Raw genomic sequence first — 144,179 nt, 5'->3', positions numbered from 1 at the left:
GTTTTCTTTCCCAAAACTCTCTTTTACAAAACTGTCTTTTCATTTTGAAAACTTCTATACCAATTCCTCAGTTTGAGTTCAGACACACCCGAGAGCATGTCCGAATCCCTCAAACCAAGGCTCTGATACCAACTAGTAACGTCCCAAAATTCAAGACTAAAAATTTCTTTTAATAAAATATCACTTAAAGTAAAATCATCATTTCAAAACATAAACAGAGTATTAGTTTTCAAAACATATGTTCATTATCAGAGTAAAACATTCCCAGACTGACTAATCTATGGTGTGTGCCATGCGATCATCCCGAGCTCCATCATCTGCTACCGAAAGCACTTGAAACCAAAATTGAAAACCGTAAGCACAAAGCATAGTGAGTTCCCCACCCTACCACATACCATGCAAACATACAACAAACATACTGCTAGGCTATTCTGGGTGCCTGACTACCCTGTACGACCATTCTGGGGTGCCGACTACCCGTGCGGCCATTCTGGGGTGCCGACTTCCCGTGTCAAGCCATTATGGGGTGCTGACTACCCGTGTCAAGCCATTCTGGGGTGCTGACTACCCGTCTCAAGCCATTCTGGGGTGGTGACTTCCCGTCGGTCCTGACAACCGATCCTCGGGGACTGTTTCACCCCCTACTGCTACTTACACATATATCATACATAACATATTATCAGACATATCTGGGGTGTCTGACCTACCTTTCGGTCCTAACAACCAAACTCTATTACTATCACATACACATATCATAACGTAATAGATTATCAGACATATCTGGGGTGTCTGAACTACCCTTCGGTCCTAACAACCGAACTTGGGGACTGGTCCCCTCCTACTACCTCTATCGCATATAACATAATAGGACAGCATGCAAACATATCCTCACATCCTGTCAGACGTTTCTGGGGTGTCTGACTACCCTCCTGTCCTAACAACCGAACTCTACTGATGAGCCAGGGAGCCCCGTCCATGCTACTACTAATAGTGAGATACAGGCCCAGCCCGCGCTCACTCTTTCCCTAACTTGGGCCTCGCCCCTGATCTGCTGCTAATGAGATGTGGAACACCATCCACACTCTGCTATTGGTGAGGTACGGGACCTCGCCCACACTCACCACCCTACCAGGAACATACAAGTATCACACAGACAACAAGTATAAACTATCACATAAACCATTCCTTGGGCACCCGCCCGCTAACATTGGACCTCGTACTGAACAACATACTAGCATACGATGCCTAGGGCTAACCCCCATGTCTTCTACTCATGTCTACATGGGTCGGCATTGTGGCCGTAGACCCATTCACACAAAGGGAAACTCACCTGATACTGCTGAACTGCTGCTGCTAATCCCTTTGACTGCTACCTGACCACTGACTCCGAACTGCTGCTCCACTAGCTCCCCGAGCTACCAGTATCAACATAACACTTAGTCTAACTGACCTTCAAAGGTCAACTAAGTCAACTCTTGCCAAAGTCAAAGTCCTGGTCAAAGTCAACCTCCCAGGTCAACCCTACTCGCCGAGTCACCCTATTGACTCGCCGAGTTCATATGTTTAGAGTCCTTCTATTTGCGACTCGACTCGCCGAGCCAGTCCATGACTCGCCGAGTCTACCGATTACCGAGTCCTGACCTGTCCAACTCACCGAGTCTCCATTCGACTCACTGATTCGAGTCTCAACTCGAAGGGTTTGGGATTTCGCAACCTGACTCACCGAGTCCAAGAACAGACTCGCCGAGTCCAAGACAATCTCCATCCAACTCGCCGAGTTGTTCTTTTAACTCGCCGAGTTCATGCCCAACTTCATCCGACTCGATGAGCTGTTCATCCCACTTGTCGAGTTCCTCCTCATCTTCAAGCTACTCGCCGAGTCCACTCAAAGGACTCGCCGAGTCCATTCGGTCCTCCATACATGTAGAGGACTTTTGAGTCATGCTGGGACTCAAATCTGTAGATCTACCCTTCCCAAGCCTATTCCTCACGTAAAGTTGCAAACTTTACGTGTAGAGAAGGAGATCCAAGCAAAATACACCATAAACTAGGGTTTAAGGCCAAGGGGCTTCAACATTGAATCAAGGGCTGATACTTTATGCTTCTCTAGTCCATAACACACTTGGATCTGAAGTAGCAACTCCAGATCCAGCTTCTAACTCGAATGGGTGACAAACCATGGCTTAAAAGCCCCAAATCTCACAACCATGGAAGATCTAAAGGAGAGAGATGACTTATTACCTTCAATATCTCAGAAGTGCTCCACAAACTCCAGATCTAAAGCCAATCCTTGAAGCTTCATTGATTCCCCTCTTTCTTCTTCCTTCAATTCACCCAAAAAATGGCTTGGAAGCTTGAATGCACAACAATGGAGGCTTAGGGTTGGCTTTCTGAATGAGGGAGGCTCTAAGCAACCCTAATGGAGAGAATAAGGAGCTTAAATAGCGCCCAAAGTCCCAGATTTAGGGTTTTCCTCGCACAGACCAGACTTGCCGAGTTGGTCACTTACACCTCGACCCGGATCCCGCTCGGACTCGCCGTGTTCCTCCTTGGACTCGCCGAGTCGCCCCTAAAAATTAGGGTTTTCTTTCCTTTCTTGGCCTTCAAAACTTTGGTGTTACAACTGCATTATTTCTACGTGATCTATGCTATGCATGTTATCAGAGTTAGAACCTGAGGGTTCACAGAGCTTGGGTGTACGGACCCACAGAGTTATAGCCTTGAGTGGCTAGTATGCGTTATGTATGGTATATTGGGAAACTCACTAAGCTGTGTGCTTACAGTGTTTGGTGTTATTTGTTTCAGGTACTAGTGATGATCGTGGGAAGGCGCCAGCTTGATCAGTACACACACGGGATTTTCATGTTATGTGATCTTGGGATTCTTTATAGGTCTTGGATTGGAGTTTCAAACATTGATGTTTTTATGAAAATTAAATGAATATGTTTTTATATTATGCGAAAAATTATTTTGAAATTTATGGTGTTACCCTCAACTATCATCAATCATTTCATCTTGATCTTCAAAAATGTTAGTATGTCTTCCATTTATAAGTTGATATCCTTCCTAGTCTTGTAAACATCTCATGATTCATCCATGAAAACATCTCTTTATGATAGATCTTCAAATCTTCATCCATTTCACCAAGAACACACACTTGTTCTTGGGCCGTGAACTCCTTAAAGACTTCCAAAGTGTGAGTATTTTCTCTATCTTCTAGTTAGACATGTTAAACACTTGATTCATAGCCTTGAAACATCATCAAACGCATGAAAATCATGAGTGTACAGACGTACATTCTATCTATGATTGTACACCCTTGTTTGGTTCTTAATCTCGAGCCTTAAACACTTCTAGATACTTGTCCATTAGAACTCATAAACCCTTGAATCCCTATGAATCAAGAACCAAAAATGCATCATAGTGGAGTGTGTATGGCCGTACACACTTGGTGTAGCCGTACACACCTGGTGTGGTTGTGAACACACTTACCTTTTGCCATAAACACCCTTAAACCAATCACATGTTATTGTTTCCTAGTCCAAGGGTTGTCTATCCTAGCATGTTAGTTGTTTTATATACTAATATCATGCTTATATGTATCATTATATGATGATTAAGATCCGTTTGTGCTTCGAGACTTCATTTGTGTGTATAGCAATCTTGTTCAAGTCTTCAAACAAATCATCCACCAAAGGTAAGTTCATACCCCTATTTTTAAATGCTCTTAACGGGGGGGGGGGGGGGGGGGTTACAAGTTGAACACAATCAAATAGTGTTAAATAATCTATTTGTGATACAAATCACACCGAAAAGACTTTATTTATGTTTTAAAGATTATGATAATAATAGTAGATTTCCAAACGTCTCCAAATGACCTTAAGTCATGTAAAATCTTTTAGAGTCATGTTAAAACCTTTTAAAAGATTAAATATATCGTTGAGTTGTCTTTTAAATTTCTCAAAACCCTTGTTGATTAAATCATGTTCATATAGTTATTTATGTATAAATGAGCTTTAATAGACTTACGATCATTGTTATCGCCGTAACTCGTGTTCCTTGTTTGGTTGTGGGCTTAGGGTAGGATCAATCATCCGACTGTCAGTTAAACCTTAGTTATACATGTTAGATAAATATATGAATGTTAACCGCATAACGGTCAGAAATCATGCTTATATATACAAATATATAAATAAGACTTAAAGGACTTAGGACTGATAGGTTGCCTTACCTCCTTTTCCTTGTTTGGATGTGGATATATGGCGAAGTTATCTGCCCGAAGTTCGTTTCCTTCTTAATTATATTTAGTGTATATATAGGAACGGAAAAGTTACCTCAATCCAATATTGTCACCTTTGCTCCATGTTAAGCGGAGGGGTACTTTCATGAATTATCATTCAAATCAGATAAACCATATAAATTATAGTAGTTATAATTAATGACACAAATGAAATACCAATTTTACTAGATAAGTCCACGAGGTTTAAAGCGACTTTATTAAGAAATGGTATAACATTCAATCCTTACTTAAATCAAATAAACCAAAAATGTGAAATCCTACTTCAAGATACATCCGTTCATTTATTGTATCACGTTTTGTAACCAAAGTCTCCTGGAGGGAGAGCGGGCATCGTGTGTATAGATCTATACGGGAATGAAAATCCCACACCCCGACTGCTAGCTACAGTCCCAGCCGGTAAGGCTAAGGGGTGACAATGTGTCACTTCACTATTTTAGACGCCAAAAGGTCGTCATGTTAATTCTAGTCTATTAGCATGGTTACAACCTTATCATATTTTAACCGTAATTAATAAACTTAATTTACAGGGTTGTCATTACACCAATAGTGTAGATTTATGGTTTATAAACTTATCATGCGGTAACCGAAATCAATAATCTTATGATTAGGGGCGTGATGGCATCGGTAGTGCATGCTAACGCATGCTTGATAAATACTACTACATTAATAATTTTCTACAAACAAAGGAACGGTTTTATAGGATTTAAAATTACAAAACAAAGGAACGGTTTTATGGGGATTTAAAACTACTTTTAAAACTAAACAGAGAGTTTACACCCTATAATTTTATGAAAGATTAAAATTATGTTTAAATAGGTTATAAGTACAATAACGCTTAATCAAAACGGTTTTATGGAGTCAAACTACTTTTCAATTGTAAAATTAGGAAGTATAGGACTTTCTGGAGCAAACTCAGTCATTTTGTTAAAACTAAATACTTATTAACTCACCAGCATTAAATGTTGATCATCTCTTTCAAAGTAACTTTTATTTTCAGGAATCCAACAGACAGGTACACTCCAGGAGCTTTTGCGATGACAGCCTAGTACCGAGTTGCATCCTTTGTTTCTTTCTTTATCTATTGTTGATGTTGAATACTTAATGTTTGAGCTTATGTAAAAACTTATACATTATTAATGCAACGGTTGTTGTACTTTTCATACTATACTGCATTTGTTGTGATACTTGACATTACGTCCTACGCCCCCGAATGTTTCCGCCAAATCGGTTTGGGGGTGTGACAGAAACTGATAAACTTACTATATGAAAGTGGTTAAATTGGGTAACTGCAGGTGAGTCAGCGGGGACTAGAACGGCTATGGGAGTCTTTTTTGAGACTCCGACATTTGCCTCGGTTATCTTTTGGCTTTTACTGGGGATAAGCTTCAACTTTTTCCTCCTAAATACATCTTCGGACTCTAAAGGCTCATTTAAACTGTCATTGATGATATATAATGGAGAATCATGAGCCTTGGATAGAGAATGTTGAACCTGAGGAGTGGACTCTACGGTTTTGGTTTTTCTCTTCTTTGAAGCACTCACACCCTTAATGAAAATGTTTGCGGGTGTACATTTTGAGATGACCAGGTATTTGACCCATTTTGGCTTAGGTTGCGGGCCTTGGTCTTCTGTAGGTTGAAGAGGACTTGGCGGGAAGAGTGATATGGGGAAATATCACTCGTAGCCAAAATGTGGTCAGCTACCTTAATGTCCGTAAGTTTAATTGATTCAAGAATGTGGGAGGACGATGAATAGGAGCGAAGACAGATTGGTCCTTAGAAGGATTGTACCTTTTGAAGTGTCTTCCAGAGAAAAAATTCATGTCATTTCCAAGACTGAGAGGTTGGCATCCTTGTGGAGATCCACGAAGCATAGAGACCAAAACCTTGCAAAAGTGAGTTAAGTCATTCCTTCTTTCAGGGCTCCTTTGGATATATATTGAAGAAAATCCTCCCAGAGGATGTTGTGACAACCCCAAATCTAATTCCGTTACAAACCCCATTTTCACTAATGGAACGTGTCACTATACGTTATTTTATGCAATATTTGGAATCGTCAATATTCGAATATCTAAATTTATGCATGGCTTAATATTATCATAAGAAATATAACTCGTATGTGTTAACCCCGTTTAACCTAATAGAGTTGTATTACCTTTCCAACCACTTCACCCGGGTAAAAAGTTTTAACCCAGTTAAATTTAAACATCGGGTAGCCATGTATCGGGTGCGTTTCCCGAGACATATGCAATGTGTGTGCACAACATTTGAACACCCATTTACTACACACCCACTCTCTCTCTCTACTTTCTCTCTCTAGACTCGAAATCGACCCCGGTTCCGCTAATTTCCGACTTCCAAACGTAAGTACTCATCCTCTATCTTATTCTAGACATGCTTCATTGAATTTGAGGGCCAAAAATCATAGGAATCAAGATTCAAAGAGGAGTTTACGGCCTAAGAAGCTCCTTAGGCCGTAAACCCCCAAAACCACGCCAAAGACCAAGTTTTTCCCTCCTTGTATGTTAGTATACTAATTAAGGCTTATAACTAGAAGGGTATGGACATTAAAACACAAGAAAATGATGCTTAAAAAGGAGCTTACGGCCCAAGCATGTGCTTAGGCCGTAAACACCTCAAACACCCCAAAAATCTATGTTTTAAACCCTAAAAACACTTCTAAGATGTTTGGTAAATTAGACTTGACTCCAAGGAACACTTTAATGCATCAAACAACTCCATTTGAGGCCAAAAAGAGGAGTTTACGGCCTAGCTTAAGCTTGGGCCGTAAACACCCAAGAAATTGTGTCAAACAAGTCCTTAAACTACCCTAATGCATGAAAGGAATTTATCTAAGGCCTTTGGAAGTGTGTTGTACCATTAAACACCTCATTTTGACACTAAATGAAGAGTTTACGGCCAAGGATGTTCTTGGGCCGTAAACTCCCCAAAAATGTATGCCAAATTGTTCCAAACTCACTATAGGGCCTTCTAGGATTTTTCTAAGCCATTTGGGACCATGTTGTACAAGTAAAACCTACATCTTGAAGGGTTTATAGGAGTTTACGGCCCAAGAACAAGTCTTGGCCGTAAACTCCCTAAAAATGACACAAATGAGGATGTTTAATCCTTCCCTCTTGGTCCAAAACACACACCACTAAATTAAGGAAGTGAGATAAGGCCCTAAACACACATTTTGTAGTGTCACAAGAGTTTACGGCCAAGCCTAGGGGGCTTACGGCCGTAAACTCCCAAAGAATGGCTTTTAGGCCATAAACTCTAAGGGAGTGAACTCAAGGACCCTTCCGTAAATCATCCATGGCCTTGTACCACTCCCGGGAACCCTTTCTAGGCCTTAAAACCCCGAAAACGACACTAGAATGTCCAAATACTATAATGAAAAGCACAAGATGATTAACTTCTTGTAAAATACATATTTCATATGACATTAGGGTCCTAAAAGGTGCTCAAGTGGTTATTTGATATCAAACGCTCAAACGACACTATTACCCGATTCACCCGATTTCCGCGATTTCAGGTGAGTTCATACCCCTTTAATGAACCTTTCAAGTGTTTTACATGTTTTAGGGGGGAGATACAAGTTGCTTATAAATGTTTATGTAAAGTTTTACAGAACGATTTCCGAGTTACAAGGATTAATCACATGTGATTCACTACTCTTAGTTCAAATCACATGTGATTTGTCCCTATGCCTTAAAAGCGGGTTTCACTCTTTACAAACTATTTTTAAACAGTGAATCAGAATCTAAATGTTCTTTTGGAAAAATACTTTTATTTAATCAATTTGCATATAAAATGTAACCACTCTGATATATTTATATAAATAAGACTTGGAGGACTTAGGACCGATATCTCGCCTTATTTCCTGTTCTTGTTTGATTGTGGGCTTAGGGTAGTAGTTATCCGTCCGACTGTCGTTGATTTCTTACTTATATAAAATCAGTATATCAGTATGGGATACGAATATTACTGCTTTCACTTAATGCTAATGTCACTAACGTGCTAAGAAACATCCCCACTAAGATAACCATAATAGGTATGGTTAGGGTCGCTACCGCTACTACTCGCTAAAGTTATGACTACCTACACTATAATACTCACTATTGCTAGACGATACACTAGTAAGAGAATACATTATGATCAATACTAAAAGATTACTACACTATAACCATAGAGAAAACACTAAACAAACAATAATATACTAACCCACTACGAGATACTCTATTCGCTATCCACTACGCCCGGAGTTTTCCAGCAGGGAGACGACTCTACATGTATAGATCTATACGGGGCAAACGCTATTACATCCCGACTGTTAATCTCAGTCCGCGTCGTACAGGCCCAGGGATGCCACTACTTCACTATACTATGCATGACCGGGAAGGTCATGGGATCCTCTATTATCCTCACTATTAGTAATATACAAGGAATACGCTACAACTACTCTAAAATACCACACTAAATGCTAAACTGTATCCCGAAGTAAGTAAGTATCTATCACTAAAGGAAGCTTGCACCTCTATCACTGATTACAGGCTCAACCTATTCCAACACGCTTGTTATTTGGAAATTTGCCAATGTATTTTTAAAATAAACTGTTTTCAAAGGAATAAAGAATGCATACTTTTCACAGATTGTCACTTACAATGTATTTCCTGGAAAATATGGGATTTTCTAAGTTTCTACTACTTATGAATATAAATGATACATCTTTAACACTAATGCTTTGTATACAAAAACTCACACTAAACTCTTATGAACTCACCAGCTTTATGCTGATAATTGTTTTCAAAATAACTTGTATCTTCAGGTCAAAGATAGACAGGTACAGACGCGACATTTTTGGAGAAGGTGGAGTACACAAGACCCATCTCTTATTTTTGATTTACTTTTGGGTGATTGCTAAACATTACAAAACACGCATGTAATTAAATTCACTATGTAATACTATGGTTGTATGTTCTTGTTTCTACTATTATGCAATTGTGATGATACTGTTCACTACGTCATCCACCCCGAAACGTATTCCGCCGTTATCGGTTTTGGGGTGTGACAGATTGGTATCAGAGCATTGTTTATAGTGAATCAAGTATATCAACCCATAAAAGATATACGAACTATAAACACTTCGGGACTAAAACACTCTGACCAAGAATATATATACTGTTAAGTATCTAAAAGCTCTAACTAAGTATATATATATATATATATATATACACACATCACTATGAAACACAGGAATCAGTATCGTCCTAGAACAAAACGAAAGTATTAAGATTGTTGGGCAGCACAATTGGGTTTAGAGACATATAGTCACATTCAGAATGATGTAGCCTGATCAACTACGTTTTCCTGAGGGTGACTAGCATGTGCCTAAGTTCGGTTGTGATGTTGCAACAAGTCTAAAACTTACCAACAGAACCACAATAACGCTAACATGAGAATACTATAGGAGTATTCTGTATCCCTAGATTATGCGTATGTGTTAACAAAAAGGGTCATTACTAGTAGGACAATAGTTGCTAAGTGGATACACCACGATTACATGTGATTAGGGCGCTATAGACTCAGAATCTGCAGCCTTTGCTTCATTCCCTGTTCTTGTTTGATTGGGGATCTAAAGTTAGGGTGGTTTATTCGAAGGACTATCTTGCTTCAATTACATGTAATCGGTATGCACTATGCAAGTATTGGGTCAACTAGTGATGATTCTCCCTTTAAGTATCTTAGAATAGTACGTCTATTAATCTTCTTTTCCCCCTTTCTCGCGTAGATAGCATGGCTGGCTTCCACCTACCCGGCGATCCGTACTTTCCAAACCAGGGCAATGGAGGATGGTTCGAAGAGGAGTCAGATGAAAATCACCCTATTCCTTTGGATGATCATCATGCTGAAGGCTTTTCGGATAGCTCGAGCTCCGAGCCAGAAGTCAACAACCAACCTCCTGAAGCCCCGAACCCTAACCCTCGACCGACATTTCAGGGCCCCACTCCTATGTGGGCAATGTCCTTACATCGATGGAGCGAGGAGCAGGGTCAGCCCTTGCCTTACAATGGAGACCGAAGCTTCTACAACATAAGCGAAGGAGGATCGGCGGATCGGGTTCTGCCCATCATGATCCGAAGGATTGCCAGGAATGTTGAGCAAGGCTAAGCAGCTATTGAGCGAGTTGTGGAAGTGGATGCCAACTCAAACCTCAACACGGTTCGTATCCGCCAACTCAAAGAAGCCATGGACGGGACAAGGAGGACCAACGAGGCTCTGCAGCATCAGCTGGCAGCATCCCGAGCCAAAGTTAGGGAACTCCGAGCACGCCAAAGGACTCAGGATCGACACCTTCAAGAAGTTATGCGTCAACTGGAGGATCTGAGGATTCGCCCGACAAGCAGCCGTCGCCAGTAGAAGACATCTAGTTACCTCACTCTTTTGTTTAAAAGACTAGCCTTTTTTCTCTATGTTCCGTAGGTCTCTTGTCTGTAAACATTCCTAGTTTAAAAGTACTCTATCTGAACCTCTAAACTGCCAACATTTTCTCTATGGTGTGATGTAAGACCTACTGCTAGGTCAATTTTCATGAACTTGTGTTGCATCATTAATACCAGTACATTGGCAGTTGATCTCTCTATTGCTATAACTCTTACCCTGATCTTGGGTTATGTTGATTTAATCCATGAGACACTCTATTCATATTCGCAATAGGCTCTTACTATTGCTATCATTTCTATGATCTTCCAGTGAAGGATGCCTCCACGAAAGCGTCCCAGCAGAGGAAGACCTGAAACTCAAACCCCTCCTCCACCACCTCCTCCTCCGCAGTTCGATCCGGTGTTGTTCCAAGCGGCTGTGACTGCGGCTGTAACAGCAGCCATGGCCCAAATGAACTCGGGTGATGCGAGCGGTGGAAATTCTAGATTTGGTGAAGTCCACCAGCGAGTGCAGGGATGCACTTACAAAGACTTCATGAATTGTAAACCTGCTTTCTTCGATGGTACCGGAGGAATTCTGGCGTTGTCCCAATGGTTCGAAAGGACCGAAGCTGTATTCGAGATGTGCTCTTGTCCCGAGGAGAGCAAAATCAAGTTCGCTACTGCTACCCTCACTAACAGGGCTTTGTCATGGTGGAACGGCCATGTCAACGCACTCTCCTTGGTCACCGCCAATGCCATGGGCTGGGACACTCTAAAAGATCTCATGAGAGGAGAGTACTGCCCTAGGGGCGAAGTCCAGAAGCTTGAGGAAGAACTCTGGAACCTCAAGATGAAGGGGACCGACATAACGGCTTATACGGCCAGGTTTTGCGACTTGGCGGCTATGTGTCCCAACATGATCCCCTCTGAAAGCAAGAAGATTGAACGTTACATCTGGGGTTTAGTGCCCCCGTATCGAGGAAATGTTCTGGCTTCACGCCCTACCACTTTCGACAGCGCCAAGGAATTGGCCCAGAGTCTGATCAACCACGAAATCTCCTCCACTCCAGCAACAACAACCACAACAACCACTGCACCTTCCGGATCATCTGACAGAAAAAGGAAACGATGGGATAAGAAAAAGGGCAAGAAGACTCAAACCGCCTCCAAGGACCAGCAAATTGTGGCGGTCCATGCTGCCACCATCCCAGCCGCACCAGCTGCTCCAGTCCCGCCGAAGGCTTACAGTGGGAATTTGCCTAAGTGTCCCAAGTGCCCTTTTCACCACAATGGTCCATGCCGTGAATTGCAGTGTTCCAACTGCGGACGGAAGGGCCATACTGTCCGATTTTGCAAGGCTCCTCCCAAACCTATTACACAGGTTCCTGGTACGGGAGTGACACCAACTTGTTATGGCTGCGGTGAAGCGGGTCATTTTAAGAAGAACTGTCCGAAGACTGCAAATGCTGGGGGAACTGGAAGGTTACTTGCTATCGGTCACAATGAAGCAGTAGCCGATCCCACAGTGGTCACGGGTACGTTTCTTCTCAACAACTCTTATGCCTGTGTCTTATTCGATAGTGGTGCAGAAAGAAGCTTCATAAATCAAAACTTTACACACTTACTCAAACAAACCCCTCAACCACTAAAAGAAACATTCGTTGTAGAAATGGCTAATGGGAAGACAGAAAGCTCTAATGAAATCTATATAGGTTGTACTCTCACGTTAGATGATCACCCTTTTTAATCGATCTTATACCAGTCTCAATCAAAAATTTTGATGTCATTGTTGGTATGGATTGGCTAAGCCTTCACAACGCCGACATCCTATGTTCCGAGAAAGCCATTCGCCTGAACTTTCCGAATCGAGAGACCCTAGTGATATACGGAGATAAGCCAAGTACAAACCTTCGCATCATCTCTAGTATTCAGGCTCAGAAATACTTGCGCAAGGAATATCGCGCCTTTCTTGCTCACGTCGTTGACACTAACCAGAAATCGAAAGATCCAAAAGACATTCCAGTAGTATGCGATTTTCCTGATGTCTTTCCGGAGGATCTCCCAGGCCTACCTCCTAAACGACAGGTTGAATTCAGAATCGACCTGATCCCAGGAGCTACCCCCGTAGCTAAGTCGCCCTACCGCCTAGCGCCCGCCGAAATGCAAGAACTATCCGGTCAACTCAACTAAATGCTTAGCAAGGGTTTCATAAGACCGAGCTTCTCACCTTGGGGAGCTCCAGTCTTGTTCGTGAAGAAAAAGGATGGGTCATTTCGGATGTGCATCGATTATAGGGAACTCAATAAACTTACGACCAAAAATCGCTATCCTCTCCCTCGTATCGATGACCTATTCGATCAACTCCAAGGAGCCAGTTACTTCTCCAAGATTGATCTTAGATCGGGGTACCATCAGTTGCGGGTGCTCGAGGAAGATGTTCCAAAGACAGCTTTCCGAACCCGCTACGGGCATTTCGAGTTCGTAGTGATGCCCTTTGGACTGACTAATGCCCCCGCAGTATTCATGGACTTGATGAATAGGGTATGTCGTCCATATCTAGATCAGTTCGTCATCGTCTTTATTGACGACATACTTGTCTACTCTCGAAGCGAGGAAGAGCACAGAAGCCATTTACGATTAGTCCTGGAAACCCTGCGATCCGAGAAGTTGTATGCGAAGTTCTCTAAGTGTGAGTTTTGGATCCGGAGAGTAGAATTCTTAGGGCACGTGGTCAGTGAAGACGGAATCCACGTGGACCCCTCCAAAATCAAAGCTATTGAGAACTGGTCAGCACCAAAGACGCCTACGGAAATTCGTCAATTTCTAGGCCTCGCTGGCTACTACCGTCGGTTCATTCAAAATTTATCTCGGATTGCGAAACCTCTCACCACGTTAACACAGAAGGGTGTGCCATTTGACTGGGAAGAGAAACAGGAGAAGGCATTCCAGACCCTGAAGAGAGCCCTATGCACCGCACCGGTATTATCCCTTCCCGAAGGGACATAAGATTTTGTTGTATACTGTGATGCATCCAATCAGGGGCTCGGTTGTGTCTTGATGCAGCGAGGCAAGGTTATTGCCTACGCCTCGAGACAGCTAAAGTACCATGAAGTGAACTACACTACTCATGACCTCGAGTTAGGAGCGGTCGTCTTCGCACTAAAAATATGGAGACACTACTTGTATGGAACGAAGAGCGTGGTGTACACTGATCATAAAAGCCTCCAACATATACTGAACCAGAAAGAAATCAACATGAGACAGCGTCGATGGGTCGAGTTACTTAACGATTACGACTGCGAAATCCGATATCATCCGGGAAAAGCCAACGTAGTAGCGGACGCCCTGAGCAGGAAAGAATATTCCGGACGAAGAACCAAGTCGATGACAATGACTATACATTCACATCTATCCACGCAGATCAAGGAGGCTCAGCTAGAAGCCTTAAAGCCTGGAAATGTGGCGGGAGAATCCCTGCGCGGAATGGATAAAAATCTGGAGATTAAGGGTGACGGAGCCTATTACTTTATGGACCGAATCTGGACTCCACGCCATGGAGGTTTCAGAGATTTGGTTATGAGGGAAGCACACAACACTCGCTACTCCGTCCACCCGGGTTCAGATAAGATGTACCTGGATCTCAAAAAGCTTTACTGGTGGCCGAACATGAAAGCAGAGATCGCTACCTTTGTAGGTAAGTGCCTTACTTGCGCGAAGGTCAAAGTAGAATGTCAAAAGCCATCAGGACTTCTCCAACAACCGGAAATACCAGAATGGAAGTGGGAGCGAATCACGATGGACTTCATCACCAAGCTGCCCAAAACAGCAGGTGGATTAGATACCATTTGGGTCATCGTTGACAGGTTGACTAAGTCCGCCCACTTCCTACCCATCAAAGAGACGGATAAGATGGAAAAGCTCACTAGGACATATATAAAAGAAATAGTGCGATTGCATGGCGTCGCTATATCTATCATATCAAACAGAGATAGTAGATTCACCTCTAGATTTTGGCAATCATTACAACAGGCGCTAGGGACGAGGCTGGATATGAGTACAGCCTACCATCCGCAGACTGACGGACAAAGTGAGAGGACGATCCGAACATTAGAAGACATGCTGCGAGCTTGTGTGATCGACTTTGGGAAATCTTGGGATACACACTTACCTCTTGTGGAGTTTTCCTACAATAATAGTTATCACACGAGCATCAAGGCAGCTCCATTCGAAGCTCTCTACGGCCGAAAGTGCAGATCCCCTTTGTGCTGGGCCGAGGTGGGAGACACTCAGTTAGCTAAAGGGTGAGTTCCTGATAGCGCCCTCACTGGTCCAGAGAACATTCGAGAGACGACCGAGAAAATTGTACAGATACGTGAACGACTAAAAGCCGCTAGGGACCGACAGAAAAGCTACGCCGACAAACGAAGAAAACCCTTGGAATTCCAGGTCGGAGACCGAGTTCTTCTGAAGGTCTCGCCCTGGAAAGGCACGATATGCTTCGGGAAGCGTGGAAAGTTAAACCCAAGGTACATAGGGCCTTTTGAGATTATTGCTAGAATCGGCCCCGTAGCCTACAAACTAAACTTACCCCGCGAGCTAAGTAACATACATCCTACCTTCCACGTCTCAAACTTGAAGAAATGTCTGTCGGACGAGACTCTCGTGATCCCCCTCGACGAGATCGAGATCAATGAGAGCCTCAACTTCGTGGAAGAACCTGCTGAGGTTTTGGATCGTGAAGTAAAACGAACGAAACAAAGCCGCATCCCAATTGTGAAGGTTCGGTGGAACGCCAAGCGTGGGCCGGAATTCACTTGGGAGCGCGAGGATCAAATGAAACTCAAATACCCTCACCTCTTTGCTTAGTAATATTGTAATATCGTATCTACTGTATTCTAAATTTCGGGACGAAATTCCCCTAACGGGGGGATGATGTGACAACCCCAAATCTAATTCCGTTACAAACCCCATTTTCACTAACGGAACGTGTCACTATACGTCATTTGATGCAATATTTGGAATCGTCAATATTCGAATATCTAAATTTATGCATGGCTTAATATTATCATAAGAAATATAACTCGTATGTGTTAACCCCGTTTAACCTAATAGAGTTGTATTACCTTTCCAACCACTTCACCCGGGTAAAAAGTTTTAACCCAGTTAAATTTAAACATCGGGTAGCCATGTATCGGGTGCGTTTCCCGAGACATATGCAATGTGTGTGCACAACATTTGAACACCCATTTACTACACACCCACTCTCTCTCTCTACTTTCTCTCTCTAGACTCGAAATCGACCCCGGTTCCGCTAATTTCCGACTTCCAAACGTAAGTACTCATCCTCTATCTTATTCTAGACATGCTTCATTGAATTTGAGGGCCAAAAATCATAGGAATCAAGATTCAAAGAGGAGTTTACGGCCTAAGAAGCTCCTTAGGCCGTAAACCCCCAAAACCACGCCAAAGACCAAGTTTTTCCCTCCTTGTATGTTAGTATACTAATTAAGGCTTATAACTAGAAGGGTATGGACATTAAAACACAAGAAAATGATGCTTAAAAAGGAGCTTACGGCCCAAGCATGTGCTTAGGCCGTAAACACCTCAAACACCCCAAAAATCTATGTTTTAAACCCTAAAAACACTTCTAAGATGTTTGGTAAATTAGACTTGACTCCAAGGAACACTTTAATGCATCAAACAACTCCATTTGAGGCCAAAAAGAGGAGTTTACGGCCTAGCTTAAGCTTGGGCCGTAAACACCCAAGAAATTGTGTCAAACAAGTCCTTAAACTACCCTAATGCATGAAAGGAATTTATCTAAGGCCTTTGGAAGTGTGTTGTACCATTAAACACCTCATTTTGACACTAAATGAAGAGTTTACGGCCAAGGATGTTCTTGGGCCGTAAACTCCCCAAAAATGTATGCCAAATTGTTCCAAACTCACTATAGGGCCTTCTAGGATTTTTCTAAGCCATTTGGGACCATGTTGTACAAGTAAAACCTACATCTTGAAGGGTTTATAGGAGTTTACGGCCCAAGAACAAGTCTTGGCCGTAAACTCCCTAAAAATGACACAAATGAGGATGTTTAATCCTTCCCTCTTGGTCCAAAACACACACCACTAAATTAAGGAAGTGAGATAAGGCCCTAAACACACATTTTGTAGTGTCACAAGAGTTTACGGCCAAGCCTAGGGGGCTTACGGCCGTAAAATCCCAAAGAATGGCTTTTAGGCCATAAACTCTAAGGGAGTGAACTCAAGGACCCTTCCGTAAATCATCCATGGCCTTGTACCACTCCCGGGAACCCTTTCTAGGCCTTAAAACCCCGAAAACGACACTAGAATGTCCAAATACTATAATGAAAAGCACAAGATGATTAACTTCTTGTAAAATACATATTTCATATGACATTAGGGTCCTAAAAGGTGCTCAAGTGGTTATTTGATATCAAACGCTCAAACGACACTATTACCCGATTCACCCGATTTCCGCGATTTCAGGTGAGTTCATACCCCTTTAATGAACCTTTCAAGTGTTTTACATGTTTTAGGGGGGAGATACAAGTTGCTTATAAATGTTTATGTAAAGTTTTACAGAACGATTTCCGAGTTACAAGGATTAATCACATGTGATTCACTACTCTTAGTTCAAATCACATGTGATTTGTCCCTATGCCTTAAAAGCGGGTTTCACTCTTTACAAACTATTTTTAAACAGTGAATCAGAATCTAAATGTTCTTTTGGAAAAATACTTTTATTTAATCAATTTGCTTATAAAATGTAACCACTCTGATATATTTATATAAATAAGACTTGGAGGACTTAGGACCGATATCTCGCCTTATTTCCTGTTCTTGTTTGATTGTGGGCTTAGGGTAGTAGTTATCCGTCCGACTGTCGTTGATTTCTTACTTATATAAAATCAGTATATCAGTATGGGATACGAATATTACTGCTTTCACTTAATGCTAAAGTCACTAACGTGCTAAGAAACATCCCCACTAAGATAACCATAATAGGTATGGTTAGGGTCGCTACCGCTACTACTCGCTAAAGTTATGACTACCTACACTATAATACTCACTATTGCTAGACGATACACTAGTAAGAGAATACATTATGATCAATACTAAAAGATTACTACACTATAACCATAGAGAAAACACTAAACAAACAATAATATACTAACCCACTACGAGATACTCTATTCGCTATCCACTACGCCCGGAGTTTTCCAGCAGGGAGACGACTCTACATGTATAGATCTATACGGGGCAAACGCTATTACATCCCGACTGTTAATCTCAGTCCGCGCCGTACAGGCCCAGGGATGCCACTACTTCACTATACTATGCATGACCGGGAAGGTCATGGGATCCTCTATTATCCTCACTATTAGTAATATACAAGGAATACGCTACAACTACTCTAAAATACCACACTAAATGCTAAACTGTATCCCGAAGTAAGTAAGTATCTATCACTAAAGGAAGCTTGCACCTCTATCACTGATTACAGGCTCAACCTATTCCATCACGCTTGTTTTTTGGAAATTTGCCAATGTATTTTTAAAATAAACTGTTTTCAAAGGAATAAAGAATGCATACTTTTCACAGATTGTCACTTAGAATGTATTTCCTGGAAAATATGGGATTTTCTAAGTTTCTACTACTTATGAATATAAATGATACATCTTTAACACTAATGCTTTGTATACAAAAACTCACACTAAACTCTTATGAACTCACCAGCTTTATGCTGATAATTGTTTTCAAAATAACTTGTATCTTCAGGTCAAAGATAGACAGGTACAGACGCGACATTTTTGGAGAAGGTGGAGTACACAAGACCCATCTCTTATTTTTGATTTACTTTTGGGTGATTGCTAAACATTGCAAAACACGCATGTAATTAAATTCACTATGTAATACTATGGTTGTATGTTCTTGTTTCTACTATTATGCAATTGTGATGATACTGTTCACTACGTCATCCACCCCGAAACGTATTCCGCCGTTATCGGTTTTGGGGTGTGACAGATGTGCCCATAGTTTACTGGGTTGCCAGTGTAGATGCTCCAAACAATGTCGAGTAAAGGCTTGCCCATGTTGTTTGTGCCTCTAGTTCTTCCTGACCAGCATCAGATTATTTAGTGACATACAAAGTTCCATACACCAGGAATTTTACCCTTTTTGAACTCAACAATCCCCTTGGTTTTGGCTTGGTATCCTATCCGATACAATGAAGAGAAGACGTCATTGGTACATGGTGAGCAAAAATCTATTGAAGGTAAAATCCTCAAGTTGATGGCATTAAGGAACTTTTCTTTGGTCAAGATCACCAAGGAATCTTCGATTAAACAAAGATGGATTTCCTAGGGTTTGTCGTTGGGCCTACACGTTGAGAATGCACGTTTGAAGAGAACAGCTTAAGGAACAGCTTCAATGGATGAGTCAAATGTACCAAAAAATAGGATGATTTGGGAGAAAGCTGGTCACGATCTTGATTGCTTCGTTGTAGGAATCATGAACATCAAAAATCCCTCTGTAGTTGCTTGCTGCAGTTGAAGGAGTGAGATCTTTGATTGTTGATCCATACCCAGTTGGTCTTGCAGAGCCAGAAGCCTTTGAATGTTTTTTTGATACACTAGATTTCACCATTTTTGTAGAAAAAGGGTTTTTGCAAGAAGGTGAAGAAGAAGGAGTTTGTCTGTAGGAGTTCAGAAAGCGTTACACTTTCTTGGGAAGAAAAAACGTGGGGTGGGGGGGGGGGTTATACCTTTGGATTTCAAATTTAAATAATAATAGTTTACTTACAGTCCTTAAAGATAAAAACCTTTGTGTTTTTACCATTATCAGTTTAAATTAAATTAAATTAAAAAAATGTTTTTACGGGAAAAGAGGAGCATTTGATGAGTTGCAGGCCCATGATGACAAGTCGTACAATCGTGGGGTGAAAATGGTTTGGTTCGTCGAATAAAGTGGGGAAGTGGAACGGATGTGACCCCAACGGTTGTTTGATGTAATTGGTTTTGTGAAAAAGCTTTTCAAAAAAGATTTTGTCTATGGAAAATCAGTTTATTTATCCTTTAACCAAAAATAGGCCTGATTAAGGAAAGTCTTTTGAAAGGTAACTGATTTATCGTATGTGATAAATTAAATGTTGAGAAATATTTCAACTTCATTAAGTAGCACACAATGCCATTTAAAGTATCTATGGAATGATGACTTCGAGTTGATTAATACGTCTACAGTAGATGAGAGATGTAGGCAAACTAGATCATAAATGTTAGAAATAAAAGAAATAAAGGGACCCGAGGAGTATATAGATCATAAATGACTTCAGTATACAAAGTGTACTTAGGAGCAATTTATGAAGTATATACCACATCAATTATTCTAGAAAGAAATAAAGATGAGTAAAGTGCTTCAAGAATTTCGATTTAATAAAAAACATCAATTTATTCACATCCGAAGACCTATGAGGTCTGCGGTAGCTATCCTTTCAAGAAGAACTAAAGGTCTGGATTCATCATCCGTAGCATTTCCAAAAACCCAATATGTTTTGTGGAGTCGAGTGCCTTGGTGAAAACAACAGATATTTCCTCATGAGTTGGAACAACGATGAGTTGAAGATTAACTTTGAGGATATGTTCTTTAATGAAGTGATATTGTAGTTCTATGTGTTTCGTTTTCGAGTGGTGAATAAGATTTTGTGAAATGGCTATCTTACTCTATGAATGCCAATAGATTGGAACCCACAACATCCTGTATCCGTAGTCCAAAAGCTGTGTCTTCATCCAGAGAACCTAAGATCAGCAACTGGCTACGACCACATATTCTGCTTCTGTGGTTAAGAGTGAGATACAATTCTGATTTCTTGAGGACCAACTAACAAATCTTCCACCTACAAACTGGCATGTTCGCGAAGTGCTCTTTTGATCAAGTATGCACCCTATATGATCTGCATCTGTGAATGCCTGCAAGCTGAAGTCGTTACCCGTAGGGTACCAGAGACCCAACACATTACTACCTTTGAGATACCTGAAGATCCGCTTGATTGCAGTCAAGTGGGATAGTTTTGGATCGGTCTGGTATCTAGCACATAAACCTGTGGCAAAGACTATGTCGGGTCTACTAGAAGTGAGGTACATCAATGAGCCAATCATTCCTCGGTATATCTTATGATCAAATGACTCTTTGGTAGGGTCATCTGAGATTTTATACTCGAAGGCCATAGGGACCTTTGCCGAGGAGCAATTATCCATATATAATTTCTTTAACAACTTGATTTCTTATTTTTCTTGATGGATGAATATCCCTTGAGAGATATGTTTGACTTGAAGCCCAAGAAAGAAATTAGTCTCTCTATTCATGCTCATCTGAAACTTCTTAGTCATGAGCTTTGCAAAATCATCCACTATTCCTTGATCCTTTGAGCCGAAGATGGTATCATCGATGTAACGACCCATTTTTCACGTCCAAAAATTTCATTTTTGATTAAGTGATTTGCAAAACATTTGTAACAAAATATCAACCGATCATATAAAAACATGCCTCGAGTCTGAAAACCAAATCGTAAAACATAATAATGTCAGAGTACAATAACCAGAATAACTCACATTGCGGAAAACAATGTGTGTGTATGATGTGCCACTACCGCGCCAACTCCTTCCCCTTCGCTGAAGAGGTACCTGAAATCTAAACTATAAACTGTAAGCACGAAGCTTAGTGATTTCCCCCATCGTACCACGTACCATACAATCACATCACAAACATACTGCCAGACAATTCTGGGGTGCACGACCTACCCGGTATGACCGTTCTTAGGTGCCGACCTACCCATGCGGCCATTCTGAGGTGCCGTCCTACCTATGCGCCCATTATGGGGTGCTGTCCTACCCATGTCAAGCCATTACGGGGTGCTAACCTGCCCGTCGGTCCTAAGAACTAACCCTCGGGGACTATTCCACCCCCTACTGCTACTATCACATATATCATAACATAAATATTTTATCAGACATATCTGGGGTGTCCGACCTACCCTTCGGTCCTAACAAACAAACTCTACTACTATCACATATAACATATCATGCCAGCATATAACATATCAGGTAGTAGCAATCTAGATAATATCACAAAGACAAGCATCTAACATACAACTCCTACTGGTGGGCCGACATTGTGGCCGTAGACCCACCACTACTGGAAGGTAACTCACCTCGTAGTAGCTACTGAACTGTGTGGGAATCATCTGACTGATGCCGCTGCTGCTCCGGAAATCCTCCGGCAATAATTCCCACAAAACACTTAGTCATACACTACTAACTGTTCTTAGGGTAAAATGACCATTCTACCCCTGACTAAGTCAAACTCAAAGTCAACTTCCAGTTGACCTGACTCGCCGAGTTGGCTCGCCAACTCACTGAGTCCCTATCCTTCCATTTGTCCTTATACCCGTCTCTACTCGTTGAGTTAGGCGATGACTGGCCGAGTTTTCCTTCTAAATGAACATCGACTGAATCCTCATCCGACTCGCCGAGTTGTATGAAGAACTCGTCAAGTTCATCATCAACTGATACAAAGGTCCTGTACTTGACTCGCTGAGTTGTATGAACAAATCGTCGAGTTCATCTTCATCCTTAGAAGATTGCCTTGGACTCGCCGAGTCTGTTCATGCACTCGCCGAGTCCCATGAACTTCCAGAACGAAGGCTTAGTCTAGATCGTCAGGTCACTCCTCGGGACCCTCCCTAAAACATTTCCTCACTAACTGGGTCCTTTTGACCCTCAACTGATATGGGATACAAACCTTGGACTCGCCGAGTCCAAGAATGGACTCGCCGAGTTAGTCACATCCACTCACTAAATCTTTGATTTCTAATGTGCATCCCTTGATCAAAAGATGGGTCTATGCTTCTACAATCGAGCTAGCACGTAAAGTTACAACCTTTACGTTCTTGCATGGGACTTTGAGCTCAAAAGGTCCCAAAACAAGCTCTTACAATGCATGGGGCCTTCTATGAGTGCAAAGCCACTCCTTTCTGCCTTGTAACCCCTCTAAGGAACCAGATTCGAAACATCAACCCCAAACCATGCTTTCAATCATGGTTGATGACCAAAATGCCTTAGTAAAAGCCCTAAAACTCCACAAAATGAGATCTATCAAAAGAGCAAAAAAGGTTTAGACTTTATACCTTCTATAGACTGCAAATGATGCTTAATGTCAGATCCCTCTAGCCTCCTCTTAGTCCTTCAAGCTTTTCCTTCCTTCCTTGGATCACAAAAGCACCAAAATCACTCCAAATGCCTTAGATTGCTTAAATAATGGCTAGGGTTTGCTATGGGGGTCTTCTGGGAGCAAATGAGACGAAGGAGGCCGAGTTAAGGTATTTAAATAGGGTGCAAACCCTCGGATAAGGGTTTTTGTCCAGACAGGGCCTACTCGCCGAGTCTGGGACCCGACTCGTCGAGTCGACAGCTTAAACTCCGCGTCTCATCCGACTTCTAGTCAATGAGTTGGTCCTTCAACTTGCTGAGTCCAAGGCCAAAATGCAAAATATTAATAAAAGAAGGGAATACGTAACAAGAACCAGGTGCTACAAATCTCCCCCACTTATCTTAGACTTCGTCCTCGAAGTCTGCTGCACGATCCTGAAACAGCTCGGGGTAATGTTCCATCATCTCGTCCACCGGCTCCCAAGTCCACTCCGACCCCTTCCGGTGGTGCCATTGCACCTTTACGAGTTCCACTCTTTTGTTCCTCAAATCCTTTGACTTTCGGTGGAGGATTGCCACTGGTCGCTCGATGTAGTTAAGGATGCCATCAACAATGTCCTCCAATGGTACCACTGTTGAGGTGTCCTCCAGGCACTTTCGCAGCTGAGAAACATGGAAAGTGTTGTGTATCTGGCTGAGTTCGGCTGGCAGATCCAACCTATACGCCACTTTGCCCACCCGGGCTACAACCCTGAACGGTCCAATGTAACTGGGGCCCAACTTACCCCGCTTCCTGAATCGGATAACGCCTTTCTGCAGTGACACCTTCAAGAGAACCATATCCTCGACCTGGAATTCCAGGTCTGATCGACGCTTATCGGCATTGGTTTTCTGCCAACTTTGAGCAGTTTGAAGACTGCTCCAGACCTGCTAAATCTTCTCTGTCGTCTTGAGTACTACCTCAGTGCTCCCCATCACCTTCTGGCCAACCTCGCCCCAACATATCGGGGTCCTGCATTTCCTCCCATATAGCATCTTGAAGGGAGGACGATCAATGCTCGCATGATAACTATTGTTATAGTAGAACTCTGCCAATGGAAGGTAGGCATCCCAACTACCTACGAAGTCTAACACGCATGCTCGCAGCATAGCCTCTAGGGTCTGGATGGTCCGATCGCTCTGACCATCCGTCTGCGGGTGAAAGGCAGTGCTAAAATGTAGACGAGTATCTAGCTCATCATGAAACTTCTACCAAAACTTGGAAGTGAACCGCACATCCCTGTATGAAATCACCGATACTGGCACCCTGTGTCGCGCCACTACCTCCCGGATATAGATGTCGACCAACTTCTCGACCGAGATGCTCTCCTAAATCGGGATAAAATGGGCGCTCTTGGTCAATCGATCGACGATGACCCAGATCTAATCCACTCCACTCACGTTCCTGGGAAGCTTGGTGATAAAATCCATCGTGATGTCTTCCCATTTCCACAATGGAATATCCAACGGCTGCATCTTGCCGTGAGGTCTCTGATGCTCCGCCTTGACCTTCCTGCAGGTCAACCACCGCTCCACAAAGCATGCCACATCCCGCTTCATGCAGGGCCACCAATAATCCAGACAAAGATCCCTATACATCTTCGTCGCCCCGGGATGAATGGAGAATCGAGATATGTCCGCCTCCTCCATCAGAACCTGGCGCACACCCCCGAGGTACGACACCCATACCCTACGGTGTAGTTTCAGTAATCCTCGACTATCATTGTCGAAGGAGGAAACCTGCCCCACAATCCGCTCACTCTTTCGTTGTTCCTCCTTCATGGCCTCCTATTGGGCCTCCCGAATCTGCTCCAACAGCGGAGTCACCACTGTCATCTTAGGCAGATATCCCTGATCGGCACTGCCCTGCGGCTAAGCGCGTCGGCCACCACATTGGGCTTCCCCGGGTGATAAAGGATTTCGCAGTCGTAATCCTTTACCTTGTCCATCCACCGACGCTGCCTCATGTTTAGATTCAGCTGATCCATGAGGTACCTCAAACTCTTATGGTCCATGTAGATGGTACAGCGAACCCCATGGAGGTAATGACGCCAAATCTTGAGGGCGAACACAACATCCCCCAGCTCCAAATCATGCGTCGGGTAGTTCGCCTCGTGAGGCTTCAGCTGCCTCGACGCGTAGGCAATGACATGCCCTCTCTGCATTAATACTACGCCTAACCTTGAGATGGACACATCACAGTACACAACAAAATCCTCCATGCCCTCTGGCAGGGCTAATATTGGCGCCTCGCACAATCTTTGTCTTAGTGTCTCGAACGTGGCCTGCTACTCATGCCCCCATCGAAAGACCACAACCTTCCTTGTTAGCCTAGTTAGGGGTACGACTATCTTGGAGAAATCTTGGATGAATCTCCGATAGTAGCCAGCCAATCCTAGGAAACTCCGAATCTCGGATGGAAACTTTGGAACCTCCCATCTCATCACAACCTCCACTTTGGCCGGGTCCACTAAAATCCCGTTCTGGTGGACGAGATGCCCAAGGAACTGCACCTCGTGCAACCAAAACTCACACTTGGAGAACTTAGCATACAATTCTCCCTCCTCAAGGTCTCCAGCACCTCCCGCAGGTGCTCCTCGTGCTCCTCCTGCGTCCTGGAATAAACCAGGATATCATCAATAAACACTATCACCGACCTGTTTAACATCGGTCTACATACGCGATTCATGAGGTCCATGAACGCGGCAGGAGCATTGGTGAGCCGGAAGGGCATCACCACAAACTTGTAGTGGCCGTAGCGTGTCCAAAACACAGTCTTCTATACATCCTCATCTCTGACCCTCATTTGATGATATCCTGAACGTAAATGAATCTTGGAGAACCAAGATGATCCCTACAGCTGGTCAAAGAGGTCATCAATCCTCGGGAGTGGGTAACGGTTCTTCACCGTTACCTTGTTCAGCTCCCGATAATCTATATACATCCGATGGGACCCATCCTTCTTCCTTACAAATAGAATTGTGGCTCCACAGGGAGAACTACTCAGTCTAATGAATCCCTTGTCTAACAGCTCCTGCAGCTGTGTAGACAACTCCTACATCTCAGGAGGAGCCAACCGATATGATGCCTTGGCTATCGGAGCCGCACCAGGGACTAGGGCGATCTTGAACTCCACTTGCCTCTCCGGAGGTATCCCTGGCAACTCCTCGGGGAATACATCCGTAAACTCTTGCACCACGGGCACATCATCCACCGTCGCCTTACCTGTCACTCGGGTGTCCAAGCACCCCCGAAGGTGTGCCCAAATCCCTCAAACCAAGGCTCTGATACCAACTTGTAACGACCCAATTTTCACGTCCAAAAACTTCATTTTTGATTAAGTGATTTGCAAAACATTTGTAACAAAATATCAACCGATCATATAAAAACATGTCTCGAGTCTGAAAACCAAATCGTAAAACATAATAATGTCAGAGTACAATTCCCAGAATAACTCATAGTGTGGAAATCAATGTGTGTATGATGTGCCGCTACCGCGGCAGCTCCTTCGCCTTCGCTGAAGAGGTACGTGAAATCAAAACTATAAACTGTAAGCACGAAGCTTAGTGAGTTTCCCCATGCGGCCATTCTGGGGTGCCGTCCTACCCATGTGGCCATTCTAGGGTGCCATCCTACCCATGTCAAGCCATTCTGGGATGTTGACCTGCCTGTTGGTCCTAACAACCTACCCTCGGGGATTATTCCACCCCTACCGCTACTATCAGATATATCCTAACATAAACATATTATCAGACATATCTGGGGTGTCCGAACTACCCTTCGGTCCTAACAACGAACTCTACTACTATCACATATAACATATCATGCCAGCATATAACATATCAGGTACTAGCAACCTAGATGATATCACAAAGACAATCATCTAACATACAACTCCTACTGGTGGGCCGACATTGTGGCCGTAGACCCACCGCTACTGGAAGGTAACTCACCTCATAGTAGCTTTTGAACTATGCTGAAATCCTCTGACTGCTGCCGCTGCTGCTTCGGAAATCCTCCGGCTATAATTCCCACAAAACACTTACTCATACACTGCTAACTGTTCTTAGGGTAAAATGACCATTCTACCCCTGACCAAGTCAACTTCTAGTTGACCTGACTCGCCGAGTTCGCTCGCTAACTCGCCGAGTCCCTATCCTACCATTTGTCCTTATACTCGTTTCTACTCAATGATTTAGGTGATGACTCGACGAGTTTTCCTTCTAAATGAACATCGACTGAATCCTCATCCGACTCACCGAGTTTTATGAAGAACTCATCAACTTCATCATCAACTGATACACAGGTCCTGTCCTTGACTCGCCGAGTTGTATGAACAACTCGTCGAGTTCATCTTCATCCTTAGAAGATTGCCTTGGACTCGTCGAGTCCGTTCATGCACTCGTCGAGTGCCATGAACTTCCAGAACAAAGGCTTAGTCTAGATCGTTAGGTCACTCCCCAGGACCCTCCCTAAAACCTTTCCTCACTCACTGGGTCCTTTTGACCCTCAACTGATATGGGATACAAACCTTGGACTCACCGAGTTAGTCACATCCACTCACTAAATCTTCGATTTCTGATGTGCAACCCTTGATCAAAAGACAGATCTATGCTTCTACAATCGATCTAGCACGTAAAGTTACAACCTTTACATGCTTGCATTGGGACTTTGTGCTCAAAACGTCCCAAAACAAGCTCTTACAATGCATGTGTCCTTCTTTGAGTGCAAAAACCACTCCTTTCTGCTTTGTAACCCCTCTAAGGAACCAAATCCGTAACATCAACCCCAAACCATGGTTGCAATCATGGTCGGTGACCAAAATGGCTTAGAAAAAGCCCGAAAACTCCAAAAAATGGGATCTATAAAAAGAGAAAACAAGGTATAGACTTTATACCTACTATAGACTGCAAATGATGCTCAAAGTCGGATCCCTTTAGCCTCCTCTTGATCCTTCAAACGTTTCCTTCCTTCCTTGGATAACAAAAGCACCAAAATCACTCCAAATGCTTTAGATTGCTTCAATAACGGCTAGGGTTTGCTATGGGGGTCTTCTGGGAGCAAATGGGACGAAGGAGGCCGAGTTAAGGTGTTTAAATAGGGTGCAAATCCACGGATTAGGGTTTTTGTCCAGACACGGCCTACTTGCCGAGTCCGGGACCCGACTCGTCGAGTCCACAGCTTAAACTCCGCGTATCATCCCGCTTCTACTAGGCGAGTTGGTCCTTCAACTCACCGACTCCAAGGCCAAGATGCAAAATATTAATAAAAGAAAGGAATACGTACCAAGAACTAGGTGCTACAACCGACAAAAATTTGAATGAGCATCAAGTGTTTATCAATTACTCGTCTAAACAGAGTGGGATCTATCACACCTCATTTGAACCCTAAGTTGACAAGAAACTCTAAATGAGTCTCATACTAAGCTCTAGGTGCCTGCTTTAACCCGTAGAATATTTTTTCCAGATTATAACAATGGTTAGGAAACTCTGAACTTTCAAAGCATGGAGTATGTTACATATACATTTCTTCCTTTAGTTTGCCATTAAGGAAATCACTCTTCATATCCATTTGATGGACCTTGATGTTCTTATGATCTGCACACACTAGAATGATAAATGTGGCTTCCATCCTTGCAGCAAGTGCATATGTCTCATCATAGTCAACACCCTCTAGCTGACTATACCTGTTGGGTTTTAAATGTATTGTGTCAAATCTGTTTGCTAGAATAGTCTTATTTACTGGTTTGGGCCTGTCCATTCATAGTTTTTCTTTTGAGAGTTACCCTATTTATTTTTCATGCATGTTTCAATTAGGTTTAACGTTTTGGTCGCCCTACCTAGCTCTCATAGAAAAAGTTCTTTCTTTGAACTCTTCTAGAGCTATTCTAATCAAAGCATTCAACACTATTTTGATCTTTGCTCTTGTCATTTAATTTTCATTATTTAATATAGAATCTATCGATCATAATTATTGTTCTCACAATTGGTATCAGAGCATTAAATAGTGTAGTCAATTCGCTACTCTTCTGTCGAGTTTTTGCTAGGGTTTTACGTAATACTTAGATTTGTTCTTGAAGTCTCACTCACTCTTATCGGCTGTAGACTCTAAATCTATATCTCAAGTTTTTCCCTTGAACTCGATTCAAGTTTTTACCCATTTGATTCTATATCTGTTTATTTGAATTCTTGACATTATGAATAATGAAGATCATCATACTCTTTCGTTCAATCTTTCTAGTAGTATTGGATACACAAGGATCCCCATATTCTTTCCTCAAGATTATAAAGTATGGGCTTTGCAATTTGAAGATTACATTCTTGGACTAGAAGAACATGGTGCTACTATATGTCATTCAATGACACTGGAAACGTTCACGTATTCCAGTAAAAGAGAGCCAATCAAAACTTTGGCTCAGTACAATACACTCCTTCTTGAACATAAATATGTTACAAATGATGAAAAGAATAAGTTAATGGCTAACATAAAAGCTATGAGGATTATTTTATTTGCTCTTCCTTCAGATACTTTTCATCTTGTGAGCGCATGTAGTACTATGAAGGAAATATGGGATAGATTGAAGGAGCTTTATTTAAGTGATGTTGATTTGGAACATTCGGTGCAAACATTACTTTTATCAGAGTTTGTAGATTATGAACAAAAGTTTGATGAAAAACTAGATCAAATGTTTAATAGATTTAATCATATGTTCAACATAATGCTCAAACACAATCTCAAGCGTGAAGTCATTAAACAGAAAGTCACGTTCATGAATGGATTGAGATCTAAATGAAAAGTTGTTATGTCCATTGCGAATGAATACAAACAATTCAAAAGCTACTCATTGGTGAATCTTGTGGGAATTTTGAGATCCCATGAAGACATAGTTACGAAGGATGTGATGCTTGTTTCAATTCTTGGTTCTTTGGATTTAGTTGCGAAAGGAAAGAAAGCAGCAGAGGAAGATTCCGAATCTGATCTTTCGAAAACCGAAATCACAAAAGAAGACAAAGCTGTTCTGGTTTCCAATCCAAAGAATTTCTATAAAATTAATTTCTCTCGTAACAGAAACGTGTTCGAACAAGGTAACTCAAGTTCAGAGAATCCCAGGCATGAGTTTTTCAAAAACTCAGGAAACGACGAGGAAAAGAAATAAAAGAAATTGTTGGGTTATTCAGGCTATGATTGCAACTACTTTCATTGTATGAATTACTTTGCCAAGGAATGCATGCTTAGGAGGATGAATAAGAAGAAAGAAACTGAGAAGGATGAAGCTTACTATATTCATAGGAGAAAGGAACTCAAGAAAAGGAGTGCATCAAATGTAAGATAGAGGAACTCAAGAAAAGGAGTGCATCAAATGTAAAGCCAGCATTGATCGTTCATAAAGGAAGTGATGACGATGAAAGAGTTAAATTATGGTCAATAGACTCTTAAAATGATGTGGTTAGAAAATCCACACATGGCGGGTGTGTAACAACTCAAATTTTCAAACAAATTTTTTTCATTTTAAAAATTAAGTATTTCCATACAAAACACGGCATAAATAATTCAAGTGTTATGTCAAATACAAATTGTCTAAATCCCAAGATCACAAAAACATCCTTCAGTGTGTACCGATCACGCCGGCGCCTTCCCACGGTCCTCGCTAGTACCTGAAACACATACGTAACAACTGTAAGCATAAATGCTTAGTGAGTTCCCCAATATACAACTTACGCACATACGCCTTTCCAGGCCCTGACCTTCCGGTCCATGTGTCTCAGGGGACTTCCGTCCCTGTTGGGTAAACCTTCCGGTCCTACCCACGCCGACCTTCCGGTCCATCACACAACATATTGCCTTCCGGCCCATAACATATCGCCTTCCGGCCCATAACATATTCGCCTTCCGGCCCATGACATACATAGCACATATAACAAATAACTTACCACATATAGCATACATATCACATATCATATCTGACCTTCCGGTCACACAGTCAAACCCTTCCGGGTACAGTATAGTGAGAAGACTCACCTCGTGAATGCTGAAAGCTAGCAAATCCTGAAATCACTCATGCACAATCCGTCGAGCTACAACCTCCCTATAGCATCACATATATCTCATTAACAGTTATATCTTCTAAGTGTGACTATCCCTAAAAAGTATAACTTAGGTCAACTCTGGTCAATGGTCAACGGTCAACTCGACCGGACTCGGCGAGTGCCATGGCGACTCGGCGAGTCTAGAAGTCCTCCAACTCTCTGAGATTCCCTTTCTACTCGTCGAGTATCCTCCTTGACCCGACGAGTTACTCCTGGAAGAATCGCGGGGCCACCCCGACTCAACTCTCCGAGTCTGAAGAACAACTCGACGAGTCCCAGTTATTCTTCAAGCTACTCGCCGAGTCTGTTCATCGGACTCGGCGAGTCCATGCCATGCAACCGCTCAAACTGCATCCTAAGGTCAGAACTGCTCTGACCATTCCTAGGTCTGGCCTTCCTAGGCTGATCCATCACGTAAAGTCCTCATTTCAGTGCTCATGATACACCTTATGATTCATAATTTCCATTTTGACCTAAGGCATAAGGATTCCAATCCAAAACCTTCATCAATTCCCGAAATGCACAGACATGGGACATTCTGGACCTCTAAAGGTCCCAATACAGGGTTACAATCGCTTAGGGGACTAGGGTAACATTCAAAATAGCAGAGTATACTCGAATTCTTACCTGGATGATGTATTCTCTGTGTCCCCAATCCTCAGAATGTGACTCCCTTGCTGTTCCTTTAGCCAATCCCTTCTCTTCCTTGCACAACAATTCTTCTATAATCAACAATGGCCTATAATCCTTGCTCCAGATGCACACAATCGATCTAGGGTTCTTCTCAGAAGGCTAAAATGAACAATGACGGCCAATAAGTCCCTTTTATACGTCCCAAACCTGAACGGTTAGGGTTTTCGCTAAACAGCGTAGACTCGCCGAGTCCATATCTGGACTCGTTGAGTCCAGTCGCGAACCCGCGACCAAGTCTGCGATCCTACTCGGCGAGTCTAGGCTCCAACTCGCCGAGTCCCCTCTTAAAACACTCCAAAAACATAATTTTAACAATACCTGAGATTCCGGGCTGTTACAATTCTCCCCCACTAGGATTAGACTTCGCCCTCGAAGTCTCACTCTGAAAATAGTTCCGGATGCTGCCCCCGCATCTCACGTTCCCGCTCCCAAGTCATTTCCGATCCCTTCCGATGTTGCCACTGAACCAACACCAGAGGTACCTGCTTGTTCCTCAGAACCTTGATCTTCCGATCCCTGATGGCCACTGGTCTCTCAGCATAATTCAGGCTTGCATCCACCTGAATATCCTCTAATGGAACCACTGCCGACTCATCGGCTAAGCACTTCCTCAATTGCGACACATGAAAGGTGTCGTGGATCTGTCCCAACTCCGCTGGCAACTCCAACCGATAGGCTACCCGGCCTATCCTTGCAATCACTCGAAATGGCCCAATATACCGGGGCCCCAACTTGCCTCTCTTCCTGAAGCGAATCACTCCTTTCCAAGGAGAGACCTTCAGGAGAACGAAGTCGCCGACTTGAAACTCAAGCTCGGATCGGCGCCTGTCTGCATAACTCTTCTGTCGGCTCTGGGCGGTCAATAATCTCTGTCTAACTTGCTGAATTTGCTCTGTCGTCTGAAGTACGATTTCTGTGCTGCCCATCACTCTTTGTCCCACCTCTCCCCAGCAAATGGGGGTCCGACACCTCCTACCATACAACAGCTCAAAAGGTGGCATACCAATGCTCGAATGATGGCTGTTGTTGTAGGAAAACTCTGCCAAGGGTAAATACGCATCCCAGCTACCCCCGAAGTCTAACACACACGCTCGAAGCATGTCCTCCAGCATCTGAATCGTCCGCTCGCTCTGACCGTCTGTCTGGGGATGGTATGCGGTACTAAAATGCAATTTAGTACCCAGCTCCTCATGGAATTTCTTCCAGAACCTGGAAGTGAAGCGTACATCACGGTCTGAAACAATCGAGATCGGCACCCCATGCCGAGACACCACTTCTCTCACATATATCTCCGCCAACTTCTCCGCTGAAGAACTCTCGCTGATGGCAAGGAAGTGTGCACTCTTCGTCAATCTATCCACAATCACCCAAATTGCATCAACTCCCCTGGCAGTCCTCGGCAATTTGGTGATGAAATCCATAGTGATCTGTTCCCACTTCCACTCAGGAATCTCCAATGGCTGTAACTTGCTATGCGGCCTCTGGTGCTCGGCCTTAACCCTGCGGCAGGTCAAGCACCTCTCAACGAACCATGCGACGTCCCTCTTCATACAGGGCCACCAATACTATTTTCTCAAATCCAAATACATCTTCGTAGCACCGGGATGGATCGAGAATTTCTATCTATGAGCCTCTTCCATCAAAGTAATACGCGTACCGCCCACGAACGGTACCCAGATCCGAACCTGAAACGTCAGAAGCCCTCGTCCGTCCTTAACGAACTCTGAAACTAGCCCAACGACCCGCTCTTTCTTATGCATCTCTGGTCGCACCGCCTCGGCCTGTGCCCCACGAATATCATCCAATACTGGAGCCATCACAGTCAGTCTCAAACATACATCTCGCAATGGAGTACTTTCCGCCCTGCGGCTCAATGCATCGGCTACCACATTAGCTTGCCTGGGTGGTACAGGATCTCACAATCATAATCCTTGACCACATCCAACCACCTCCTCTGACGCATATTTAGGTTGGGCTGATCCATCAAATACTTCAAGCTCTTATGGTCCGTGTATATCGTACATCGAACCCCATACAGGTAGTGACGCCAAATCTTGAGAGCGAACACTACTGCCCCCAACTGTAAATCATGCGTGGGATATCTCACCTCGTGAGGCTTCAGCTGCCTCGACGCATAAGCTATCACATGACCCCTCTGCATCAACACTGCACCCAGTCCCGAAATCGATGCGTCGCAATATACTACAAAATCTTCCATCCCTTCCGGGAGAGCTAATACCGGGGCTTCGCACAACCTCTGGCGAAGTGTCTCAAAGGAAGTCTGCTGCTCGGGTCCCCATGAGAATGCAACACCCTTGCGGGTCAATCTGGTGAGCGGCACTGCGATCTTGGAGAAATCCTTAATAAATCTCCGATAGTACCCTGCCAACCCGAGGAAACTCCTGATCTCAGAGGGTGACTTCGGCACCTCCCAACTCATCACCGCCTCAACCTTGGCCGGATCGACCAATATCCCCTCCTGATTAACAACATGTCCTAGAAATTGGACCTCCCGCAACCAGAAGTCACATTTGGAGAACTTTGCATAAAGCTTCTCCGACCACAATACCTCAAGGACCTCCCTCAAATGCTCCTCGTGCTGCTCTCTAGATCTCGAATACACTAGAATGTCGTCGATAAATACAATCACTGACTAATCCAACATCGGCCTGCAAACCCTGTTCATGAGATCCATGAACACAACCGGGGCATTGGTGAGCCCGAAAGGCATCACCACAAACTCATAATGCCCATATCGCGTCCTAAACGCTGTCTTCTGGACGTCCTCCTCCCGCACTCTCACCTGATGGTACCCTGACCTCAGATCGATCTTGGAAAACCAAGATGCTCCCTGCAACTGATCGAATAAGTCATCGATCCTCGGTAACGGATAACGGTTTTTGACCGTCAACTTGTTCAACTCCCGGTAATCAATGCACATCCGGTGTGAACCATCCTTCTTCTTGACGAACAGAATAGGTGCTCCCCACGGCGAACTGCTCGGCCGAATGAATCCCTTCCCAGCAACTCCTGGAGCTGCGAGGACAACTCTTGCATCTCTGGAGGTGCAAGACGATAAGGCACCTTAGCAATAGGTGCGGCCCCCGGAACCAGGTCGATACCAAACTCTACTTGTCTCACAGGAGGTACTTCCGGCAGCTCCTCGGGGAAAACATCTGGAAAGTCACGCACCACTGGGACCTCCTCCACTGGCCTCGGTCTCTCGGAAACCTCCCGCGTATCCATCACATACGCCACAAAACCCTTACAGCCCTGCTGTAGACACTGCCTCGCCCTAGCAGCCGAACAAAAAGCTGATCCCGAACGGGTACCCTCGCCGTACACCGAAAGGACTCCCCCACTATGGTCTCGTATAGTCACCAGCTGACGCTCACAGTCGATGACAGTGCCAAATCGGCTCAACCAGTCCATGCCCACGATGACACAGACGTCACCCATCACAATAGGAATCAGGTCAATCGGGAACTCAACCCCGAAAATCTCTAGCACGCATCCTCGAAGAACCTCCGTGGCATAAATCACTTTCTCGTCAGCTATAGAAACCCTCAAAGGTCGACTCAACGACTCACAACTAACGCTGATATGCTGACTAAAGGCTAAAGATACAAAGGACCTACTCACACCCGAGTCAAATAACACTAAGGAAGGCACGGAGTTCACAAGGAAAGTACCTACGCATATAATAACATAAGCATAACATCTCGACATTAAAATAAATACATGAATTACAGCATACCTGCCATAACATCGGGCGCAACGCGGACCTCCTCCGCAGTCAGCTGAAAGGCTCTCCCCCGAGCCCTCGGGGCCTCGGCCTTCACCCGTCGAGTCGCAGCAGCTCTGGCAGCAGGTGCAGATCCCTGAAGAAGCTGAGGGCACTCGGCCTTCCTATGGCCTGTCTGGTTGCAATGAAAGCAAACCGTAAACCCCTTGGGGCACTCCCTGGCAATGTGCCCCTCCTTGCCACACTTGTAGCAAGCACCAGATCGACATACCCCATATTGACTCTTGCCGCACTTCCCGCAAGTGCGGCCCTTCGAACCTCCTGTCCTCGAATCGGCGGACTTTATCCGCTTGGCTGCCGGCTGGGACTGAGCCGGTCGCCGGTCCACCCGCTGAGACTCGGCCTCCTCCCTGGCCTGGGTCTCCAACTCGATCTGGCGCTTCCTGGCATTCGCCTGAAGCTCAACAAAAGTATGGTAGGTGGAGTTTGACACAAACTCCCGGATATCCCTCCTCAACACTCCCAAGTACCGGCTCATCCGAGCCTGATCAGTGGACACCAGCTCGGGGCAGAACATCGCCCTCTCATGAAACTTCCGCGTGATCACCGCAACAGAATCAGTACCCTGCTTGAGGGTTAAGAACTCCTGAACCAATCGTTCCCTCTCCACCGTGGGAACGTACTCGTCCCTGAACATAGCAGTAAACCCCTCCCATGTCACTGCTGTAATCTCTGCCAAAGTGAAGTTCGCCGTCACGAACTTCCACCAGTCTTTCGCTCCCAGACGGAGCTGGTTCAAAGCGAACCGTACCCTCAGGTGCTCCGGGCATGAACAAGTGTAGAAGCACCCTTCTATATCCGCGATCCACCTCATCGCAGCAATCGGATCCTGCGTCCCATCGAACTCTGGTGGCTTCGGGTTGCTGAACTCCCGGAACAGCAACGAGTCACCCCCCTGTGGCCTGGTAGCGGCCACAGCTGCGGTAGCTGCAGCTTCAGTCAATGCGGCGTACCGCTCCTCGAACGTCTCCATCAGGGTGGTCTTAATAGACCCAAACATCTCCGGGATCTCGGCCCGGATCGCCGCAGCTACCTCCTCGTGAATCATCTGACGAATCTCCTTGTCACTCACACTGCTCGAACTCGCTCCGTGGCGTGGTCTAACCATGATGTCTCTGAAATACAACATAAAACTATCAGAGACCCCATCGAGTATAATCGCACTCGATAACGCAACCCTACTCAGTCTCCAATATCCAGGTATTCTTACTTGGGTCTCCCACTGACCCGGTGTCTTCGGTAGTACGGGCCCAATACTACCGACCACACCGCATCAGCATTCATCCCAAATCTTCCTCCCCAAACCCCGGATAGTGAGTACTCTACTTCTGTTATGCACTATCTACCCGCACACTAGCAAAGCATCTCATATCGGCAAACTCCCCTAGACTAAGGCATCACAAATCAGGCCACTCTAGTCCTATCATGAATACCTAGTCTTCTAGCATGCATAACAATTCATATCATATAATATTGTAAGGTATTTTGGGGATCTTTACCGTTCGGGCGCTGACTGATCGTACACACTGCTTCTTTCTTGCTTACCACAAAACCATTTACAAAAGTTTATGCCTTTATTTTAAATTTTTTTTTTTTTTTTCAAATCCTCGGTTTGAGTTCAGTTACTCCCGAAGGTGCACCTGAATCCCTCAAACCAAGGCTCTGATACCAATTGTAACAACTCAAATTTTCAAACAAATTTTTTTCATTTTAAAAATTAAGTATTTCCATACAAAACACGGCATAAATAATTCAAGTGTTATGTCAAATACAAATTGTCTAAATCCCAAGATCACAAAAACATCCTTCAATGTGTACCGATCACGCCGGCGCCTTCCCACGGTACTCGCTAGTACCTGAAACACATACGTAACAACTGTAAGCATAAATGCTTAGTGAGTTCCCCAATATACAACTTACGCACATACGCCTTTCCAGGCCCTGACCTTCCGGTCCATGTGTCTCAGGGGACTTCCGTCCCTGCTGGGTAAACCTTCCGGTCCTACCCACGCCGACCTTCCGGTCCATCACACAACATATTGCCTTCCGGCCCATAACATATCGCCTTCCGGCCCATAACATATCGCCTTCCGGCCCATAACATATTCGCCTTCCGGCCCATGACATACATAGCACATATAACAAATAACTTACCACATATAGCATACATATCACATATCATATCTGACCTTCCGGTCACACACTCAAACCCTTCCGGGTACAATATAGTGAGAAGACTCACCTCGTGAATGCTGAAAGCTAGCAAATCCTGAAATCACTCGTGCACAATCCGTCGAGCTACAACCTCCCTATAGCATCACATATATCTCATTAACACTTATATCTTCTAAGTGTGACTATCCCTAAAAAGTCAGACTTAGGTCAACTCTGGTCAACGGTCAACGGTCAACTCGACCAGACTCGGCGAGTGCCATGGCGACTCGGCGAGTCTAGACGTCCTCCAACTCTCTGAGATTCCCTTTCTACTCGTCGAGTATCCTCCTTGACCCGACGAGTTACTCCTGGAAGAATCGCGGGGCCACCCCGACTCAACTCGCCGAGTCTGAAGAACAACTCGACGAGTCCCAGTTATTCTTCAAGCTACTCGCCGAGTCTGTTCATCGGACTCGGCGAGTCCATGCCATGCAACCGCTCAAACTGCATCCTAAGGTCAGAACTGCTCCGACCATTCCTAGGTTTGGCCTTCCTAGGCTGATCCATCACGTAAAGTCCTCATTTCAGTGCTCATGATACACCTTATGATTCATAATTTCCATTTTGACCTAAGGCATAAGGATTCCAATCCAAAACCTTCATCAATTCCCGAAATGCACAGACATGGGACATTCTGGACCTCCAAAGGTCCCAATACAGGGTTACAATCGCTTAGGGGACTAGGGTAACATTCAATCTATTCACAAAAAGGGTTCCATAAACCCTAATTCCATAATCACATCAAAATAGCAGAGTATACTCGAATTCTTACCTGGATGATGTATTCTCTGTGTCCCCAATCCTCAGAATGTGACTCCCTTGCTGTTCCTTTAGCCAATCCCTTCTCTTCCTTGCACAACAATTCTTCTATAATCAACAATGGCCTATAATCCTTGCTCCAGATGCACACAATCGATCTAGGGTTCTTCTCAGAAGGCTAAAATGAACAATGACGGCCAATAAGTCCCTTTTATACGTCCCAAACCTGAACGGTTAGGGTTTTCGCTAAACAGCGTAGACTCGCCGAGTCCATATCTGGACTCGTCGAGTCCAGTCGCGAACCCGCGACCAAGTCTGCGATCCTACTCGACGAGTCTAGGCTCCAACTCGCCGAGTCCCCTCTTAAAACACTCCAAAAACATAATTTTAACAATACCTGAGATTCTGGGCTGTTACAGGGTGCTTTGTGGCAAAGTCATAATTGCAGGATTATGAAGGAAAATGCTTGATGGTTTAGAACAGAGGTTTGGAACAAAGAGGGTATGCTACGGATGGTGATCAAGCTTCCCAAAGTTACTTTGCTGTGAAGACAGTTTCGGAGCAAGTAAAATAATGTGATAAGGTGGTTGATAAAGTACATTCTATACTCATATCTCTTAACATTCCTGTTTCTCGCTATGACTCTGAACTTGACAATTTAAAATATATTGTCTCTAATTTCAGTGATAGTTTAAAACGAACTCGTCTTAGTAATTCTAATATGACTGATCAAGTTAGCTGAGAAACATTTAAAACTAAAGAGAGGAGGTTAAGAATATAGTCCTTGGAATTAAAGCTTAATAGGTCACATGATGATGTTATTTGTCTTACGAGAGATAAGCGAGCACTTTTGAAACAGAAGAATATTTTCTGTTTAGTTGATAAGCGTTTATATTTTAATATTACTCAATTAAATCTTGATTGTGAAATAGGAAAAGGATTGCACAAAATGATTTTGCCCTTTCTTGAATTGAAAGAGTATGAAATCGATGCAGATTGTTATACGTGCGAATCCATTGTTTCTTTTGATGATGTTTTTGATTCTTATCGTGTTGGACTTGAGAAAATATAATAATACATTCAGTCTAGAGAACACAAAAATATGTTGAAAGAAACTTTAACTGAAAAAGATAGGGAAGAAATCAAATTGACTTCTATGCAGAAGTATGACTTGTTATGCAAGAAGTTGAATTCAGAAAATACTCTTGATTCTGAGAATACTTTTGAATTCGATAAAAGTGAAATGAACGAGATTTCTGTAGAGGCCAAAGTTGATTTCCTAGATTTTATACAAAATGATGTTGAACCGAATACGAATTTGATTTCTGAAAATTCAATTGAATTTTTCGTATTGTAGAAAATAAAGGTTCAAGTGGTTTAAATCAAAAAGCAACAGTTTTTTTCCAAAAGTACAAACAGTTCTGAACCAAGTTTGTAAAAATCGGATTGAACAAAAATACACTTCAAAACTAATGTCCCTGGTTGAAAGTGATAATGCAAAAGATTGCGACGAATTCTTCTAGTGAGGAGCAATCAACAATGCAGATGAAACAAAAGGTCTTTCTGAAATGACCTCATGGATAACAAAGGGAAAATACATTATAAAACCATGAACTGTGTAAACCATTGTTACGATATGGCTGGTCCTAGTGGGAATAAAGATACTTCAAGTGAAACCTCTGCATAATAGATTGATATCCCAATTCAAAAGGAAAAACCAAAGTCTAACATTCACAAATTTGATGCTGAGTTAATTAAAAAGAAAAATTAGTTGAATGCTACGTATAAGAAGAATACGAAAGAAAGAAAACGACTTTGGAAAAATAAGAATTCAAATCAAAATTACATTAATTCAGAAAGATTTTCAAAACAAAATATGAATTCTTCTCCAATTCCGAAACCATAATCAAAATCCTTTTCAAAATGTCAAAAATTTGCACCAAAGGTTTCAAAAACGCATGTTTCAAAACCATTAGAAAAGCCAAAATCTATTTGTTCTCCAAAAACACAGTTTTCAAAACCTGTCAACACATCAAAATATGTTAAGGGAAAAAGTAAGTTGTTTAGGAACCAGAGATTTCTAACAATGAATACAAAGCAAATTTGATAAATGAGGAAAAGGCTTTTGCGAAAAAGATGGCTCAAAAACACAAAGAATTTATTCAATGAAAAACAATTCCTATTGAAATAAATCTTTGTGATCACAAAGTGGAAGTTTTCAAAATCGAAAAGGGGAAGAATCAGGTTTTAAAAAGAAAATCTTTTTGGGTTGATAAGACTAATTTTTCTCCTGTTATTAAGAAATCCTCACAAGGACCGAAGATGGTTTAGGTACCTAAAACTCTCTAACTCGTGCAGGTTATGTGTGACAAACAATACGCTTCTATATTGTATATCGACAATTTTTGTTCTCGTCACATGACTAGATGGAGAAAAGAACTAAGAGAATTCATATCGTTAAAGGGTAGCGGTTGAGTAATGTTTGGAAACAATGCTACCGGAGAAATAAAAGGCTATGGAATGATCACAAATGGCAGAATTGTTTCAGAATTGTTTGTAGGTACATGGCTAAAGGTGTCATTTGATGATGCGGGTTCAAAGATTATAGAGAAGAAATCTAAGACAGTTCTTTTGAAGTCTAAAAGAAAGAGAGAAATGTATCCTATGAATTTGAAACCTATTATAGGGAAGCCATCCCTTTTCCTTCTTATGAAAGCATCTTCGCATGATATAGCACCAAAGGCTCTCCCATCTAAATTTCAAGGATACAAAGAAACTCATACTGGGTGATCTTGTATGTGGTCTACCTATTCTGATGTTCGACAAGGAACATCTATGTGCTGCCTGCGAGCTTGGAAAACAAAGTAGGAAGAGTCACTCAACCATCATCAATACCAAGATGATTGAGCAACTGGAACTAACGCATATTGATCTACGTGGTCCATATTCCATGGAAAGTATTGTTGGTAATAAATATATCTTTGTTGTTGTTGTTGATTTTTCTAGATTTACCTAGGTGTTCTATCTTAGACAGTAATCAGACGCCACTCCGAAGCTCAAAGGTTTCATGAAGCAGATCAATCTTCAATTACGAAAGCATGTTAGGAAAGTTCGCAGTAACATCGGTTTAAAATTAAAAAACCCAGCATTTGAAGAATTCTTAATTGAAAAAGGCATAACTCAGAAATTCTCTGCTTCTTACACTCCACAGCAGAACGATGTCGTTGAAAAAAGAAACTGTAAAAACAATAAAGTTAAGATCAATAGATTCTTTAATAGTAAAGTGAGTCAAATAACAAGAACAATGATCTAATATGTGCCATATGCTTAATATTATCAAAGCTTTAGAAGATTTCAACTAGAACACTTCTGTAAAAGCAATGTAGGGTAATCCAATCGATTAAATCTAAACCAATACATGCTTGCACTATAAATAGTCTAACCCTAGCATCATAATGATGGTGGACAGGTCCAAACCATTAATAAAGACTAGATACATACGTAATAAATTTGACACCACACATTAAATAACCCAACATCTCCCCCTTTGTGTCAATTAAGAAAGGAGATTCTTCATTGCTAAACCTTCTGAACTTTAAATAGCCTGGTCATCAAATTTAGAAGTGTGTTCCGAATGACAATGTACCACTTGATCATGTCACCGAAGCATTTCAGTTCCCCTTCATCGTTCAGTTTGCAAGGAATAGTTAAATCCATGATGTGATTCTGTGCAGTACTAGAGTATAAATGTTTGTCTAAAAGTAAGAAGAAACTCTTCTAAACTTTATCACCACTTCTTGTTTGATAGACCACACTCCAATCCTTTTTCTTTATTTTACCCAGCCTGCTCTTCTGAATATCCTTTGTTTCTTCTTTTGGATCTAGAATAGGTCTTTTCTTTAATACTATTAGGATTTCCACATCTAGTTTAGCAACCTCATGAATACAGAAGATCAACATTATTTTCATGTGAGAAACGATTGGCTCATACTTCACTTCTTCTTTTCATAAAATAAAGATCAACGAAATCCAATCATTCGGATTCATACACGGAAGATCAGTAAGAGTGAAGTCATCCTTAATCCGACTAGCTCCTCGAAATCCATTTAATTTGACATTAGTGAAGTGTTCAGTCAGAAATTGAGCATAAACTTTCACAACAACCGTCTTCTTCAAACTCTAAATCTTGAACTGAGGTTGGCCATACTTGAGATAAAATGAAAAAAACTAATTGTTGACTTCGTGGTCCAAAAGTGGAACTTTCTTAATATGTTCAAAACCATGGAATAAGAAAGCTTTTGGAATAAGTGGGAACTCGATCTGAGAGTCAGTGGTATTATTTAGCTCAATGATATCCACAGCTCTAACCGGAGAGCGCTCGGATCTCCGATTGCCTCCTTGTGACATTGCTCCAAGGTCCACAGTGGAAAGAGGATCATACGAGTTGCAAGAGTGACTTTCGTAACCTCATCTTCAGCCTCTTTAGCTTCTAATTCTTTATGAACACGCTCCATATTATCCATCTCTTTATCCCTCTGCTTTCTTACAAGCTTTTCTCCTTCAGATAACACAAGTTCTTCTTCTTCATCATCATCAGCAATAAACTTTCCTTTACCTTGTGATTCAAAAGCTTCATTACACTTCTTGTCAACTTTCGGTTCATCTTCATGTTGTTTGTCAGTAGGCTTCTTAACCTGAGGCTTAGGTTTTTGATCAGTGGGCTTCTTAACCTATTCTCCCCCTTGTTTTGTAATAAAATTGCTTTTTGAAAGACCGTGTAGTTAATTGTACATGGCGAAGACAGGCTTGAGTTTTTCCAAGAGGTGTTGGCGCACTAAAATGGTAAGCATTGAGTCATGAGTTTCAATAAGATTGTGCAAGTATTGATTGATGTCAGAAACACAACACTGGAAGACTTCCTTCTCAGATTCCAAGTGATCCAGATGCTTTTTGGTGTAACTGAGCTTGATAGAGAGAACCTTAAATTTTTCATTTTTCTTGGCGAGTGTATCTGTGAGTGTATTTTCAGCAGCAAGATCTTTCTGAAGCTACTCTATCTTGGAGACAATAGAAGTAACCATTTGTAGGAATTAGTTTGAAGTTCACCATGAACACGATAAATGGCTTCTCGTTCAGTTTGTAAAGTAGCTATGAGACTCGTGATAACTTTGTTGGCTTATTCAGTGTTCTTATCAGAAGAGCTTCGGAAGTCAACCATGAACTTTGTGACTTCGGCATATAGTTTTTCGACCTTTTTAGTCGTTTCCTTAACAGTTTTCTTAGAATTCTCAACTGCTTTTGTAGATGTATCTAGATTTTTGTCATGCTTCTTTGTTAACATCTCGATTAATGCTTTATGAGACTGAAGCAAGTACTCAGAATTTGACGAGGATTTTGAAGACTCTAGAAAAGAATCCAATTTTTCATTGAGTGTTTTGAATTGCCCTTTTATCATAGGGACTTCGTCATCATCGCTTGTTGGACGGACTATGAATGGACTAAAAAAAAATTCTGAAATTTGTCTTGTTCATCCCTATACATAATATTCGGATCATCTTCCCTCAAAGGTGAAGTTGGAGAGGTGTTGGGAACAACTGTAACACCAAAAGTAGCACCTACCCCCGTATCAGGTACATTGACAGTTGACATCGGAGTACTAAGAGTATAAGTTGTTGTGGCAATGGAATCGGTATAAAATGGAGTTGAAAGAGAAACAGAGATCTGTGGTTGAGAAACACCAACAAATATGTTTGGTACTGGGGAAATGGTTATAGGAACAGTTGTGGTGATAGGAGATGAAGTAGTGGTTGGAGATGGAGGTAGGGTATGCATTTGGAAAGAATCAGAAAATGGAATAGAAATAGTGAGTGGAGAAGATACCATCAAAATAGATTCGGTAGGAGTTGGTTCCGAGACACATGGTTCTGAAGTCACAACAGTATCCTCAACTTCCTTCTAACCATGTTCAGTCCTTCGAATATCTGAGACAGTATGGGAATCCGAATAATCCTCGACGACTGGAGAAGGAGACTTTGGTTTGCGAGCTTGCTTTTTGAGCTTCTTCTTCGGAGTCTTAACCACTTCTGATGGACCACCTTTTCCCTTTCACTTTGTTCCCCTTTTTGGTCTGTTGGCCTCTTCAATTTCCATTCACAATTCATCAGTCATTAACTCATTATACGAGGACCTACTAAGCATTAACTATAGCATTGTCCTAAGGCAGTTTTGCGAGCATGACCTATGGAATGGTTCCAATAAAACTGAATTTGATGGGATCAGTCATAATAAACATTGAAGTCTGTAGGATCGGAATTGCAACAACCGCAGCATCATCAGCAAAAGAAATATTAAAGTGAACCAAAGCTCTTTTGACGATAATGGACCAGAACTGCACACATGAAGTTTAAGAGTTCCGAGTGGTACAAGATATGCTTTGAACCAGTTGTGTCCGGAGAATAGAGCCGTAATTCATGTTGATGCCATGATACAAACCGTAAAGGATGGTAGTGAAGAGCTTACTTGCATTGTCGGAGCCGACAACACATTCAGAGAAGCTTTTGAACAATAAGGTGAAAAGACCATTCCATAGAGGAGGAAGGTTAGACTTGTTGAACTTGGAAAGGAGAGTAAGCTCACCATTATATCCCATTTGATAAAACATGTCAATGAGATCAATCGAAGAAATCAAATCAGGATCAACCAGGCCCTCAGTCGTACCAAACCCTAACATTCTACAGAATCGAGGCTTGGTAATGGATGTTTTTCGAGAGGAGACCTCAAAATTAATTGCGTCATCTGCAAGAACATAAGATACAACGGAGAATGCTATTGAAAGATGTTTAAGTGGAATGGACTCTGCCATGGTCAAGGCTTGAGCAAATAGCGAGAAACGCAAACACTCAATCATCGGTCGTAAAACATCACTGTAGTGTGAGGCAGTGAGATCAAGAATCAAGTGTTGACCAGGTTTCATATGAAGCATGATCATAGATTTCGTTTGGTTAGAAAATGATGCAGTCTCAGATGAACCAGCCATGGAGTCACCGAAGACGATGATGAACAGTGAGTAGAGAGAGAAAAGGGTTTTGCTTTGAGAGTAGATTGTCATCGGTTAGCGAAACAAACCGTCAAAAACCCTTTTTATACGACTGTGATAAGTGGAGAGAGAAAATCTCGCCGTTTGACGATCCCAAATCCTGTAAAAGTAGCCTAGGATAGTGTGACAGCTGTCGTGTGTTAGGCGACAATTGAACTGACACGCATGATGTCAGGGATTTGAAAAATTGACGCGCCTGATTGAAATCTTATCCCTAACAAACCGTCGTTTGAATTCTGCTTTTTCGGAATTAATCACCCATAACCATAACATAGGATTGCTCATGTATGTTGTGACTTATACTCGACCTGATGTAACCTTTTCTTTAAGCATGGTTAGCAAATATCCAGAAAATCCTGGCATGGACCATTAGATAGCAATGAATAATATACTTAAGTATTTATAATAAACGAAAGATATGATCTTAGTTTTGGTAGAAAAGAAGAACTTAGGGTGATTGATTATAGTGACCCTAAGTTTCAGAAAAATTAGGATAATAGTTATTTGCAATATGGTTGGATATTTTTATTGAATGGTGGAGCAGTAACTTGGAAGAGTTCCAAGCAACAGACGGTGGCTAATTCTACTTGTGAATCAGAGTATATCGCAAAAATTGATGCATAGAAGAAAGTGTAATGTTTGAAAAATATTATAGAAGATATTGGAGTTGTTCATTTGATCCAAAAACAAATACATTTTCTGTGACAATGAAGGTGTTGTTGCATTGAACAAAGAAACAAAGGATCATGGTAGATTTAGTCACATTGATGGAAAATACCATCACATTCGACATCGAGAAGAAGAAGGAAAATTCGTGGTGAATCAAGTATCATAAGAGGATAATTATGTTAATCCTATCACAAAAGGATTGATCGAGATCAAGTATTTTGAGCATGCTAGGAACACTGGGCTAAGAGATAATGTTAGATTCTAGATTTTGGTAGTTAGTTGATACATTTGAAACAATATAACAATCACAATTTGTAATTGAACGGTGACTAATTAATGAGGATTTATTTGTGTTCAAAGCGTGTGAAACTATTTGTCAATTAATTTATTCTTTTGTTTCACTCTGCATGTTTTACTTCCTGAATATTAATTTATTCCAAATGCCATATTATTCATACTTCTGGGCAATTGGTATTGATTTAAGGCTGTCATTAATCAGTCATAGATTATCCATAGTGATTCGACATTGCATGGGGATTGCTACAATATTCATGAGTACTTAGAAAATAGGGATTTTGCGTATTGGTTAAACCCACACTTAGAGATTACTTCATGGATTTTAATCACTATTAACTCTAAGATGATAATATCTTCTATTCTTAAAATTGAGATATATAAGTCAAAGTTTACGAATCGGTTATACATTGGTTTACATCAACATCTTTGTAACTAGATTTCATAAAGTGTATTTACATGTATGAAATGAAAAGTAAAATGTATGATTATATAGTCAAAAAAATTCCGTTCCTTTTGCTTATTTAGGGAAGGTGATCTCTTTGGGCCTATCGGTGATTTGATGTTGACAATATAGTATTGCGTCCAGCCAAGACCAAATTGATCGGCTATCTTAGAGATAGCACTTGATTTAATTAGACTTTGGTAGTGTCTTGGAATGCACTCTATGCTAGTTATTTAGAGAGTTATACTTACAATTGTAGTTGACAAATTATCTAAGTGGGAGATTGTAGCATTAGGGTGTCTAAGGTCTTAACTAAATTGGTATATTGAATGAATAATAATTTAGTGCTTTTGGGTTGCCCTCATAACAAAGAGACAACTTAGATTGATATTAAGAGAGAAATATAATTTATTAATATATTACAGTATTAATATATTAATTAGAAATGGAAGTAAATAATTAAGAATTAATCAGAGTTAATTTAACTAATTGTTCTGGATTAATTAGAACTAATTAATGGGTCTAAGTATAACATCCATAAATTTTACGGCAAATTTAAACTTTTTCAATCACTAATAAAACCCAATAGTATTGTTTACAGAAAAATGTTTTCAAAACATTATTCAATCAGAGTGTCCCAAAACCCAGATCATAAGGATGAGGAGCGGTAGGGTCACGCCTTCGCATTGCCATGATCTCCCAAAGTACCTGGAACAATAAACTGAAAACTATAAGCCTGAGGGCTTAGTGAGCTACCCCCAAAATACCAATACCACACTGATAATACCATATCAGTAAAATCAATCAATCAACATGCATACTGGGCCATCGGCCTGAGTGGACCGCCCTATAAGGCCTACAGTCTAACTAAATTTGTACCGAGCCTTTGGAATGATTGGACCGCCACGTGGGCCTACAGTCTCCCTAGACTGCTCATAGGGTGTGTTGGCCTTCAGCATAAAGCAGGACCGCCTCAACCCAACCAACAAGCAAATAATCATGTGCGTGTATCTATCATATATTGACATATACAGACATCAAATATATCTATCTTACTGATCATCAATCATAGCAATCTCTCACAACTAGAGCACCGACCGAGCATGCCCCTAACATTCTAATCCCTAAAGATCATAAAAGCATAACATACTGTCTATCCTGATTCCCATCTAGCAGATCGTAACCACATATTTCATATCCTAACCACAACAACTAAAGGGTCGACCTTGGTGCCTTAGGCCCTTTTGATATAGTGAGGATAACTCACCTCGCAGATGTCGAGTCGGTAGATAAACTCCAACTCTCAGGTCACTTGCGAAAGACTCCACCACCTATTACCATAATGCGAATATACCCATAAGTCCTCAACCTTACAAGGTACTCCGTAAACCAACTAGTCAACCCCTGCTCAAAGTCAAAGTCCTCAGTTAAGGTCAGTAGTCCATGTTGACCCTAACTCGCCGAGTACCCTCGGCTACTCGCCCAGTTCCTTGAAGTACGTTCTTTCCCACTCGCCGAGTCACCGAGGTGACTCGTCGAGTTCCTTCGGTGTACAATCGGAATTATACGGCCACTCGTCGAGTTTCGTCCATGCAACTCGACGGATATGCACACATACATAACTTGGGGAAATCTCATCTGACTCGCCGAGTTGTTCATACAACTCGTCGAGTCTATGGCAATCTTCAGCGGACCCGCCGAGTTGTTCTTCCAACTCGTCGAGTTCATGCCTAACTTCATATGACTCGCCGAGTCAACTATGCGACTCGCTGAGTCCCTTTAGTGCTTTTTGCCATACAGACTCGTTTGAGCCCTGCATCGGCCCCAAACTACAGATCCAAGCTTCTAAGGCATGCTTTTCACGTAAATTTGCAAACTTTACGTGCATGCATAGCTATAAAGGCTCTAAATGTCCAATCCAAGCACATAATGGGGTTTCCTACCCAAGGGAGGTTTCATTCATGCCCAAACCAGAAACTTTTTGACTCTAGGACTTAAGAAGTGTCTAGATCTGAAGTTACAACTTCATATCTAGCCCATACTCCACATTATCAACTCAAAGATCCAAAATGTAACATCCGAGAATTTGGATATATCTGTTTAACCCTTCCTCTTCTCCAAATTGTTAAGGTAAGCCCTTAAATGGAAAATGTTGCAAAGGAGTACGCTGGGCGTACTAAAGAGTACGTTGTGCGTACTCATTCGCTAATAATAAACGCGGACTCCATGAAGTACGCTGGGCGTACTAAAGTTATGCTGGACGTAACCGGCCCAGATGCAAAACCCTAATTTAGACTTGAGCCCTATGTAAAGAAGTCTATGGCCTTATCCTCAGCCACCATTTGATTGAGTGAAACCCTAAAAGAGAGCCAACCTTTGTTTTAAGCTTGTGTGAGTGTTTTTGGAGCTAAAATGCCTTTGTGTGTTAGTAAAGAAGAAGAGGAGATTCTTGTGAAGGCTAGAAGTTGGAGTGCAAGCTTGGATATGAGTTCTACAAAGGGAGAAGCTTCAGCTGGAGGTAAAAAGCTCATAAGTTTCTTTGTTATTACGGTTGTGTGCTTCTTGGACCAATTTTTAGGGTTTTTGGTCCCAAGATGGAGACTTTTTGAGCAAATGGCCTCCATAAGCTAGAATTTGCCTTATTTCAATGTATTATGCGTTGTGGGTTCATAAAAATCCAATCTTGGACGTTGAGACTGAGTCATGCATGAGATTAGGGCTTAGTGGGGAAAGATGTTATATGTTGGAAGTGGATGGTGACCTTTATAGCCACGCAAAGGCTTAAAGGTTTTGACTTTATGACTTAAGAGGCAGTAGAGAGCCTAGATCTGTTATATGAGCCCATGACTTAATTTTTTCAGACCAAAATTAGAGGAAGGACAAGTCTGGGACTTACGCTGGGCGTAAGTCTCAGAACGCGCGACTTAGTAGGTTCAGGTCCCCGATCAGTTTCAGGCACGCTTGAGTACGCTGAGCGTACAAAGGAGGTACGCCCCGCGTAACTCCTTCTGTGGGCTTTTGAGTCATGTTTTGGGCCTTGAGTGTTGGGCCTGGAGTTTAGGCTTCATGCAATAGAGTCTTGGACCAGAGAAGTGTATATATGTGCTTTGGGGCCCTTGGGTTGGGCTTGCCTTTTTGTTTGGGAATTGGGCCGTGTGTGGACCCATTTATTATTGGACCTTGGTGGGCCCAGTGGGTTAGGGCATTAGTGGGCTGGTACGTGGTCTATCTTTAGACCCAATAAGTGAGATGTTGGACTTAGCTCGTAATTGAGATTATTGTGGGTTTGGCACAAAGTTAGAGGCCGGTGCCTAGCAGCAATATTTATAGGGGTCGTTCTTCATCCGAGGCGAGTCTTCTTGTGACAACCTGAAATTTTACATCCATTTCAGTCAAACACTTCATAGAAAGTCAAACTCATTTCTGCTACCTTTTAGCACGTTTGGTGTCCGTTTGAGCATTCTGAGCTTTAACCCTTCAAGAGGTAAACATAGAACGTATACTCGAGGGTATTTTGTGCATCTTAGAAGTCTCAAAACTCCAAGAGTTTGGAGATTACAGCCCAAAATGGCATTTGGACCATAAACCCTAAAGACTATATATATATATATATATATATATATATATATATATATATATATATATATATGGCACTTAGCCATTTTTCCTTTATTTCTTCCATTTCAACTAGAGAAAACCCGATTTCTCTCCCAAGGATCATCAAGATTTCTTCCCAAATGTAATTACTTCTATCCTAGAGTATATTAAAGCTTGTTACATTTCCTTATATCAAGAAATCATGCAAGAAACACCAAGAACAAGGTGTTTACGGTCCAAGGTGTTCTTGGACCGTAAACCCTAAAATGGGTGCGAAAGTGTGCCCTAGTTCCTTCTAAGCCTTGACAACTAGCATAGATCCTTCCCTTGATGAGTTTATCACTTGAAAAACACCAAAAAACCCCATGAATATGAGTTTATGGTTTGGGAATCTCCCAAAACCGTAAACACCCCCAAAGGGTGTTTTGATGCCCCTAACACCTTAGTAAGGCTTGGATATTAGAACAGAGCCTTACACCATTGAACTAAGGAATTCAATTCACGAAATGTTACTTCTTACCATGATTTTACGGCTGTAAACTCATGGGGAAGTGGTCCCCAGACAGTGAACACCATACAAGGCCATTATTGGACCTTAAACTCACCCAACCTCTTGTTTAAGCCTTGGAACACTTAGCCACTTAAGTTATGAAAGTTTTAAGCCTCATTTGGTGACCTAAGTGATATTTCACAGTCAGGAGTAAACTCCCCTGGACCGTAAACTCCAACATACATGGTCCATTGACCATAAAGTCCCGTATAAGGCGTTGCACTCCTTTGTTGCAACCCAATAGCCTCCTAACACTTTGACCAAAGTGTTTCCCTCACATTAGGATGTTTATACATGTTTAATTAGTGTATAATCACTAATTTTATATATACATATCTCTTTACATGTTATTAGGATCATTGTGTGTGTCTAAGTCTTCACTTGGCACCAAGCACTTATCCGACACTTCCATCCGATCTGCTCACTGCAAGTGAGTTCATACCCATTATTTAACCTTGTAAACGTTTTTAAGTGTTTATAAATGATTTATGGGGGGGGATACAAGTTGAATAATGTTTAGTTATTATATTAATCACATGTGATTAATAACTAGCATGCAAATAGATTTACTATACGTTAACTGTTTTGCCAAACAGATTTATTCAAATGACTTTCTTAAACGATTTTACATGTTTTAAAACTCTTTATCAAGCTGTCTTACATACTGTATGTTTCCTATCAAGCTCTGTTACAAATGCGTTTCTAACAAAGGTTTTCCTTATACTTAAACTGTCTTATCAAACAAAATACTGACATCAAGTCATCATTTCTTAGTATTAAAATTTTCAAAGGTCTTTACAAAATTTCTTTTATGCTATTATATTATCAAATGCATGCCTAGATATGTATAGTTATATATATAATGTTTAAAGGACTTAGGACGGTTAGCTCGCTTTATTTCCTTTTCCTCGTTGGGATGTGGCCTTAGGGCATCAGTTGCTCGTCCGAATGTTGTCTAAATATTAGTTATATATCATGTATATGTATATAGACATAAAATTTCCAGTAGTCAGTTCGATACCTTTGGGTAGCAAAGGTATACTTCCGGTTATACTCATAAATTACTAGTAACTATAATAGGCATAGTTAGGTGATACTACTTACCATTCCAAGTACACGAAATCACACAAGAGTCAGTTCGTTCATGAGTCTATACAAATAAATTACATGTTATATGAATATGTTTACATAGATAGGTTTACATGAATATGTTTACATAGATACGCTTACATTAATATGTTTACATAGATACGCTTACATGAATACATTTACATAGATACGGTTACATGAATATGTTTACATAGATACGCTTACATGAATACGCTTAGATAGATATGCTTACATAAATACGCTTACAATACACGATAACAGAAGATACATAACAAGGTGCTATAGCATGGGACAAGTTCAGGATATAACTATACCAATGAATCACTAATACTTTGTGATAGTTATATTGGGTATACATGATCATAGTAATGTGGATGTTCACGGCTTCCAATCATGCAGGGGTCGCGTTTGGTTACCAAAATATCTTGACAGGGAGCGTTTAGTGTGGGATCTAGCCATCACATTATGCCTTAACCCTCAATTAAGGAAAATTAGTACAAAAGTAGTCAGTTATTACAAATACTTACACCGTATATACGACAATTGCAAAAGGATGAAAAATCCTCTTAATATATTATTAATACTTTACCATGTATCATATTCACATAATCGATGAGGTGGAATAACAATAGTTGTACAGTCGGGTCTTGGTAGAAGGCTACTTTCTAAACAGTTAGGTCTTGGTAGAAGACTACTTTTTATAATGGTAGGAATCATAGGGATTTTCTAGGGTTTTCAAACACTAATAGTAGGAATCATAGGGATTTCATACTTATACAAAGTTTTCTCCAAATGTTTACAAGGCTTTACTTTCCAGTTTTACAAATCAAAGTCACATTAATACTTATGAATTCACCAGCTTTTTGACTGATACTCGCTTTCAAAATAACTTGTATTCTCAGGTCACAAATAGACAGGTACGACGACCAGGTTTTGTGAAGACGTGGAAACCAAGACTTCTCTTTTATTTTGATTAAATATTATGTTGTCTTATACTATGAAAGAACACACTTGTAATTAAAATTATTCTATTAATGCAATGGATGATGTTGTTGCTTGTTTACTACTTTACATTGTTGTGATACATTACATGACGTCCCCCACTCCAAAACGTTTCTGCCGTTCTCGGTTTTGGGGTGTGACAGATTGGTATCAGAGCATTGTTTATAATGAATTAAGTATATCAACCCATAAAAGATATACTAACTATAAATAAAACGGGATTAAAAATAATCTGACCAAGAGTTTATACTTTTAAATAATAAAATATTTAACAAAGTACATGTGCCTGCATTCATACTAAAATCCGTGTCACAATGACAAGAACAAAAGTATTACGATTGTTGAATATCACAGGTAAGCTCGGGGATGTATGGTTAGTCCTGGGAGTGGCATAGCCTGATCAACTATGCTGGTCAGAGGAGTGATTAGCACATGCCTAAGAATGGTTGTGATGTGTCAACAAGTCTAAAAACTTACCAACACTACCACAATGAGAACATTATAACATAACCTAAGTATAAGGTACTATAGGAGTATTTTGTGTTACTATGATTAGTTACTTGAGAACGAAAAGTAATCTTCATTACTAAGATGATAGTTGCTAAGTGGATACACTTAGGTTATATGTAACTAGGATGTAATAGACTTGGAATCTGTGAAATTTTTGGTTTACTCCTATTCCTTGTGAATTTGGAGTTAAGGTCACTTACTCGAAGGCCTATCCTGTTTTGATTACATATAACTGGTATGCACTTTACAAATAGTGATCAAACTAATGATGATTATCTAATAATTATCTAGATAGTTCGTCTAATAATTATTTCCTTACCCCAAATTATCGCATAGATAACATGGCTGGACTCCATCCCCACGGCAACCTGTACCTTCTGAATGAAAGCAATGTTGGATGGTTTGGAGAAGAACCCGAGAATGATCATCAAATCCCTTTGAATGATCACCATGCTGATGACCTTTCGGATGATGATAACTCCGAGCCCGAGGTTGAGAACCTACCTCCGGTAGCTCGCATTCCAAATCCTAACCCTCGTCCGAATTTTCATGACCCGACGCCTCCTTGGGTAGAATGCTTGGAAACATGGAGCGAAGATAAAAATCAACCTATGCCATTTAATGGAGACCGAAGCTTCTACAACGTATTGAAGAGGTTAATGCCAACACATGAATGCATATCATTCTCACCAATCGCCTAGAACACACAAGTGAGAGATCTGAGAGAAACCATGAGACCCTGTTGCAAGCACTAGCTGAAACCCGAGCCAAAGTCATAGAGCTCCGAGTACGCCAGAGGGTGTACGAAAGACACCTGCTTGATATGGAACGTCAACTATCTGAAATAAGGGTTCACCATAGGAGTGACCGTCGCCGGTAGGAGATGCTTTACTTTCCTTCTTTGTTTTGAAGAATCGTGTTCCTGTCTATGTTCTGTGTAGCACTTTTCTATGAAACTATCTTGTACTGTAAGTACTTTTAGTTAGACTTGTATGCTGTCAAAGATGTTTCTACTCCAGATGTGATGTATGACCTTCTACAAGGTCAACTTTCCCGAACTTATTACCTCTTAAACATTGATGATATTGATAGTCGACTAACTTTTGAATCATTCTTCATTCAAATACATTCATCATACCTTCATTGGTGTTTATTTGAAACTTGCTTTAGTCAAGTCTTTGGACTATGGTAACTTAAATCCGGGATCATTTCCAAGTCTCTTTCAAAGGTTGGATCATATTATTCACCAACCAATAATACCTCGGCTTGAGCGAAAAAACATCTTGAGACCATTCTATGAACTTACATTTACTCTGTACTAGGACTGCATCATAGGGATGCAGGTCAAACCCCCGAGAACATACTTCTACTCTTTACATAAACGATCGATATATATCTAGGGTCAACCTTAATTGCTCATGAACTCCTTATCTTTCGTGTTACAGAATCATGTCGTCATCCGGAAATACTCAACCGAACAACGAAACCCCTGCCTTTCCTATGGACACAACTACTTTCCAAGTTGCAGTTACAGCTGCCGTAACGGCTGCCATGGCAGCTGTCCTTGCAAACTGCATTGCTAACAACGCGAACAAGGCTGACAAAGCAATTGAAAATTTCGATAGTAGTAACGATCCGACAAATCAACAAATAGTAACAGTCACAAACACCCAAAGCCACAACTCAGAGTTCAAGAAACGGAAGCGTCAAGCCCAAAAGGACCGCAAGAGATATGAAGGAACACTCCCGAAGTGTTACAAGTGTAGCTGTCATCATAATGGAGCCTGTCGGGTATTGAAATGTATCAATTGCAACAGACTGGGACACATTGCCCATTTCGGTGGAACCACCCCCACCACTAGAGCCAGCCAGGGTTGTTATAATTATGGTAAGACTAGAAACTATAAAAGGAATTGTCCAAAAAGGAAGAAAAATGAAAGCACCCGCGTCAACGTAACTCTGACCCAACACATCACTTCCACCGCCAATGCTAGTACAACCCAGATATGTGACCAATGTGGCGAGATTGGACACCTCAAAAAGGATTGTCCAATAACAAAGAACTCTGGCTCACACGGGAGGATACTAAGGATCACTGCCGCAGGAGAGACTACTCCAAACCCTTGTTAAAGTATCTAAGGCGATCGCTGTAACAGACTTATAAATTGTTTAAAACTAGTGCAACTAGAGTCTTATCTTTTGCCAGATCCCGTCAGTAAAGGGACCCTCGTGCTGCGTATACTTGTCTTTTGTAGTATACTTTGTTTGCAGCATTAGTCTTGTAGTAGATCTAAGTTCAGTAACTATGTTAAAAGTTGCACTGTTGTGTTTTGTCTGTAACGCCTTATGTTCAAATCTATTGTCTTTACTTCCAAGTAAGTCCGACATTATCACACAACTTGAGTCAATTCAATCCGCGCAATACCAGTTTCATGCGCACATCTCTTTCTCCGAAAACGCCTTTCTAGCGAAGCCGACATTTCAGAACTCCAAAATCCTCATGCATAGAGTACCTGATGTTTCTTATCCCTTCCGAAGAAATCACAGCAAACCTCCCCGAAGTAGTACTCGTACAGTACGTCAAGTTCAATCGAAAGACCCATACGGTTGATCTATCGCTAAAGAATGTATACACATGGGTGGTATATAATCAAGGTTCTACAGGTTTAGAATTGATGATTCCACTTTAACTTCTTTTCCTCGTTGGGATGTGGGCTTAATGAAGAATCATTTATTCGACTACCTTTTCAATCTTAATTATATATGACTCGTATACACGAGACTGTGATTGATGAACCCTATATGAGGTTTAATATGAGCTTTAGGACGGAGACTACCCAAGACTATGAGTAATCGCATCGTCATGCGAACAAACTTAGAACCCAATACGACTCCTATAACCAGATCGCTCTACGATCTAACGCCCACGGAGATACAAGAACCATCCGGACAACTTAACGAAATACTCAACAATGGAATGAGAAGAACAAGCTTCTTACCCTGGAGAGTTCCGGTCTTGCTCTTCGAGAGGAAAAATGAATTGTTTCGTAGGCCCATCGACTTCTGAGACCTCGACAGGACTTCCATTAGAAATCATTACCTTCTGCCTCGCATAGAAGAATTGGTTGATCAACCACAAGGAACGAAGTGCATCTCAGAAATGGACCTAAAATCTGAATATCACCAGATACGAGTGATAGTGAAGGATGTTCCGAGGACAATCTTCCAAACTCGATGCGGGCGCTACGAGTCCGTAGTGATGTCCTTCGGGTAGTACCAATACGCCCGTAGTATTCATGAGCTTAATGAATAAGGTGCACCATTCTTACTAGGATCAGTTCGTCACTGTCCTTATAAATGACTTACTTATCTACTCTCGTAGTAAGAAGGAAATCACGAAGAGCATCTACAACAAACCATGCAAACATTACGATCAGAGAAGCTTCACGCGAAGTTCTCCAAAAAACAACGAGTTTTTGATTTGAAGAGTCAAATTCCTAAGACACACTATTAGTGATGTGGGAATTCTTGAGGACCCTTCCAAAGATCAAAACCATTGAGAATTTGTCAGCACTAAAGACGCTTACGGAGTTCGCCAAATTCTAGGTCTCGCTGACCTACTTTCGTAAGTTCATTCAGAACTCCTCACGGATTACAAAACCTCTTACGACTTTGACCCAGAAAGGAGTGGCCCTAGACTTGGAAGAGAAACAAGAAAAAGAAACCTTTGGAATTCCATGTGAGAGACCAAATCCTTTTGGAAGTCTCACACTAGAAAGGCTTGATACGCTTCGGAAAGCATGGTAAACTAAATCCAAGATAGTTAGGACCCCAGAGATTCTTAACCGAATCGGCCCGGTAATTCATAAACCCAACCTACACCGCAAACTCAGTAATGTACATTTTACCCTTCACGTCTCGAACTTGAAAACATATCTTTCCGACAGGACTCTCGTAATCCCACTCGACTAGATCGAGATCAATGAGAGCCTCGCCTTCGTGGAAGAACCATAGTAATCATGGACCGGGGAGTCAGTCGAACAAGGCAAAACTACATCCTATTAGTGAAGGTTCGTTGGGATACCAACTGAGGACCCGAATTCACTTGCGAACGCGAGAACAAATCGATTAGGAAGTATCCCCACCTCCTTACTCGATTATTCATGCCTACTCCTAACCTAAATTCTAATTTTGGGATGAAATTCCCTTTAACAGGGGGACGATGTGACAACCCGAAATTTTACATCCAGTTCAGTCAAACACTTCATAGAAAGTCAAACTCATTTATGCTACCTTTTCGCACGTTTGGTGTCCGTTTGAGCATTCTGAGCTTTAACCCTTTGAGAGGTAAACATAGAACGTATACTCCAGGGCATTTTGTTCATCTTAGCAGTCTCAAAACTCCAAGAGTTTGGAGTTTACAGCCCAAAATGGCATTTGGACCGTAAACCCTAAAGACTATATATATGGCACTTAGCCATTTTTCCTTTATTTCTTCAATTTCAACTAGAGAAAACCTGATTTCTCTCCCAAGGATCTTCAAGCATACTTCCCAAATGTAAGTACTTATATCCTAGAGTATATGAAAGCTTGTTACATTTCCATATATCAAGAAATCATCCAAGAAACACCAAGAACAAGGTGTTTACGGTCCAAGGTGTTCTTGGACCGTAAACCCTAAAATGGGTGCCAAAGTGTGCCCTAGTTCCTTGTACGCCTTGACAACTAGCATAGATCCTGCCCTTGATGAGTTTAGCACTTGAAAAACACCAAAACCCCCCATGAATATGAGTTTACGGTCTGGGAATCTCCCAAAACCGTAAACACCCCCAAAGGATGTTTTGATGCCCCTAACACCTTAGTATGCCTTGGATATTAGCATAGAGCCTTACACCATTGAACTAAGGACTTCAATTCACGAAATGGTACTTCTTACCATGAGTTTACGGCCGTAAACTCATGGGGAAGTTGTCCCCAGACCGTGAACACCATACAAGGCCATTCTTGGACTTTAAACTCACCCAACCTCTTGTTTAAGCCTTGGAACACTTAGCCACTAAAGTTATGATAGTTTTAAGCCTTATTTGGTGACCTAATTGAGAGTTTACGGTCAGGAGTAAACTCCCCTGGACTGTAAACTCCAACATACATGGTCCATTGACCATAAACTTCCGTATAAGGCCTTGCACTCCTTTGTTGCAACCCAATGGCCTCCTAACACTTTTACCAAAGTGTTTTCCTCACATTTGGATGTTTATACATGTTTAATTAGTGTACAGTCACTAATTATGTATATACATATGTCTTCATATGTTATTAGGATCATTGTGTGTGTCTAAGTCTTCACTTGGCACCACGCACTTATCCGACACTTCCATCCGATCCGCTCACTGCAGGTGAGTTCATACCCCTTAATTTACCTTGTAAACGTTTTTAAATGTTTATCAATGCTTTATGGGGGAAATACATGTTGAATCATGTTTAGTTATTATATATCAATCACATGTGATTAATAACTATCATGCAAATGGATTTACTATACATTAACTGTTTTACCAAACAGATTTCTTCAAGTGACTTTCTTAAACGATTTTACATGTTTTAAAACTCTTTATCAAACTGTCTTACATACTGTATGTTTACTTTCAAACTCTGTTACAAATGCGTTTCAAACAAAGGTTTTCCTTATACTTAAATTGTCTTATCAAACAAAATACTTTCAAATCGTTTTATAAACTGACATCAAGTCATCGTTTCTTAGTATTAAACTTTTCAAAGGTCTTTACAAAATTTCTTTTATGCTTTTATATTATCAAATGCATGCCTAGATATGTATAGTTATATAAATAGGATGGTTAGCTCGCTTTATTTCCTTTTCCTCGTTGGGATGTGGCCTTAGGGCATCGGTTGCTCGTCCGAATGCCGTCTAAATATTAGTTATATATCATGTATACATATATAGACATAAAAATTCCAGTAGTCAGTTTGATACCGTTGGGTAGCAAAGGTATACTTCCGGTTACCATTCCAAGTACAAGAAATCACACGAGGACAAGAAATCACACAAGAGTTAGTTCGTTCATGATTCTATACTAATACATTACATGTTATATGAATACGTTTACATAGATAGGTTTACATGAATATGTTTACATAGATACGCTTACATGAATACGTTTACATAGATACGCTTACATGAATATGTTTACATTGATATTGTTACATGAATATGTTTACATAGATACGCTTACAGGAATACGCTTACATAGATACGCTTACATAAATACGCTTACAATACATGATAACAGAATAAACATAACAAGGTGTTATAGCAAGGAACAAGTTCAGGATCTAACTATACCAATGAATCACTAATACTTTGTGATAGTTATATTGGGTATACATGATCATAGTAATGTGGATGTTCACGGCTTGCAAGCATGCAGGGGTCGCATTTGGTTACCAATACCTCTTGATAGGGAGCGTTTAGTATGGGATCTAGCCATCACATTATGCCTTAACCCTCAATTAACGCAAATTAGTACAAAAGTAGTCACTTATTACAAATACTATAGTACTTACACTGTATATACGACAATTGCAAAAGGATGAAAACTCCTGTTAATATATTTTTAATACTTTACCATGTATCATATTCACATAATCGATGAGGTGGAATAATAATAGTCGTACAGTCGGGTCTTGGTAGAAGGCTACTTTCAAAACAGTTAGGTCTTGGTAGAAGGCTACTTTCAAAACAGTTAGGTCTTGGTAGAAGGCTACTTTCGAAACAGTCAGGTCTTGGTAGAAGGCTACTTTCAAAGCAGTTAAGTCTTGGTAGAAGGCTACTTTCAAAACAGTCGTGTCTTGGTAGAAGGCTACTTTCAAAACAGTTAGGTCTTGGTAGAAGAATACTTTTTTATACTAGTACGAATCATAGGGATTTTCTAGGGTTTTCAAACATTTTCAACTACTTAAAAACATTTCATACTTATACAAACTTTTCTCCAAATGTTTACAGGCCTTTACTTTCCAGTTTTACAAATCAAAGACACATTAATACTTATCAATTCACCAGCTTTTTGGTTGATACACACTTTCAAAATAACTAGTATTATCAGGTCACAAATAGACAGGTACGACGACTAGGTTTTGTGAAGACAGAGAAATCAAGACTTCTCTTTATTTTGATTAAATATTATGTTGTCTTATACTATGAAAGAACACACTTGTAATTAAAATTATTCTATTAATGCAATTGATGATGTTGTTGCTTGTTTACTACTTTACATTGTTGTGATACATTATATGACGTACTCCAATCCAGAACGTTTCCATCGTTCTCGGTTTTGGGGCGTGACACTTCTCACTATACTTTACCTAGAGTGGCAATTAGAGTTATGTGACAGAGTATTTTGTATGCCATTTATATGATGTGATACACTGCATTATTTCTGTGTAATTTATGTTGTGTATGTTATAGAGTTTACATAGTTAGGACTGGAAGGTCGACAGTGTTAGGACCAGAGGGTCCACAGAGTTATGGGACTGGAGGGTCCCACTGAGACACATTGACCAGAGGGTCAAACAGAGTTATAACCTCGAGTGGCTAAAATGTGTTGTATGTGGTATTTTGGGGAACTCACTAAGCTCTGTGCTTACTGTGTTATGTGTTATATCCTTTAGGTTTATCTAGGAGAGATACCTAGATGAGCATTTATTAAGCCTACCGAAAGAGTACCTAGATACCCGCGGGGGGTAGAGTTGCAGAGTTCGGTGATATCTTTTGAGTATGAGTATGCTAGTGGATTTATCACCTAGAGCGGGTTATATTTGTTTATTCGATGTCCAAATGTTGCTTGCTTCGTGCTTTGTGGAACTCCCAGCGATGGGAGTCAGCTACTAAGTGAATGTGACGATATTTAAGAGGTAGATGAATGGCATCATAAGGAGTTTCGTTAGTAGATGATGGTGGAGAAGTGTGAGAACCTAGGAAGAGCCTAGGAAGTGACCTTAGTCAGATAAGTACACTAACAGAGTAGAGCATTTTGCTAGGGAGCGAGCACGCGTGTTGAGATTGGTGATGAGAAGGTTGAGCAGCTACTTAGGGAATCTAAGATGGTATGTGTAAAGAGTATGGGTAGATGTGGCAGGTAGTATGGGTCCGTACTACTGAAAGCAGACGACCATACTCGATGCAGGGAGTATTCCTAAGGTTCTAGGTAGCAGATCGAGAGGTGATGTCATGGTTCGAGTACCATGATTGGTAGCAGATCGAGAGGTGATGTCATGGTTCGAGTACCATGATTGGTAGCAGATCGAGAGGTGATGTCATCGTTCGACTACCATGATTGGTAGTAGATCGAGAGGTGATGTCATGTTCCGAGTACCATGATTGGTAGCAGATCAAGAGGTGATGTCATGGTTCGAGTACTATTACTGGTAGCAGATTGAAGGGTGATGTCATGGTTTGAGTACCATGATTGGTAGAAAATCGAGAGGTTATGTCATGGTTTGAGTACCATGATTGGTAGAAGATTGAGGGGTGATGTCATGGTTCGAATACCATGATTGGTAGCAGATCGAGAGGTGATGTCGTGGTTTGAGTACCATGATTAGTAGCAGATTGAGAGGAGGTGTTGTGGTTTGAGTACCATGATCTGAGGTAGGAGGACATGGTTCGAGTACCATGATATGTGGCGGTTAGTGCTTCTGGTTTTACCGATTGTTACTCTGTGATTATCTAGACCAAGGTCGGATGTGAAAGAGTATGGGTCCAGAAGGCCAAGATGAGGGAGTTTTAATGGAGCGTCCCTTGATAGGGAAATTGAGTTAGCTCCGAGGGATTGTTGGTGATATGCCAGTAGAGTCGCAAGACTCAGAGTTGAGCAGGGACGGTGCATTATGGAAGAATACGGTCTGAGCTAGGCAGCCGGCCGATAGTAGAGATGTCACCTTTGTGACCCGAGTAGTGCTATTTTCGTTTCCTGAGGGATACGTAAGAGGTTTTCAGATTTCGGTTTATGAGTTGGGAGTGAGCCCTGTGAGATCGCAATGATGATGATCTTCAATCAGAGTATCTGGCAGTACATGGTCGCGAGGGAATGATATAGCCTTAGCAGGTTGTCAGTGGGGACTGAGATGGTTAAGAACCAGGATACACCCTATTTGAGCATAGTAGGGAATGTGTTAGCTGTAGCATGGGAAGATCAAGAGGAGTATATCAGACCATTGACTCTTATTGTCTTGATGGGTATAGAGAGTGGAGATGTGGTTTCTGCTCTTATGGTAAGGGACGCGTCGGAGCATTAGGCAAGAAGTCGAGGATGAGGAGCATCGTAGTTCATTATTTCCAGATTAGGAGTCAGAGTTAATACTGGTCATTCGGGATGACCGGTGATGGTATGATGTGAGATTATGAATGAATAGAGGCAGTCACGATGGTAATTTCTGAAGATTTCCTATGAGATTCGGGTATTTGGAGTTGTTTGATCTCTATCAAGGAGATCATCGAGCATTGCGTAGCACCTTATGGGATTGGGTGCGATGTTCCTGGTGGAGACAGTCTATGGGATAGAGTGTTGGTTCACCAATTGGTGATGGTTCGAACCCTAAGTGGGGGTGGACCGGGTATTTTTTTGAGAGGATCAGTTATTAGTTCGAGATCGGTTAGAGATCTGGATATAGAGACCTGCGATGCGGATTCTTGAGTCCAGGGTTATTAGTGATCGAGGTGAGGTGCAGAGCGAGATAATGCAGCTGGTATAAGGTTGAAAAAGGATGAGTGTTTCCGTGGCAAGTGACCGTTGGTTGGAGACCTTGTGGTGGATAGGAATTCTTTGAGGTTATAATGATGAAATCAAGGGTGTTGGCTCGTAGGGTAGTACGTTGGTTGAGGAATGCTGGTTCAATATTTGGGCTGTTATGCAGTTTGGGAAGGGCAGGAGTTGATTAGCCAACCAATTTCAGAGTCATTATGAGTATTCTGGCATGGGTATGAGCAAAATTGGAAGAAGTTTCGGATTGCCATCAACATGTTCTGGGTCGTTGATGATCCCTCTATATTTCAAAGTGAGAATTTGAAGTATTGCAAATTTCGGGTTGTATATCAGGAAGATCAGTGGCTGAGGCGAGACATCATGAGGTTTTAGGGTGGTGCATCGAGGTATCTGAATTTAACGTCTTGGGTTTCGGATAATTTTGGGTTCACGAGTTGAGACGGCAAGTGGATTATCTAAGGCTATGGATTGCAGCAAGGAAAGGTGTTTTGTTATGACGATTGTCGTCAGTTAGTGGTGCATAATTCGGGTAGGTGCGTGCACCTGTCTATGGATGGTTTGCAGAGCATGAGTAATGATCGCAGTGTGGCGTCGATCTGAGGATGAAATTGTGAAGTGGAAAGAGTTAGTGGGGTGAGAATGCGAAGAGCTGCAGTTCAATGAGTTAGTGCAAAGGGGTGTAGTGATACTACAGGGAGCAGTAGTATCCACCAGATAGCGAGAAGGTGTGGCAATACTGCGGGAAGCCATGATATTCGCCAAACAGAGGAGGGTGTGGTGATGCTACGGGGATCCGTAGTACTCACTAATCAGAGAGAGGGTGTTGTGATGCTACAGGGAGCCGTAGTACTCACTAGTCATAAGAGGGTGTTGTGATGCTACGGGGAGCAGTAATACTCACTAGTCAGATGTAACATCCCAAAAATACAGGCCAAAAATTTCATTTTTATTTATGTTATTACATAAAACCATCAGTATAAAAACATTCAAAATAAAGTCTCATGTCAAGACCCAAGTGACAGTAATCAAAAACATAGTATCATAAAACCATATCAGAGCGTAATCCCCATGGATCTCATGTGCAGAAAACATAGTGTGATGCGCTGCGATCGAGCCGGCTCCTTTCCTTTGAAAACAAAGTACCTGAAACCAAACTGAAAACCGTAAGCACAAAGCTTAATGATTTCCTCCATCATACCACATACCATACAATCACATAGCATACATACTGCCGGGCAATTCTGGGGTGCCCGACCTACCCGATACGGCCATTCTGGGGTGCCGACCTACCCGGTACGACCATTCTGAGGTGCCGACCTACCCATGTCAAGCCATTCTGGGGTGCTGACATACCTGTTGGTCCTAACAACCGACCCACATGGACTATTCCACCCATACTGCTACTATCACATATATCATAACATAAACATACTATCAGACATATCTGGGGTGTCCGAACTACCCTTCGGTCCTAACAGCCGAACTTGGGGACTATTCCCCTCCAACTACCACTATCACATATAACATATCATGCCAGCATATAAACATATCATCACATACTGTCAGACATATCTGGGGTGTCTGACCTACCCTTCGGTCCTAACAACCGAACTCTACTACTATCACATATACATATCATGCCAGCATATAACATATCAGGTAGTAGCAAACCTAGATGATATCACACAGACAATCATCTAACATACAACTCTTACTGGTGGGCCGGCATTGTGGCCGTAGACCCACCGCTACTGGAAGGTAACTCACCTCACACTGCTGAAGTCCCGAAGACACAATCCCACACTTGCTGAAGTCCCGCAGATTCGACCCCAGCTGCTGGCTGACAGATTCCCGAACTATCAACACCAAAATAACACCCAATTAATAATTGGGTCCCAATACATAACCATAAGTATATTATTTGGGTAATTACTACATTACCCCTAACATGGCTTATTCAAGCCTAAGGCCCAATCCGTAGGCCCAAAATCATTTAGAAATCAAAGCCCAACATATGGCCAAATTTTCTAAATTGGGCCCAAACCCTTACAAGGTCTTACCATAAGGCCCAACCATTTAGTCTAGTCCAACATTCAACATTCTAATGGCCCAATATCAAATAATCATAAAGGCCCAAACTATGGCCCAATTTTCCAAATTAGGCCCAACTCCTCATATGGGCCTTACCACCAAGCCCATTAATTATTCTAGTTCATTTCAACGTGGATGGCCCATTTATAATCCAATCATCAAGGCTCAAAAGAAAGGCCCAAAAATAAACCCAAGTGAAATTAGGGTTTCACATAAAATGATGATTGGGGTTAAGTTTCCTAGTTAACCCATTAAGGACTTAATCCATTAAGTCCAATATTGCTTAGATTAATTTCCACCATTGAATATTATTTAATATTCCAAATTATTAAATAATTCCCGTGTGTCCCGATTAATTCCCCAAATTAGGGTTTATTGGCATTATGGTTTTCCAATTCAAATATTAGCCCATTTATCAATTTGTTGGCCTTTTATGTCAATTAGGGCTTTATTAGGCCTATTAAGCCCATACAAATATTATTAAGCCTATAAAGGTTTTATTGGGTCCATTAGAGCCCATTAACCTTCATTGGGCCCATTAGGGTTTTAGTCCCTTGTCCAATCATCCAAACGAGTCCAAACACCATCAAAGCACACCGCCACCCGACACGGTAGCTGGTGGCGGCAGCCACCACCTCACGGTGGTGGTTTCGAATTTCTTCCCATTAATCAATTTGTAATTTACACTTTACAATGCTGAAAATGAAAATAAACACATAAACTAAACAACATAAGCACACACACATACAACCACCCTATGGTGGCCGGTGGTGGTAGAAAGTGGCAACCACAACCTCACAGTGGTGGCAATGGGGTCTTTCTTCGGATCTCCGGCTAATAAAAGCTCCTGCAGCCCTAAACCGTCGCAACACACGCATCTAAACACCATAAAACGCACACAGCGACCCCCTACGGTGGCTAGTGGCAGTAATGAAGAAATGGCAACCACCATGGCTGGCGGCCATGGTGGTTCTTCGCGGTTGTCGGCCATCGACCACACCTTATGCACGATATACGCGACGGCAGGAGAAGCACACACGTCACACCTGTGGCGTACAATGACTCGGCAACAACAGCGGTGCCTACAACCGACGTTTTCGACGACAATAGAACTCTAGCCATGGCGATAGCGAAATCGACGAACAGAAGAAGAAGAAGAAGAACACGGCGGCGCATAGACACGACGTCGATTATTAGCATTCTCGGTTCACTGGAGGCATGAACTACGGAGATGGCATCTCGGTGGTCATCTCGGTTGCTCACAGCTTTACCGACAATGAAACTATGGTGGTGGCGGTCTTTGGCAAGCAGCTGCGGACGAGGGTGGCTCCATCACAATGGCGGCTAGTAATTGAAGGTGGAGAGATGATGGCTGCAACGTTGTTCTAGGGTTAGGGTTTATATGGCATGGGTTTTATATGGAGGCTGCACACATGAGGGTGACGGGTTCACCCGTTTTTTCATAAACTTCTTGCCATTTTGCCAGTATCGGCCCCTCCCCACTAGAGTTTTCCCAATTTAAACCTAAATTTTACCTTTTAGCCCCCAGCTTCCTAAAAACTTTACAATTTAATCATAATAATTACCCTTTGAACCCTCACCATTAAAATCCCTTACAAATTAGGTACACAATTTACCAAACAGTCCCTAATGTCTCAATTATAACATATTCAGCCCCTCTGCCTCATTTCTTTTTAAATTAATTCTCGATAATTACCACGGAGCCCCTGTCTTCATAATTATTTATAAATGAGTCCCGAACTCACACTTTTAACCCCAGTCTTCATAATTATTTATAAATGAGTCCCGAACTCACACTTTAGGCTACCTTCCGTTCATTAATTAATTTATTTATCTAATAAATAAACAGAGTATTACAACTCTCCCCCACTTAAGTTAGATTTGGTCCTCGAAATCATTCCTTACCATTCCTTACTTGCCCAACCACTCTAGTAGCTTGGTCACCAATCTGGGCACACCCTAGCCTTCCTAGGGTAGCCACGACCAATCCTCATAAAGCCCTAAAATCCACAGGTGAACGAATGTCTCACAACAAGATCTCATTTACCCCGTCTGAAATCTGCTGCCAAGTGATAGTCTGATTCCCTGATAGATTACTCATAATGGATCATTATTGTTGAATCTAGTCCGTTCATCCCTCAACAGGCTACTCAACTTCTGATAGCTTTAGGTTCTCACTATAAAACAGGTTCACAAACCCAATTATCCCTGCAGATCACTTATACTTGGACAAGGCTCAGCTGATCCTGCTGTGAGTGACTTGTCACTTCCCAGATCAACCAGCTATTCCGTTCGTACTTGCAACCTGAAACACAAATGCTTACACTGACCAAATACTAAACTGCATGAAGCAGTATTCAGCCTCATGGCCATTTGCCAAAACCTATCGAGACCTTCTTAGCCTCAATTCATCCATCAGTCATCTGAAATATCGGGATTCTGCCCGGCTGTAGGGCCAAAAGACTCCCACTTAGTCGTCTCGCATGACTTCTGAACGTGATCCTTCTCTGAAACTAGTTGCGACTAGTTATCATGCCACCGTGGCTCTAACAACCTCCTGATCTGACCGATTGGGTCCATGCGTCGCATCCTGTCATCATCCAATCTAAGACTAAAAGTGATTGCTACCTAACCAATGATAGCCTTACATCACAAACGCCCTTAAGCAGTCCATTACTTCCCTGATCTCATAACTGTAGTGGCGTTCCTACAGTCTTATCACTGGTTCAACCAGATCTAATCCATCTGGGTAATACCGAAATCCAATATGGGGATTTCCATATCCTCACTGTCGCACCCGAACTGGTGGGTACTACTGTTCCTTTCACGTTATAACAACATGCTAATGCCATCTACCAACCTAGTGAATGCCACGGCTACACCCGCAAACTTACAACACTCTAGTACTATCTGTCAACCTGGTGAATGCTACGGCTACACTCGCAGACTTACAACACCCCCATGATAACTAACTGCTAGTGAATGCTACTGCTACCCCCATAGTCTTATAACACTTCCCAAACTATCTGACTGCTAGTGAATGCTACTGCTACCCCCGTAGTCTTATAACACTTTCCAACTATCTGACTGATAGTGAATGCTACGGCTACCCCCGTAGTCGTACAACACTCCCCAAACTATCTGACTGCTAGTGAATGCTACGGCTACTCCCATAGTCTTATAACACTTTCCAACTGGGTCGAACACGCACTCGACCTAACACACAATTGAACTTGAGTCCTAACCGGAACTCAAATCTGCTTCCCGAAACCTACTATCATGTGAGCCCACTGTATCAGTACCGTACCCATGCCCGTGATCAAAGCGTCACAGTAAACCATGAACTCATCTACACCCTCTTGCAGGGTGAGAATCAGTGCCTCGCACAACTGCTGTCTGAGAGTATTGAAGGCTGCCTGCTATTCAGGCCCTCAACAAAAGGCCACCGACTTCTTGGCCAGTCGGGTCAAAGGAACCGAAATCTTGGAGAAGTCCCATGTAAATTTCCGGTAGTAACCTGCTAGACCCAGGGAATTCCGAATCTCAGATGGAGACCTCGGAATCTCCCACTGCATCACGGCCTCTATCTTGGCCGGATCAACTAGAATACCCTTCTGGTTGACAAGGTGGCCAAGAGATTGCACCCCGCGCAACCAGAACTCACATTTGGAGAACCTTATAGAAAGTCTCTTTCCCACTTAGATTCGACTAAGTCTTTACGGCATGCGAGAATTGAAGGATTCCCAATCCGTCTCGCTTTCTAATATCCCACCGATGACAAAGTGTGCTTACCAATGCTACCGTTTAATCACCGATTAAACCTTAAGATCGCCCATCCTCTGAAATCTTGAAGAGTACTCTTGAAATCTGTTCCATTCTGACACCCCAATTCATCTCCCAGGATGACCATTGAAGACCTTAATCTTCACTCTGGCTGATGAATCCTCGTTCTCATTTCCAATCTTGCAGTACCACTGAACTCTGACCGAGCACAACCCATGCGGAAATACAATTCTCTTAAACATGCTATGACCAACCACTTTTGCATCTAACACCCGCGACTAGCGTTATCCTTTTCATGTCATCGGCTCTGTCCTAGCAACGGTAGTGCCTTGAACTCCAAAGTTCATCCATAGACAATTGCCGACCATACTTGAACAAGGATAGAACCTCTGAACGTTGACTTCATTGGAGAACAATCACTCCAACCCTGATCGAGTATCCTTAAAATAATACTCCTGCATAGATCTTGACAAAGATCCGAAATGATAACGGTACGCGTGGAACCCACTCCGCAAGATACGTCCCTCTGTAGGTTCATCAAGGACCTTCCGGCATGCAAGATGGCATATACGGTCCTTGATAACCAAACACTAGCAGAAAACTGACTCGAGATCCGACTTATCCAAACTCACTCGCAATCCCAAAGCGATACGTATTTGCAATATCCATCTAATAAGATGACATACCCGCAACATCTGGAGCAATACTAATCACCTTCTGTTGACATGATCACCCCTGCTACCCTGAAGTAGCCTAAACCCTTGGAGCGACAAACTCCCTTGTGTACATTATCATATGCGCTGCTCTGACTCAGGCGCTGCTAGCCTTTCACCCGATGATCAGAAGTCATGGGTCTCTTCCCGGGACCTTCTACTATACCCGCCTAGCACACACCCTCTCTTTCAAGGGTGCTCCAAATCGATCTCGCATCTACAACCTCTTGGAAATCATATCCTTCAGGGTCTGACACCCTGTCACGCTCACTATCTCGCTTGCCAATGGCTAAGCTGCAACAACTGGAACATCCTATGTTCCTAAACTGGGTCACAAACTCTTCACTGAAGCTTCTTAGATTCTCCAAGTCTCTTACTGATTCGAGTATGGATCCTGTCCTTTCAGTAGTACGAGCCCAATACTACCTTCCACACCTATCCATATTTTCCTCAGCAATCCTCCCGGATCCTCCAAGTCACTTCCTCAACTGGTACACCCAAGTGTAACTGAGCCTCACTACTAACTCACTGAACTATATCCTAGGTTTCCCTAGGTTCCCGAACCCACCCAGTCCTCAGCTGCTGAAAGATTCCCAGTAATGTCAACTAGCTACCTCATGAATATAGCCACATGCAACAGAGATCAGATAATCCTTCGAGTAATTGACCCATCCGTAGAACGGTTGGACTCAAACAAGAGCTGTGCAATAGGGTCAAATCTATCACTCTGAGATTATCCAGCCTGTGCCACATGTGACTTAGCATATTCACTTAATAGTTAGCTCACATTACTAAAAGTCCCAAAAAGCACAAAGCAAACAACATTCAGACAAGGAAAAATCTAATCATCATATTCCAATTAGATCGTTCTATCCTCTAATTAGGAATCTGTACATGCAGTTCAAAGGCTCAAAAAATCAGACATAACCTAAACAGGCTATTCTATCACTGACTGATTAGTACTAGCATGCAAGTCTACAAGCACAAATAATAGACATATAAGGCATCCTGCTAGATCCTTAGCGCTAATCTAGCTTGCAGTTCTCATAATCATATCATATCATAACATCTCATAACATGTATGGATATCTTGGGGAAGACTTACTTGAGCTCGGCTGATTGCACGCATCACACACTTTGTTCTTCTCAAAGTTCTTTTCTCTTTTCAGACTCTTTTCAAACTCCTTTTTATAAAATTGTTATACTTTTGAAAATTTTCATACCAAGCCCTTAGTTTGAGTTCAGACACACCCGATAGTATGTCTGAATCCCTCAAACCAAGGCTCTAATACCAACTTGTAACATCCCAAAAATACAGGCCAAAAAATTTCATTTTTATTTATGTTATTACATAAAACCATAAGTATAAAAACATTCATAATAAAGTCTCATGTCAAGACCCAAGTGACATTAATGAAAAACATAGTATCATAAAACCATATCAGAGCATAATCCCCAAGGATCTCATGTGCGGAAAACGTAGTGTGATGCGTTGCAATCGAGCCGGCTCCTTTCCTTTGAAAACAAAGTACCTAAAACCAAAACTGAAAACCGTAAGCACAAAGCTTAGTGAGTTCCCCCATCATACCACATACCATACAATCATATAGCATACATACTGTCGGGCAATTCTGGGGTGCCCGACTTACCCGATACGGCCATTCTGGGGTGCCAACCTACCCGGTACGGCCATTCTGGGGTGCCGACCTATCCGTGTCAAGCCATTCTGGGGTGCTGACCTACCCATGTCAAGCCATTCTGGGGTGCTGACCTACCCATGTCAAACCATTCTGGGGTGCTGACCTACCCGTCGGTCCTAACACCCGACCCTCGAGGACTATTCCACCCCTACTGCTATTATCACATATATCATAACATAAACATACTATCAGACATATCTGGGGTGTTGGAACTACCCTTCGGTCCTAACAACCGAACTTGGGGACTATTCCCCTCCTACTACCACTATCACATATAACATATCATGCCAGAATATAAACATATCATCACATACTGTCAGACATATCTGGGGTGTCTGACCTACCCTTCGGTCCTAACAACCGAACTCTACTACTATCACATATACATATCATGCCAGCATATAACATATCAGGTAGTAGCAAACCTAGATGATATCACACAGACAATCATCTAACATACAACTCCTACTGGTGGGCCGGCATTGTGGCCGTAGACCCACCACTACTGGAAGGTAACTCACCTCACACTGCTGAAGTCCCGAAGACACAATCCCACACTTGCTGAAGTCCTGTAGACTCGACCCCAACTGCTGGCTGACAGATTCCCGAACTGTCAACACCAAAATAACACCTAATTAATAATTGGGTCCCAATACATAACCATAAGTATATTATTTGGGTAATTACTACATTACCCCTAACTTGGCTTATTCAAGCCCAAGACCCAATCCATAGGCCCAAAGTCATTTAGAAATCAAAGCCCAACATATGGCCCAATTTTCTAAATTAGGCCCAAACCCTTACAAGGTCTTACTATAAGGCCCAACCATTTAGTCTAGTCCAACATTCAACATTCTAATGGCCCAATATCAAATAATCATAAAGGCCCAAACTATGGCCCAATTTTCCAAATTAGGCCCAACTCCTCATATGGGCCTTACCAGCAAGCCCATTAATTATTCTATTTAATTTCATCTTGGATGGCCCATTTATAATTCAATCATCAAGGCTCAAAAGAAAGGCCCAAAAATAAACCCTAGTGAAATTAGGGTTTCACATAAAATGATGATTGGGGTTAAGTTTCCTACTTAACCCATTAAGGACTTAATCCATTAAGTCCTATATTGCTTAGATTAATTTACACCATTGAATCTTATTTAATATTCCAAATTATTAAATAATTCCCGTGTGTCCCGATTAATTCCCCAAATTAGGGTTTATTGGCATTATGGTTTTCCAATTCAAATATTAGCCAATTTATCGATTTGTTGGCCTTTTATGTCAATTAGGGCTTTATTGGGCCTATTAATGAGACATCCCCAAAATCTCGGCCAGAAAAGACCGTTTTTCATTTATGCTTTAAAAATATTTTCAGAGTAAATCCTTTTGATTCGAAAGAGTTGCGGAATTTGTTTCCCAAAAACAAAACATGATAAAACAATGTTTACCAAAACATTTCATAAAAAGAAATGTATTTTTCATTATATAATCAAAACTCGGGGTGTGATATTCCGATACAGACCAATAAGCATAAACGATAACATTACAAGTAATTCAACAAATATATACATATACAGACTTGTAAACAAAACAACTGATGGTTCATCCATCTCATGCCCTCGTGCGACTTCCTGTAATACAAATAAAACTGAGTGGGTCAGGCTTGGGAGCCTGGTGAGTATATAAGGGTTTCAACCCACAATAAATAATCATATTTAATTTTCACCAACCAACAATAACCCAATTACCCATTCCCGTTATTCTCACTTTATGTCCCTAAAACAACTAACACAAGGGACCTAGTCTAAGAATATTTCATCGGGGCGACAACACATGCTTCGGGGGTACCTCAGCAATATAAGTCAAATAAGGCAACCATGAGGGGGATGGAGTACAGCGAATGAACACCCAAGTTCATTATAACCTACAGGTGGCGAACCTGCTAATGTTTCCACAAGACTGTCTAGAATAGCTAGTGGTCGTCATCTAAACTCCGCTAGATGACTAAATCAAACAACAACGAGGCCTCTCATCTGTTTATTACACACCAACTATCTACCCATGTTCTACCCAACATATTAGTAGATAAAATATACATTTTTATACATAGTTTTGAAAACCTGTATAGCATGCTTTAAATCAACACATAATCCACATAACAGATGAGGCACACACACACATAACACATATCTCATAGAGAATAAATCATATCTATGAGATAGAAGAGAGTGAATACACATTCACACATATAAACAACAATCTACTATACACATAGCACGTATTTTATAGAAAATACTTAATATTTAGGTGTTAGAAGAAGATAACTACACACTCACACTTATAAACAACAATATACTTAATACACTCGAACCAAACTTGTATTATTATCATGTTTATGAAAGGTAGTATACACTCACTTGATCAGAAGATGATCGGACAGCACTACGACTTGCAGAAGTAGCAATCCTCAGCAGATCTGAAAGATCTTCACAAAAATCGAACTTCTTGCAAGCAGAGCTTCAGCTCGGGAACCGCGCTTCTCGGGATCTTCGGGATCTCGGGACTTGCCTCGGGGCTCGAGAATAATACCGGGGCTTCGGGATATTTCTGGCACGCAAAACAATGCAAAACGGGAGAGAGAAGAGAAGAAATTGGCAAAAGACTCGGCTTCCTTCGGATCCTTTTTAATGGAGGCTGGAGCCTCGGAGTACGCGGGGCGTACTGCTTCCGAAATCTTCACTGCATGCGTCATCCGAAATGTCGACACTATTCGGAGTATGCGGGGCATACTCGCGTACGTCGGATCGGACCGGTGACTCGTCTTCGGATAATGCCGGATCAAAAGATTAATTTTAATTACAAAATATTTAATAAACTTCGGAAATTCATAACTTCCGCATACGAAATCCGTTTTCGACGTTCTTTATATCCACGCGAAGGCGAAACTACGCTCTACAACTTTCGTTTAGACTCCGTCGACTAATTTCGAATTTATTTTTATTATTTCTTTTTAATAGGCCGCGACAGAAAAACTTCGTTATAAATTCATAACTCCTTCGTTTGACGTTCGTTCTCGCCTAACTTTTTATCGCTTCGATACCAACAATGAGATCTTCGATTCTCATTTAGATTGCTTCGGCTAAATACCGCTCGATCTCAAATCGAGTATTTCGGGCTGCACACCGCTAAGCCGAAACTTCGATAAATCATAACTTCCTCATACGAAGTCAGATTTGGGCGTTCTATATATATATATATATATATATATATATATATATATATATATATATATATATATATATATATATATATATATATTCGGAAACCTCGTTTCAACTACTACAACATTATTCAATGATATTAATTTTATTTTACACTTAAATTTTGACGCTTATTTTTATTCTTAATTAATCAAACCACATAATTAAGCAATTAAGCACAAAACACATAATACTCAAATAACATAATATTATTATTTCAAAACGGGTTACAAAGGTTAACCTAGACTATTACATTGCTAAAAATGGCAAGCCCGGAAACACAGGCGTTACAATTCTCTCCACCTTAGAATGATTCCGTCCCCGGAATCACACATCAACAAACAAATGCGGATAGCGACTCAACATGTCACTCTCCGTCTCCCAGGTGAGACTCGGCCCATTCGTGTGTTTCCATCGGACAAGCACTAACCCAATCATTTTGCGTCGCAACTTCTTAGTCTTTCGGTCAACAATTGCCTCTGGTTCTTCAATCAACCTTTTGTTCTCATCAATTCTCAATTCAGAAATTGGAATTATATCGGGAACTTCTCCCGTGAACTTCCTCAAATAACACACATGAAAAGTGTTGTGAATTCCATTCAGTTCTTCGGGTAATTCGAGCTTGTAAGCTTGGTTCCCAATCCTCTGAAGAACTTTAAACGGTCCAATAAACCTTGGACTCAACTTTCCCCTTTTACCAAATCTTATAAGTCCCTTCCATGGCGAGACTTTAAGCAAAACCGAATCTCCAATTTCAAAAGTCATCGGTCTTCGCTTCTTGTCAGCATAGCTCTTTTGACGATCTTGAGCTGCTAACATTCGTTCCCTAATTATTTTCAACTTTTCAGCAGTTTGATGAACCATGTCCGGTCCCATAAACTGCTTTTCCCCAGCCTCAAGCCAACAAGATGGCGTACGACACTTCTGTCCATACAATGCTTGATAAGGTGCCATCTTAATGCTAGAGTGAAAACTATTATTGTAGGAAAATTCTACCAAAGGTAAATGTTCATCCCAATTACCTAGGAATTCCAAGGTACATGCTCTCAGCATATCTTCAAGTGTTTGTATTGTTCTTTCACTCTGACCATCAGTCTGCGGATGGTAGGCTGTGCTTAAACATAACTTGGTACCCATTTCCTCTTGTAGACTTTTCCAAAACCTTGAGGTGAAACGACTATCATGATCCGATACAATCGTTAACGGAACACCGTGAAGCCTCACAATTTCCTTCATGTAAGAATTCGTGAGCTTTTCCATAGACCATTTCTCCTTGGCTGCTATGAAATGTGCACTCTTAGTGAATCGATCAACGACCACCCAAATCATGTCGTGACCATTCTTTGTTCTGGGCAGTTTAGTGAAAAGTCCATAGCAATGTCTTCCCACTTACCCATAGGCACAGGCAATGGTTCTAAACTACCGTAAGGTTTCTGATGTTGTGTCTTGACTCTCGCACAAGTCACACACTCAGCCACATACTTTGCAACGTCAAGCTTCATCGTCGGCCACCAGTAGTAGGGTTTCAGGTCTCTATACATTTTAGTGCTACCAGGATGAATTGAGTACATGGTTTTGTGAGCTTCTTGATGGGTTTTGGTCATAAGACATCCTATGTGCTCATACAAACCCTAATGCTTGGATCTAGGTTTCTCTATTGTACATGCTTTGAATCCAAGACTATAAACCCTAATTCTAGCATATGGAAATCAATATTAACATATAATTAGGTTTAAGATATTACCTTGATTGTTATGTAGTAATAATAATCCCAATTCCTCCTTGAATTGACTTTGGAAGGCTTAGAGTCACAAGTGTCACTCCTCTAATGGCTTACAAACACCATAAGCAAGTGGAGAAGGTATAAAGAGAGAGGAGGGAGGTGGGAATTCGTCCTTAGGACCTCTTGGGAAGGGATACACGAATTCATGACCCTAGGGGTGTTTATATAGGTGTAGAGATTAGGGTTTTAGTCCTTATCCTTATCTAGTTGCTTGTCCACCAAGCAACCATAAGATAAGTCCTAGAAATCCTTATCCTAGTCGAATTCTAAGAGATTTACACCTCAAATTCGTTCACCATATATATAAGATAATCCTTACCTTATTTTGTAACTATCATATAATTACAATTCAGCCCCTCTAGTTTAATTAATTACACTTGATCACAAAATTAATTCTTAATTAATTATTGACCAATATTAATTAAACAAATATGATTTCTCCTTTAATATATTATTCTTATAACATATTAATAAATCATAATAACCTCTCTCTCTTTATTTATTTCTCCAATCAAGTTGCTTTGGTGAAGGCAACCCAAAAGGACCATGCACCATCGGGTCAAGTACATACCAAAATAGTTATGGACTTAGACACTAATCCAACAGTCTCCCACTTGGATAAGTCTAATAACTATTCTACATATGACTTCGGATCCCGATCTGTAATCGTAGCTTTCCAAAGCCGCTGTCAACTCTGATCCTATCAGATACGCGTGTCCTTAGATAAGGGATCATATATTCCTCCATTCTAGATATCATATGAGCTATGATTTCAAATTATTCTCTTTGTACTACTTCTCGATTTCTGATTTATGACGACAGACTAATTGAACAAATCAAATTAGCCCTAGCCCGGCCGAGCATTTACGTTTGTCATCACTAAACCATCGAGGTGCCCAAAGATATCGCTTTTATTCTACTTTGAATAAAAGGAACGGATAAACTTTGATACAATGCTTGCTTGCACTCACCCACCGAATTACACACAACAATATGTTTTATAACACCAAGTTACTGGTGTGTTTACATATTATCAATGTGCAATCGATATGCAAGATACAACTCACACATCTCGGTTTCAAGAATATAGGATGTTATCGTCTCACCAATCACTCGTGATACAATTTCATGGAGTGATCCAAGTGAGTGTGGGTTTAATCCAATGCTCAAATCATATTCATAAGCACTCATGAACGTTGCAGCAAACATTTGCTTATGTCTAATGCTCTTTAGACAATCCACACACCAATTCACGACAGTCTTCATTCATATCTACTTCCAACATATGAACGACTGTGGCCCGTTTGAATAATTCGATTATTCTTAATAAACTCAATTATTCTGGAAGTCAAAACATGCAAATGTGAAACACAAGAATAATACTAATCCCATATGGCCTCAAACCTTTGAGTATAAATAAAACTCCTTTTATTTATCACCGTATCGATTACTCATTATTTGTCGTTTTGGGTAATCAACTTCTTACTTGAATTCCAACACTTGTCCCATGCTCCTAGCATGCACACAATGTTTACCTATGGTTCTTACTTTGTGAAATAGATCACATTGAACACATTTCCAATCCTTCTCATTTCACAACTCCAAATCCGTTTTTCATAAGTTAAAGAATATCAAATTCTTGTTACTTATAGAATATGCTAGATTCTAACATTCTATGCAACTTATCCTTTCGTAATGTCACTGCACCAAAGTCATAAAGACTATTGCCAATGATATTACAAAGTCCTCTATCGGAGATTGTTACAAAACAATTCCATAGACGTGATGTCTCTCACTCAAAGTACATTCTTTGAACATCCTTTTGCATATAAGTTTCTAATCTAATCATAGATTTCTCAATATTCAATTCCCAATATGGACACACTTCCATATGTTCCATATGACAACTCATTCTTAATAGAATTTTATCTATTCGTAATGATGTCGATATGGTCCATCCACTATGGAAACATTTCCATATTTTCCAATACTATACTTCCAACTATTCACAAGCGACCAATCCTCGTCGAACTTTGGATTGTCCTTTGATAGTTGTTTAATTGTTTTTAGTCAAAACCAATTCTAGTCCCTTTTCCCTCTAAATGCGCTCGACATTTGGAAAATTTTAGAATGGTCAAACATTAAGCATTTGCAATCGATCCTATACCCGAAGCGTATGGGACACGACGCATAATGTTTTATTTGCTATGTTCTCAAAATTCGAATTGTGAAAAGGGATGCCGTAATCATAATCGAAATTTAAAAACACACTATGTACCTTTGACTAAATTTATTAACATTTCTCAACCTAATCCTTTAGATTTGAAATGAAGCATAATATTCTCTCCCTTAATTATAGCAAAACAACTCTTCAATTATTGCGACTTTGCAAAGTATGACTCTTGTTTTCTATAATTAATATTGCTAATCTTGCAATACTTTCCTTAATAATCATACAATCATAACTTTTATGCTCCCACTATCTTGATGATTATTATAAAACATAACACTTATGCTCCCACTAGCTTCGACATGTATTCATAAACATCTTAACTTTCAGAAAAACAATGCTTATTGAATTTCTTAAGTTCATGTTTCTAATACTTAGTGTTTTGATAATCTTTTATCAATGTTTCTCGAACTTATACACATTTGCCTTCGATAGTTCATATGTGTGTCTAAACAATTAAGACTAATTGCCAAAACTCACAATTCAAATTATGGAAAGGGATGCCGTAACCATAATTGAATTTGAGAATGCAATTTTACAATCACTATCTTCTTAAAATCTTCCTTAGTGAAAGCATTTCCTCACAATCATTTTCATGAAGGAAGAAATCTTATGACACTTAGATTTGAGCGGTGTATGTGTTCCTATCCATGTGAATTTGTCAAAACCAAAGTTTACGACAAATTCAAACTCTTATGGATCGAACTTTCTTGATCTCGATTTCTTGCCTTTATTGTAGCACAGCTGCCCACCACGTCTTCCAAGTAGTTAAGCAGCTCACCCTTTCCTATCAATGTACCTTTCATTGATTAAGGTGCTTTGCCTTTTATGCATTCAAAATGAGAACTCATAGAACTCACATGCATAATTAACTCGATTGGATTGGCATAGAATCAAAATAATGTCAACACGATAGGTTGTAAACCTCAACTCGTGTGCTAGTGATGATCGATAAGGTTTATTTGATTTGTTCTTGAAACCTTTCAAGACTATTAAGACTCCCACTGACTCCTTGACATATATGATTCTCTTGTCAAAAACCATTTCTTGACAAACAAATATTCAAGAGTTAGTGTAGCTTTTATCAAAACACTTCATAAATTGGTCCTAGTTGGTCTTTGTCTTATCCAAGACATCACAACTTTCCACATTTAATGAAAGTTACAAACCTTCTTAATACCTTTCACTCAATGTCACAATCTTAACTTTAAGACTTGTTATTGGAATGAAGTATGATTAACTTATTGATTTAACCATTTCTTCAATTCTTGATTCCTCTTCTTAGACATACAATTGTACTAAGACTCACTTAGAGGATCAATTGAGGTATGGTTCTTAATCATTAAGACCTATCATAAAGCATAAAAGGTACTCTCCCATCTTCTTAGAATGGAGAAACTTTTATCTTTCTGCCTACTTGATTCTTCTTATTCGTTCTGTTATTGATATAAACCCTTTAATCAATTCAGAATTACACTTAATCTTGTAAGTATAATCATATTTACTAAACCTTTAGTAAATCATGACGAATATCTTTGTTACTCTTATGATGGACTTTGATCAACACACAACTTTGTGTACTCGATCTCTTAGTCCTTCACTTGACACTTTGTCAATGAATTTGTCTAATTTCCAAATATGAAATTTCTCATTCATCGTGCAACCAAGTTGCGTGATTCCAAGTTTCTGTCTAATTGAAACTTTGGGCGATGAGTAAATTCTCGACTTTTCCATAAACACCATAAATAAGAATCATATCCATTTGTTGTAGAAATATTCAAACACCAATTTTCATAACGATTTCATTGCAAGGAAATAAACAAATAAATAAATAAGTCAAACGAAAATTTATTTTATTTATAAAAGCAGCGGAAAACATTTGTCCTTACAATGCAAAATCCATTGAAAACTATGTATTTCAAAAGAAAATTTCTAACAACTCTATCATAACTATCTAAGCTCAAAATCTAATCTTCAAGTCCATGCGATCAAGATCCATTCCTTGTGATTAGATTCATCTTGTTCTTTCACCAAGCTTCCTTTCTTTTCACCGATCCTGTAAAACATTCAAATGCAATCTTATCACATTATGTATCAATGAATAGGAACTTAATGGAGTTAGATAGTGGATTTTACCTGAAGCACAGCCATACTCTTTGACTCTCCCATCTTTTGGACTCTTCAGGCTCTTTGGGCAGACTTGTATCCAACGCCCTCTCTTTTGGCAGCAAACGCAGGTCGGTTCTCCTAGAACGTCCTCGGAAGCATGGTTGGTTGACGTTTCCAACAAATACGCTCCATTGCTTCGCCAAATCATTTCTGATTCAGCAGCAATGAGCATGTAAGTTAGGTCAATGAGGTTGTCGTCATGATTCATCATATAATAGTTTCTTTTGAACTCATTATATGATTCAGGAAGTGACTGCAAAACCCAATTCACAGCCAACTCATCTGGGAATGACACACCCAACATTATCAACCTATCAATGTGTGATTTCATTCCTAGAACGTCGGCACACACGGGTTTACCATCTTCATGTTTCATTTCCAATAGGGCTTTAGTGATATTGAACCTTTCAATTCTTCGATCTTGTGGGTTGGGGAGAACAATAGGAGGAGGAGGAGGAAGTGAAGCATGATTTCTCGTTCCTCGATTGAATCGTGGAATACCATCTTCATGTGGAATGCTTGTTCCACGGAATTTGGGAAGACCATAGTTGTCGAACTTTGACATCTATAAAACGGGAGAAAAACGAATTCAAGTTAGTTGATAGATTGAGTCCTTAGTAAATCACCCAAATGAAATACTAAGGCTAGGACCCAACACAATATTCTACAACTCGGGAGAGGGATGTCGTAACCCAAATTGAAGAATATTTGAAGGTAAGTGAATGACGATTCACTAATTTCCACCATGAAAAACGAAAAAGAATTTAAGTTTTAAATCTATGAAACTCCTAGATCCTTTGAGATTCATTGAACATTTCAATGGCATGTTTAAATCTCGATATGCCCCTCTTGTTTGTGACTGGGATGCCGAGGATCACAAAGCGGGTGTGAATAACCATGCAAACTACATGGTGCCCTCACATGTTACAGTCACCTATTCGATGTGCCGGTAAACCACACAGGCTCCACCGAACTATGACAAACATTGAGTCACCCTTTGCTACCTTTGCTTAGACCCATTTAGTGTGCAGGTTAACCACACACGCTCCACTAACGTCTTCGCAAGGGCACAAAGTGTAATTTCATGGAATTGCATCAATTCACTTTTGCCTAAGTAACTAAGATTGGGAATTATATGAAAACATTTAGTTACTTTTATACTTCATTATACTTATAAAGGAAGGTTTCGTCCTATCCTACCCGTTCGGCTAACGACCCTCCACTGGTCAAGAGTGCGGTGGGTAAGAGTGGATACCCATTCAATCGCCATTTTATAGGCAATTTCCTTAAACACCCCTTATAGACTAGCTTCGTGAATGAGGCCTACTAACGGTAAGACTAATTTTTACTCATACATATATATAATGTTAGACTTTTAATGTTATATATAGTATAGGGTGTATTTTACACTTTTAAAATATTAGGTGGTTCAATTTAACAATTATACTTTTAATTCACTTAAATTGTAAACCTAAACTTTTATGGATTTATTAAATCTCTTTTAATTATACACCTTAATTAATTAATAAAACCATAATGGTGTGATTTGAACTTTTTCAAAACAATACAAGAGTTTTAGAATTTAACATTCCTAATTAAACTTTTAATCAACTTTTAAATTCCAAAACTTGAGGGCAAGTTTTGAAACATTTCAACACATTAGGGTTTAGAATTTAAATATGCATCAAAATTAAACCATTTAATCAAAATCTAAATTCCAAAACTTGAGGGCAAGTTTTGAAACCTTTTTCAAAACATAAGGGTTTCAACTATTTAAATTTCAAAACAACAAAACTTTTGGGTTCAAATTTAAACTATAAAACTTAAAGGGCAAAATATGAAACTTTTGATAACAACAAGGATCAAAGAACAAATAATTTAAATTAACATTTAATCACAAAATTATCCATATTTGATTTGTTTAATGATTTCTTGCAAAACAATTTATCAATTTAGTCAAAATAATTAATCAATTATCTTATAAGGAAACAATTATCTTATTAATTGATAAATATCTTCAATTAGATCAAAATTATAGTCAAATATATCATATAATCGGATTAATATTGATCTAGCATGATAAGGTAACTATCCCAATGCAAAAACAGCAAGAAATCCCGAATTACCCTCCATCTGACGAGTTGACTCGTCGAGTCAGGCTTGGACACGTCGAGTCTGCATGGACTCGGCGAGTTCAGCCATGGACTTGGCGAGTCCAGCCTCCAGAAACCCAAAAAACGAATTTTTTTCAGTAACACAATGCATCAATACAATTGAAACCAAGCTAGGCTCTGATACCACTGATGGGTATTGGTCATAAGACATCCTATGTGCTCATACAAACCCTAATGCTTGGATCTAGGTTTCTCTATTGTACATGCTTTGAATCCAAGACTATAAACCCTAATTCTAGCATATGGAAATCAATATTAACATATAATTAGGTTTAAGATATTACCTTGATTGTTATGTAGTAATAACAATCCCAATTCCTCCTTGAATTGACTTTGGAAGGCTTAGAGTCACAAGTGTCACTCCTCTAATGGCTTACAAACAACATAAGCAAGTGGAGAAGGTATAAAGAGAGAGGAGGGAGGTAGGAATTCATCCTTAGGACCTCTTGGGAAGGGATACACGAATTCATGACCCTAGGGGTGTTTATATAGGTGTAGAGATTAGGGTTTTAGTCCTTATCCTTATCTAGTTGCTTGTCCACCAAGCAACCATAAGATAAGTCCTAGAAATCCTTATCCTAGTCGAATTCTAAGAGATTTACACCTCAAATTCGTTCACCATATATATAAGATAATCCTTACCTTATTTTGTAACTATCATATAATTACAATTCAGCCCCTCTAGTTTAATTAATTACACTTGATCACAAAATTAATTCTTAATTAATTATTGACCAATATTAATTAAAAAAATATGATTTCTCCTTTAATATATTATTCTTATAACATATTAATAAATCATAATAACCTCTCTCTCTTTATTTATTTCTCCAATCAAGTTGCTTTGGTGAAGGCAACCCAAAAGGACCATGCACCATCGGGTCAAGTACATACCAAAATAGTTATGGACTTAGACACTAATCCAACACTTCTTCCATCAGAAGATCCCTAATTCCTCCTGACTTAGGTACCCAAATACAATCTTGGAATACCTTCAGTCCATGACCGTTAGTACCAAACACTAACGTTTTACCCAAACGTTCCTCCTTTCGGTCATTTTTCTCAGAAGCTTCGCTTTGAGCTTTCTTTATACTCTCCACAATTGTTGAGACAACTTCAATTCTCAACGCTCTTGGCCTTTTCCTTTCAAGAATGACCTTCCGACTGAGAGCATCAACAACAACATTAGCTTTATCGGGTTGGTAAAGTATCTCACAGTCGTAGTCTTTAAGTAATTCTAGCCAGTTTCGTTGCCTCATATTCAAGTCCTTCTGATTAAAGAGATATTGGAGACTCATATGATCAGTAAAAAGTTTGCACTTCGTGCCATAGAGGTAATGCCTCCATATTTTCAGAGCGAAAACTACCGCTGCCAACTCCAAATCATGAGTCGGGTAGTTCTTTTCATGCTCTTTCAGCTGTCGAGACGCATATGCTATCACCTTTTCTCTTTGGGTCAAAACACAACCCAATCCAACCCCTGACGCATCGCTATAAACAGCGTAGTCTTCAACTCCATCGGGTAAAGAAAGTATCGGTGCCTCGCATAGCTTCTTCTTTAGCTTCTCGAATGCTTCTTTATGCTTATCACTCTAAGCATAAGTAGCTCCTTTGTGGGTCAAAGCTGTCAATGGAGTAGCAATCGAAGAAAAGCCTTGGATAAACCTGCGGTAATATCCGGCTAATCCTAAAAAGCTTCGAATCTCCGTGGGACTTTTCGGTTGTTCCCACTTCATCACAGCTTCGATCTTCGCTGGATCAACCATTATCCCTTCTTGGTTGACCACGTGACCCAAGAATTGGACTTCACGAATCCAAAAATCACATTTGGAGAACTTCGCATACAACTTCTCCTGCTTCAAAACTTCTAACACTTCTCGCAAGTGTCTGACATGCTCCTCCTGGCTTTTCGAGTAAATCAGAATGTCGTCTATGAACACTATCACGGATTTATCAAGGAACGGATTACAAAACCTATTCATCAAATCCATGAACGCTGCCGGAGCATTGGTTAGTCCAAACGACATAACCAAGAACTCGTAGTGTCCATATCTAGTTCTGAATGCAGTCTTCTCGATATCTTGCTCTCTTACTTTTAGCTGATGATATCCTGACCTTCGATCGATCTTCGAGAAATAGCTTGAACCTTGCAATTGATCAAATAGGTCATCAATCCTCGGCAACGGATATCTATTCTTTATTGTTGCCTTGTTCAGCTCTCTGTAATCGATGCACATTCTCATACTTCCATCTTTCTTCTTTACGAACAACACCGGAGCTCCCTAGGGCGATGAAATAGGTCTAATAAAACCTTTGTCCAATAACTCCTGAAGTTGCATCATTAGCTCCTTCATCTCCGTCGGTGCTAATCGATAAGGTGCTTTTGTTATTGGCGTGGTCCCTAGTAACAAGTCTATTCTGAACTCTACTTGTCTATCAGGTGGTAATCCAGGAAGATCTTCGGTAAATACTTCCGGATAATCACACACCACTGGAATGCTCTGCATCACCTTCTTTTCTTTCTTAGCATCAATCACGAATGCTAAATATGATGTACATCCCTTGGTCAAACACTTTCTGGCTTTCATTAGAGAAATGATTCCAGAATTCACTCTGCGTTTATCCCCAAACACCATAAACGAATCTTTACCAGACGGGTTTACTTTAACTATCTTCTTCTTGCATAAAATTTCGGCATCATTGGGGCTAAGCCAATACATTCCCAAAACGATGTCGAAACCATTAAGATCGATGGGCAATAATTTCTCGTGAAACTTATTCCCATTAAGGTCGATTAAGATGTCTTTCATACGATGGCTAACATGTACAAACTTGCCACTAGCTACTTTGACTAATAAAGCATCATCTAGTCTATCAATAGGCAAAGCTAGCTTTCTACCAAACTCATGCGAAATAAAGGAGTAGTTGGCTCCAGAATCAAACAAAATTTGAGCAGGTAATTCATTTACGAGAAAGGTACCTGAAGCGACATCAGCTTCATCTTTCGCAACCTCGAGTGTCATCTGGAAAGCTCTCGCCTTCGGCTTTGGTGGAATGTTGGGCCTAGCTGCCTCCTTCCTCTTCGGACAGTCTTTCAAAATATGCCCCTCTTCATTGCAACCAAAACACATCCTTTTGTTATTCGGACATTCATTGGCAAAATGTCCAACCTTCCCACACTTGTAGCAGGTCACATCCTCGCTACATTTCCCAAAGTGCTTTTTCTTACACTTATCACACCACTTCGCTTCGCCTCCTTTTCCTCCAAACTTTTTCGAATCAGATATCGAAAATTTGCCCTTCTTACCGGAACCAGATGTTCCCTCAAACTTTCTTTTCTCACCAACCTCAACCTTGTCGGTGGTTCTTCCCTTTATCATGTTCTCAACAGACTTGGCAGCCCAGATAGCTGCCTCTAGAGTAAGTGTCTGACGTACTGACACCTCGTACTCCCATGGGAGTCCCTTCGCATACCGGTCCACCTTTGTCAGCTCAGCTGGAACGATACGCAAGGCAAACTCCATCTTATCGGTGAAGTTATTGGTGTATTCATCAACTGACATGCTGCCTTTTGTCAATGTCAGGAACTTGTTCTCCAACTCCAACAAATTTTGAGCCGAGCAGAATCTGCGCTTGAACTGCACCAAGAACTCTGCCCATGACAATTGCAGTGGCTCATTAGGGCTCAACGTCTTCCCTAGAGTGTTCCACCAACGAATGGCTCCACCTCGGAATTGTCGCACGACATAGATAGTCTGCAACTTGCCTCTGCAGCCACATGTCATAAAGGCTAACTCCATTTCGGTGATCCAATCCATAACCCCAATCGGATCCTCCTTTCCATTGAAGGTCGATGGTTTGCAAGTTAGAAAATCCTTGTACTTGCATCCCATTCCATCATTCCTTCCATCATGGTTGTTTTGCCTAACTATCGGTGGGTTGGCTTGACCAATAGACCCACTGAAGTTTCCACCTTCCGAGTGCCCTTCATTTAATTCAGGCTCTTCCACACGAATTGATAGTTCTTCACGATTCTGTTGAAGCAACCATCTAGTTTCATCCATCTGACGATCCAACATCGTTTGAATCATCATTTTCACACCAACCATGGTTATTGACTCAGGTGCTGCTGCTACGACAGGTACTTGCTCAATCACTGGTGGTTGATTCCTGTTTTCGTCATCATTTCCAACTCCACTTCTGGTTCTCACCATCTTTGATCTACACACCGAATAAGGTGAAATTAGATCCTCAATCATGATAGGTATTCAAATCTTCCTTATCACACCGAAACGTTTACATGCTAGTTCTAATATCGTAGACGTATGCTTAGAATCCTACACACATAAGGTTTCTAGATCCGGTCGGCAACATACCATAGATCCGAACAAATAATATCATATATGGCAACATATAACATTTAGCACATAAAGCATTTTAGGCAATTTTCCTAAAATAAACTAGTGCTCGTGTCTAAAACACAACAGACACATATCTCAAAACTTCACTTAGCATTCTAAGTTTAAGTCTAGAAATCCTACAAATTCCTAGTTCGCTTAAACTAATGCTCTGATACCAACTGAGACATCCCCAAAATCTCGGCCAGAAAAGACCGTTTTTCATTTATGCTTTAAAAATATTTTCAGAGTAAATCCTTTTGATTTGAAAGAGTTGCGGAACTTGTTCCCAAAAACAAAACATGATAAAACAATGTTTACCAAAGCATTTCATAAAAGAAATGTATTTTTCATTATATAATCAAAACTCGGGGTGTCATGTTCCGATACAGACCAATAAGCATAAACGATAACATTACAAGTCATTCAACAAATATATACATATACAGACTTGTAAACAAAACAACTGATGGTTCATCCATCTCATGCCCTCGCGCCACTTCTTGTAATACAAATAAAACTGAGTGGGTCAGGCTTGGGAGCCTGGTGAGCATATAGGGTTTTCAACCCACAATAAATAATCATATTTAATTTTCACCAACCAACAATAACCCAATTAGCCATTCCAGTTATTCTCACTTTATGTCCTTAAAACAACTAACACAAGGGACCTAGTCTAAGAATATTTCATCGGGGCGTCAACACATGCTTCGGGGGTACCTCAGCAATATAAGTCAAATAAGGCAACCATGAGGGGGATGGAGTACAGCGAATGAACACCCAAGTTCATTATAACCTACAGGTGGCGAACCTGCTAATGTTTCCACAAGACTGTCTAGAATAGCCAGTGGTCGTCATCTAAACTCCACCAGATGACTAAATCAAACAACAACGAGGCCTCTCATCTGTTTATTACACACCAACTATCTACCCATGTTCTACCCAACATATTAGTAGATAAAATATACATTTTTATACATAGTTTTGAAAACCTGTATAGCATGCTTTAAATCAACACATAATCCACATAACAGATGAGGCACACACACACATAACACATATCTCATAGAGAATAAATCATATCTATGAGATAGAAGAGAGTGAATACACATTCACACATATAAACAACAATCTACTATACACATAGCACGTATTTTATAGAAAATACTTAATATTTATGTGTTAGAAGAAGATAACTACACACTCACAGTTATAAAAAACAATATACTTAATACACTCGAACCAAACTTGTATTATTATCATGTTTATGAAAGGTAGTATACACTCACTTGATCAGAAGATGATTGGACAACACTACGACTTGCAGAAGTAGCAATCCTCAGCAGATCTGAAAGATCTTCACAAAAATCGAACTTCTCGCGAGCAGAGCTTCAGCTTGGGAACCGCGCTTCTCGGGATCTTCGGGATCTCAGGCCTTGCCTCGGGGCTCGAGAATAATACCGGGGCTTCGGGATATTTCTGGCACGCAAAACAATGCAAAACACGAGAGAGAAGAGAAGAAATTGGCAAAAGACTCGGCTGCCTTCGGATCCTATTTATAGGAGGCTGGAGCCTCAGAGTACGCGGGGCGTACTGCTTCCGAAATCGTCACTACATGCGTCATCCGAAATGTCGACACTATTCGGAGTATGCGGGGCGTACGTCGGATCGGACCGGTAACTCGTCTTCGGATAATGCCGGATTAAAAGATTAATTTTAATTACAAAATATTTAATAAACTTCGGAAATTCATAACTTTCGCATACGAACTCCGTTTTCGACGTTCTTTATATCCACACGAAGGTGAAACTACGCTCTACAACTTTCGTTTAGACTCCGTCGGCTAATTTCAATGTTATTTTTATTATTTATTTTTAATAGGCCGCGACAGAAAAACTTCGTTATAAATTCATAACTCCTTCGTTTGACGTCCGTTCTCGCCTAACTTTTTATCGCTTCGATACCAACAATGAGATCTTCGATTCTCATTTAGATTGCTTCAGCTAAATACCGCTCGATCTCAAATCGAGTATTTCGGGCTGCACACCGCTAAGCCGAAACTTCGATAAATCATATCTTCCTCATACGAAGTTAGATTTGGGCGTTCTATATATATTCGGAAACCTCGTTTCAACTACTACAACATTATTCAAAGATATTAAGTTTATTTTACAATTAAATTTTGACGCTTATTTTTATTCTTAATTAATCAAACCACATAATTAAGCAATTAAGCACAAAACACATAATACTCAAATAACACAATCTTATTATTTCAAAACGGGTTACAAAGGTTAACCTAGACTATTACATTGCTAAAAATGGCAAGCCCGGAAACACAGACGTTACAATTAAGCCCATAAAAATATTATTAAGCCTATAAAGCTTTTATTGGGTCCATTAGAGCCCATTAAGCTTCATTGGGCCCATTAGGGTTTTAGTCCCTTGTCCAATCATCCAAACGAGTCCAAACACCATCAAAACACACCGCCACCCGACACGGCAGCCGGTGGTGGTTTCGAATTTCTTCCCATTAATCAATTTGTAATTTACACTTTACAATGCTGAAAATCAAAATAAACACATAAACTAAACAACATAAGCACACACACACACAACCACCCTATGGTAGCCGGTGGTGGTAGAAAGTGGCAGCCACCACCTCACAGTGGTGGCAATGGGGTCTTTCTTCGGATCTCCGGCCAAGAAAAGCTCCTGCAGCCCTAAACCGTCGCAACACACGCATCTAAACACCATAAAACGCACACAGCCACCCCCCACGGTGGCTAGTGGCGATAATGAAGAAATGGCAGCCACCATGGCTGGGGGCCATGGTGGTTCTTCGCGGTTGTCGGCCATCGACCACACCTTATGCACGATGTACGCGACGGCAGGAGAAGCATATACGTCACACTTGTGGTGTACAACGACTCGGCAACAACAGCGGTGCCTACAACCGGCGTTGTCAACGGCAATAGAACTCTAGCCATGGCGATAGCGAACTCGACGAACAGAAGAAGAAGAAGAAGAAGAACACGGCGGCGCATAGACACGACGTCGATCATTAGCATTCTCGGCTTCACCGGAGGCAGGAACTAAGGAGATGGCATCTCAGTGGTCGTCCCGGTTGCTCACAGCATCACCGACAACGAAACTATGGTGGTGGCGGTCTTTGGCAAGCAGCTGCGGACGAGGGTGTCTCCATCACAGTGGCGGCTAGAAATTGAAGGTGGAGAGATGATGGCTGCAACGTTGTTCTAGGGTTAGGGTTTATATGGCATGGGTTTTATATGGAGGCTGCACACATGAGGGTGACTGGTTCACCCGTTTTTTCACAAACTTCTAGCCATTTTGCAAATATCGGCCCCTTCCCATTAGAGTTTTCCTAATTTAAACCTAAATTTTACCTTTTAGCCCCCAGCTTCCTAAAATCTTTACAATTTAATCATAATAATTACCCTTTGAACCCTCACCATTAAAATCCCTTACAAATTAGGTATACAATTTACCAAACAGTCCCCCAATGTCTCAATTATAACATATTCAGCCCCTCTGCCTCATTTCTTTTTAAATTAATTCCCGATAATTACCACGGAGCCCCTGTCTTCATAATTATTTATAAATGAGTCCCGAACTCACACTTTTAACCCCTGACTTCTAAAAATGTGCCAATTAACTCCTCGAACTCAACACCTTGCATATATAATTATTTATTTTAGGCTACCATCCGTTCATTAATTTATTTATTTATCTAATAAATAAACAGAGTATTACATCAGAAGAGGGTGTTGTGATGCTACAGGGAGCCATAGGACTCACTAGTCTGAGAGAGGGTGTTGTGATGCTATGGCTCCCCGTAGTATTCACGAGTCAGAGAGAGGGTGTTGTGATGCTACGGGGATCCGTAGTACTCACTAGTCAGAGAGGGGATGTTTTGATGCTACGGGGAGTCGTAGTACTCATTAGTCAGTAGGAGGTTGTTGTGATGCTATGGAGAGCCTGATGGGTTTTATGCATTAGGAACAATCCTATGTGCTCATACAAACCCTAATGCTCGGATCTAGGTTTCTCTATTATACATGCTTTGAATCCAAGACTAATAAACTTAGATCTAACATATTATAAACCGAATTAGGGTTTAGAGAATTACCTTTGATTGTTATATTTCAATGACAATCAATTCCTTGCTTTGTTTGGCTTTAGAAAGCTTAGTGCCTCAAGTGCTGCACCTCTAATGGAATCACAAACACCTTATGCAACTTGAAAGCGAGTATCAGCATAAAGCTAGTGAATTCATAAGTATTTAAGTGTCATTACCCTGGTTTGGAAAGCAGTTATGAATGCCATGTAAATCTTTGAATGAAGCATTTGACATAAGTATGAAAAGCCTAGAAAATCCCATATTTCCTATTAGTATAAGAGTAGTCTTCTACCAAGACCCGAATGTTTTGAAAGTAGTCGTCTACCAAGACTTGTATGTTTTGAAAGTATTCTTCTACCAAGACTTATATGATTTGCTGTAACAAAGATGGTTTTTCCCGCGAAGGACTACTATTTAACAATATATAGTCTACCTCGTCATTTATGTGAATGTATCACAAAGTAAAAGTAATGGGGAAAATATAGCCATTAAAGTATTATCCTTTTGCATTAGGATAAACACGACATCACGACTGCCGAAACGTATTAACCTTGAGCGTCCGTAGATGTTCATTCTCCTATGTAGCTAATAGCAGGGTGTAGGAATGGTTAGTCCCATAAAGGTACCCCTAGTATAAGTATTAACCGTAGGCATCCATAGATGTTCATTACCTCTGTTACTAACAGGTGGGTGCCGGAATGGTTAGTCCCGTATAGTATCCTTTTGAACTAGGATAGACAGAAGTAAACTACAGTTATGTTATGTAATAGTATCTTATCATATAGTATCTAGGTACAAGTATCCATGTAAATGTATCTCTTCATATATCATTTAGTATAGACTCATGAATGAACTGACTTTGGGGTAATTCCATGTAATAGGAATAATGTTTTGTGTCTCCTAACTATATCTATAATAGTTTACTGGAAGGTAATTGATGTCCAAGAAGGTTTATACACCCTTTCTACACAAGAGTGTGGGAACTAAATGAAGGATGAAAGCTATCATATCAATACATATATATATATATATATATATATATATATATATATATATATAAGAACATAAGTGTATAGGCATAATTTTGATCAAGAAGATAAAAATGGTTTTGTAAGACATTTAATAGTTTTGAACAATAAATAACAATGACTTGATGTCATTTTAGTAAACATTTCAAAAGTATTACATTTGATAACAAGTATTTTTATGATAGAAAACCATTTTATGCATCACATTTTGAAGTATGTGAAATCAGCTGGATGAAAGCATAGTTATAAATCACATGTGATTGATTTATTAATATGTTGTTTTCTACTTGTAATCCCCCCATTAAAGTATTTAAAATTATTTAAAACATCGATTATGGGGTATGAACTCACCTGTAGATGGTGGTTTGGATGAACAGAATGAGGTAGGATAGCTAGGTGACAAATGAAGACTTGTTCACACCAAATGATCCTAGTTAACATATAATCACACATATATGTATCCAATTAGACTTTAAACCACTAATTGACAAAGTTAAGACATCCTAAGTCATGTAAAACACCTTATATAAGTGCTACAAGTCATAAGGATTGCATCTAAGTGCTAAAGGACCTTGCTATTGTGTTTGGGGTTCAAGGGTATACTCCTTTGGAGTTTACGGCTTTCACGACCATTACCCAATGAGTTTACGATCGTAAACTCCTCACTCTTTGACCATAAGTTTTTTTGAGGTTTTACAAGTCCTTTGAAGCATTTCTACTTGATGGTTAGGCCTTTGGAAGAGATTAGGGCATCATTACACTCCTTTGACGAGTTTACGGCCCCAAGGCCATTTCCTTTTGGGTTTACTACTGTAAACCGATATGGAAAGTGGTATTTTCAAGTTTTCAAGTCCTATTGTCATCAAAGAATGGATCCTTGTTAGTTACTAAGGCATATGGGTCATTTATACATAGTTTGGGGTGTTTATGGTTTTGGGAGCTCCCCAAACCGTAAACACATATAAATGAGAGACTTTTGTGCTTTTTATGTGATAAACACATCAAGGAAGGATCAAGGAAGGATTTAGACATGTCCCTAAGGCTTGTGAATGGACTAAGGCACCCTAAGGCACCCTTTGGCACCTTACTTGGTGTTTACGGTTTTGGGAGCTTCCCAAAACAGTGAACACCTTGTTCTTGGTGTTCATGGGACATTTCCTTGATGTAAAGATGTATAACAAGCTTTATAAGACTCTTGGATAGAGGTACTTACTATATGGAAGCTTGAAATGAGGTAAAAGTCCAAGAACACTAGTGTGTGTTCTTGGTGTTCTTGGTGTTTTGGAAATCTAATCAAAACATGAAATTTAATGGATCAAAAGATGTATAATCACTAGTTGTTATGATATAACAACAAATCAAGCCAAGAAGTACTTACGTTTTCGGGAAATCGGGTGAAAGACGGGATGGTAGTTGAGAGTGTTTGGAGTTTGCTCTTGAGATGGCAAGTAAGAAATGAAGTTTTTTAGGGAGTAAACTCATACTTAAGGCATGAGTTTACGGTTTTTGGAGGGATTCACAGCCCAAACATAAAAGTTTGGCCGTGAATCTCTTAACTACGTGGTACTTGCGGTTTTGGAATTTCAAGACTCGAAACGACACTTCCTTTCACCTGTTCGTTTAAAGATTAATTATTAAAATAATCAAACGAACTTTAAATTTGCCAAAAACAAATGAAAATGAACTTGACATATAAATTGAAGTGATTCACTTTAGGGTTTGACCGAATGAAAATTTTGGGTTGTCACAGTGGTGCCCCGCTAGCAAACCCTAAAGGGCTTAGAGATTGGTTTTGGGCTTATTTGGCCATCTTTGGGTGGAAAACCCTAATTATGAGTATTGGGCCTTAGACTTATTGGGCCCACTTGTGGGCCATTAGGATTAGATTCTGAATTAAGCCCAAATTATTCCATGTCATGTATCTAATAGAGTAAAGGAAATAATGGATTAAGTCCTTAATGGGCTAAGTGAGAAAACCCTAATTTTGAGAAGTTATGGGGAAACACACACACCAGAATTATTTAATAAGTGAAATATTAAATAATAATCATCTGCAGAAATTAATCTAAGCAATAATGGACTTGGTGGATTAAGTCCTTAGTGGGTTAAGCCCCTAATTAAACCTAATCGTCATTTTATGAGAAAACCTAATTTCACTTGGGTATATTATTGGGCCATAGTTTGGGCCTAGAGGGTTGTATGATATTGGGCCCTTAGAATGGGACATGTTGGACTGGACTGGACAATTGGGCCTTAAGTGAAGCGCATGTAGAGGTTTGGGCCTAATTTGGAAAATTGGGCCATATGTTGGGCTTTGATCCCTAGTTGACTTTGGGCCTATTAATTGGACCTTGGGCTTAGGTAAGCCAAGCTTGGGTTAATGTAGTAATTATCCAAAGTATGTAATTATAGTTATGTAGTGGAACCTAATTATTAATTGGGTGTTATTTTGATGTTGACGGATTGAGAATCTGTCATCTAGCAGTTGGGGTCGAGTCTGCGGGACTTCAACAGTGTGGGATTGAGTCTGCGGGACTTCAGCAGTGTGAGGTGAGTTTCCTTCTAGTAGGAACGGGTCTACGGCCACAATGCCGGCCCGTTTAGTTAGCAGTAGTTCCAGACTACAGTCTGATGCAGTAGTTCAGTATGCTTGGTGTCTTTATGATACAGACATGGAATGAGTTATGTGTTCCGGACTATGGTCCGATGCAGTATGCATTATATGTGTTCATATTATTTGCTATGATTATGTTATGCTATGTTCAGTTAGTTCCGAACCTCGGTCCGATGCAGTAGTTAGAGTGCTTGATGTCTTTGTCATTCAAGCATGTTTTGTGTTATATGTTCCGGACTCTGGCCCGATGCAGTATGCAGTGTATGTGTTCATGCTAGTTGATATGTTTATGGTATGTTCAGTCAGTTTCTGGACTTCGGTCCGACGTAGGGGATGGGGTCCTAGTTAGTTCCGGACTTTGGTCCGTTGCAGTTAGTTCCGGACTTTGGTCCGATGCAGTTAGTTCTAGACTTCCGTCTGATGCAGTTAGTTCCGGACTTCGGTCCGATGCAGGGGACGGGGTCCCAGTCAGTTCCGGACTGCAGTTCGATGCAGTTTCCGGACAGCGGTCCGATGCAGTTTCCGGACTTCGATCCGATGCAGTGGGCAAGGCCCAATATGTGTTTATATGTTATTGTATGGTATGTGGTAGTTTGGGGGAGCTCACTAAGCTTCGTGCTTACAGATTCATTTTTCGTTTCAGGTACTCAGTTTTCAAAAGAGGAGCTTGGGAAGATTGCAGTGCAAGCACCATTTGTTTAGCCTGGGATGTTTATACTCTGATATACTTGATAGTTATTATAATATTTTGAGATACATTGCTTATGATTTTTATATGATGTTTACTTACTATGGTTTTTAATTATTAAATTAAACGAAATTTTAAGACTGTGTTTTTGGGATGTTATAAGTTGGTATCAGAGCCTTGGTTTCAGGGATTCGGCCACACTTTCGGGTGTGTCTAAAATCAAACTAAGGAATTGGTATAGAAATTTTCAAAAGGAAAATCAGTTTTTGTAAAAAGGGAGTTTTGAGAAAAGAAAAGAGTTTTAGAAAAAGCAAAAGGAATTTTTAAAAAGAGAAGAACTTTGAAAAGAGAAAAGGGTGTTGTGCATGCAATCAGCCGAGCTCAAGTAAGTACACCCAAATTACCCACACAAATTCATATTATGATATGAGTATTAGCTTTATGAGAACTGTATGCGAGATTAGGACTAAGGATCTAGGAAGGATGCCTTATGTGCCTATTGTATATGTATCAACTTTATGAGAACTGCATGCTAGTTTAGGGCTAAGGATCTAGGAAGGGTGCCTTATGTGCCTATTATATGTGCACCAGTTTATTGAGAACTGCATGCTAGTACAGATTAGTCAGTATGATAGCCAAAGTATATGCTTGATTGTGTGTACTTAATGCCCGAATGCTGCTTGCTTTGTGCTTTTAGGAGTTCTAGTTGTCTTTCACAAACTAGTAAATGAATATGTTAAGTTACATATTGCAAGGATTAAATAATTTAAGAAGGTTACGTCTAGCTCTATTTCGCAGCTCTTGTTTGAGTCCAACCGTTGTAGGGTAGGATCTCTCATTCGAAGAATTATATAGTCTGAGTAATATGTAATAGTATTCGCGAGCTAGTTAGGGGAAGAAAGCAGGGATTTCTTATGCAGATGATTGCGGAGAGTGGGTTGGTGATTACCCTAGGGCAAGCCTAGGATGAGATTAGCATGAGATCAGCAGCAGTAGTAGAAGGGACTTAGTGGAGTTGAGGTAGTACTTGAGGAAACTACTGATAGATGTGGAAGGTAGTATGGGCCCATACTACTGAAAGCAAAGGATCCGTACTCGAATCAAGGAAGGCTGAGATGAATCCATGAAACTTGTAGTATGTGAGATCCCTTGAGTTTTGATGATCATTGTGATGTTAGTGGTGGTATATTACCGAGTATAGTGACGCTACGTGGTAGACCAGATGGTAATTTTGGCGTCGATGAGGGATCAGTCTCGGACTCTGGATCCGGGCAGATTGATGATCAGATGAGTGAGTTCATTCCATCTAAGAGTACACGCAGTATCATTGATCAGACTCCTATGATCTTCATTGTGATCAAGGAGAGCAGTTTAGTGATTTGTGATGAGAGGCAAAGTGCATTCCGAACTGAGATGGAAGTCATGATAGGGACGCGTACATTGATATTTCGGGAGTTCAGAGCTTGTGAAGCTTCAGATTGTCATGGGGGATAGGGACCCCATTGTTAGCAGCAGATGGTTGGCAGATGTTGTCAACACTTTTCGTACCAGATGTTGTCTCGAAAGGAGACAAGATTTGACTTACTTCCTGTCTACTGAGGGATATAGCACGAGATTGATAGGAAGAGGTTGGTAGTAGGTTGAGTGATGATGCGGTTAATTCTATGTCATGGGATGACTTTTAGACTAGATTCTGGGCAGAGCGTGCCCAAGCAATTGAGGCGCAACAGTTGGCGCAAGAGTTGTTAGATCTCCACCAGACGACTGAGATTGTGGCAGAGATCACTGCCAAGTCTTGGAGAAGAGCTTATATGGTACCCCAGTATGCATCAGATGAGGAAATGAAGAAGGTAAGTTATCAGAACATACTCTATTGGAGCGTATTGGTAAGAGGGTGCCAAATCGGTTGCTTATAGTGAGGGGTCTCGGGAGGAGACTTAGATTTCAGATTGACTTCTGAGAGGCCAGCAGGGTCAGATTCGGTGCAGCACTTGTAGGAAACTTGACAAGGGAGCCTTTCATTCCAAGGGTTGAGTAAGTGTAACCCTGAGTTATCCTTGGTTTGTGTTTGAATTATAGTTTCGACAGATGTCATATGCCAATTGCATGCCGAGAAGCACTTGAGAGAGGTGCTAGAGACTTTGAGGAGGTAGACAATTGTCTAAAGTTTCTCCAATTGTGAGTTTTGGTTGCACGGGGTGCAATTCCTTAGGCATCCTGTCAACCAGATGGGTGGTGTACTAGTCGATCTGAACAAGATAGAGGCCATGAAGTAGTGGGAGATTCTGAGGTCTCCAATTGATATTCAGAGCTTCCTGGGTCTAGCGGGTCATTACCGAAGATTTATTCGTATTTTTATAAGTTGTGTGATCTTTTGGATTAGTTGGTGTTGAACACTAGAAATGGTAAGCGTGGTTTCTACCAGATTGGTCATGGGTGGTAAGAAGGATTAAGAATCCTTCCAGTATTGTGTGTTGTGGAATGTTAGTTAAAGCTAAGTGGGGGAGAATCGTCTAGGGATTCAGAAGTAGGAGCAGTTTTGAAACTGGGATAAGCTTCGCATCTTTGTCAGGAAGGAAGACAGCCCAAGTGGCTGTATAGTTTGAGGGTAGTGTGAAATGGAAGTTCGGAAAAACTTGCTCATGATGAGATCGCGTTCTCGGAATGAATTTCAGCAAGCTTTAGGGAATCAGGTGAGGGATTCCGGTCAGGACATGGGTTTAGTTTTTGATGGTAGGTCATCTGTATGCTCAACGTTGGATGTCGTTGGATCAGTAACCAGCGAATGAGATAGTGTTAGAGTGTTGTAAGTCTGCGGGTGTAGTCGTAGCATTCACTAGCAGCCAGATAGTGTCAGAGAGTGTTGTAAGTCTGCGGGTGTAGCCATAGCATTCACTAGTAGTCAGATAGTGTTAGAGTGTTGTATGTTTCTGGGTGTAGCCATAACATTCACTAATGACCAGATAGTGATAGGGTGTCGTAAGTCTGCAGGTGTAGCCGTAGCATTCTCTAGCAGTCAGATAGTATCAGAGTGTTGTAAGTCTGTGGGTGTAGCTGTAGCATTCACTAGCATCCAGATAGTGATAGAGTGTTGTAAGTCTACGGGTGTAGCCGTAGCATTCACAAGATTAGCAGATAGTGCTAGAGTGATGTAAGTCTGTGGGTATAGCTGCAACATTCACTAGGTTGGTAGATAGCGTGAGTGCGTTGTTAGGACGCGAAAAGAACAGTAGTACCCACCAGTTCGGATGTAGCAGCGAGGATATGGAAATCCACGGATTGGATATCAGAATTTCCCAGACGGATTAGACCTGGTTAAGCCAGTGATAAGATTGTAGAAGCGTCACTACAGACATGAGAGCAAGGAAGCACTAGATTGCTTAATGTCATTTATGACATGAGGCTACCAATGGTCATGTATCAATCACTTTTAGCCTTGGGTTTGGTGACGTCAGGATTTGACGTATGGACTCGATCAGTTAGATCAGAAAGTTATTAGAGCCTTAGTGGCATGGTAACTAGTCGCAGCTAGATCTAGAGAAGGAATTTGTTCAGAAGTCGTGTGAGGCGACTAAGTGGGAGTCCTTTGGCTCTACAGCCGGGCCGGAACCCGGTATTTCAGATGATTGGCGGAAAACTGAGACCAGGTAGGTCTCGGTAAATGTTAGGAAGCAGCCATGTGGCAGCATACAGTTTCAGGCGGTTCAGTGTTTCAGGCATTTTAGTGTTCAGGCAGTTCAGTGTTCAGGTAAATTAGTGTTCAAACAAGTTCATTGTTTCGGGCAGTTTAGTGTTCAGACAGTTCAGTCTTTCGGGCAGTTCAGTGTTCAGAAAGTTCAGTGTTTCTGGCAGTTTAGTGTTCAGGTAGTTCAGTGTTTCACACAGTCAGTGTTTCAGGCAGTTCAATGTTTTTAGTCAGATCAGGGATTCAGACAGTTTTGCGTCTCCAACAGTAATAGTATTTGAGGATCTCATGTATGACAAGCGTAACAGATTGCTGAGTAATTCTTCGTCACCCACCGCGGGGTTCATCATTAATGATAGGGAGTTGTTTGGTAATTTTCGTACCCAAAATGTAAAGGATTTAATGCTGAGGGTTCATTTGGAAATAATTCGATTGAATTTGAAAGAAAAGGGAAGGGGAGGGACTAATTTTGTTATTATGGCAAAATGTTTTGAGGGATTAGGTATATAGCCTAAATGTAACCTTAACCCTAGGGAGTGTTATACTCAGCCGCAAACTTCACTATTCTTGTGCCCTCCTCCATCCGCCACCGGACTCCTTCACGTTTTCCGGCTAGATGAAGACCCGACGGCCGCTAGCATCCATGCCGTCGGCCAGAGCCACACTCCGGATGTCACCACAGCCTCACTGCTGATGAAGATGAGGTTGCATCGCAACCCACGTCGATGCCGATGGAGAATCGATCGCTGCTTCTTTCTCGCCATTCCTTTCTTCTTGTTCGCTCCATCCGCCGCTATCGGCTCGCCCCTGCTTGGTCCGGTCAACGTCGCTACCCCAAAGGGACTGTCATGTTCGTGTGGGTGGGACTTCTGTCCTGTAGGGCCGTGAGGAACCACCGTGGAAGCCGGCTATGGTGGCTACTACCGTAAAATGCCACCATCAAACCCCCCTTTTTCATGATTGATGAAGAACTGCTCGGTGGGTGTTCACTATCCCGTTGCTGTCGTGACCTTCTGCCACTGTAGTGCCGCCGATGACACCACTGCCGCCTTTCGTTGCCACCAGCCACTATGGAAGGTGGTTGTGTGCGTGTTTTACTATGTGTAGGTGTGTGTGGTTGTATTTTATTAGTTGTATGTTTGTTGGGGGTTTTGGGTAGCCGGAGTCCACAGAAGAGCCACTGCCATCGCGAGCCACCTCCGGCCACCACTAGGGTGACTCTGTGTGTGTGTGATTAGTTTAGTTTAGTGTGTGTGATTAATTTAGTTTAGTGTGTGTATGTGTGGTTAATCAGGATTTGGCATTTTAATTGTAATTAGCGTGAAATGATGAAAATAATAATAGTAACCACCACTATAAGGTGGTAGCCGCCGCCGTGAGCCGCCATCGACCACCACTACCCGAGGTGATAGTGGGTGGTGCCCCACTAGCAAACCCTAATGGGATTACAGATTGGTTTTGGGCTTATTGGGCCATGTTTGAGTGGAAAACCCTAATTATGAATATTAGGCCATAGACTTATTGGGCCCAATTGTGGGCCATTGGGATTGGATTATGAATTAAGCCCAAATTATTCCATGCCATTTAACTAGTAGAGTAAAGGAATTAGAGGATTAAGTCCTTAATGGGCTAAGTGAGAAAACCCTAATTTTGAGAAGTTATGGGGACACACACACACACCAAAATTATTTAATAAGTGAAATATTAAATAATAATCATCGGCATAAATTAATCTAATCAATAATGGACTTGGTGGATTAAGTCCTTAGTGGGTTAAGCCCCTAATTAAGCCGAATCGTCATTTTATGAGAAACCCTAATTTCACTTGGGTATATTATTGGGCCATAGTTTAGGCCTAGAGGGTTGTATGATATTGTGCCCTTAGAATGGGACATGTTGGGCTGGACTGGACAATTGGGCCTTAAGGGAAGCCCATGTCGAGGTTTGGGCCTAATTTGGAAAATTGGGCCATATGTTGGGCTTTGATCCCTAGTTGACTTTGGGTTTACGGATTGGACCTTGGGCTTGGGTAAGTCAAGCTTGGGGTAATATAGTAATTATCCAAAGTATGTAATTATAGTTGGGTGTTATTTTGATGTCGACAGATCGGGAATCTGTCATCTAGCAGTTGGGGTCGAGTCTGCAGGACTTCAACAATGTGGGATTGAGTCTGCGGGACTTCAGCAGTGTGAGGTGAGTTTCCTTCTAGTAGGAACGGGTCTAAGGCCACAATGTCGGCCAATTTAGTTAGCAGTAGTTCAGTATGCTTGGTGTCTTTATGATACAGACATGGAGTGCGTTATGTGTTCCGGACTATGGTTCGATATAGTATGCATTATATGTGTTCATATTATTTCCTATGATTATGTTATGCTATGTTCAGTTAGTTCCGGACCTTGGTCTGATGTAGTAGTTAGAGTGCTTGATGTCTTTCTGATTCAAGCATGTTTTGTGTTCTGTGTTCCGGATTTTGGTCCAATGCAGTATGCAGTGTATGTGTTCATGCTAGTTGATATGTCTATGCTATGTTCAATCAGTTTCCAGAATTCGGTCCGATGCAGGGGACAGGGTCCCAGTCAGTTTCGGACTTCCGTCCGATGCAGTTAGTTCCGGACTTCGCTCCGATGTAGGGGACGTGTACCAGTCAGTTTCGAAGTTTGGTCTGATGCAGTTAGTTCCGGACTTTGGCCCGATGCAGGGGACGAAGTCCCAATCAGTTCCAGACTACGGTCTGATGCAGTTTCCGGACTTCGGTCCGATGCAGTGGGAAAGGGCCAATATTTGTTTATATGTTATTCTATGGTATTTGGTATTTTGGGGGAGCTCACTAAGCTTCGTGCTTACAGTTTTAATTTTGGTTTCAGGTACTCAGTGTTCAAAAGAGGAGCTCGGGAAGATTGTAGTGCACGCACCATTTGTTCAGCCTGGGATGTTTATGCTCTGATATATTTGACAATTGTTATAATATTTTGAGTGTAGCACCCCGACTCTCAAGTAGTACATTAAATATAATATTTTTGGGTTTTGGCCCTACTCGACGAGTTGGTTGCCCTACTCATCGAGTAGCAGCGGGTTGGATCGCGAGTTAAGTGATTTACTCGGCGAGTCCTTGTGGGACTCGGCGAGGGACTCGCCGAGTAGGAGCTGGAAAGTGAAACCCTAATTCCCGGGGTTGCACCCCCTATTTAAAGGAGCTCAATCCTCTTTCATTTCCTTGGCAGCCCTGACACGGCTTAACCAGAAAAGTCTAGGGTTCCACGACCAGACTCGCCAACTCTAAGGCAATCTTCAACAGACTCGCCGAGTTGTTCTTCCAACTCGCTGAGTCCATGCACATATTCATACAACTCGTCGAGTGCACCCATGTGACTCGCCGAGTCTCTTCAGTTCACATTCCAAACAGAGGCTTTTAAAGTCATGTAGGGACTCCAGTCCATACATCCATTCCTCTACAGCCTAACCCTCACATAGAGTTGCAAACTTTACGTGAAAGCAAGGAGATATAAGCCCAAAACACTTCTAGGTAAAGGGTTCAAGACAAAGGGCTTCACCAATGACTCTTAGACAGGAACTTTAGGACCTTTTGGGCCATCACAAGTCTAGATCTGAAGTAGCAACTTTCGATCTAAGCCTCAAACTCGAGATAGCTCCCAAACAAGCTAATGAATCCCCAATCAACCACCATTCATGAATCAATAATGAAATAGCTTAAGGAGGAGGTTCCTTACCCCTGAAATGTGCCCAAACAGAAGTAGATTCCAGATCTACCCAAGCCCCTTGATGATGGTCTCCAAATCCCCAAGCTTCTTACACTAATTTTCTCTTCCAAGCTCTAATTCTTCATCAATGGAGTTACACACACAAGATGAGGGATTTTGGATCTCAAATGGGTAACCAAGAGGCTGAAGGTGCGTTATAATATCCTTATATAGGGCACAATCCCTGGATTAGGGTTTTCCTCCCTTCAGCACCACCTCGTCGAGTCCAACTGCCGACTCGCCGAGTTTGTCACTTAACACGTGACCATAACCGCGACTCGACTCGCCGAGTTCATCCATCGACTCGCGGAGTCGACCTTCCTTATTTACACTATGAACCCTGAACTTGCACTACTGAACTCAGGGTGTTACAATTCTCCCTCACTTAAATTAGGCATCGTCCTCGAAGCCTACAGCAACACATCCCAGATGATACTCCCACAATACAGCTCCTGGTCTCAACCGACCCAGGTTCCTCCAAACACTACTATCAAACCCCTATAAAGTACAACTCTTTCTCACAGAGTCACGACAACTGCTTCAAGCCGCCTACCGACTTCTTTCTTTGATAACAACACTTATAAACCAATGATCACCCGATGATACTTCCATCATTCCAAATCACATAATCACTTGTCTTTTACCAACTAGATATCGCCCTGAACCACCGGGTCCTGGCCCGGTACCAACTACGATCCCTTTCCTTTCCTATCATAACTTTATCGAATTTACTGCTGGGACTTATCCCGCTTCCTTTCTGAATCTGACTCTTTTCTTTACGCGCTGACAGGACGACACATCCTTCAGCTCCCGAGCAACTCCCATGAGCTCTGCTCTGCAATCACATACACATGTTGAACCTGCTCTAACTTCCTCGGGCTGGAAAAACCCGACACACTGACGATGCCTCCAAACATCCCCAGGATGAATGACTTCTAAATACATAACCTCCTAATCACAACCATACTGGAAATCCAAGGCTCCATCCTTGCATCCCTTCCAAACTCCTCTAGTTCTATACCACCGGAAATTCTTCCACAACCTCAACCGATACCCAATCCATATGTGCTTCCATACCACTGGCACAATCACAGTACTCAACAACCAAAATTGAAATACTCTCAATCATCAATTCTCACTGCTGCTTTCACTTATGTGAACCAACACTCCCTCCCGGAGTTATATACCTTTCCCTTTCCTTATCCAAGGAAATCTACTTGCCAACCTTGCCACTTCAGACAAGTGCCACGGTGCTCACACCCCACTCTACACTATCCCTTGTAGAGTAACCGCTACTCCATGCATTGCACATGCTCTGAATCTGCTCGCAAGGACTCTCGGGTCCATGCACTGCCTTCCACTAACATGACCAATACCCGCGGCCAGACCCACTACTTACTACTGCATAGCAGCATACTCAAATCACTTTCCGCATACAAATCTATCAACACTTATAGAGTCTTTAGCATGACTGGATCGCCTTGACAGACCTTCAGCCAATCTGGACCACTCTCGGAACCTTTAGCATGTATGGACTGCCCTCCAGGGCCTTTAGCCTATCTGGACCATTCTCCGAGCCTTCAGCCTGACTGGTATGCCCACCGGCCTTCAGTCTCCCGGACCGCTCAAACTATCATACATCATCCTGAACTATTCCTCTTGGGAATCTCCCCCATACATATTGTTCTATCTCTCTACGGGTTCCGAACTGTAACTCCATTCCATATACTCAAATCTCGGCCTAATCCTACGCCTCAGAACAACCAATCATGTATGTCCCCAAAAGTGCTTGTGTATAAATCAGATCCATTTGATGGTGCGAAATCCCAATCAAACGGATGATGTCAGATCAAATAGAAGAGAAGGAGAAGAAGAAGAAGATGAATCTATGATGTATTTAATGAAATGATTGAAGCTCCATACACATAGTTCACACACTCTTCTCTCTAGTTTCTCTCACACCTTAGAATACACACACTTAAGCTCCTTGGTTCTTGTCCTCACATGGCATCCTCACCCTATATATATATATATATATATATATATATATATATATATATATATATATATATATATATATATATATATATATATATGGACCTAAGTCCATGCCCAAAATACAAATAATCCAGTGCTCGGTCCAAACTACAATTAATCTTATACTATTTTTAGCCCAAATACTAAAAACAATAAATGCTTACAAAAGCAAAGTATAAACCATATTTTTGACCCCACAATCTCCCCCTTGGTTTATAACTTTCTTTTCTTAAATGACCCAACAAGCTCCCCCTAAAAAGTAGCTGGCTTTTCATGTTAATCTTCATCGAGAGCTTGGCTTCAACATTTATCTTCAATGAATAACTTCATCTTGAGCAGTTGGGCTTTTCTTCAAAATTTCGGCATTGAATGCACATTGGGTGAGGAGGCTTGACGTACTGACTCTTGAAAGATAGCGCTTTCAGCTTGAGAATCTTCAGAGATAACATCAGACAGAACAAATCTTCTGGATCACTTCAGCAGGTTTAAGATAGCAGCAGACTGATTGAGGAGGCTTCAATGCAATCCGTCATCTAATCTTCAATTTTTGCTTCACCTTGCTTCTGGGGTTGAAGGATTGAATGTTGAAAGAATAATCTTCATTTCTTGCTCCTTCAAATGAGAATTCTTCGATGCTTACGGGTGAAGCCTTGGCTTAGGAATCTTCGACACAAACTCCATGAATTTCATCTTCACATGAATTCACTTTTCAAGACAAAAAAAAAACTAAAAGAAAACTTAGCACACAAATTAAAATAGAAAAAAAAAATATTTCTGGATTTTTTTTATTTTTCTTAACATGAAATAAAACTATATTTGGATTTTTAATCTTCTAAATATTTTTTGAAGAGAAACTGAGCTTGCACACACTTATATTCAATAATCATCAAGTACAACTCAGGTTACGGGCGTGAATTGCTAGGCATCAACAACGACAAATGACCTACACCTCGACTATATATTCTCGACTGGACAGCAAACAGATTTTGCGGCCGTAAACACGTTTATTGTCGTGAACATACAAACTGACTAATTCGAATTAAATGGCTCACAAACACTATTACAGACTCATACCAAACAAAACACTGAAAGTCTAGACCAAACCATTAACTGGACCCTTCAATCTCCCCCTTGGTTTGGTGCTAGCTTGAACTCAGTCCTTGTCGACCACCAGCACATCAGATCTTCCCGTTGCTCCATTCCATATTCTCTTATCAATGATCGTAGCCACCATCCTTGTGTACTCTTTTGCAGCAGGCTCACAAAATTTGTCAGCTACCACAATCTAATGATTTTTAAGTTGATGTATGCCCCACTCGCCAAATTGAAGCACATCCCTTTTGTCATACAAGCGGATACAATCTTCCTTTAGCTTGATAATAGCAGTATCTGATGAATCATCATACACCCAATATTACATGGATTGAAGAAACCCATCAGGACAATCTTGAAGAACGGGGATATGTTTGACTTGAGCAGTAGCATGCCACATCACTATACGAAGAGGCTGACTTGTCTTGGGATCAATGACACGCTTGTGAACTTCAACAAAAGATTTCACAGTCTTCATTGACGGAAAGCCCTTGGCCACTTGATCTTCCAAGAAAGATTTGAACTGACTAGCTTTGGGATTTCCTGATGGATTTGATAAGTGAGCTTTGGATAGCTCTATAAGGTCAACCTTAGTAAAAGAGTGAAAATCATGAGGATCCTTGTACAGTTCTTTATTCCCACTCTTCCTTCTCACCATAAACATGTTCAGAGTGTCGTGGAATCCCCACGAAACGATTCCTGACCTATCACCATAGATATCCCTGAAAGTGAGTGCTCAGATCTGTGAAGGTGATTTAGGGCTTATCCCAAGGTTCCCTATGATCTACACTTCTCTTGAATAACCATTTGCCTTTGTCAGCCAATTTGTCAGCAGCCTTCTTCTTTTTAGCACCTTTTGATGCTGCTGCTCTTGAAGCTTGTTCCGGATCTTTTTCAAAACGATCCACGACGATGGGGGATCTAATCGGTTGCGAAACAACGGGAGCATCAGAACTTGGAGCGTCTTGAATGGGAGGATTGATCTATGATTCGTCAACAGGTGACTTGAATTCATCACCAAATTTATCTTCTAGTTTCTTCTTTAAATCGAGGAAGTTGGTGGTTAAGAGGCCAAATTGTGTCTGAAGATCAGCAATTTGCTTCGTCTTTAGAGCATTATCTTCGCTAAGCTCGGCCACTTGAATATTGAGCTCTGTGTTTTCAGTTTGACGGTCAGGGACCTTGATGACTAGCTCAATATTCCTTTGATCAAGATCAAAATTCTTCTGATTTAGAGCGTCAACCTGATTCTGGAGTCCACGGAGTGAAGGAGATTCTTCTCTTGAACCGTCACCTCCGATAAAAATTCCTTTGCCGCGAGAGGGTGGCGTAGAAAATTGTTCCTCTGCCAAGAGCCTGGCAAGCCTAACCGAGGCTTCATCGTTATCTGGCCTGGGAGGAGAGAAGTTTGTTTGGAATGAAGAACCACCAGCTTCATATATGGTACTAGGGCCTTCACTAAAAGGTTAAGTTGAAAAAATAACAGGTGTGATTGTTGGTGGAGCTGTAACGTTTTGAGTTGTAGCACTCTGAGTTGCCAGTCTCAGAACGAGTCTGCATCTTTTTCTTGGAGGAGCAGAGCCTTCTGTGGTGGTGTGATCACTTTCCATTGGCGTAGATGTAAGTAAAATGACATCAAGAGGAGGAACCCCTGACACCGTCACCATAGGAGTTGCTACTTCCGCCGTTGGATTAAAACAGGAGGTGCAGCTACAAAAACGTCTTCTTTTTCCCTTGTCTCTATTGTCGTATGAGCAACTTCATCGACATTGTCAAGCAAGTTGTCAAGGTTTTCTCCAATTATAAAATCATCATTACTACCGAAGTTCAATAGAATATCATCTTTATCGAATCTCGTGAGGTCGACATCCTCGTACACTTCTTTCTCGTTCCCCGATCCCTCATTATTGTCACTTTGAACCCGAACAGGCTATAGATCTTGTTCTTCATCGATTTGGGCATTTGGAGCTTGAGTTTCGTCGACATCATGATCTAAGATCGAGATGATATCTTTAGAGATAACCTTTTCAGAGGAAGTCGGCTCAAACAAAGTCTTATCATACGTTCCATGGGACTCGGAGGACTCGTTAATCTCAGTAAATTTTCCAACTTTCACCAAAGGATGTAATCACTGAAAAATGACCTTGCCTTTCCGACTCTGCTTAATAAGACCAACAGTGTGACGGCCCAAGGATTTCATATCCAGTTTGTCACCATCCTTGACCATATCTGGTAATTGATCATCAATGAAGACTTGAATGAATCTTGGATATAACAGGAATGCATCTCTGTTCCCCTGTGTCATGGCATTGATGTTCACCAGGTATTCATCAAAGATGTACTTCGAGAAGTTGAATTTAATACCAACAGCCAACGAAACAATCGCCCCTATGTTCCTAAGGGAGATTTCATCAGCTCCTGATCTCCTTCCTGGGATGCAGCTTACAAACACATGTGCCAAAAATCGCCAATAAGGAGGCAATAGCTTTTTCACTGTAGGAGGTTAAGAGCCCTCGTATCCCATCCTATCAACATTCTGTTGTAGTTCATCAGTTTCAATCTCAGTAGGGAAATCGGATTCATCAATAATCAGCAAAGTATCTCTGATGTATTGCTCCGAGATTCTGATCTTGCGGCCTTTAACTACAGCCTCAATTATCATCTCCCTGTTAACTTGTGACATTTTAGATGTTTTCCATAATTCTCGGATAATGTCTTGATAGATGACAGGATTTACAGTGATGGCACAAGCTAAGCAGCATTCTGTCAGTCTGTACATCATTGATGTGAAGTCTCTGTGAGCGACCGGAGGATCATCCAATACGATTGCTAGGTTGTGTATCTCAGCAAACCTAAGATTCGTCATTGATCTGCACTAAACGAGCCAAGTAAGAAAATGAAATATTTAATAGTTCAATGCTTTAAGTTTTCTTAATCAAACGGTTTTAATTTGGCCAAAGAAAAAGATTTTGCTGAAAATTTCGAGTTTACGGTCAAAAGGGTTTATGGACCAATAGGATCTTCTGACCGTAAACAGGGTTTACGGTCGTCAGGCCAAACCGAGTTTACGATCGTAAGGCCATGGGAGTTTATGGCCGCAAAGGCCAAAGAGTTTACGGTCGCAAAGGTCAAAGGGGAGTTTACGGTTCAAGCATATCCCCAAACCGTAAACCCTCTCGAAACCATAAACACCGAAGAAATTTCAAACTTCGATTACTCCCCCAATTTTAGTCGATTTGATGAACCGGTTGCATTTTCCTAGTCAGATTTAACATACCTTTAAAGTAGACTAACTGATTTCACGAAAAATTAACACATAAATTCGAGGACTTGAGAGAGAGGAACAATTTCTTACCGCAAGGAGAGGGAAGAAGGTGAAAAGGGTTTACCGCAGTAAACTCCTCGTTTTATACACCCTTCGAGTTTTAGTGTCTCCCACACAGTTTGATGCACAATCCAAATTCCAATTGGATTTTTCAAAAATAAAACTTTTGAGGATATAAAAATAAAATTAAAATTAAAAATTAAACTAAAATAAAAATAAAAATAAACTAATTTCAAAAGGTTAAAGATTTTTTTTTAAATTAAAAATTTGACTGTTAAGAAAAAATAAAATAAGATAAAATAAAAATAAAATAGAATAAAATAAAAGGAAATTTAAATTTTGAACAAGTATAGATAAAATTTATCTCAACTTAACTGGCAAGCTCTTGTGATGCTGGGATCAAAGTTATTAGACAGCCTTATTCCACTTGTCGGTACCCTTATCTTCACATCTTCGTCTGATCGATCGCCAATATTGTGGTCCACTTAAACACGAAAAATTTATGACATTTTTTGGACAATTTACTATTGACATGATACATATACATATAAATGATTATAATTCCTCATTATCATAATTGGCCCTAATTCTTACACAAAATTGCCTTATGACCATTTAATTGACTACGACCAGGGATATTGTTGTCCACCTAAATTGAGCAGCGAGATCTACAGACAACCTATATGTGTTCAATTTTAGTTGTACTAGAACGTGTTTCCTGCTTCCTGGCATGCCCCAACCATCAATATCTAGAGTCAGTAGAGGTCTTTCATCCATTGGAGTCGATGTAGGCTTTGCGTCTGTAAAGCTGAACTTCTCAAGAATATCTTCCACATACTTAGCTTAGTGTAGCAGGATTCCGGTTGAATTCTGTTTGACCTGAAGCCCCAGAAACATGGTCATTTCACCTAGAGAACTCATCTCGAATCGCTTCTTCATCACGCCTTCAAACTCCTTGCAAAGCTTTGGACAGGTAGACCCGAAGATAATGTCGTCAACATAGATCTGAACTAGTATCTCATTTATGAATTGTTCCTAGAACCCTGTGGAAGTCAGGACCCGATACATCCAGAACTAGGATAACCTTGTCTTTTCAGCTTTCGGCTTGTGTCCGTTGCTATAGACTTATTCCGTCTCATCTTTTTTTTCTTTTAGCAAAGATGCCTCCTCGCAGATCACCCAAACACGCTACTTCGATAACTCAAATACCTTCTCCGCAAATCGATTCAGCAACTCTGAACGTTGTAGTGGCCGCGGCTGTGGCAACAGCCATGACATAATATCACCCCATCAGTACAGGTGGAGGTGAAACGCCTACTAATTCTACTCAAGGTGAAGTCCCTGTGCGCCAGGGAGAGTACTGTTACAAGGACTTCACCAGATGCCAACCATTGTCCTTTAAAAGGACTAAAGGATTCATTTCCCTCCTGCAATGGTTCGAGAAAACAAAGTCGGTTTTCGAAATTTGTTTATGCCCGGAAGGAAGCAAAGTGAAGTTTGCTACCTGCACCTTTGATGGAAAGGCTTTAACATAGTGGAACAACCATGTTAAGTCATTGACCCTATCAGTGGCAAACTCAATAGGTTGGGAAAACCTAAAAGACTTAATTTGGGAAGAATATTGCCCGTTAGGCGAGATTAAAAAGCTGGAACAAGAGCTGTGGAATCTCACTATGGTCGGATCAGACATAGTGACCTACACCGACCGGTTCAGCGAACTAGCAGCTCTATGCCCCGAGATGATTACCTCGGAGAGCAAGAAAATAGAAAGATACATTTGGGGTCTGACTGCGCCGACCCAAGGAAATGTGTTGTCTTCTAACCCAGCCGCGTTCGATAGTGCTAAACGCTTGGCTCAGTGACTCATCGATCATGGAGTCCGCCACAACGTAAAAGTCCCTATTCCCGAGTCGTCAAGGGAAGAGAACTATAATCAAGTGTCAGAGAACAAGAGAAAGAAGAAGCAAACAACACAAGACACCCCGCAAGAGCAACGAGCGAGTACTATGTACGCCACTACGACACCTACTGCTTCAGCATCTGCCAGTCGTTATGCTGGAAACCTTCCAAAGTGTGGAAAGTGCAACTTTCACCACACTGGAGTATGCCAGGAAATGTAGTGTCAGAACTGCCACAAAAAATGACACACAACCCGTTACTACAGTGCTCCGGCTCAGCCGATCTCCCAAGTCCTCGGAGCTTAAGTAAACCAAGCCTGCTATGGCTGTGGTGAGACTGGGCATAATCAGAGGGACTGCCCGATAATCAGGAACTTAGGTGCGAATGGACGTATTCTGATGATCACCGCAGGAGAATCTACCCCGGAGTCGTCGTCGAGTAGTAGTACGTTTTCAAAATAGTAATTACATTTAAAATTAATTTATATTCATATAAGATTAAAATTTGGGGATGACACTTAAAAGTAACTATAACAACTCACATGTTGAAATAGGTTGAAATATACAAGAGAACTAAAAGATCCCTTAGAGAAGCTATTATACTCACCATATACATCAGGGCTATGCGCAACTGAGATGTTGTAGACTTAGAGTGAGTGACTCCGCTTAGGTCCCCTTTTCCTTAATTGGTTGAGGATTTGAGGCAGAGATGCTCAGTCGACTGCTTGGCTCATCTTAAGTATTCACAACTTGTATATGACGGGCGATGGTAGTGGTACCATGGGGGATCATGGTATAAAAGTATCCCTTCAGTAAGTAATGTACTTTTATTTGTATGTATGCGCACATAGCGGTACGATACATAGGAGTGTTGATTTCAAAATAGAAAACAGGAAACTCGAGAACAGTTACAAGGAGTACATTGTTGAATATACTAGTACTACAGTACCAAGCATACCAGGGATGCATCATCGTTTATCAGATGTTTCTTTCATTTGACCAAAACTTTGTTCAGTATAGAGTCCGTTGTTTTCTTTCGTCATGAGTTGGCGTGGTCCTCACCATACTGAGTTCATATGTTTCTATCGCCTCGATCGGCAAGTTCTCGAAACTTTCATCATTCGTATTGAACGTCCGACCTGAATCAGAAATTCTATCTTTCGCATTCTAAACCCCCGAAGTACTCGTGCGAAGATTACTTTGTCCTCTAAAGCCTTATCATCAGACGTACGCAGACCGTCACGAAATACCACTCGTCCAACTGACCAAGTTCGAGCATAGAGGCTATGGACGAATACAGCCCGACTATTATTATTGAATGTTTACGCAAGAGTGGTATACGAGTATGATTACGCAGATCTAGTATGTGTGTTTCCACCCTATCTCATGTTTCCCGTTGGGTTGTGGACCTGGGGCAGAGTCGCACATCCGACAGTCCTACTAATCTTAATCATATATGGCTTTTATATGTGAGGTAATGATAGATTGACCAAGTATGAATCCTATCAAGAACACCAGGACAAAGTTGCCAGATGTACGAGTGAGTATTCTACAAAGCAGAAGAGCTCAACCCCAGTAGTAATGTTAAGAGAGCTAATTTCGGGACGAAATTCATTCCAACGGGGGGATGATGTGACAACCCAAGAGTTTCCATTCTTTAAAACCATCCACAGTAATCGAAGTCAAATCCGTTCTGCTAACTTTCAAACTTTTGGGATAAGTTTGAGCATTTCAGGATTTACACTTAACGAGATATCAGGAGAGAGGATGCACTAGGGTATTGTGCAACTCTTTTTTTCCAAATTTCGTTGATATTAGAGTTCAATGCCTGAATAAAATATTTTCTACCAAAAACCTTAGGGGTATATATATGGTTCTAAACCATATTTATTCATTTGTTACATTTCCAACTAGAGAAAAGTTGATTTCTCTCACAAGGATCTTCAGCCGATCATCCCAGGTTGTATGTACTTCAACCTAGAGTGTATCTAAGTGTGTTATATACCTTGATAACATGAAAATCAGCCAAAAACACCAAGGAAATGGTGTTCACAGCCCAAGATCTTCTTGGACCGTGAACACTAAATTTAGGGCCAAAGTGTGCCCAATGTCCCTCCAAACCTTGGAACTGAACCTAGAGACTACCCATGACTTGTTTAGACCTCAAAATCATTAAGAAAGGCTAGAAGTGATTTCACGGCCAAGGATGTTCTTGGGCCGTGAACTCCATTTTATGGTTCCAAAATGCCCTAAATGCCTTCCTTAAGCCAAGAGAGTAGCCTAAAACTTTACCGTGATGTGTTTAGGACTCAAAGCAACCAAAATACCAACACCCATAGGTGTTTACGGCCGCAAACACTTGTCAAAGTGGTCCATGGGCCGTAAACTCAAGTAAGGGGTGTTTTGATGCCACAAACACTTCCTAAGGCTTAGACTTGAATTTAGGATGCTTCATTTTGACCTTTAGGACCCTCATAAACATAAATGGCCATGATTTTATGGTATTAAAATCATTTGGGTCGTGAACACCTCAAAAACTCCAAAGAAGGTGGTCTTTCTCATCCTAGGGTAAAGCTAATGTCCCTAAATCATCACTAGCCTTCAAAACTTGCACTTACACATGAGTAGCCATGAGTTTACGGCCGTACACTCCCTTGAGCCATAAAACCATGGTAGTAAAGTCAAGTGAGTGCCTTTATACCTTCCTATGTTGAATCACATGTGATTCCAACACTTGGTCAAGGTGTTTCCTAGTCCCGGAAGGTGTATCCTTTCATATAGTTGTTGTAAACACTATATTCATGTCAATATGTGTCCTTATATGTCATTTAGGACTTATTGTGTCTCGGGACTTCATTCGTGGAACTTCTCATCCTTACACGTATACCCGTTTGGATCACCCACATCAGGTGAGTTCATACCCCGTAATGAATCTTTTAACTATTTTAACTGTTTTAAGGGGAGATATAGGTTGAACACAATGATAATTGTGTAAATGTTTGTTGTTCAACATCTTTCAAAATGTTACGTATGTATTTATAAGTTGTCAAAACATTTCAAAACTCGTTTAAAGTTATGTTACTTTATAGTTATACACAACTCCGTTATTAAAGTAAAAGCATAGCTTGGTAGAGAAATGACTCTTTTCAGTAACAGTCCAAGTAGAGCATTAGTAAACTATTAGAGGTATAGTTTAGGAGAATGTTATTCATTACTTCTAGTACAATGAAGCACACAAAGAAACAATACCAGAACAGAACATAACAAACAAGTTAAGTTGCTATAGCATGATAACACACATACAGGATCTAATTATACCAATGAATCACTAGCGCATTAGTTATAGTTATATTAGGTATACATGATCATGTAACTTTAATGTGAATTACACGGCTTGCATGGATTTGCTGGGGTCGCGTTGGGTTCCCTCAATCTCTTTACATTGAGAGCGTTTAGTAGGGGTTCTAGCTTTCACATTATGACCGTAATAAAACAAATATGTTTTTAGGTTATTAGTACCTCCACATGTCATTATAAACGACATCAGTGTACTCACTTCTCCCATTACTTTCATAAAGTGTCGGTAACACTTGAAAGTTGATCTATTTTCTAGTCGAGATAGTTATAAACTAGGGAGAATATACTTCTACATTTGACAAAGGAACAGTTGGGTTTAACTCAGAACAGAAGATGCCTAGGTAGAAGGCTACGATTAAAGGTTAGGATCATGATGCTAACTATATGATTCCTTAATGTATACGCTATAGGATACATGTATGCTAGTAGATTCCGACAGCTAATAGGATGTGTGCTCTTCGCTGTAATTCCTGTTCCTGTTGGATGTGGGCTTGCACCGAGGTCACCCAATCTATTATCTACCCGAATCTATATATATCTATGCTTAGTATACATTAAGTCATCATAAGGGTACCAGGTATGGATCAGGTCATAGGACACAGAGTTAACGCATAGTTATTCTAGTACAAAACTTACTTTTCAAAGTCAGTACTTTTGGTATACAAAACTAGAGATTTCCTAGTTAAGGGCTTAATCCATTTTATTAAGCCAGTACAATTTCAGAGACTTTAAGTGAGTTAACTCTATAACACCTTAGTTTATACACCATGTTTATATATAAAACTGATATCCGATAGATAGCTAAATGTGTGTTTTCCCCCGACGTCCTGTTCACGTTGGATGTGGGCTTAGGGCAGATTCGCCCAATTAACTATCTACCCGATATCAGATTATATATAGCAGTATAAACAAAGCTATTGTAAAAGTAATCACCGTAGTCATTATTTTACTATAAGAAATATAGGTTTTCTTAAAAGAACTCTCCATTAGATATAAAGGAACCATTACAAATAATTCCATGAGTAACAAGTGAATACACCAAGGTTATATATGACAACGATCTAACAACCAATGGAATGTGTGCTATCCGCCTTATTTGTTGTTCCCCATTGGGTTGTGAGTTTAGGGAAGATGCGCACAATCGATTATTTATTTACTCCAAGTATATACAACTTGTACCCAGTTAGTACGCATAGAAAGGCTTGTAGTTTCATTTTAATTAGCTCCCATTAAAGTAGGAAATATAAGATTTTCTAGAGGAACAGGAGATCATTTCAAAACAGAACTTACAGCTTACATCACTTGTGCTTATACATTTTCAACCACATTTTACAGCTTACTCACATCACTAAAATCTTATGAACTCACCAGCTTAATTACTGATCAACTCTTTCAAATAACTTGTATTCTCAAGAGACTATCACCAGCTTAATTACTGATCAACTCTTTCAAATAACACTTTCTTTCTAAATGAAATGGTTGTTCATTACTTGCTTACCATATACATATCTCGTGATACTTGACATGACGTCCTCCACCCCCGAATGTTTCCGCCGTTCCGATTCTACTGTCTGCTTAGTCTTTTTCTTGTAAACCCTATACGCAGTACGTGCAGCATACCCTACAAAGTAACAATCATCGGCTTTGGCATTGAATTTAGGGTTGGATTCCAAGTGAAGAAGGGTGCAACGACAGCCAAATACACGGAAATGGCTGACAGAAGGCTTGTATCTATAAAGAATCTCGTACGGTGTCTTCATCTATGCTTTGTTGATTAGAACACAATTATGCACGTAGCAAGCAGTGTTAATCTCCTCGGCCCAAAAGAAAACAGGTAGTTGGGAATCACAAAGCATTGTCCTTGCGGCGTCTTTCAAAGTTCTATTTCTCCTTTCAGCAACACCTTTTTGTTGAGGTGTGTGAGCAGAGCTATATTGATGAACTATCCCCTTTTCTGCGTAAAAATGGTCAAGAACAACATTCTTGAACTCAGTTCCATTGTCAGTACGAAGCGCCTTCACTTGTTTGTTGGTTTGCTTCTCAATCATTACAACGAACTTCTTTATCAGATTAGCAACCCTCCCTTTGTTGGATAAGAAGAAGACCCATGTAAATCGAGATAAATCATCGATCACAACTAGACAGTATGAGCTTCTATTGATGCTCAGGACGTTGACCGGACCAAATAAGTCCATATGCAATACTTGGAGCACTTGATTGATTGAGTTGACTTGTTTGGGCAAGTGTGGTTTCCGATGATGTTTGCCTTGAGCACAGGAAACACACTTCCCAAATGTAATAAAGTCTCTGACGGGCAGACCTCGGACCATCTCATTCTTAGCAAGGCGATTCAGGTTTTTCGCGTTAGCATGACTGAGCCTTCGATGCCACATCATTGCATTTTGTTCGCAAACTTTTGAGAATAGACAAGTGACTTGTTCAGGTAGGTTACTGTTCATATCAATAATGTAAACATTCCCATCCCGCTTAGATTTGACAAGAATCCACTCTTCCGGGATGACAATGCCTGGCTTGAGAATCATACACTCTTTGTTGGTAAAATGGGTAGAATAACCTTTGTCGCAGATTTGGGAAACACTCAACAAGCTGTGCTTTAACTCGGGAGCGTAGTTGACATTCTCGAAGCTTAGCACTCCATTTGTAACAGTTCCTCTCTGTGTGATCTTGACACCATCTCTGCCCACAAAGGAAACATAGCCCCCATTAAAGGATTGAATTTCGCTCAGTTGGGAGATGTCTCCAGTCATATGTCGGGAGAAGCCGCTATCGACGTACCAAGGACGAACGACATTCCTCCGCAACTATCCCTGCAAAATGAGCGGAATCATTTAGATTTAGGAACCCAGGCCATCACTATCATGGGTTTCCTTTTCGTTTTCTCTGATTTATCCTTCAATACTTTCAAATTAAGATCCTCATTCTTAATCACTTCAGAAGATGTTAATGATTGATTGGAAAGTGATTTGGGCTTCCATTGATATCTGGGTTTTACAACATTTTCAAGTGGTTTCGAAGTATGTTTCTTAGAAGTTTGCACTGAGCCTCTGGATTTTCTACCAGAAGTGGTGGAAGATTCACAATTGCTTTTAGATGAAACCGATCTTGGCGGAGCCTTGTTCGGTTTTGGCAAACTACCTTGAGCTTTGTTAGCAAAACACTTTTTATTCTTTCGAAAATTAGCCCTTTTTCTGCTTCGATCATCTTTCCAATCATTATTCTGAGAATGAGTTCTTGAGGATTTCCTAATTAAAGACCTTCCTCGAGATTCGTTCTCTCCTCTTGGTGACAAGTGGTCTACAAAGATCCCATTTTGACAATTCCTAGCTATATGACCACCAACACCACAATTAAAACAAATATGTTTGTTGTTTGAACTTGTACGGCATTTTTCAGATTTATTTTCTTGACAGACACTCTCACTTTTCTCCGAAGAACATGCATGAGGAATAGATTGAGAAATAAGTGAGGGTGTCTCAGATGTTGTGACTTGTGGAATTGACGGTGTTTCATGAGTATCACAAGCATCAGAATTACCAAACAGTTCATCAAACATATCAAAGAAATTAAATTCAACAGATTCAGATGTGGAAACATCACAAGAAACATTATCAGTCTTAACATCAAAAACATAAACATTTTTCTTTGAATCAGAAAATTTAGAATTAGAAACAGAAACAGAAACAGGTCCTCCGACTCCATGCTTTTCCTGGTCTAAGGGTTGATCTGCAGGGGAAGCAGAAATGTTAGTACTTTCAACATTAATAAATCCGCCTGAAACGAAACCAGATGGCTTGCCATAAACCATAATTGCTTCATTTGCAATCTCCTCCTTGGATAGGGGTTGATACAAATAAACCAGATTGTAAGTCCCCAAATCTGCTTGTGTATCAATCAGATCCGTTTGATGGTGCGGAATCCCAATCAAATGGATGATGTCAGATCAAATAGAATAGAAGGAGAAGAAGAACAAGATGAATCTATGATGAATTCAATGAAATGATTGAAGCTCCATACACATAGTTTACACACACTCTTTTCTCTAGTTTCTCTCACACCTTAGAATACACACACTTAAGCTCCTTAGTTCTTACCCTCACATGCACTCCTCACCCTATATATATGGACCTAAGGCCAAGCCCAAAATACAAATAATCCAATGCTCGGTCCAAACTAGAATTAATCCTATACTATTTTTGGCCCAAATAATAAAAACAATAAATGCTTAGAAAAGCAAAGTATAAACCATATTTTTGACCCAACAATCTCCCCCTTGGTTTATAGCTTTCTTTTCTTTTCTTAAATGACCCAACAAGCTCCCCCTAAATGGTAGCTTGCTTTTCTTGTTAATCTTCATTGGGAACTCGGCTTCAGCATTAATCTTCAAATTCTTCACAGCTTCAAGATGAACTTGATGAATCTTCAATGAATGACTTCATATTGAGCGGTTGGGCTTTTCTTCAGAATTTTGGCATTGAACGCACATTGGGTGAGGAGGCATGACGTACTGATTCTTGAAAGATAACGCTTTCAGCTTGAGAATCTTCATAGATAACATCAGAAAGAACAAATCTTCTAGATCACTTCAGCAGGTTTAAGATAGCAGCAGACTGATTGAGGAGGCTTCAATGCAATCCGTCATATAGTCTTCAATTTCTGCTTCACCTTGCTTCTGGGGTTGAAGGATTGAATTTTGAAAGAGTAATCTTCATTTCTTGCTCCTTCGAATGAGAATTCTTCGATGCTCACGGATGAAGCCTTGGCTCATAAATCTTTTACACAAACTCCATGAATTTCATCTTCACCTGAATTCACTTTTCAAGACAAAACTAAACAAAAAGAAAACTTAGCACACAAATTAAAACAGAAACAAAAATATTTTTGGATTTTTTTTTGATTTTTCTGAACAAGAAATAAAACTACTTTTGGATTTTTAATTTTTTGATTTTTTTTGTTTCGTTTTTAAAATTTTTAATTCTCCCCTAATATTTAAATTAGAAGAACACTGAACAAACTTAAAAAAAAAAAACAAAAATAATAGCTAACTTTAAGAGTGATTTGGGATCAAAGTTTTTTACAAAGCCTTTATCCGTTTGTTGGTACCTTTTATCTTCACGTATTTGTCTGGTCGATCACCGGTATTGTTGTCCACTTAAACACGAAAAATTGTGACAAAATTAGGACATATTATTAGTTATAAGACAAAGTGATCCTAAGTTCCTAGAAATATTTGTTAAGGATCATTCAGCTGACGATGACCAGAGATATTATTGTCCACCTAAATTGAGCAAAGAGATCTATAGACAATCTTTGAGTGTTCAATTTTAATTGTACTGGAACATGTTTTCCGCTTCCTGATATGCCCCAGTAATCAAGGACTTCCAGAGTACTCCTTACATCGGGTGAGCAGACAATCATTAAGAGAGAAGATAGATTTAGATTATTATCAATTATAGTTTTTAGAGGGATTGAGAAGTAGAAGGTTGCATATGTTGTGTACCTGGTCGGATTGTTAATCATGCAAAGGAGACAGCATATGGCTAACAGATAAGAAGAATTTCATAGATATAATATGCAGAGAAATAGATTTTCATATGTTACAGTCCAGGTCGGATTGAGTCACACAGAGGAGGTAACATATGACTAACAGACAGATAGTGAAAGAAAACAATTTTCTACAGACCTAATTCATCGGAATTTACCAACTGTCCCATCAATACCAGAATTAAGAACAAAATCCGCACATCGAGGAAAAGTGAATCCACGGTTCCATGTACAGGTTCTTTAATGTCACCAATAGATTCCCATATATATCTACCTACTCAACCTATCCAAGCGTCATATTTTCAGGCTAAACGGATCTAACTATGTCAAGATTTGTCAAGTCTATAGATTTCCTAAGTTCAACTCTGCCTAGCCATGTCCATTTAGAATCTTTCGTGCCTACCGACGCATCAAACTAGAGCATAGACCCTTTAACTTTGGGTATGTTACGCGGACTTAGATTTCCTGTTATCACTTGATAATATCACTTCCCAAAACATCTCCCTCAAGCACATTCCATAACCAACATATTTTTTTTTTTCTGATTTTCTAATGTTTTTGGTTTAAAATTTTCTAATTTTTGTTTTGTTTTTATTTCTCGCCCTAAATTTGTGCATATGAGAGAAATGAAAGTAAATGTGCAAATTTAAACTATCCTAAAACAAAAATTAGTCTTTAAAGCGAATCAGCTTAAGAAAAACTCAGGAGTATAGAGAAGAAAACTCAAACCGTAAGTCACCGATTGAATTTGCATCCAGAAGTTCTGAGAACAGTACGCGTAATCTCAGAACAGATCCAAAAATTCTTAATGTCATTAAGCACTAACCCCATGAGTGATATCTTCCTTTCTTCCTTTCCCACAAAAGGACACATACTCTCAAACAAGGTTCTGAATGTTGTACAGTTGAGAGATGTCCCCTCTCATGTGCCTGGAACAACAACTACCAACAAACCGAAGTCTGATGATATGCTTCCATAGCTGCTCCAGCACAGAGCGGGATCAGTTGGTCTTTGGAACCTAGTCCATTTTGAAACTATGTCAACCTTTGTCATCCTTGCCTGATACTCTCTCCCAAGACATATCCTGTTTATCACAAACAGAAGATGAAGAAATATTAGAGTCATTAGTTGATTTGGGAGAGTAAGCCTTTGGAACCCATTTGTAGTTGGGTTTAACCCATTTTTTCCGATCTGATGGGTGGCACAGTACTTGCTTTTGATCTTGATGTCGACAGTTGAGACAACTTGGATTTTGGCTTCACGGGAGCATCTCTAGAATTTTGCTTCTTGGCCGGCATTCCCTTCTTGACCTTGGGAGTTGGATTCTTGACCTTGTGGAATTGATTTTTGGCCTTCTGCGGTTCCAGTCACCATCGTCTGAACGTGACCTTTAGGTATTTCTTTTAGAAAATCTCCCTCTTGGCGCGTTCTGCCAGCCTTGTGCATAGTAGGGAACGTATGCTCGATTAAGACAATTTCTGGCAATGTGTCCAGGTGTTCGACAGTGAAAACATGTCTTTTTCTTCACTGTGAAGTTGTTTCTTTCTGCCCCTGGTGGCGTATCTTTGCCTTGTTTCCACAAGCACAATTGCAGGAGGCACTCTGTTTCACTGGAATTGGTGGCCTGTATTTCTCAACAGCATGTTCATCAGAAGCAGTTGAGTTCGAAGCAACAGATTCAGAGTTCAAGGAGATGTTGGTTTGTTCAATGGTGTTCTCCTTGTTCTCATCCATTGCTACTTTAGCTACACATAAACTAGAAGCTTTAGTATTTTCAAATACCTCCGGACACAAATCCATCTGGTTTGCCATATCGAAGATGTGTCTCCCTGTCAATTTCTTCTAGTGTCGTAGGGATGGATGTGTAGTTATGATTGAAAGGTGGAGGAACATTATCATACCCTAGACCCTTGTTTTGATTATCTTTGAATTTTAATTGGGTTTCAAATAAGAACTCGACTGTCTTACTTGACGCAGTATCATTTTTGAAACTAACATCTGTTTTTCCACACTTAATTTTCAAAGCGTCAAGTTCTTCGGTTACAGCATCAAGTTGTCTCTTAATATAGTCATAAAGTTCACATTTTTCACTGTATTCTGTCTAAATTCTCTTAAAATCCTTTATTTTTGTTTCTAACTTCTCTTTTTAATAAATCATTATGTTCACGAAGAAGTTTAATTGTATCTTCACTAGATAGTGTACATGAAACTTCACAGGATTGAGGACATGAAACTTCATTGACCGGGAGGTTTGCGGAACTCATTGTTTTTCCACACTTCAAAGCGTCAATTTCTTCAATTATATCAGATAGACTAAGACGATTGAGATCTTTTGTCTTCTTGATGTCAGCCATATTCATGTCCCACGATTTCGGAAGTGCATTCACCAGCTTTTTGTTTATCTCAGATTCGGACAAGAAGATCCCAACTATATTCATCTCATTAGTGAGTGTGGTAAATCGCTGCAACTGAGCTTCCAGTGTTTCTCCAGGGATATAATCGAACATGTTGAAATTTTGTCTTAACATATCCTAACGACTCTCTTTCATGTTTTCAATTCCCATGTAGACCTCAAAAACCATTTAAAAACACAACTAAAAGGCAAAATCAAACTTAAAAGTCAAACTTTAAATTCAAAAATGTCCTTTGACTACAAACCTCAAAAGTCAACCTTAAAAGTCAAATTTAAAAAGTCAAACTCAAAAGTCAAACTTAAAAGTCAAACTGAAAAGCTAAATTTGAAATTTTAAAAGTTAAATGAGAAAGTCAAAGCTTAAGGTCAAAGGTCAAATTTTTAAAAGTCAACGTCGAAATTTTAAGAAAAAATCAAAAATAAAATTCAAAATTTGAAAACTAAAATTTTTGGTTGAAAAAGGAGTTTAAAATTAAAAGAAAATCAATTTTGGGCTAAAAGTGTGAAATTTGCGAAACTTGGAAGCGGCAGGGAGCGGTTAAGTTTAAAATTTCGAAAGGAAATCACAAGGGCTTGGCTAGCCGAGATGGTTAGGCGCTTGGGTGAGCACTTTGAGGTCCCGGGTTCGATCCCCGGCAACCTCAAATCAGTTTGCCTTTTTTGTTGAAGCGCTGATGCGAGGCTTCTGCGATGCGAGGATGAAGCGAGGCCGAGGATCCGAGGCATAAAGGCAAGGACGAGGTGCGAGGATGCTGCTGACCGAGCCGAGGCCGCAAACTCCGGCGACCGTGAACACGTTTCCGACCATAAACTCCGGCGACCGTGAACACGTTTCCGGCCATAAACTCCGGACTGTAAACTCGTTTCCAGCCATAAAATCCGGTCTGTAAACCCTTTCAAAGACCGTAAACACTTCAGAAATCGTTGTTCTTGACAAAAAACAAGGTTTTTTCACATTTTTTTCTCCAACGCTCGATCAAAAACTCGTTTTTAGGAAAAACGCGAAGAACAAACCCCCCCTTATTTTTGCGAGATCTATCCGAAAACGCAAAAATCTCTTCAAAATAAGATCAAATAAGTTCCAGATCTGAAAAAATTGATTGATACAACCAAGCTGTGATTGCAACTGTAAGTCCCCAAATATGCTTGTGTATCAATCAGATCTATTTGATGGAGTGGAATCCCAATCAAACGGATGATGTCAGATCAAATAGAAGAGAAGGAGAAGAAGAAGATAATGAATCTATGATGTATTCAATGAAATGATTGAAGCTCCATACACATAGTTCACACACACTCTTCTCTCTAGTTTCTCTCACACCTTAGAATACACACACTTAAGCTCCTTGGTTCTTACCCTCACAAGCACTCCTCACCTTATATATATGGACCTAAGGCCAAGCCCAAAATACAAATAATCAAATTCTCGGTCCAAACTACAATTAATCCTATACTATTTTTGGCCCAAATACTAAAAACAATAAATGCTTAGAAAAGCAAAGTATAAACCATATTTTTGACCCAACAAATCACCCTTTCCGAAATCCTTGGTCTGTACTCCGCCCCATCGGTTTGCCACTTACTCATACTAGCCCACACTCTTAGCTGACTGAAACACTGCTGGATCCCAAACAGCTAATCAAACTCTAACGCTTATCGACCCTCCTGAAAATTTCCAATTCTCCCCCACTTAGAGCACTGACTTCCAACCACCAGTTACCCAACCGGCATCACTTAAACAACCCTACTCAACATATTCCCCTTATACATGAACTGGTTTCCTTTGCAACAAGCGACTTTCACAAAATCACTCCTCCGGCATCGTACATCTCGAACTCTAAGGGAGTTCGACTCTGTGCTGAACACTTCTCAAATCGCAATTGCTATATACGACAACAAGACCATACAACCAAATTCTGACCATCAATCCCTTGGATGCTAACCACTTACAACTCCTGACTACTATCACTTCAACTAACCCATGAAACACGCAGAACGGCGAATAAAATACAACACCCCAAAATAACAAGATAACCAGACAACAACGAAACGAAAATATACCCGCAACTGCATCCGGCTCTGCCCTGACCCCCTCTGCTATGAGCTGAAAAGCATGCCCCTGAGCCCTCGGAGGCTCCGCTCCACCTTGGCCCCCGCCAGTAGTCCTCAAAGTGGCCGGTGCTGGAACCTACACTGGCTTGGAAACAAGCTGTGGACAGTTGGCCCTCATGTGACCAATCTGATGGCACTGATAAAAAATCCTCATATCCTGAACTGGGGCTGACTAATGGCAATCCCTCACATAATGCCCATCTCCCCCGCACTTGCGGCACGCACCACCAGTCCTACAAACTCCGGTATGACCCTTCCCGCACTTCTTACATGTGCGGCTGCTCTGACTGCCCAACCTGGAATCAACGGTCTTGGAACCTTTCGGCGCCGGCTGCGACTGCACCGGGGCCTACCTCTGCTCTCTCAACTGTAACTCAATCTCCAAATCACGTAGCTTAGCAGCCTCCTGCAACTCCACTAAGGTCTCGCACCTCTGCGTAGACACGAACTGCCTGATATCCCTCTTGAGCGTAGTCAGATATCGGGACATCTGAGCCTTCTCTGAAGCAAACTCAAGGCAAAACATCGCCCTCTCCGTGAACATCCTGGTGATCTCCGTCACTGACGCTAAATCCCGCTTCAGCTCCAGGAACTCCTGAGCCAACCTCTCTCTCTCTCAACCTCCAGAACATAATGAGTATTGAACATCTCTCAAAACTGATCCCATGAAACCGCAGCCTGCTGCGCATCAGAATAAGATCCCGTAGTCAACCTCCACCAATCCTTTGCCCCGAGCCTCAAAAGGTTCAAAGCACACCTCACTCTATGATCCGCAAGGCATGAACACGTGAAGAAACACCCCTCCACGTCCGACAACCACCTCATAGCAATGATCGGGTCTTGAACCCCATCAAAAGTAGGGGGCTTCGTATTATCGATGTCCCGATACTGAAAACCTTGACCAGCTCCTCCACCTGCCGTTGCTACAGCTGCTGCAGCTGCCGCGGCAGCCGTCTCTACAAGAGTTGCAGAGCGCTCATCAAAATACTCAACCATGGCGGTCTTGATCGACCCAAACATCTTCGGCATCTCCGCCTTGAACATAGCAACAATCTCATCATGCAGGATCTCATGAATCCTGGCATCCAACTCATCCGTACTCATCTGACCAATGACCTTGGGTGGCGCTGATCCACCCTGACCGCCCTCTCCTGATCTCGATCCTGACTCGGATCCACCCCCAGCATGCCTCGTAACCACCATACTGGAAATACATAGCCAGAAAATCAGATGCTTCACCAATAACCCGGGAACCAACTCCCAACCCGACCCTAGGGGTTGTGACTTCCTTGATATGCGTATGGGTCCTGTGCTTTCAGTATTACGGGCCCATACTACCTTCCACACCTACCCATATTTATATCAAGTATCATCACAACACCTTAGCGATAACATATACGTGGCAACACTCAATCCTCACCTCTAGAGGAACTGCTAACTACCTCACATAACGGGGAACCCTAGGCTAGCAGGCATGATATAATCAGGCAAATCTATCATGCAATTCCTGAAGATCCCTAGCCTAGTACTAGCAAGCTGTTCTAACACATCACATGATCAAATAACTTCTATGGTATTTTGGGGTCTACTTACTGGATTCACACGAATTTTCCTCCAATTCACTCAAACCAAGGCTCTGATACCAACTTGTAACATCCAAAAATTTACAACAAATTTTAAACTTTTCAAAAACAACCCATATTCATTAAGTTATTACAAAAATGTTTTCAACTCATTTATTATTAGAGTATCCCAGAAACAACAACATAAAACTGAGGAGCGGTATGATCATGCCTTCGCCTTCATCGGTCCCCTGAAGTACCTGAAACAATACACTGAAACTGTAAGCCCGAAAGCTTAGTGAGTTACCCCCAAAATACCAACCACAATACCATACACATATCATATCATAAAAAAACAACCATGCATATGGAGGCTACGGTGTGACTGGTCCGCCTACACCAGGCCTTCAGCCCACCCGGTCCACTCTCTCTCCGAATCTACAGTATGACTGGTCCGCCCGCTCCGGGCCTTCAGTCCACCTGGTCCACTCTCTAAGTCTACACTATGACTGGTCCACCCGCACCGGGCCTTCAGTCTGTCTGGTCCACTCTCCGAGCCTTGACACATCTGGTCCGCTGTCTTGGGGCCTTCAACCTATCCGGACCGCTCGTCGGGCCTTCGGTCTAACCGGTCCGCCTTGGGTATGTTGGCCTATAACACAAATCAGGACCCGCCTCAACCCAACCCCAGTCCAAACAGCCATGTGCACATAAACATATAATCTTATAACAATTAACATCTAATCAAACCGATCTAGTAGATCACATATCATAACAACATCCTAACCAAGATACCGACCTAACCGGTCACTAACAAAGCAATATCCTATATACCAGGATATCGACCTTAACCAGGTCGAACATACACCATCCTAACAACCAGGATACAGACATAGCAAGCCGTAACATATCAAACAGATACCCGGATTTCAATCCGTTAAAGGGCTGGCCTTGGTGCCTTAGACCCTATTGATATAGTGAGAATAACTCACTTGCAACTGCCGACTGAAGAATAAGATCACGCTGCTCCGACCACCAACACAAACTCCACCACTGAACATTACCAAATAACCAAATCCAATAAACACCAATAATTACCAAAAAACCCTTCTAAGTCAATGTGACAACCCGAAGTTTGCTCCATCGCCGTAACCCGTTTCCGTTCATAAAATTCATCTTTTTCGAATCGTTTCCGTTTAAGTTTTTAAATTAAGTCATTATTTTTGAGACTTCTATTATGACTTAATGGGTGTCCAAACACATTAGAAACTCATGATAATGTCCCAATTTAATAATTGGAATATTTTTAGATACGACCATATCGGGTTACGGTAAGTTAATCGGGTGCGACCAAAAGCCTCGTCTAACTTCAGTATCGGATAGAATTCCACCGTCCATAAACTCAACCCCTATATAAGGGATTGAGTGACATCATTTTGAAGCTTTTTTCTCCCTCTTAACTCACTCTCTCTCACTACTCTCTCTAGAACTCGAGATTGATCCAAAAAAAACCCCTTTCAAGCCTCAATTTGGTAAACAATCTATCCTAGCTTGTTGTTTAACTTGATTGGCATGCAAATCTATGTTTGAGTCACCCAAAAACACCCATGAACCTGTGAACACCCCTAAAGAGGGTTTTGAATCCCCAAAACCGCTCCAAACCACTTCTAGTGCTTAGATGTGGCTTAGAAACTTGCATGCATGAGCTTAGGACCCCAAAATTGCACCATTTGAGGTATGGACATGAGTTTACGGCCCAAGAATATGCTTGGACCGTAAAACCTCATTCATGGACCATAAACACCTTTTTAAGGTGTTAAATTTCCCTTAAACACCTCCAAAAGCTTCCAAGAGCTTCCATGAGTGCATAGAACCTTATAATCCTTCATGAGATGCACCAAAACATACACAAATGAATCAAACTTGATTTTAAGGCCAAAGAACATTTTTGGACCGTAAACACCTCTCCTTATACCATAAACACCCCCAAAGGGTGTTAAAGTGCCTTTAACACCTTGAATGGCTTGGTAGTGGACCTAGAACTTTGTATGCTTAACCTACAACCACTAAAGTCCATGAATCATGGACAAACATGAGTTTATGGTTGTAAACTCATGTGGTTAAGGCACTAAACTCCCCAATAACATCTTCATAGACCGTAAACTCCTTTTCCAAGGCCATTTCAAGTCCCGATCACTTCCTAAGCCATGAAATCAACCCTAAAACCTTCCCGTGTGCATTGTAAGACCATTTGGCACCCTAGAACACATCACCCATGAGTTTACGGCCGTAAAATCATGGGGATATGGTTATTGGGCCATAAACTCCTCAAGGAGTTCACTCTTGAAGAGTAAACTCCAAATTTAGGCCCTACACGCCCTTAGATGCCACCCGGGTCACTCCGAACAATTGATTTGAAGTGTTTCCGCGTCTTGGAGTGTATATTAATACCTAATTAGTAGATCAAGGTCTAATTAGATAAATTTTATGTATCTCTTCATATTACATATGAATCTTGTGTGTTTGAAAGCCCCGAACTGACGCTTAGCATCCTAGCCGACACATTCCTCGTCCGGTGAGTTCATACACCTACTCATTTTCCGTGTTTTTCAAATGTTTTCAGGGGAGAATACAAGCAAAAGTAGAAGGAAATATTGTACTCAAACTTATTATTTCAGTTCAAATGTTTATATTCTGTATGTTTTTGATATCGAAAACCGTGTTAACCAATAATTCGAATTGCATAGTTAACTTTCAGACTCATCATAGCTTTCTTGATAAAGTGTTATAATCTATGTTTCATTTTATAATCTTACGAAAGATTAGTACTAATCATAAATTAGGATTAATACTAATAAGATACGAATACGAAAATAACAGAACGAATACGAAAGTACAGTAAGAAACAGAGCGAATACGAAAGTACGGTTAGAAACAGAGCGAATACGAAAGTACATCTAGGAATAAATCAAATACTAATAAAATATGAATACGAATACGAATACAAATACGAATATGAATACGAATAAAAATACGATTAATAATATGAATACGAATACAAATACGAATGCGAATACGAAAGTACGCCTTTGGATACTTTCGCGTGTCGGACAACTAGGATATCAGAATATCTAACTAATACGACAAGTATGATAGATACTAGGGCATAGCATTTCAAACGAATAACTAACTCACACATAGGAAAATAAGGGTTTTTCTTGGGATAACGAAATGTTCCTAATCAAATCATGGAATAAATGAATAACTAACTCACACATAGGAAAATAAGGGTTTTTCCTTGGATAACATAACAACTCGTAATCGAATTGTGTAACGAATGATAACTAAACTGTTTTTATAAGAAAATATGGATTTTCTTGGATAACAACTTTTCAGAAAACCAAAGGAAACTAATTCTTTTTCAAAAATGAACCGCTTATGAACTCACCAACTTTATGCTGATTTTCAAACTATTTTTATCCTCAGGTCCACATTAGACAGGTACACCGCGATCTTTTGGAGAAGACAGAGCGTATAGAAGACTCGTCTTATTTTTGATGATATGATATATATAATGGGTTTTGGTCATAAGACATCCTATGTGCTCATACAAACCCTAATGCTTGGATCTAGGTTTCTCTATTGTACATGCTTTGAATCCAATACTATGAATCCTAATTCTAGCATACAAGTAATCATATTAGATATTAGAATAGGTTTATAATGTTACCTTGATTGTTATGTAGCAATAACAATCCCAATTCCTCCTTGAATTGACTTTGGAAGGCATAGAGTCACAAGTGTCACTCCTCTAATGCCTCACAAACACCATAAGCAAGAGGATGAAGAGGAGAGAGGATGGAGGCTGCCCAAAAGGTGTTCTAACCCTAAAAGAGATTTTCCCCACGTTTTTGAGCCTTAAGGGTTCTATATATAGTGAAGCTATTAGGGTTATCTAACAAGGAAAACCTAATTTGGTTGCTTAAGCCCTAAGAAACCCATAGAATCCTTTAATCAAGCCCTTGGAAGATTTCCTTATGGGCTTCCCATAAGAATTCGTCCACCTCTTGATTTAAGACAATCCATGGCCCAAATTGCAATTATCTTATAATTACAATTCCAGTCCCTTAAGTTTAATTAATCTCTTTTAGTCACAAAACTAATTACCAATTAATTAGTGACTAATATTAATTAAACAATATGATTTCTCCTTTAATATATTATTCCCATAATATATTAATAAATCGTATTTAATCCTTTCTCTCCATAATTCATCCTATCAAGTTGCTTTGGTGAACACAACCCAAAAGGACCATGCACCATCGGGTCAAGTACATACCAAAATAGTTATGGACTTAGACACTAATCCAACAGTCTCCCACTTGGATAAGTTTAATAACTATTCTGCGTATGACTTCAGATCCTGATCTGCAATCGTAGCTTTCCAAAGCCGTTGTCAACTCTAATCCTATCAGATACGCGTGTCCTTAGATAAGGGATCATATATTCCTCCATTCTAGATATCATATGAGATATGATTTCAAATCATTCTCTTTGTACTATATCTCGATTCCGATTTATGACGACTGACTAATTGAACAAATCAAATTAGCCCTAGCCCGGCCGAGCATTTACGTTTGTCATCACTAAATCATCGAGGGGCCCAAAGATATCGCTTTTATCCTACTTTGATTAAAGGGAATGGATAAACTTTGATACAATGCTTGCTTGCACTCACGCACCGAATCACACACAACAATATGTTTTAAAACACCAAGTTACTAGTGCGTTTACATATTATCAATCTGCAACCGATTTGCAAGATACAACTCACACATCTCGGTTTCAAGAATACAAGATGTTATCGTCTCACCAATCACTCGTGATACAATCCATGGAGTGATCCAAGTGAGCGTGGGTTTAATCCAATGCTCAAATCATATTCATAAGCACTCATGAACGTTGCAACAAACATTTGCTTATGTCTAATACTCTTTTAGACAATCCACACACCAATTCATGACAGTCTTCATTCATATCTACTTCCAACATATGAACAACTGTGGCCCGTTTGAATAATTCGATTATTCTTAATAAACTCAATTATTCTGGAAGTCAAAACATGCAAATGTGAAACACAAGAATAATACTAATCCCATATGGCCTCAACCCTTTGAGCATAAATAAAACACCTTTTATTTATCACCATATTGATTACACATTATTTGTCGTTCCGGGTAATCAACTTCTTACTTGAATTATTACACTTGTCCCATGCTCTTAGCATGCACACAATGTTTACCTATGGTTCTTACTTTGTGAAATAGATCACATTGAACACATTTCCAATCATTCTCATTTCACAACTCCAAATCCTTTTTCATAAGTGTGAGAATATCAAATTCTTGTTACTTATAAAATATGTTAGATTCTAACATTCTATGCAATGGTCCTTTTGTAATGTCACTGCACCAAAGTCACAAAGACTATTGCCAATGATATTACAAAGTCCTCTATCGGAGATTGTTACAAGACAATTCCTTAGATATGATGTCTCTCACTCAAAGTACTTTCCTTTGAACATCCTTTTGCATAAAAGTTTCTAATCTTAGACATAGATTTTTCAATATTCATTCCCAATATGGACACGCTTCCATATTTTTCATATGACAACTCATTCTTAATAGAATCTTATCTATTCATAATAAAGTCAATATGGTCCATCCAATATGGAAACATTTCCATAATTTCCAATACTATACTTCCAACTACTCACAAGCGACCAATCCTCGTCAAACTTTGGATTGTCCTTTGATAGTTGTTTAATTATTTTAGTCAAAACCGATTCTAAGCGCTAGACATTTGGAAAATTTTAGAATGGTCAAACATTAAAACATTTTCAATCGATCCTATACCCAAAGCATATGGGACACGACGCATAATGTTTTATTTGCTATGTTCTCAAAATTCGAATTGTGAAGAGGAATGTCGTAATCATAATCGAAATTTTACGAACACACTATGTACCCTTGACTAAATTTATTAACATTTCTCAACCTAAGCCTTTAGATTTGAAATGAAGGATAATATTATCTCCCTTAATTATAGCAAAACAACCTTTCAACTCTTACAACTTTGCAAAGTATGACTCTTGTTTTCTATAATTAATATTGCTAACCTTGCAATACTTTCCTTAATAATCATACAATCATAAAATTTATGCTCCCACTATCATGATGATTATTATAAAACATAACACTTATGCTCCCACTAGCTTCCGCATGTATTCATAAACATCTTAACTTTCAGAAAGACAATACCTATTGACTTTCTTAAGTGCATGTTTCTAATACTTAGTGCTTTGATAATATTTTATCAAGGCTTCTTGAACTTATACACCTTTGCCTTAGATAGTTTATATGTGTGTGTAAACAATTGCCAAACCTCACAATTCAAATTATGGAAAGGGACACCATAACCATAATCGAATTCGAGAATGCAATTTTACAATCACTATCTTCTTAAAATCTTTCTTAGTGAAAGCATTTCCTCACAATCATTTTTTCATGAAGGAGGAAATCTTATGACACTTAGATTTAAACGGTGTATGTGTTCCTATCCATGTGAATTTGTTAAAACCAAAGTTTACGACAAATTCAAACTCATATCGACCGAACTTTCTTAATCTCGATTTCTTGTCTTATGGTAGCACAGCTGCCCACCATGTCTTCCAAGTAGTTAAGCAGCTCACCCTTTCCTATCAATGTACCTTTCATTGATTAAGGTGCTTTGCCTTTTATGCGTTCAAAATGAGAACTTATGGAACTCACATGCATAATTAACTCAATTGGAACAGCACAGAAACAAAATAATGTCAACACGATAGGTTGTAAACCTCAACTCGTGTGCTAGTGATGATCGATAAGGTTTATTTGATTTGTTCTTGAAACCTTTCAAGACCATTAAGACTCCCACTTACTCCTTGACATATAAGGTTCTTTTGTCAAAACATTTCTTGACAAACAAATATTCAAGAGTTAGCGTAGCTTTTATCAAAACATTTCATAAATTGGTCCTAGTTGGTCTTTGTCTTATCCAAGACATCACAACTTTCCACATTTGATGAATGTTATAAACCTTTAATATTTTTCACTCAATGTTACAATCTTAACTTTAAGATTTGTTATTGGAACGAAGTATGATTGACTTCTTGATTTAACCATTTCTTCAATCCTTGATTCCTCTTCTTAAACATACAATTGTACTAAGACTCACTTAGAGGATCAATTGAGATATGGTTCTTAATCATTAAGACCTATCATAAAGCATAAAAGCTACTCTCCCATCTTCTTAGAATGAAGAAATTTTATCTTTCTGCCTACTTGATTCTTCTTTTTCGTTTTGCTATTGATCTAAACCCTTTAATCAATTCAGAATTACACTTAATCTTGTAAGTATAATCATATTTACTAAGCTTTTAGTAAATCATGACGAATATCTTTGTTACTCTTATGGTGAACCTGATCAACACGCAACTTTGTGTGCTCGATCTCCTAGTCCTTCACTTGACACTTTGTCAATGAATTGGTCTAATTTCCAAATATGAAATTTCTCATTCATCGTGCAACCAAGTTGCATGATTCCAAGTTTCTGTCGAATTGAAACTTGGGCGATGAGAAACTCTCCCTATTTGATAAATTCTCGACTTTCCATGAAAAACATAATAAGAACCAAATCCATTATAATAGAAACATTTTAACATCAATATTTCATACACGCCATTGCAAGGATAAATAAATAAAATTTGAAATCAAAATTTATTTTATTCCGGAAAAAATTTGTCCTTACAATGCAATTCATTGAAAAACTTATGCTAATACATATTTCTTAGCAATCTAACTCTAACTCTATGTAGTAGCTTAAGAATCTAACCTTCGAGAAATGCGATTGAAATCCATTCCTTCATGGTTAGATTCTACTCACTTCTTCCTTTAAGCTCTCTTTCTTTTCTTCGATTCTACAAAACATCAATTGTAATCTTATCACATTATGTATTAAGAATCTAGAATAGAAGCTTAAAAGAGTTATTCAATGGATTTTACATAAAGCAAAGCCATACGTTTTGACTCTCCCATCTCTTAGATCTCTTAGGTAAATGGGGCAGCTTCGTCTCCAATGCCCTTTCTCTTGGCTATAAAAGCAAATTGACTCTTTTGGAACATGACATGGAACTACTTCAGACATTGCCTTTCTCTTATGATCAAACCTTTTGATCATAGCATGTCTTTTGTTGCCATTGTCAATATCCATAGAGGTCTTGAAGGCAGATTCACCAATCAATTTTGCTTTTCCATTGCGCCAAAACATTTCTGATTCAACAGCAATAAGCATATAAGTGAGATCCATAAGGGTCACGTCGCGATTCATCATATAGTACTCTCTTATGAACTCACTATATGAGTTAGGAAGTGACTGAAGAACCCAATCAACAGCCATCTCCTCACAGACAACGGATCCCATTATTCTTAACCTATCAATGTGTGACTTCATCCCAAGGACGTGTGCACACACCGACTTTCCTTCTTTATGTTTACTTGCCAAAAGGGCTTGAGTGATCTTGAACTTTTCAAGCCTTCGAACTTGTGGGTTAGGGAGAATAATTGGAGGAAGAGGAGGAAGTGAAGCATGATCTCTTGTTCCTCGATCGAATCGTGGAATGCTTGTTCCACGGGATCTGGGAAGACCATAGTTGTCGAACTTTGACATCTACAAAACGGGAGAAAACAAATTCAAGTTAGTTGATTGATTGAGTCCTTAGTAAATCACCCAAATGAGATACTAAGGCTAGGACCCAACACAATATTCTACAACTCGGGAGAGGGATGCCGTAACCCTAATTGCAGAATATTTGAAGGTAAGTGAATGACGATTCACTAATTTCCACCATGAAAAACGAAAAAGAAATTTAAGTTTTAAATCTATGAAAACTCCTAGATCCTTTGAGATTCATTAAACATTTCAATGGCATGTTTAAATCTCAATATGCCTCTCTTGTTTGTGACTGGGATGCCGAGGATCACAAAGCGGGTGTGAATAACCATGCAAACTTACACGGTGCCCTCACATGTTACAGTCACCTATTCGATGTACCGGTAAACCACACACGCTCCACCGAACTATGACAAACATTGAGTCACGCTTTGCTACCTTTTCTTAGAACCATTTAGTGTGCCGGTAAACCACACACGCTCCGCTAACGTCTTCGCAAGGGCACAAAGTGTAATTTCATGGAATTGCATCAATTCACTTTTGCCTAAGTAACTAAGATTGGGAATTTTATGAAAACATTTAGTTACTTTTATACTTCATTATACTTATAATGGAAGGTTTCGTCCTATCCTACCCGTTCGGCTAATGACCCTCTACTAGTCAAGAGTGCGGTGGGTAAGAGTGGATACCCATTCAATCGCCATTTTATAGGCAATTTCCTTAAACACCCCTTATAGACCAGCTTTGTGAATGAGGCCTACTAACGGTAAAACTGACTTTTACTCCTACATATATATAATGTTAGACTTTTAATGTTATATATAGTATAGGGTGTATTTTATACTTTTAAAAAACTAGGTGGTTTAATTTAACAATTATACTTTTAATTCAATTAAATTCTTAACCTAAACTTTTATGGATTTATTAAACCTCTTTTAATTATACTCCTTAATTAATTAATAAAACCATAACGGTGTGATATGAACTTTTTCAAAACAATACTAGAGTTTTAGAATTTAACATTCTTAATTAAACTTTTAATTAACTTTTAAATTCCAAAACTTGAGGGCAAGTTTTGAAACATTTCAACACATTAGGGTTTAGAATTTAAATATGCATCAAAATTAAACCATTTAATCAAAATTTAAATTTCAAAACTTGATGGCAAGTTTTGAAACCTTTTTCAAAACATTAGGGTTTTAACTATTTAAATTTCAAAACAGCAAAACTTTTGGGTTCAAATTTAAACTATAAAACCTAAAGGGCAAAATATGAAACTTTTCATAACAATAAGGATCAAATAACAAATAATTTAAATTAACATTTAATCACATAATTATCCATATTTGATTTATTTAATGATTTCTTGCAAAACAATTTATCAATTTAGTCAAAATAATTAATCAATTATCTTATAAGGAAACAATTATCTTATTAATTGATAAATATCTTCAATTAGATCAAAATTATAGTCAAATATATCATATAATCGGATTAATATTGATCTAACATGATAAGGTAACAATCCATAAGCAAAAACAGCAAGAAAACCCGAGAAACCCTCCATCTGACGAGTTGACTCGTCGAGTCAAGCCTGGACTCATCGAGTCAGCATGGACTCGGCGAGTTCAGCTATGGACTCGGCGACTCCAGCCTCCAGAAATCCAAAAAACGAATTTTCCAGTTATACAATGCATCAATACAATTGAAACCAAGCTAGTCTCTGATACCACTGATGGGTTTTGGTCATAAGACATCCTATGTGCTCATACAAACCCTAATGCTTGGATCTAGGTTTCTCTATTGTACATGCTTTGAATCCAAGACTATAAATCCTAATTCTAGCATACAAGTAATCATATTAGATATTAGAATAGGTTTATAATGTTACCTTGATTGTTATGTAGCAATAACAATCCCAATTCCTCCTTGAATTGACTTTGGAAGGCATAGAGTCACAAGTGTCACTCCTCTAATGGCTCACAAACACCATAAGCAAGAGGATGAAGAGGAGAGAGGATGGAGGCTGCGCAAAACGTGTTCTAACCCTAAAAGAGATGTTCCCCACGTTTTTGAGCCTTAAGGGTTCTATATATAGTGAGGCTATTAGGGTTATCTAACAAGGAAACCCTAATTTGGTTGCTTAAGCCCTAAGCAACCCATAGACTCCTTTAATCAAGCCCTTGGACGATTTCCTTATGGGCTTCCCATAAGAATTCGTCCACCTCTTGATTTAAGACAATCCATGGCCCAAATTATAATTATCTTATAATTACAATTCCAGTCCCTTAAGTTTAATTAATCTCTTTTAGTCACAAAACTAATTACCAATTAATTATTGACTAATATTAATTAAACAATATGATTTCTCCTTTAATATATTATTCCCATAATATATTAATAAATCATATTTAATCCTTTCTCTCCATAATTCATCCTATCAAATTGCTTTGGTGAAGGCAACCCAAAAGGACCATGCACCATCGGGTCAAGTACATACCAAAATAGTTATGGACTTAGACACTAATCCAACAATATATATATGTATAACACTTGTAACACTTTATTTTCAAACAATGTAAATATTTCTATGTAATGTAATTGTTCTGTTTACTATGCTTACTATGTACATTGGTTACGATATACATGACGTCCTCCACCCCGGAACGTTTCCGCCATCGGTTTCGGGGTGTGACAGAATGGTATCAAAGCCCTTGTTTATAGTGAACTAGTATACCAAATCTTACATGGTATAAGACTATAAACACTAAGGGGCGTAAGTGCTCTGGACTAAAAGTATACCTTAAAGTATAAGTATTTTCAAAAGTATACAAGTATACCTAACCGTTGAAATCCGTAACTACATGTAGAACAAAACATAAGTAAATGGGTGTTGTATGATATGGTTAAACCTAGTTAGTTATGTAGTCGTGTCTAGGATCAATATAGCTTGGCCAACTATATTCATTCGAGACACGCCCAACATGTGCTTGGGAGTGACTGTGGTATGCGGCATGCCTAAAACTTACCCAATACCCAAACAACGAGCCGTCGTCGCAGCGAAACATGAAATACTATGGGAGTATTTCTAGAGCCAACTTCGTTATAGAAATCCTCATTCCAGCGTTGCTCCTCAAATCATTCCTTTAGCGATAGTTTATCTGCCTTGATAACTTTTTCCTGCTTATCGCTTATAGAATTATATATCTGTCTTAATGAGATATCCCCTGTTCCATATCTCTTGATAAAATTCAGAGGACTTATGATCCTCTCTTTCCTGGCTATTTTAGATCAAGATGCCTCCGAGGAAAAGACCCAGCTCAAAGAATAACAATCCTCCTCTGCCACCACCTCCTCCTCAATTTGATCCCGTCATGTTTCAAGCAGTTGTTAATGCTGTTGTGGCTGCTACCATATCACAAATGAACCTCAGTGGTTTAGGTGGGCAAGGAGATGGTCCCCAGCCCCAAAACCAGGAAGGTAGCCAGGGACACCGGAGGGAGTGTTCCTATAAGGACTTTATGAACGCGAAACCCACATTCTTCGATGGCACTGGAGGTGTCATTGCCCTAACTCGGTGGTTAGAGAAAATCGAATCTATCTTCGAGATTTGTGCTTGTTCAGTATCCGACAAGGTGAAATTCGCCGCCTGCATGTTCACCGATAAAGCTCTGACTTGGTGGAACGGCTGAGTCAAATCTCTAACCCTACCTGTAGCCAATGCTATTGGTTGGGAAGTCATGAAGGAACTTCTGTTCGCGGAGTATTGCCCTCAGGGCGAAATATAGAAGCTGGAGCATGAGCTCTAGAACCTGAAGATGAAAGGTTCCGATATCGCCACTTACACTTCAAGGTTTGACGACTTGGCGCTCTTTGTTCGAAGATGGTTACCCCGGAGAGTAAGAAGAATGAGAGGTTCATCTGGGGGTTGACCCAGCCAACCAAAGGGAATGTTTTAGCTATGAAGCTGGATACATACGACAACGCTAAATGCTTAGCGCAAATCCTGATCGATCATAGTGAAGACATAGAGGAAGCAGCCACCACTCCCGAGCCGACAGAGAGAAGTGGTGAGAAAAGAAAATTTTGGGAGACAAAGGAGAAAAGTCAGCCTTCATACGAATTCTCGAAGAAACAGTAGATAGTGGCAGTCCACGCTGCCACTACCCCTAATGCTGTTTATGTCGTCGGTTCCTCAGCCCAAGCACCTATCACCGGATATGCCGGTATTCTCCCGTGGTGCAACCGATGCAGTTACCACCACCGCATCCCCGGTCCCTATCGTGTGAAATTTTGCAAAAATTGTGGTTAAGAGGGTCACCTTGCGCGAAGTTGCAGAACACCAACCAATCAAGTCTCCGAAGCATGTATCAGTCAGGCATGCTACGATTGCGGCGAAGTCGGGCACTATAAGAGAAACTGCCCCAAGACAGCAACAGCTGACAACACTGGAAGAGTCCTAGCTAGAGGACAAGGTGAGGCAGCCACCGATCCCATCGTTGCTACAGGTATATTCCTCTTCGACAACTCTTATGCTTGTAATCCTTTTCAATTCTAGTACTGAAAGATAATCTGTTAGCTATTCATTCGAACATCTTCATAAACATAGTCCTTAACTAGTAACCGAAACGTTTACCGTCGAGATAGCTAACAGTGAGAAAGAGAGAATTAACGATAAACTTAGTTCCCAACCTATGTGATCAACAAGAATCAGGAAGTTAAAGACCTTGAGAGTATCCCCGAAGTCTGCAATTTTTTCCTGATGTCTTTTCTGAAGAGCTCTCAGGAATTCCCTTCGGACGCCAAGTAGAGTTTTGCATTGACCCAATTCCTAGAGCAAACCCTATAGCCAAATCTTCGCATCGATAGGCTCCAGCAGAAATGCAGAAGTTACCCAGTCAGCTTCGAGTTCACAAGAGTGATGTTCCAAAACAACATTCAGGATTCGATATGGTCACTACGAGGATGTAGTGATGCCCTTTGCTCTAACCATTTTCTTTGGTCACGTAGTAAGTGAAGAAGGTTCGATACATTTTGAAATCAATGAAATTTTGAACCCCATGGTAGAACCAATCGAAATCATAGATCAAGAGATTAAATGTACGAAAAAAAGTTGTATCCCGATAAGTGCGAGAACCCAAGTTCATTTGGGAGCACGAACACTCGTTGAAACAAAAGTATCCGTATCTCTTTCCAAATCCTTGAGTCATATCTAAAGTTTGATTTTCGGGACGAAATTCCCTCTAACGGGGGGATAATGTGACAACCCGAAGTTTGCTCCATCGCCGTAACCCGTTTCCGTTCCTAAAATTCATCTTTTTCGAATCGTTTCCGTTTAAGTTTTTAAATTAAGTCATTATTTTTGAGAATTATATTATGACTTAATGGGTGTCCAAACACATTAGAAACTCATGATAACGTCCCAATTTAATAATTGGAAGATTTTTAGATACGACCATATCAGGTTACGACAACTTAATCAGGTGCGACCAAAAGCGTCATCTAACGTCAGTATCGGGTAGAATTCCACCGGGCCATAAACTCAACCCCTATATAAGGGATTGAGTGACATCATTTTGAATCTTTTTCTCTCTCTTAAATCACTCTCTCTCACTACTCTCTCTAGAACTCGAGATTGATCCAAAAACCCCCCTTTCAAGCCTCAATTTGGTAAGCAATCTATCCTAGATTGTTGTTTAACTTGATTGGCATGCAAATCTATGTTTGAATCACCCAAAAACACCCATGAACATGTGTTTACGGTTTGGGGACCCTCCCAAAACCGTGAACACCCATAAGAGGGTTTTGAAGCCCTAAAACCCCTCCAAAACACTTCTAGTGCTTAGATGTGGCTTTGGACCCCAAAATCGCACCATTTGAGGTATGAACATGATTTTACGGCCCAAGAACATGCTTGGACCGTAAACCCTCATTCATGGACCATAAACACCTTTTTAAGGTGTTAAATTTCCCTTAAACACCTCCAAAAGCTTCCATGAGCTTCCATAAGTGCATAGAACCTTATAATCCTTCATGAGATGCACCAAAACATACACAAATGAATCAAACTTGATTTTATGACCCAAGAACATTCTTCGACTGTAAACTCCTCTCCTTAGACCATAAACACCCCCAAAGCGTGTTAAAGTGCCTTTAACACCATGAATGGCTTGGTATTGGACCTAGAACTTTGTATGCTTAACCTACAACCACTAAAGTCCATGAATCACGGATAAACATGAGTTTCCGGTTGTAAAATCATGTGTTTAAGGTAGTAAACTCCCCAAGAGCATTTTCATAGACTGTAAACTCCTTTTCCAAGGCCATTTCAAGTCCCGATCACTTCCTAAGCCATGGAATCAACCCTAGAACCTTCTCGTGTGCATTGTAAGACCATTTGGCACCCAAGAACACATCACGCATGAGTTTACGGCCGTAAACTCATGGGGATATGGTTATTGGGCCATAAAATTCTCAAGGAGTTTACTCTTGAAGAGTAAACTCCAAATTTAGGCCCTACACGCCCTTAGATGCCACCCGGGTCACTCCGAACACTTGATTTGAAGTGTTTTCGCGTCTTGGAGTGTATATTCATACCTAATTACTAGATCAAGGTCAAATTAGATACATTTTATGTATCTCTTCATATTACATAGGAATCTTGTGCATTTGCAAGCCCCGAACTGACGCTTAGCATCCTAGCCGACACATTCCTCGTCCGGTGAGTTCATATACCTACTCTTTTTCTGTGTTTTTCAAATGTTTTCAGGGGAGAATACAATACAAAGTACAAGGAAATATTGTACTCAAACTTATTATTTCAGTTCAAATGTTTATATTTTTAATATCGAAAACCGTGTTAACTAATAATTCGAATTGCATAGTTAACTTTCAGACTCATCATAGCTTTCTTGATAAAGTGTTATAATCTATGTTTCATTTTATAATATTACGAAAGATTAGTACTAATCATAAATTAGGATTAATACTAATAATATACGAATACGAAAATAATAGAACGAATACGAAAATACAGTTAGAAACAGAGCGAATATGAAAGTACAGTTAGAAACAGAGCGAATACGAAAGTACATCTAGGAGTAAATCGAATACTAATAAAATTCGAATACGAATATGAATACGAATACGAATGCGAATACGAATATGCATACGAATACGAATACGAATATGAATATGAATACGAATACGAATAAGAATACGAATACGAATACAAATACGAATACGAAAGTACGCCTTTGGATACTTTCAAGTGTAGGACAACTAGGATATCAGAATATCTAACTAATACGACAAGTATGATAGATACTAGGCCATAGCATTTCAAACGAATAACTAACTCACACATAGGAAAATAAGGGTTTTTCCTGGGATAACGAAATGTTCCTAATCAAACTGTGGAATAAACGAATAACTAACTCACACATAGGAAAATAAGGGTTTTTCCTGGGATAACATAACAACTCGTAATCGAATTACGTAACGAATGATAACTAAACTGTTTTTATAAGAAAATATGGATTTTCTTGGATAACAACTTTTCAGAAAACCAAAGGAAACTAATTCTTTTTCAAAAATGAACCGCTTATGAACTCACCAGCTTTATGTTGATTTTCAAACTGCTTGTATTCTCAGGTCCACATTAGACAGGTACACCGCGATATTTTGGAGAAGACGGAGCGTATAGAAGACTCGTCTTAGTTTTTAATCATATGATATATATATATATATATATATATATATGTGTGTGTGTGTGTGTGTGTGTGTGTGTATAACACTTGTAACACTTTGTTTTCAAAAAATATAAATATTTCTATGTAATGTAATGGTTGTGTTTACTACGCTTACTATGTACATTGGTTACAATATACATGACGTCCTCCGCCCCGGAACGTTTCCGCCATCGGTTTCGGGGTGTGGCAGTCAAACTGGTCAACCCTTTGTCCAAGTCAAAGTCCTCAGTCAAATTCAACCTTCCTGGTTCACCCTACTCGCCAAGTCAACCCGTTGACTTGTCGAGTTCCTATACGCAGAAACTCCTAATCACGACTCAACTCGCCGAGTCACCCCAAGACTCATCGAGTCCAACAATCATCGAGTCCTATCCTGCTCAACCCACCGATTTGTCCGTCAACTCACCGAGACACGGCTTAACCAGAAAAGGCTAGGGTTCCACGACCAGACTCGCGGAGTCCAAGAA

Source organism: Lactuca serriola, chromosome 9 (genome assembly GCF_051521515.1).
Source record: "Lactuca serriola cultivar US96UC23 chromosome 9, Lser_US96UC23_V15, whole genome shotgun sequence".
Lineage (NCBI taxonomy): Eukaryota > Viridiplantae > Streptophyta > Magnoliopsida > Asterales > Asteraceae > Lactuca > Lactuca serriola.
The sequence above is the reverse complement of the archived record's forward strand: the minus strand, read 5'-3'. Positions refer to the sequence as shown.